General features: G+C 39.6%; 3 protein-coding genes across 15 annotated transcripts; 1 reads left to right on the top strand and 2 right to left on the bottom strand.

The window, feature by feature from the left end:
* Positions 1-8,466: 8,466 nt before the first annotated feature.
* On the bottom strand, positions 8,467-70,555 carry plekha7b (pleckstrin homology domain containing, family A member 7b). 11 transcript variants are annotated; one of them, XM_068568908.1, is made up of 30 exons: positions 70,424-70,555; positions 70,246-70,322; positions 70,067-70,124; positions 42,632-42,715; positions 39,070-39,181; positions 38,290-38,394; positions 37,763-37,835; positions 37,199-37,299; positions 33,045-33,223; positions 31,018-31,446; positions 30,316-30,856; positions 27,894-27,977; positions 27,344-27,478; positions 26,367-26,420; positions 25,152-25,235; positions 23,083-23,154; positions 21,842-21,922; positions 21,583-21,732; positions 20,823-20,924; positions 20,474-20,585; positions 19,992-20,254; positions 18,202-18,393; positions 18,002-18,116; positions 17,787-17,878; positions 16,607-16,822; positions 14,308-14,535; positions 13,145-13,278; positions 12,651-12,799; positions 10,548-10,718; positions 8,467-9,124 (listed from the first exon to the last, which is right to left on the bottom strand). In XM_068568908.1, the coding sequence occupies exons 1-29, from the start codon at positions 70,504-70,506 to the stop codon at positions 10,561-10,563; spliced, it is 4,263 nt and encodes a 1,420-aa protein (XP_068425009.1). In that variant the 5' UTR covers positions 70,507-70,555; the 3' UTR covers positions 8,467-9,124; positions 10,548-10,560. The 11 variants fall into 11 exon arrangements, with proteins under 11 accessions (XP_068425009.1, XP_068425864.1, XP_068427303.1 ...); XM_068569763.1 differs by having other exon boundaries at positions 33,045-33,163; XM_068571202.1 differs by having other exon boundaries at positions 70,246-70,339; positions 70,424-70,480.
* A 4,813-nt stretch (positions 70,556-75,368) lies between these two features.
* Positions 75,369-82,640, top strand: nucb2a (nucleobindin 2a). The gene is made up of 13 exons (XM_068567941.1): positions 75,369-75,489; positions 75,873-76,013; positions 76,884-76,991; positions 77,911-78,043; positions 78,137-78,240; positions 78,854-79,039; positions 79,265-79,355; positions 79,450-79,508; positions 79,581-79,673; positions 79,817-79,906; positions 80,001-80,171; positions 80,427-80,487; positions 80,575-82,640. The coding sequence occupies exons 1-13, from the start codon at positions 75,466-75,468 to the stop codon at positions 80,802-80,804; spliced, it is 1,491 nt and encodes a 496-aa protein (XP_068424042.1). The 5' UTR covers positions 75,369-75,465; the 3' UTR covers positions 80,805-82,640.
* Positions 82,641-83,314: 674 nt separating this feature from the next.
* Positions 83,315-93,722, bottom strand: caprin1a (cell cycle associated protein 1a). Of its 3 annotated transcripts, none has more exons than XM_068604164.1 (17): positions 93,587-93,722; positions 91,731-91,865; positions 90,892-90,954; positions 90,031-90,117; positions 89,384-89,625; positions 89,117-89,199; positions 88,792-88,947; positions 88,645-88,697; positions 87,742-87,825; positions 87,465-87,626; positions 86,791-86,899; positions 86,582-86,643; positions 86,179-86,310; positions 85,251-85,410; positions 84,260-84,448; positions 84,031-84,134; positions 83,315-83,897 (listed from the first exon to the last, which is right to left on the bottom strand). In XM_068604164.1, the coding sequence occupies exons 2-17, from the start codon at positions 91,863-91,865 to the stop codon at positions 83,811-83,813; spliced, it is 1,908 nt and encodes a 635-aa protein (XP_068460265.1). In that variant the 5' UTR covers positions 93,587-93,722; the 3' UTR covers positions 83,315-83,810. The 3 variants fall into 3 exon arrangements, with proteins under 3 accessions (XP_068460265.1, XP_068461122.1, XP_068422739.1); XM_068605021.1 differs by having other exon boundaries at positions 88,645-88,694; XM_068566638.1 differs by lacking the exon at positions 86,179-86,310.
* Positions 93,723-121,216: the final 27,494 nt, after the last annotated feature.

The following is a 121,216-nucleotide window of genomic DNA, read 5'->3' as shown; positions in this document are numbered from 1 at the left end:
GAAACCGACCGCGCACACCGTCGTCAATGAATATAGTACCGCTTTGTGGACAGAAGAGAAACTGCCACCAGCAGAGGAAAGTTACGGGACATGTAAACACAAACACTACAGCACTGTCAAGCCTTTAAATATTGAACAGTTAAGAAAGAGTCGCCTGTTGTGTAGTGAACATGTTATATCGGTGACAGCCGTCCGGCTCGGTTTTAACACTCCGCTTTACAGTGAACAGCCTGCCGCGTCCGCACGCACGGCTTCACGCTGCTGAAATAAACAAAGAGGGGAGAAAGAAAAAGAAAAAACGTGATTTCAAACCTTCGAAGATGCTTTTAGGTCGTCTCAGAGTTGAGTTTTGACGAAGTTCGGGGTTGAATTTAACGCGGTTTCGCCGGTTCTTGGGTGAAGTCGAGCTCCGGCATCGCGCCACTCTCGTCTCGCGTGTCACTCCGCTTGTTTTGGGGAACGCGGCGCATCAAACAATCGCAAGACTGAAAGTTTGTCAGTCATCCACCCCGTTACAAAATGTGCGGACCCGTGTCAGCACAACACTTAAATAACTTTCTAAAAAGAATCTTGTAAAGCGAAACGCCCGCACAACAGTGCAGGACCAGGTCACTGACAGCGCGCTCCACTTTTAGGAATCGGCGATACAAACACAAGGTGAAGATATCAGGACAACATAGAGCATGGAAAAGTAGAGCAAACGTGTTCTTTACCTTGATGACCTGAGCCGAGGAGGAGATGTGTACGCGTCCTTTCCCGTGCGTAAACACCACTAGGCAAGGCAACACTTGTAGAAAATGACCACTGAGCTATGTGTTGAGCGAAAACTTAAGTCTGCTCACTCGGGGCCATGTGAGGGGATCCCGATTACTCTCTGTGAAGTTCAGCTGTCCAAAACTACAAGTACCTTTTGTTGTTTGCCTATCTGTTCTTTATCTCTCTCTCTCTCTCTCTCTCTCTCTCCTCTCTCTCTCTCTCTCTCTCTCTCTCTCTCTCTCTCTCTCTTCCTCCCTCCCTCCCTCCCTCTCTCTCTCTCTCTCTCTCTCTCTCTCTCTCTCTCTCTCTCTCTCTCTCTCTCTCTCTTTCCTCGCTCAGACAAGAGAAGACGATGGGTAGAGCGGCTGTCAATCTTGGCAATCAATGCGCGCAGCCATGTCGCAAGTATTCAAAGCATTTCCCGTCGTGCAACATCAGAAAGTGAGTGGCCACGGCATTGATCTGAGGAAGGCAAAGAGGCAGGACTCCCCCCTCCTCCTCCCAGACAAGAGACGCGCGCGCGAGAGAGAGAGAGAGAGAGAGAGAGAGAGAGAGAGAGAGAGAGAGAGAGAGAGAGAGAGAGAGAGAGAGAAGAGAGAGAGAGAGAGAGAGAGAGAGAGAGAGAGAGAGAGAGAGAGAGAGAGAGAGAGAGAGAGAGAGAGAGAGAGATTTGTGGCAAAATGCAAAGGAAGAAAGGGATGATGGTTGTAACTGCCGTAGTTTAGTCAGTTTAATCGGTTTACTTAAATGAACATTTCTTACAGGTGCAGCGAATGCAAAGTTAAGGATGACTGTTTTCCTTTATAGAGATGCAACATGTTTTCTTTTAGTGGCAGGGTCACACTTTTATTTATTTTGTTGCAGGACAAATAATGCACTGACCTTTCCAACTTCAGTAAAAATGTTTAAAAATGACGGATTATTTAGGGGAAATAGCCCAGCTAATGAGAGCATGTGAGAACCCCTGTGAGAGGAGTTCAGGGGCTTTAAGACGTGCGTGATATAACAACATAAATCAGCACCTAAGATATACATACAACTGTTCTCTTTCATAACTTTTGTATGTCAAAACATTTTGATACACACACTACGCAGTGGTCTCACAGCTTCTAAAATTTGCGAATTCATTTGCTAAGCTTTTCTAGAATTTAATGTTTAATATGATTGAAAGATTATCCAATAAAAAGTGCGTCCAACATATACGTTCCTCTGTTTTAATGCCGCTTATTTATCATAAGTTAAACAAACGATCACATTCAAAAGATTGGTACAAAATCATTCAAAAATACAATCCTCATGAAGGTGGCAATTTTCAGATGCATACAATTAAGATTAATATATTTTAAGAATAAAAATATATTCTTATGTAAAAACCAATATGTAATGTGGTGTAATGATACTAGTGAAATGGTTATTTTCCACATCTGAATTTAACTTTCATATATTGATGCATTTTATTTCTTACTTTTTTTGTATAAAATCCCCAAACGATTTTAACACATTAGATATAACTAAAATCCTAAATGTGTTGCATCAGTACGTTAATGTATACTCAGTTCATGTTATGTTTGACGGATTCAATTAATTTAAATAAATCCTGTTTGATCCGTTTGACATCTAAAATTAGAGCCAAAGTCCAGCGGCTGACCCAGGATCACTCGCCGAAACAGATGCTTTTACAATAAGACACTTATCTGCACTGAATGAGCACGCGTTTGAAATTATCAGCTGAGTTTGGAGGAGGCCCAATAATGTCAAACACACCAAATAAAGTACGATGGACGTTGAGAAATGAGAGAATGGTCAGAATAGAAAGGCATGAGACAGAGACAGCTGACCGAAAAAGTTGTAATCTAGAAATCATGAGCAGCATTTCATGACAAGTAAAGGGGGGGAAAAAGCCCAAAACACATTACAACACTCACTATAACTCCGATATTCAACATGTCGTGCGTGTCATTACAGCAGAATATCAGGGATCACACAATATAAAGAAGAAAGTTACTTACAAAGAGAGGAGACAGCAGGAGGAATTCTGATGTTAACTGCAGAGTCACATAGAGCTACAAGAGGGAGAAGCAGAGAAAGAGAGAGGGAGTGAGTGACAGAGAGAGAGAGAGAGAGAGAGAAAGAGAGAGAGAGAGAGAGAGAGAGAGAGAGAGAGAGAGAGAGAGAGAGAGAGAATTGGCCACACAACTCATCCACTACACCGTATCAGCTCAGACTCCCGTGCGCCTCACTCCCCCCTCCTTTTTTTTTTGTTCAAGGGGAAATAAAACGCACCACATCTCCATCAAGCAGCATCACACAATGTTCAATACGCCTGAATTCATTTCCTTTTAGCTTTAAGTTTTAATGTTTGTCTTTTTTTTTGCAGTGTGTGTGAGTGTGAGAAAGTGTGTTAATTTCCCCGCTGCAATTTTCTTGAGGGGGAAAAAGGAGAAAGAGAGAAAAGAAAAGACAGAAAGACCTTTCCGAAATAAACTTTTTTCCGTCTGCAGGGCTGCGGACACTTAGACACATGTGAAACCATAACACATGTCCCCTATTTGACCAACAAAAGAACTCAAACACAGTGAGGCACCTGAGCATGGGTACATTATGAATGCTCTTGCAACAGTCTAACCTTTCTATGCTTCAGGTCCATGCATGATGATTCATATGTGCTCTGTGTGGAGTGTCCTTAGGTGCGGACTTACCGCGACTGGAAAGCGTGTTTTACGTGGCTCATACGCCACCTTTTGGCCTCTGTGGGAAACGCAGGCAGAATCCTCCCGCCTGCAAACACCAGATGCCTGTATTAGAGACAAAACCAGAGAATTTGGATCACAACGCCCAGCCTATGACACAGGCTCGTTTTAAAGAGTGCATCTTAACAGGGAAATAATATCCTTTCAATACTTGAGCTGTCTACTTAAGGACTGGATTGCTGCTTTAAAAATGATGTTATTTGTGTCCTTAAAAAAATGCAAAAAAGGCATGACTCATTGTATTTGCCTATTGTGGGTTTTTACCACCAGGCTAACGTTGAAACATGATTACTTGTGGGTGCAGCTGCAGGTGCCAGCGGCTGCCAGATAGTTCTCAAAACACAAGTTTAGACAACTATTTCTATAGAGGTGACTGTAAGGGCTTCCTCTTTATAGCTCAGATGTAGAGTGCATGACGCCTGCATGCAGAGCTAAAGACAGTGCAACTTGTTGGGGGGTAAGGCAGACGCATTTGCATACCCTGCGAGTCTTTGATGCATCTTGAAATTCAAGTCTAGCCCATAAATATTTGAAAGGGAGAGTGCATAAAAATCAACATTTTTGTTACATTAAATTAACATGTGTTCTTCTCCTGTTCTGCATGGTTAATTAGAGAACACCATTCAGTCAGTGAGGGAGGATGGAGTGGGAGGAGGGGGTGGGGGACTGCTTTGATTACACTGCAGCCCGAGCAGGTTTCAAAGGTGTGCAGCTGATTCATGCTCAGAAATACAGTGATTTGTATTTGTAATAAGGATTTACAATCACCTACATTATAAAAGAAGAAGATTTTTAGAGTTCTACTTTAAACCTTTGTGCGTGACCTGACACCAATTCAGCTTTTATAAACTAGTAATAGATGTTTTTTTACCCACCAACACACTATGATGCCGTTATAGAGACATTATTTACGTGTCTATTGATGTATTTGGTCAATTCACTTAATTTTGTCATCTAAAATGATTAGAAAATTTGATCAACATAATATAGTTAAAACACTATGAATGCATATGATCTAAATTATTAAAATAATAAGAGTATTAAGCACAATAATTATGGAAAAAATAATAACAGCAGAGGGTGTAATAGAATAGTCAATTAACTGCATATAAACAGATAATATATGTTCAATAAAATTGTTTAATATTGTTCTTATCAAATACTGGTTAATCATGTCTTCGGTAGTTTTAAATCCAATTATGAACAGTTGTAAAGCTGCTGATCATGTGAACATACAATGCACTGTATGTCTTTGAATTGCTATTTATTAGCCTGTAAAATATAACTCAATGATATGAAAGATTGGCATATGTACATTACCCTATAAACATATTTATTATTATTAAACAAGTTTATTATTCATATATTCTTACTCAGCATGTGTGTTGATGTGTTTATTTGTTGTTGACTTACATAAATGTCCAAGTACACACCATTGTTTTTCACTTGTTTTACGTTATCAACATGTTTACAAGCATTTAGTTATTGCCGAACAGCAGCAGACCTCAGCTCAAGAGGCGATGAGGCTTGCGGGGAAAAGAACATTTCTGCAGCTCTGCTCATTAATGACAGCGAGCACAATAAGTGAGTTGCAGACATTTATGTTTCCAACGTGTTGATGGTGAACAGAAATAAAAGCTATCTGTTGATCTTGCTTTGTAAACAGTCACCCGGCGCTTGTTCAATTAAGCATCATACTAAAATTTGGTTTAGGTGCTCTGTAAAAAAGTGTAAATGTGTAACGTACAGCGAGGAGATCCTCAATGACAAGAAATGACACAACAAACTCTTCTGAACACCCTGACCTGCCATCAGTGAGACGGCTCTTGCCAATAGTCACAACCGCTGACACAAACCAACACAACTTAGTCATTATTGAATGCCAAATATATGCAATTAACTCTCACACTATTTGCATACATGCATATCGCCTCTCTCCCAATTGGACTTGCAAAGTGGGACGCTCTGTTCTCATTAGTTGACCCAAATCTCTTACTTGTAACTCTAGATTTCATCAAAGTTTAGTCAGGATCTAATATTTCCTTTCAAGTTAACAGAGAACCACTGATTAATCATGTTGAAATAAGGAGTGCAACATGCCAATTCTAATTATATACTTATCAGGGACACCATCATACAGCCTGTGCCAGCAGTACTACAAATATCAACTATGTAGCACTCATGAATATACACTCCAATCTGATTATGTATGGTACTGGATATGTGCTGTAGTTCTAAATACATTACCTGCTCTGGGTTTTTTAAGGCTCAATCAAGAATGTGGTCAGGTGAAAAGTGCCTCTTCTTGTTCATTTTGGTTCTGCAGCTATGTATTTCATCAAAACGCATCTCAAGGCATGGTCTCATCTGACTGTTATTACTGACACGTCTAACAAATAGAAATAAAAAATAGACTGAAGCATCACCGTGATGGTGCACTGTAGATAGATGCATGCGTCGCCTTTCCGTTTGAGTCGATGAACATAGTACATTTCACTTGGATCAGTGTGTGTGTGTGTCTGTGTGTGCACAAAGCTGCTAGATTAAAGAGGAGGCCCTGGGGCATTTGGTTCATTTACAAAGCAATTGCTTTTATGTACAAAAAGCCCAATTCACTGTAGGTATTGTAAAAGCCTTTCGTTTAAAGGACATGAGATTAATTCATTGTTTAATGTAACACAGCACTTTCTTAAAACACACTTAATCATTTATGTTAAAGGAATTGTGTTCTCTTACTGTTTCATATTTAGCAAGTAAACGTATTATTCAATATTTCATATTTTTACATTTGTTTCATCTCCCAAACCTTTGAAATCAAAGATTACACAAAGTCATTGTTTTAGTTACTGCAAGTGGTTTGGTCAATTTGGTGCAGAGTAACTGAACTGTAATCCAGCCTTCTCTCTATTCTTTTTATATCATGCACGCACGTTCGAAAGAATATTCAGTGATTCCTAACTCTTCAATTATTCAACAAATCACCATTCCATTTCTTACATATTAAAAAATGTACCGTGTGTGGAGTTTGAAAATGATAAAACAGCATAAAATACTATTTTGAAATCAAAGCACCTATTGCATCGGCTTCCTTGGTTTTATATTTGTACAATTGCACTACAATCTGGATCCCCATAGTGTCCAAAGGAGGAGCCGGCTGTGTTCCTACTGTAATCTAATCCTCAGACATTCACGGCAAGTAACAATAATATTTATGTGATGGAAATATGTATCACAGGGAATCGGTGCAGGATTTCTCCTTTCTCTTCCCCTATCAAGGGAAAAGTGTGAATATGTAACACACAGCAGTGTGCAGTGCGGTGAACAATATAGACCTGAGTACAAGGTCAGACTCCTCAGCAGGGTCTCAATAGGCTCTTCCTTTCAACATAGAAAAGGAAACCTGACAAATAAAGTAACAAAAGTCAAAGCTTTGACTGCCACTTAACTTGCGACATTGACATGGCACTGTTACTTTAGTGATGTAAAATGAGACATTTGATTTACTACTGCTTACTTTCTATCTTTTATTCACTTCTACGAAAACTACTTTATACCGACATCCGTCAAGAAACTGAGCAGAATGTGTCTTCGTCTTTCTGCATCTGTGAATCCGGTAAGTATTTAGTTAGAGATTAATGCGTGAGGCCTTGATTGCCTTAAACAGAGCAGGACCCAATTAGCATAATAGGCCCTCTTTCATTCTCTTTGAAGTCCAGAGCATAGAATAACAAATGTATATGAACCACCAGCCAAACGTCAATACATGGAAATGCCACAATTCTCAGTGGAGGGTCTTGGGTGAAATTTTTTGCAGGAGGAGGGAAAAACATCCCATTTTATTGCAAAATAAGCAGAACAGAGGATGTGATGGGTCTCCGAGCCACCAGGGCCAGCAGGCGCTGTGGGGGCCCGATCCTGGAGGAGAGATGGAGGCAGGGAGGATACTGCTGCCGAGGGAGGTGCAGCCTCCTCTCTCAGGTGTTTCAAAACGCACCACGATGCAGACGAGTGAAAGTAATTACTCTCCAATTAAAGATAAAGATGTCACTTGGGAGGCAGCCGCATCACAACGGCTCACCATCAGACAAGCAAAAGAAGGCGTGGGCGCTGTATCCATTTATAGTGTGTGCATCACATCCTATCAGCGTATGTTCCGGAGGGATTCATGATAAATGTAACATGATAAATATTTGTGTTGAATACCGAAAAATTTAATAATAAACGCACCGTCGCACATTCTGCTGAAAAACATTTCCTCTATATTCTTTTCTTTTTGAATCAGAAGGTCAATACATGTATTTCTCAGGAGTTTCTTTTACAATTGCAATGGAGACATAGTTCATGATTTAAAGATATGAATTCTGTACTTCAGAATCCAGAGTTATTAGTATCCACCTTCTTGGTTGAAAATACACCGAATTAAAAATGCCCTTTTGAGATTGAAAAAGCTTTGAACTTAAGAAACATTTCAAGAAGCCTTTTTTTTGTATTGAAGGTTCACCTCCTTTGAGCATGCCATAGTTTGGTTCCCTTTTCAAATAATAGAATGAAGTTTAATAGGTCAAGGCAATCAATGTGGAAGTTCAAAGAGAATCTTGGAGCTATGATGAGTGCACATTTTGTACTTTTCCTTTGTACATGATTAGAATAAAGATGCAGTCGATAAACACATCAGAGAAATAAAAGAAGGAACAAAGGTTATTTTAGGTTAAAAGTTAATCATCTAAGTAAAAAGGGCCTTTCTTGAACAAATTTCTCAAACATGTCAATTACAAAGTAGTGTAAACTGTCATTAACAGAAGGTCATATATTATAGAATTTCATACATCATATCATTGTGTTCTTGGGACTGATATAATATCGTCATTGGACAGATGAGAATTTGCCAGTCATTTAAATAGATAATTAAAAAGATAAATTAAATAATCCATATGCAATGACAAATATATTGTGTTAATATCTTTAATATTCACCTTTTCATATATTTTTTCATATAAATTTCCATTGTGCAACCTTCCCCAGTCACACAGAAAATATGTTAAAGGTTATTTTCATCCTGATGTAAGCAAAAATAAAATTCATTTTGGCAAGCTAAAAGGGGACTGGCAGTGCTACAGGTACATACATATGATATTTCAAGTGGTTCGGTGTAAGAATATTATCTGAGTTTTGACAAAAATACTACCACCATGACACATTTAGTACCTCTTGTTCTCAATATTATGTACCTGACAAAAAACAAAACAAGTTCCCATTTGCAATCACACTGCAAGTAATAGCCATTCAGTGATATCTTGAAAACATGATACAGTGTACAATTCAAAGTGCAATAACATGTCAAAAATATTATTATGAGATTAACATTTGTTAGACGTTTCCATAGATAATTAGCACAGCAGCTCCCCTTGCAAAGTCTTTCATTTTCTAGTTGCTTTCAATAACTGGAAACACTTTAACAAGTCAATGCTGCGTGAGCCTCAGCAAGTATGTTAAATGTTTAGTACAGTTCTTGTACTGCTCTATGGAAAGGCGAAAATGTCCAAAAATCCTTTTCTTGCAGAATGCAATAGTTTGTTATCCTTGTGGAATAGCACCTCAGTGTCCAAAAATTGCTTGAGCTGTGAAGTGATAAAAGAGAAGACAACGTAAGTACAAGAAGGGAAAATATCAGAAAATACACAATAGCAGAATCTATCAAAATGAATCGAGTTGTACTTTTATTTATGTTTTGGAGTCACAAATGCCTCGAAAGATATTGTTGCCGTCCATGAACCACAATGAGTCAAATACGTTTTCCTTGAAATATAGTACAGATGCGAACATTAGAATATCCTACCGACCACAATAAACTGAAGCCACATTACTAAAAGACAGAGTGAAGAACAATCATTTTTAGATATTACCACAAAAAAACTACTCTTTGTCACAAATAGAAGCATTTGTGACAAAGAGTAGTTAACAACAGGTTCTACTTTACATACTAATGCATTCACAGAAAGATCCTCTCTAATAGTCTTTCTCTGTAAATTCTCAACAAGGTTTTACAATAAACCTATGCAAATGTATCTAGTTGGTGAGCAGATATGCAGACACACTACAATTGTTAACAATTGTAACAGTAACTTGATAGTCACCTATTGGTTTTATTAAAATACATCATTCTGATGGACACTAAACTGAGGCAGACACACTTTTATAGAGCAACTACATGTCACAGCCCACCTCTTCACAGCACATGGGATGAAAGAACGAAAGTAAAAAGCTTCAGAAAAATCAAACACAGTACAACAACACACGGTACAGCATGCAGTCACGCAACATCTCAAGGATGAAGCTTCAAGTCATGCCTGGCTGACAACGAGTCATTTCAGGCTTTCACTTTTCTAACATGAACGCTTTTTGATAGTAAAGGGTCAAAGGTCAAATGCAGCTAGATGACATATTTCATCCATATTTTATACTTCAGAAATTACATTTAGCAATCAAGTATTTGTCATGATTGGCTGGTGAATGGAAGTGTTATAATAAGGCAGTAAAATGACACAGCCCCCCTTTCTGCGTGAACAGTAACAACGGTGATATCTGCTGTTTTTTTTCCTGACTTATCGCTGCCAGACTACAGATGGGGAGCTAATTGGTGCTGTGAATGCAGCTGTGCCGACTACTGAACTGTCAAGGAGCTAAATCAAAAGGTGTCTCTTTTGTTAATTATACACAATGCTACAAACAGTCATGTTCCTTTGAGCCCTTTCTTTCCTCAACCATCCATAAATATTTTGGCAGTGGTACAAAAAGAAAAAAAAGAAAAACAATTTACACACAATTATCACAGTAGGATGAGCAGACTGCCTGCAGATGTTTGTTTTGATTATAATGGGGCAGAGGCAGGGCTTTCCTAACCTAGACAAGATGTGTTTCCAACAATCACAACAGAGCGGTGAGCATGCAGTGAGGTGCAAAGCACACAGGAACCCCGTGTTAGAAAGAATTAGTGAGGCCTTAAAAACATTAGCGTCGTATCGCACGCATTTATGGCCTTACTTTATTTCTGGGATTAGACAAACGTGTAGTGAATTCCGTTGCTTAGAGGAGAGGGAGGTGCCAGAGAAACCGGCGAGACAGGAGGAAGAGGAAAAACAGGAGGAAGAGGTGGAGGAAGAGGTGGAAGGGGAGGTGGGGGAGGAGGCGTGGGGATGTCAGCCTGTGGTGGAACTACGGAGCAGAGAACAGAAGGAAACGAGAGAGAGAAAACAACATTGGTTTGTTAGTCAAGTCCCAGGTCTGGGAACGTTTTAAGGCACAATGAAAGCTGGAACTGGTTGAGAACCACACAATGTTGTTTTCTGGAAGGACACACTTTTCTGTCTCCTGCTTACTGATAACACTGAGGGTTTATTAACTCTTTTTTTTTTGCTTGAATAACCGACAGGAATATTCCACATAATAGTTTTTTTTGTTGTGCAATAAATAAATACCTGACAAATCAAGGTAGTCCATTACACTCATGCTTTAAATCCAATATTGCCATGAAGCCGTCCTGCTGAATGATCTGCAGCATTGTCCACCGTGGCACGAGACAACTAGATACATGAAAGGGATCGCTAGCACAGCGCTAACAATGGGCTGGTCGATTCATTGATCAGTCGATAGTCAGAAAATCAATCAGCTATCAACTATTTGGATTGGTTGACCATTTCAGTCAAAGATGAAGTAAAAAGTCCAAACACTTGTGTTAAATGTCTGCGTTCTCTGTCTTATATTCATATCTCTGTAAAAATGCTTTACTCTCTTACTCTGGTATGTAAAAAAACATCCACAAGTGTACATGCAGTATAAACACAACATCTCAGACTTATGGGGATTTCTTTTTTTTTATTATAGATTTTAGGAGTGGGCTGATAAAATAGTTATTGAATCAGTGTGATTTTAGGTTTAGGTTTTTTCTTAAGAATCATAACAGATGATGATTTTAAGGCATTTGAGCAGAAAAACGTCATTCGGTCATTTAATCTGCTTAAAAGACTAAGAAGCAACGAATACTTGAAAAGGCATTCCTACAAGGAGATTTATTTTATAGAAATATTTTCGAGCAACAAATGAGATATTCCTTTCAATATCTCTCTCAATTAATCACAGAAATACCCAAAAATATTGAACAATTTTGAATCTGAAATTTAACAATCAAACACAGCTTTTTAATATTTACCGTGCGTAATTGCGTTGCTGCATATTGCTGCTTTCATGCCAGCATTATTGAAGTCTCTTATGCATAATACTGTCAAAAAAAACAATCTTCTTTTAATTCAGAGATTTGAAAGTGCAGCAGCATACCTTACTTTAACACCAAAGGAAGAGGAAGTCATTGATTCAGTCTCCACTGACAAGATGCCACCAGTTATACTCCCTGACATTTCTCTATGCTGGAAATAATGTTATAATTGTTGACTTTGCCTCACTGTGCATATTAAGCTTCCACACACACTGACAGCTTGAGTGTTACTGTGTGTGACAGATATATCTGTGCATATGTGTATGTGTGTGTGTGTGTGTGTGTGTGCATACGTGTGAGTGAGGCAGACAGACTGACAATCTGCTGCAGCTACAGTGAAAATGAACTTGCCTGTCTGCTGTAGAGTATGAAAGAGATGAAAAGTGAGCGTAGTGTCTTTTATGCAGGTAGAAAGCTATGTTCAAAGCAGCAGCAACGGTATGCAGAGGGAGAGTCGAGTTTGACTGGGTCATTGATCAGCACACAAAATGGCCTCATCAAGCTATTCCTCCCCTGTCTGAAAGATTCTACATGGATTGCAATTAGAGACTAAGAAGGAATAATGTTCAGTTATTAGGAAATGAACAGCCATATTGCTTGACTCTGCACCTTACGCCCTTCTCCTCTCCACTCCATCAATCCAGTAATCTTGAAAGGCTGCTTCCCCCTCTTTATTCCTTCTTCAACCAAAACATGTCAGATTGATGCGGGAAGAAATTTCACTGAAACTGTCAGCGCTGGTGAGCTTATTATTTCTCTAAGTGTTTCTGTGGAATAATGATTTTTACATTCTTTATAAAGCAAAGATGTATAACCTACAATGACCTTCAGGCTCAAATGAACAGATAATCATTTCAAATTGTCAAATGACCAACCTGTGACTAGTTTGCTCTTGAGCGAAGCTTCTGAGGCGAGAGCGTAGGACATGGTGATGATCCTCTCCTGCTCCTGCAGAGCTGAGTCGAGTGCCACAAGCCCAACCTCTGGCTTGTCCACAGTCACTGTGGGTGCTAGGTTCTGCACACTGTCCCGTGCACAAAGACATAAAAGACAACATTGACAAAGCGCAATGCATTGGTAATAATGTGGAAAGAGAGTGACTGCTGTGAGGGTGTTCTTGTGCCACGTGCACAGCTGCTGGGATGTCAAAGAGAAGCCTGAGCTACAGCCCAGCGCCTCTGAAGGTGGTGGGACTTTAGCACCTTGCTTAAGGAAACCTCAGTAGGGTCAATTACTGCCAATAAAGGGCTTGAACTTGAGTATTTTGGTGTAACTGGTTGTTTGGCTCACTCCAAGGCCTTTCTTAAAATCCAGAATCAGCTGTTTGTCAGCAACAATTCAATGCAAAGTCAGTATTTTTTTTATTTACCTGGACTTTGCCAAGATGCTCTTGATGCGCTCCACCTTACGATGACGATCCTCCACCTCCTGCGGACTGAGAGGCTCCTCAGGCTCTGAATCCACATAGCGCTCCGGGATCAATACTTTTGGAGGCTTGGAAAGCTACACAAAACAGACATGCACTGTGTTCCAAATCACATACTTTCTCTTTTTACTTTTAGTACATACTGCAGCTGCCCTCACAAAGTACATAATGTGGCATTCGGCATGCATTCAAATGGGACACACTATTTCATCCTAACATTGCACCTTGACCTTTGACCCTCTTACATACTGCCAGATCCGACAGGATGCGCAAGGATATCTTGGTATTTATGCTTTACTTGACATGCTCTGTTTTAGGGCATAGTAAGTTATTGGAACACAGACATTGTGTGTTAAGGTCTCAGCTGCTTTATCATCATCATCATCATCATCATCCTGATGAAGGATATGCAGATGGATTTAAAAGAGATAACCAACCTTCACTAAGATAACCAAACTACATGGAGTGAAACTGTTGAACTGTGAAGACTATTTCATCCAACAATGAGGAGCAAAGAGTAGCTGCACATGGCAGATGATAGGACCGGGCTGTAAGCTCTTCATTGCAAAAAAGTACTTTATTCAACAGATCATTATTTATAAGTTAGTTTTAATAATGTGAGATGTCTGTCAGTTTTCTTCCAACTCATTTGTCTGCCTCACAGAACAAGCACCAGGTAGTTTGTTTTCACACCATTGAACAAAAGAGGGATGCGGATGATGATGAGGATGATACCACGGTCTTTCCAAGAACACAACAAGCAATCCTTTAATGTCCAATAGAAAATGTTTTTTGAAATGTGTTCACTGCGTGGTCAGCGATAGGCTTTTTACCCATCCACGATATGCCTTGGATATAACCAACAATCATGTTCAGGCTGACACTTGATGTGTATCCTGCAGCACGACATAATAAATTCAATATGTTGACTAAAAAGAGCAATCTTAGTGATTTGGGGTGTGTTACTTGTTTGACCGTGGTTGCACACTCCAGTCCTTTGGTCGTCCTTGGTTGAGCTTTATGTTATTTCTTCTACTGTACATTTTTACACTTATGTTATTGACAATAAACTCCTGTATTTCTCCACGGCTACAAATATAACTTACCTCTTTGTTAAGGTCCAGGTCATAATCTAGGGGTTCCAGGTCGACCTCATGAGCGGGAGATGCCGTGGCGGTGGAGCGCAGAGTCAGCCATTCGTCAGAGCGGGAGCGCGGCCTCTCCTTGTGCTCGGGAGGTGTTTCCTGCCCCTGAACGCTCCTAACGCCCTGCGCCTCCTCCCCTTGAACCGCTCTCTCCAGCAACTGCAGGTCAAACTCCTGCTCTCTTTTCCACTGGACAACGTGCACAGACAAAACATAGACTGTGAAACACATTACAGGTTGCTGTCATAGGCAAATCATCAAGTCCATTTGAAAATGACTTGTTTCATTTGTCTTTACACATAAATTCATCTAACAAGTTCTGTACAACACACTGAGAGAAAGAGAGAAAGAGAGAGAGAGTGTGTGTAAGTGTAAAAAAGAAAAAAAAAGAGGGATCATGCATTGATTTGAGTATGCTTAAGCTCTCAAATCACAACATGCATGTAAAATCTCTACAACAGTGATAAAGAAGATAACACAATGCCATTGACACAAACAGGAAAGATCACTTCACTCATACTGATGACAGTTTCACCAAACATGACCATGTTGCATGTATTCAAAGAAAAAAATATAACAAATAAAAAACATGGCAATATGAGTCCATTAGAAAATAATATTTATTTATTTATTTGCAAACATTCACATTTTAAAAATGAAGCATTCTTATCACTAAGAATTAAATTTACTTTTGTATTAATATCAGATCAAGACTCAAAGATTGAAATCACTTAACCTACATTTGATATGAAATGGATGTCATACACATTAGCATTGCCTAGCTAAAAGGCTTCCTCTCAAATAGAGTGGTTAATGCGACATCAGTGGGCCCGGTCCATAAACACTCAGAACATCATAATCTTCATTTAAGTAAAACAAAAAATGCCATGAATAGATTAAGATGAATTGGCTTAAAAAGGCATTTCTCAGTGAATGTCAATGATTTGTTTAGTAGAAAATAAGTAGGCCCTTTCTTTCTCTTACTCACACAAACACACACACACACACACACACACACACACACACACACACACACACATATAAATGGACTGCTGCGAGATAGAGACAGCAACAGCATTGACGAACAGCAGGCATTGATATCTAAATGAAGAAAGAAAGCAGCGGTTCGAGCTAACCGAATAGCCATAGTCAGAAAGAAAGCAACCATAGTTAAGAAATTGAAAGATCAGTAAGTTGAGGTAAAAACTAAATGGATAAAGCAAAGTTAGGGTCTATGACGAGTAATTATGGAAAAATAGCTATGAATGTAAACAGTTGATGTCATTGAAGGCCCATGTCTGTGGTAATTAGTGCGTTAAGTGTTTGATAGACAAGATATATTATTCATAAAGCTTTTGAGGAATAATACTTTTCCCTATTCATTGTCAAAGTTAATTATTTCCTCTTCATAATGATTACTGGTACACATTTCTTGAGCTACAGTCAATTGTTAAAGGGACAGTTCACCCCAAAAATCCAAAATACATCTTTTCCTCTAACTTGTAGTTAGAGGAAATTTAGAGGACTTGTAGTTAGAGAATGTATCAATATATATTTGTTTGGTATGAGTTGCTTAGTTTTGGAGTTTCATGAAACTTGTGATGTTAGAAAAAATAACAGCAACGTTCCTTTCCAGAAATCAGTAATTACTCAAGATGATCAAAAGCTACACTATTGGATTATCTTTGCACCTGATAGCTCCAAAGTTTGGCAACTCAAATCAAAACGATCTATCTTGATGAATAGCACTACAGGTGAACTGTCCCTCTAAGTGTAAAGCAGAAACTGTTATTCACTAATCCGTATAGACCTTTTTTATAGCAGACATTTTGACATCGAGGACAGTAGGAAAAGCACAGATGTAAATAATGACAATAATAATGTTGGCCACATTCCATTTAGCAGCGTCAGTATCTGGCATGTTGGCTTACTGCTTAACGGTCATGGCTAACTGGGACACCAGAACCAAACAGAGCCAAGGTTGATGTTATTAGTAATTTTGCTTTTCCTACTATTACAAGTCCAAGTATCTGCTGTATAAAAGGTGTCTTAAAGTTGTAGAAACAAGATGCATGAATTGAGCACAGTTAAAGCCACACAGTGAATTGCCATATTTGTATATATACTTTGTAATGTCCGTAAGTAAGAGAAGACAGACTACACTAAGTAAAGGCACTCGTTACTACTGTAGACCGCCACTCTCGGTTTGGTTGTCGTCATGCATGGGAGAGTGACGTGTGATACTGCTCTAGTAACATACTGATCCCAAGTCGGCTGAAAGTGGGCGCGAGGAAGAGGTGCGTGGCGATAAAGAGCCGTGGCGGTCTCCGTGGCTCAGGGTTCGTTTGCGCTGGCGGACGAGGGCCTTCTGGTGCCTCTTCATCCTCTCCAGCTGCTCATCAGCACTCATCTTCCCCCTCTGCTGTTGCACCGGGTCCCCAGAGTACAGACGCTCCAAGGCACTTTTTGGTCTCTCCTGAGAGGAGTGGGAGCAAAGAGAGTTGAAAACATAAGCAAAAGGTGCAGCAGAAGGCAAAAAAGAAAACATAGAAACCTAACATGAAGGTAAAAGCTCATGTTAATAAGGAACAAGAAAGGAACACAATACAAAATTCAGTTTTTAGCACTGAGACAATTCCAAGGTTGTAATGGGAGCATACAGAGAATCTAATACGCAGTTATATTAAAAAAAATTAAAAAGTGTCCAGTCCCACAAGTGTATAATTTTGTTCTACAGGATAGTGCTTGTTTATAGAGAGTTGTACCATTTGATTCTACAATACAGGAACATATGACTATTGAGATTTGAATCTAAAGATCATGTCGTAAAAATGATCACAATACTTTTTGAACAGATTGATTTTTATTTGCTCTTAAATTAAATCATCTGGGGTTTAAAACACATCATTAACTCAAATGATACCATTCAGCAAACAAGCTTATCTCTGTTTGCTACAGTTCATCACTATTTAGAAATAAATGATTACTTTTTATTCAAAACAGAGTTTTCTTTCAAGTCTCCAGCGCAGAAATAAAAACATGATCCCTCACTGATTCCCACCGGTGAACATTTTCAGCTGGGTTTGATGGAGGACTTGGGCAAGCCATAAGTATTCGTGTGAGCTCCAAATATCAAAACATTTAACTCTCAATTAATTCTGCCTGGAATTTCATAGATATCCTCTGTAATTGGAGTTATTACTGCATGTGTGCTGTCTCTCCACTGCTTTGGGTACTCACTTTTGATTCACTCTTTACGAGTTAATCGGGAGATACACATGGACAGAACCTACAAGTTCTGCTTCAGCAACAAGATGTCAACCATGACACCTAATGACTGGCATGAAGACAGAAGCCCACGAAAACGAGCTGGAGCAGATGAACCGATCTCATATTATTCATTCATTATTAAATCAAACAAAGTTTCTTCTGAGCCTCACCTTCATGCCGGCAGCTGAGGCCGCTCTTCGGAGGGTCACATATGAGGAGATGCTCGAGGACTGATTGAGCCGAAGCGAGGAGCCCGCAACTCCTGAGGGGAAAGGGAGCAAACATAAAAAAACACTGTTCTCAACTTGGCAACGATGCCAAAAGCTGGGGGCAATTTAGTACCAAAATAAATATGCTACAGCTAGATCAATGTGTTCTACTGTACCTCGGCTGGGTAATGTCTGGTAACCGTCATGTCCAGACGCTACGGCACTGATGTGGCTAGAGCCATCTCCAGCTCCCATGAGCTCTGGATCACTCAGGAAAGGCCGGAGCTCCAGCTGAGATCCAACGACAAAGATGAGAAACATAAGGAAGTGAAGTGTAGACTTTGAAGCAGCACAAACACACACATAATGTATGTACCTTACTGTCTCCATTAGTGTACTGGCCAATCTCTCTGTCCCTTTTGCGTTCATCTGACTGTCGTTTGAGGCCGCGTACAGAAGTGTGTCTGATGACCGTCGTCTCCCGGGGCAATGGGGGCACTGCAGGGGCATGCTCATCAGGACTGTAGAGCTGAGGTAGAGGAGGTCTGGGAGGCACGTCTTCCACACTCTGCACACAAAACAACTGTGAACTATAGCTGCATACTGAAAATGACACTCAAGCACCTACCTCTCATCACTATGTGACATCATTACTTTCTAAGAGACCAAATAAACAGCAATGATTTTCTGATGCTAGATACACACACATGAATTCTACGTGGATTAAGTCAAAAATGGCAAGACAAGTAATCATAAACTAACAAAACGAGAGCTATATCTCGCTAGTGTTGTAATGTAAATTACTGATAAATTGAGAATATTCTGGGAAAACCTACAAAACATTCACTCATTCACATTTCATCTTCTTTCATGTGAGGATTTCCCATTCTCTCCTCAAATTCAATGTCTTCGTTCGTTTTGAAATGTTGATTGTATAAAACAGGCCATCTAAAAACATTACCCTCATAAATTGTGATTTTTCCATCATTTCTGACATTTTTTAAAGGACTAGCAAGTATGGTGCTCTATTAGACAAAATGGAATATAATATTAATAAATATGTTTTCCTGAGTGTATAATCACCTGTAAATAAGAATTGTTGTGTTTTCATTACATTAGAATGAGATGTTAAATCTTCATACCAATGAGTCCGCTATGTTTCTACAGTAGCCCAGAATGGACAAAATCAGACACTGCCCCTTGAAATCATGAGGCGTTCCCATTTTTTCACTAACCACAATAATTCTCCCTTCAAACTTCACGCAATGAAAATGTTTGCCGCCAAATCATACACACTGACCCTTAAACCCAACAACTAATTCATTGATGAAAAAAAAAATAACAGTCTGATTTAAAATGAAAAATCAATAGTTGCAATTGTTTAACTTGTGCGGAAAGAAGCGTAAATGGAAGACTGACCCAAAAGTGAAAAAGGGAAAGCTTTGTTTGCACCATGCGAAAGTTTTGACCAATCACATTGGTCACACAATTGCCCTTTCGCAAAGCCCCACTCCTCCTCAGCCAGCTCTGACCAGGGTCCGACAGCTCCACGGACTTTTATGTAATGGTTTTAGATTTTCTTTATTTTCTGGACTTTTAGCGAGTCAGTTAAATGTTTTGTAGTGATCATATTTGTTACACAGAGCGGTTGGAGGGAGTTGGAGAACGTTTAATTTCTTTGTAAAAACATGTGGAGCTAACATTAGCAGAATACGTAAGCACATCATTAACTAGCATTAGCATATATATATGCGACGCTAGCTACTGAAGGTATACTGAATGTATAAACATGCTGCTTTAGCAGTGAATTTCCCTGCTATTCAGGGCTTTACAGGAACAATGTTGCTCCTTAAATTAATTGTCTTCTCTCTTGATCACCAGGCGATGTGGTGGTTCACTTTTTAACCGCAATCTATCGGCTTTATTTCAAAAAAATTATAATACTGTGTGACACTAGCAGGTAGCGACGGTGTGGGCTCAATGGTGACTTTGACAGCTTGACGGAGTAGCAGCGGGGGCAGGTTTTAGCAAAGGGTCAATTGGAGATGGAATTCAAAAAGTGTGACAAGTTTAGTCAGCAGTCAAACTGCATAATACAAAGACTAAATGCAGCTTTGTTTTTTCATACGAGTTGAGTAAGAACCAGCTGTTGCAGGGGTCACTCACCCATTTAAGCCCACTGGTAATTGTTGCATCCACCCAGTGATGTAAGGGCTGCTGGCTGGGGCTGGAGGAAAGGGTCGGGGTGTGGCTACTGGGGCTGAGGTGGGGGCTGTGCTGCTGCTGCTGCTGCTGCTGCTGCTGCTGCTGCTGCTGCTGCTGTTGCTGCTGCTGCTGTTGCTGCTGGGACAATCTCATCTCCATAGCAGACGGGCTCCCAGACACAGAAGGCACTGATGACGCCGACACTGAAGGCACAAATTTCCTCTCTAGGGAATTCAATGAATATGAACATGTAACATGAATACACACACGCTGTAAAGACAGTGCTTTCTTTTCCCATGGGAAATGTTCAAGGCATTAGTATTGAGTATATGATTAAGAGCTTTAATGGTGAGATACAGTAGCATGGCCACGTGGCTTGCACTGCATTGCACAAACAGCAAATATCTTTTGCTTTGTACACATGAAAGCTCCAGGTGTCTCACCTGGGTTGGTAACAGAGGAGATAGTGACTTTGTAGTTGGCTTTACTGCTGCTGAGGCCTGCAATAACATCCTCAATCCTCCACAGCTCTTTTCTGATCTGGACTTTATCTTGCTGCTCAGAAGAGGAACACATAAACACAGTTTCTTTAACAAACTGTAAAATAACGTGTATACCCAGGCAATGTATGACTGATGAGAAGTCATCTAATTCGCCAAAATACAGTTTTTTATCTGAAGCTGATCCTCTGAAGAAATATCAACCACACAGAATGATTTTCTTTGTCTGTGCAGATGAAATCAGTAGTCAGTTACTCATTCCCACACACACAGAGATCACTGAGCCACAGACCTGAGAGAGATCGCTGCGGTTCATCTGTCCCTGCAGGGCCGATTTCAGCCAGTCCACATCTCTCTCCAGTCGGCTGTACTCATTCCACGCGTTCTCCATCTCCTGCAAAAGAAAAACAGAACACACTCCATGTTTGAATGAGAACCAAAACAGATTTTAGATACTGCACTCAATGGTTTTAGGTTCCAACCCGTCTCCAGACCTTCATAGTGAAACTTTACAAATGCATATGGCAAAGAGCTTGTGTCTTGAGTCATTTTATTTTAATTTTAATCATAATATCTTAATTGAATCTTTTTTTTTTAACACAAAACATTTGAACACAACCAATGTGGTCAGAAATGTCTTTGACCCGGATAAAAAAATAGTCTTGTTAACTCTTGTAATGTCTTGCAGTTTATTCGTAAATGTTCTTTTTAAATGTATCTTTTTGTTTTTTTAACACTGAATATTTTGAATATCACTGAACATTTTGACAAAAGCATTTTTTAGTGCAACAGACTGACGTACGCATGAGTTTCTTTGAACCTCAGGTTTGTCCCCTAGCACTCATTTTGATAATCACAGTCAACCTGAAACATTGTGCCAGTTGCAAGTGTTAGCATGTACTTGCATGTAGCACTGGACCCAGTCTGAGTGGTTTGATTCAGAGTATCTCACATCCCAAACCTAAATTAAAACTGTATATCTCAACAAAGAAGTCAAAGTAGCTGCATATTCCAATACAAGCACAATAATGTGAGAGTAGCTTGTCTCTTACTGTGGAGACTTGAGATATCTCTGCCCTGATGTGCACCACATCCTCTTGTAGTAATCTCTGCTGGTAGGCAATCTTCTCAGCATGGGCCGGCTGATCTCTGTACTGCTCCATCTGCTGGTGGGAAACATCCAGCACCGACTCCAACTTGTCCTAGATAAGGGAATGAGAGACGCTGTCACAACACACACAAACGCATATTGAAATACTGCACAAACTAAAGAAAAAAAGCCAACTATATGTTATGCATCAAGACAAAAACCTTGTCCTCCTTCAAAGAGCGTATCCCTTCCTCCAGCTCCTGTAGAATCTTGTCTTGTTCACACAGTCGACTTAATTTCACCTATTTACAAAATAAGAATGCAGGAAAAGAAAGGATAAAATCACATTCAGCTCTCATTCGTATGAGTCTCTGTTTCCCTCCAATAGCACCACATATAGATATAATGGGACATCAAAAGAGGAGAGAGATAAACCAGTGACTGGGCTGATGAGATACAGCATCTGTTTACAACTGAGGGCGGCAGCTCCATTCTAGTCGTGTTCCACTATATTCTAACAACGCAGACAGATAAGACGAATTGATCGTCTGGTGCTGTCTTCGCCGTCTGTAAATATGTCAATAAGGCTCATCTATGTGAAAGGCCCAGAGGAATTCCTCTCATCAGTGCAGTGAGAAATATCAAAAGGCTCCATACTGTCTAGTTTGGGGGTGAGATCTGGTAATACCCATTATGAGTAATCATAATCAAAAATCCATATTTCAAATTCACTTTTGGAGAAAACCGTGTTTATTGAGAGTGACAGATTTGTTTTCCCAGAAATGGGTTATGTGTTTATGAAAACAACATAAGACTGCCTAGTTCACAGTCTTTCTCACACAGTGATTTTTTTTCTCAGATCTATTTATCATTCTGTTCAATTAATAATTAAGCTGTTTTTATTTTTGCTGCCGTATATTGTTGTTTTTAATTGCATGAAATATTCATTGTTCAGACAATTTACTGGCAATTTCTTATAAATTGTTAAAGTGGAACAATGCTAATGATGAAAAGCCAGGACATCCATCTTATTTACCTCCATTCAGCAGAAAACAAAGAATGAGAAAAGCAGGGTCAGGCAAATCAAACTGAAAAATTTAACAGCTCAACATCTAAAACTCCCATTACATGTATTTTTCCCTTTAAATTGCGAGGAGGAAAATAAAAGCTGTGGTCGATACTCTCAGGCCCGCACTGTGCAGTGTGGATGGGTGTCCCCACAGTGTTGCAATGTACATACGTTCCCTTCCCTCCGCAGCATCTGTTTACCACAACTTAGGAACACACACACACACACAAACCACACTAACACACACAGTAAAGTCAGACTAAAGTCAGCTGCTTCTCTGTAGTGGATTGTAAGAAGTCAGAAAAGGAGATCTTAAAGAAAAGGAAGAGACGGATAAAAAGATTGCTTATCAGACGGTTTCTTTAAACCCTGAAAAAATAATGATTCACTTACATCAGCATCACTTTCTGCTATTTTCACAGGCCTTGATGGTCTGTCTGTTTTTAAACTCTCACGTCCAGTAACCTGAAATTCCACATAGCCACAAATACAATAAAAGGTTTAACATCAGTTATCAAATAGCATCTTTTGAACATCTTTACTTCAATACTTCCAGTGAACAGATAACAACAGCTGTGTGGATTTTCAACATAGAGTGAGGCTGCTATAATAGTCACGCCGGATGGTTTTAAAGTGGATACAACGATGAAAAATACATTTAAAACAAAAAAAGAAAAAAGCATAAGCTGGTATAAGAAAACGTAGCGCAGCAGTGCAAAAACATTTATGCAGAGAAAGTTTCTGCATCTTTGTGTTTGGAGAAACTCTAAAAATCCCAATGCTGCTCTTTTTTGTTGAGTGTAAACAGGTCTTTTATGTATGGTCATTTTTTGATTCAGAAAACATTTTGGAAACAAAAAATAAGAGTCAAAGTGGCCCCTAGTTTCATGACGGTGTGGTAAGTACATGCTCGTAAAGGAGCAGTGACCGTGTGGTACAGCTGCCTATAAGAGACTGAAATGGTGTGAATAATAAAAAACTATAAGCTGCATGTGCGTTCCTGCACCAGCCATGGCATTATGCATATCATGGACCTCATCACAGTTTAACATAACTTTGTATAAAATCTTCAAGAGAATCCCCATCATCTTAACAAGAGTCTACACCATGCTAGTAGCTCTGTAAAGGCTGTGCTTACGCATAGTGGTGCTTTAAATGAAATGCTAAGGTCATCATGCTAACATGCTTACAATGACAACAACATGCTGATGTTTTGGTGAATTGGTATTATGACTACTTTGTTCACACTCTTAGTTTGGCTGGTATTAAACCTGCCAGGTATTAGTCAAAAAGTTGACCTGATGACAGCGCTTGATGTAGAGTCACCAAAGTGATACTATATTATTTTTACTGCGGGTGGCATGAATGTATGCACCAATTTCAATGGGAATCGACCCTGTACTTAGTGATTTCAGTCTGGGCCACGGTGGTTTGCAGTAATTTTGAAATACTTTCACCTCAAAATTCTCATTTTATGTAATGTATAATATCACTATTATAAAATAATCATTCAGGAACACTTTCTGGAAACAGTCCTATTGTCTAAGTGACTTTATGATATTCCTTATTTGCCATCAGTTGAATAATATAAGGCCTGTCAGTCTGGGAGTCCTATAAAGAGATTCTTCAGATAACGGGGCAGAGATTTGTCTGCCAGTTATCTGTCACACTGAGTAATGCACAAAGCCAAAATGTGTGGGTGGAATATTTCTAACACACCCACACCAGGATCACCACACCCAGCACAGCGGTATGGCCCAGTGCGCATGAGAGACTCAGTTTAAGGGGCATTTCACCTATTTTACATGTCAGAGAAGTCACATGGAGTACTGCATTGCCTGTGAGAACAGTTTTACAATGTTAAAATTATTTCTTTGGTTTTTGAGACAGCTGAAAAAAAGTGATGACCAGGATATTTTAGCTTGGGCTTGGAGACTGCAATTTTTCCAAAGAAGACCTGCGGGACATTCTCATTCCCATACATTGAGTTCAAATTTTGACCACTTTTCTGTAATCCGTCTTTTGCAAGTTTACCAAGTTGTGTGTTAATACAATACTACATTTATGTAATATTTCAACTCCGAGGTGAACAAACACACCAATTCACGTTATCGTCTGATTGTAGCAGTTACCACGATGAAACTAGAGGCCCTAAAATATAAGTAGTCCAATTGCCAGAGTATTTCTTACAGAGCACCATTGGGTCATTTGTATACTCAAACAAGCAAAACAATAGCCAACTGAAGATGTCAAACAGACATCTCATACATTTACAAATGCTTCAATACATGCAAGAAAGCCATTTGAGAAAACATTTTCCTTTACATCAAATCTCAAAGCAGTGTTGGAGTATCACACATGATTGGATAGGTATCCATGCTCATAATCCTGCATAACGTCAAGGGATGCATCACATTCCTTCTGAAAAGCAGTGTTTCACTTTGTATGCACACCGTCCTTACATTCCAACAGTACCCAAAACTCTGAGGAGTGGAGTGTTCAAACACATTGCGTACTGATACGATCATCGGGTCAATACTTTGGATCTGTTTTGAAACAGGAAATGGAGAGGAGTCACAGGACGTACTGTACATCATTAGATGAGCTCCATCCTTCCAAAACACAACCCAGATTAATCATTAATGCATTGTGGTGTTGAAACATACAAATAAATAGGATCAAAGCTTTGCACAGGTGTAAATGGAGTGTCTGCCAATAGCTAGCTAATGAGAGAAAGAGATTGCTTGGACACAACAGTAGTAGGCCTTTGCAATTAGACAATTTGTAACTCTGACACAGGAATTGGATTTCACGTGACTCAAACAGTTTAGACATTCAGCCATGTGCTTCAAAACTTAAATTCCCATTGTGATAAGCTTAACATCAACATGTTTTAGAATGAGATAACTACGTCACAAATGCTGTATCTGAAAGAATTATATATCACTCAATAGAAAACATTGCGAAAAACTGAACTTCAGAATTAATTAAAGTTACTACAAGGAACTTAATTTTGTGTTACTTTTGGCGGTCCCTGAAGACGAAAGTGTTTGTGTTTCCGAGCACCCTTTAAAAACTCTCATTTTACTGCAGCCCTCCCGTGCCTCTCTTCCCTCCACAGACCCAGTGATACGGCCTGGGCCATGAGCAGTGGGGTGTCAGTGTTTACTCGCAGCGGGTACTGGCAAGCAGCGAGGCACAGACCTGCTCCTGGCCAGAGGAGCAGACGCTGCTGCCGGGCGCAGAGCTTTCTTCCTCCTGCCGGAGCTTTCGATTGCAACCCGCCCACCACAGACAGATCCAAATCTAGCTTTGCTTTGGATCTTACGCAGGTCATGAAGAAGCAAATGCATTAAATTGTTTCATAACCAGTTCAATGTTCCTCACAGTAACTTTAAGTAAGAAGCCAAACATTGGACTATTTGTTGGATCCACCCAATTATTGAAAACATATATTTGTATCCTCAAGTGGATAGTGTACATCATAAGAAGACAATGAAAGTACATGTTAATGTCATAATAAGGAGAGAGTAGAAAGCTCAGCTTAGAACAGAGGAAAGACAGAAAAAAGGGGAAACAGGGAGGCAGATGTTGGAGGCAGCAGCAGGAGAACAAGATTGCAGTCCAAAGAAGGGAGATGAAAAGGATAAAGTGGCATTTACTTTGTTGGGGCCCACCTTCAGATCTAGATACTCCAGGTCCTTCTTCAGTTGTATGTAAGTATCATCAGCCTTTAAATGAGCAGTGGAGAGATAAATCATTTGAAATGAAACTACAAAGGAGAATTGGTGACCAGATGATTCCTAAGGCCTTCATTTGCTGTTCAGGCCTGACTAAACATACATTTACTGTTTAAATTAGAGTGTCTTTTTCTATATCTGTATTTCTATGTATAGATAGTAAAGTCAAAGTGTAATTAAGTAATGGTGTAATTTTTGGACTGGTTAAACGCCTCATGCTTGACCTCATACACAACTGAGCAACACAGGTCTTGAGCATGACATGTGGTAAAACTGTGTGATTCCATTTCTTCATACACATGGAGGACGGTTAGAGAATGGATGGATTTTAGAAACTGGGTGGAGTTGTCATTACTGAGCGCCAGTGCAGCTTTACTGTGATCTGCTAGTCTCACAGCAATGCACTGCATGTCAACAGGCTCATAAGGGAGACTGGGGCCTAATGGCTGCTTCAGAATGAGAACACTAAGAGCAAAAGATTTATCAGAGCACAGAAATGTAGATAAAAAGTGTGTGGCTGCCCAAACTTATACATCATACAATGGAAAGTATAAAATGCATGCACAGTTGACAAGTAACATGCTTCAAATATGGCATATTTATTTTTATAAATAGTACAACACAAGCCTCTGAAAGCTTTTTTCAAGATTCAAGCAAGGTGGATGAGTGACAATAACTTTAAAGACACTAATGGAGAGCTAAGAGGGCACCTGGACAATCTGAGGGGCAACACAGCCCATGCCAAAGTGGTAGAATGAACAAGACAACCAAGCAACACCAACAGATTGTCTTATGAATGACATGAAGGTGATGTTTGGGATTGGCTGGGATGGGGGGGGGGGGGGGGACTCAATGCACTGACAGGGGTTGCAGAGTGCTGTAGAGGATGTAAGGGAAGTACAATGGCCCCTGACCTGCATGCTGTGGCCTAGTAGGCCGTTGTGCTGGTGGTGCTGCAGGTGAGCGAACGCATCGCTGGGGCTATGCACACCAGCCATCTTAGCCTGGTGCCTTCGAAGCTGAATGAGGAGCAGAGTCAGCTCCTCTGGCTGTAGCCAAGCCCGGGTTTAGGGGCCGGAGGCCAGCGAAAGCACAGAGGGGAGGGGAGAAAATACTTGAGAACCATCTGGGCAGTACAGTGGCTGAGCTGCAAGTAGCTGAGACTGGGAGGATGATTTATTGTGCTATTACAGATTGTTTGAAGATAATAGTTATCGGAACACTAGAACAAATAGTGTGGCAAAACATTTAAAGCAGCTTTATAGAGGTTCACAAAGTCAGTCAGCTCCAGAGTCTCTTGATACTGTCCCCGAGATGAAATTACTAATCAAAATTTAGAGTGACTTATTCCTGATTATACCTAGATTGGCTGTCCGAGAGTAATGGCCTGGAAGACTATGTTAATACATAAAGACAGATATCTTTAATAATTAACCCACACAAGTAATTATAAGAGGATAATACCGTTTTGCCATGTAAGCTGGGTGCACTGACAGTGTGTGTGATGTAGCCCATGGCTGGCATGGACGTTCTCTCTATTTGGGAAGCCTGCGGACAAACAAAATAAAACTTGTTATTACAGATCTTATAGAGTCAAATCAAACAGAATGTCTAATTCATTAAGTGATCTTCAGTATGTGAGTGTTGAAAGTGAAAGATAAATCACTTGATCACACTGAATCAAAGTTACACCATTGCCTCCAAGTCTGCAAACAAATTTGACTACACAGCAGATTTATTTTTTCATCTATACTTTTATCCCTTTCATCACCCTTACTCTTATTCCAAACAAGGTGTGCCTTGAGTTTTAGACGCTACAGGGCTTAGGAAATTTGACGTTTTTGCTTAACACACAGAATTAGTGAAAACCAGGCCCACCACAGAACCTCAAAAGGACACAAACAACAAGAGATTTAATTAACTACACATAAATTATACTAAACCTGCTTTCTTAAAATAACATTTGTTTGCTACCAGCAAGAGAAGCACTGTAAGCCGTTCCCTTTGAGATTCCCATGCCACAATTTTTTTGCTGTATAATAGGTTTTTTATTTAAATGTGAGATCAGAAGAAAGAGACCGCTGCTGATGTTTGAAATACAGTAGAGATGTTTATAGGGTGCTGAGGAGCCCTGGGCAAATTGGATTAGCTACTAATAAAACATACTTCTTAATGATATTCCACAGAGGTATACAGATCGCTATTACTTAAGCGCAATCCAGCCAGAGAGCAGATCAGCCTCAAAAAAGCTGGATGCACCAAAACTAAGTTCATTACAGACTAAATTTTTTGTTTCCATAAACATTGCTGCTTTGGATCGTGTGGCTCTCTTAGTTAAAAATGTATCTTTCTTGGAAGATTTTTCCATAATTGTGCGTCACTTTGTATCATGGTTATAATTAGTGTCTTTACTCTCATGTGAATGATGGAGGACACAGAGCATCTATGACACTTTGTTTACTTGTGGAAGGAATGGGTTCGTTTTGAGGCCTGTGTGTGTCGGCAAATGTGGTGATGGTTTGGCGGGAGATGTTTTCACATGTGGAGTCTGAGCGCCGCGAAGGTTTTGGGGAACGATGGAGTGGCGAGCTTTTACTCACACTCGCCCACACCACCTGTGGAGTAGGCCTGGGTGTGGACTGTGTGAATCTGCAAATGATTCACATGAGCATCAAAGTGTGTGCGCTGAGAAGTCGGAGCCTTCTCAAGCTCCTCGTGCTAATCTTCCCATGGTGCCCTTGTGAGCTCACATCCCTCAAGTCAATCGATACCTCACATCCACTTTTCAAACCTACCGTGAGAAGGAGACCTTTGTCATTTGGCCCACTACATGTGAATAATCAAATTCTACTTCAGTCCCATGCCAATGACAGAGTACTGCCATTAACTGTGTGCCATTATTAGTGTTAAAGCACCAACAACATCAAGGGTGGAACTTATATCTTTTTTCCAAACCTATTTACCCTACTAGATACACCCTGGACTGCAATATTCAGTTCATAAAGATATTTAAATAAAGAAAAGCTACAAATCCTCACTTGGGAGAAGCTTGAACCAGGGAACGACTGATGTTTTTGCTTGGAAACTGATATTTAATTGATTGACAAAAGGGTTGCTGTTTAATTCTCAATTGATTGACTAATTGATTAACCAACAAATCATGTCTGCCCAGGGGGGACCATGACAGGCCATTGATATCCAAAGCCTTCAGACTTTCAGGGTAAATCTTGTCCACCTACACCGACTTGGCCAATGTCCAGTATTTGTGTTTAAATAAAAACTTGAGTGCATTTTGGATCTGGAAAGAGGCAGATGTTACTGAGCAGCCAGGACATGGTTATGTGTTTGCACTGATGGAAGGAATTAACTTCACTAAGTTTGTTCATCATAATGGATGATGATACTGATAAAAAACAATACATACAACCATCATTACCCTCTGACTTTCTCTTAAAAACAGTAATCAGTAAACCAATATTAGTATGCTTCAGTTCTGAGAGTAATACCGACTTATAATTGCTTGACATGGATGACGTAGAAGAGCTGTATGTTTTCTAACCTGTAGTAGATAAAATATAAAACACCACGGCGTTAATCCAACATTAATCATGAATAGTATTTTATGAATGCCACATTTCTTTCTGTATTCAAGACATTATGCTTCACAGTAGTTGAGCACTTTAAATCAAAGTATTAAGAACTACATGGAATTCTCTCTATCTTAGAGTTTGATTTGGAGGGAAAGTAAATGTTATTTTATATCCTATATAATAATTAAAAAAAAGTAAAGTGAAGTAAATTGTAGATTTCCAAGAGGCAAATAAGAAGTTTACCTAGAGCACAACAAATGCCAGAAATGCCTCTCCTCTCTAACTAGGTGTCCTACCTGAGAAAGATGTGCACAAATATGGCCGGGAGAGCTGGATCTTGTGCTGTCCCCAGGTGCCACTTCATCCAGGGGCCTGACCGTGCGTCTGTCTGAAGGAGTGTGTGGCCGGCGAGGGGACAAGGGTTTGAAGGAGGAGGGGACTGACGGTGGGACTTCACATGGGGACGGAGGGACAGAGAGGGATCGTGGCATCTCTACAGTAACTCTAAAAGATGAGGAGTCTGTGAAGTTGGGACCGGTGTAGATAGGAGCGGTGGGGCTGCCATGACGGAACTGCTGCCGCTGCTGCCACTCATACAGCTGCCATACCATTCCCTCCTTGGTGGCCATGCGCTCATCGGTGGACATGCGGAAGTGGCTGAGCCGGTCATGGGCATACTTGTAGTCACTAGGCAATTTGCATGTTACTGGGGGAGATGCGCTGCCAGACGGGGGACGGGGAGACTTTGGCAATGACTGATAGGTGGCATCCGCCGTGCTGGCCTTGGGCTTTAACGGAGGAGTCCGCCGAGGGAGGTTGTACTCAGCAGAGGAAGCACTGACGGAGAAAGCACATATATGTCTTTTATTTTCATATAAACAAAGTCATATTACCTGTCCACAATGAGAATTCCAGCAATTTAAAGATATTCCTAACATTGGCCACTAGAGGGAGCCATTTACTCTATTTTCATGCTGCTGTGAAAGATTCAAACTGACCTTTTTGGTGGGTCCCCTTTTTGAACTTTGACCCACTGCTTCACCTGTGCCAGCGTATTCTTCCTCTGCACATGTTTCTTAGTGTCTACGTGTGAAACAAAGCCTCTCTGATAGACGAGATTTCCATTCTGTTCTGGCGGCAGAGCCACTTGGATCACAGTTGGCGGTCCGTTCTTGAGGGTGGCATCTTCAGCAAACTCTGGAGAGAGTCTCTCTCCTCGTTCCTCTGCTATGGACTGGCTGGGTTTCACTTGGATCTCTAATCCATACCTCACCTCGTCTCTATGAGCCAGTTGGATACTCCTATCCGCAGGTTCCTCTATGTCTGTGCTGCGACGACCTTCTGATTGAGATGTGTTCTGGTTGATGTGGTCATGGTTGGTCTGCGGGACAGCCTGCTGCACAGCCTTCTTTGGATTCTCCACCTCTCTAAAACAGTGACATGATGATGATGAACAGTTAGTGTTGTTAGTTCTGCCTGTAAGCAAGTGAGACAAATTGCTTTTTACAGCCCATTTTGAATTACAAAGAGTTTGCGGTGGGGTATTAAAGTACTTCATCTTTCAACTACTACACACGCCCACTTTCCTTCAGCTAACCTTCATCTAATTCCTCTTCTTCACATGCTAGTAAGATAAAGTGCAGCACTATTCTTGAAACAAGAGATTTAAATGATGATAAATGCTTAAGCAGTGAATAAAAAGCACAATAGACACTCAAGTTAACCATAAGTGACTCTAAAGGTCATTTTAAAATCCATTCGCAGAAACACTTGAATACATGGTCAAATTAATTGTAGCATTAGAGACCATAAGGAGTTATTCAATACATTTTCATCTGTACTTTTTCAATAGAGAGGAATAAAAAGCAAGTAGAGAACTCTCTGGAAAATACAGGCGGAGTGAATCCCCAGGGCATTTTGTCTTCATGAAGTAGCTTGTGTAGTGTGTCAAGGACTTGCCATTAATTTGGTTTCTCATTTAAATGAATAAATCACTTCAAAACCTAATTTTCAAACAGGTATTGATCATTTTACAAACTGCTTACACTTAAGGGTGGACAAGTTTAGTAGAAATTATTCCAAAGCGATCAAATATGAATCGCAGTAAAAGGTGTATTCAAGTAGATTGAGGTATATGTTCTCATTGTAGATGCAGTGAATTGATCACGTCATATAGAAAAAGAATATTGTTATTAATACTTCACCAATGCTAATCATTTCATATAATTAATGTGTCATTCTAAGGTAACACACTAAGACCGTTATGTAGCGTTGTTGACCACTTAAAAAAACAAAAACTTGTGAGTAATAACTTACATTGGGCTGTAGATGGTGCTACTGCACAGACCATTCAAAGCGTGCAGTGCGTACAGCTCATCCAAGACGTCTAAATGCAGATTGTAATACATGTACTGGACATTCAGCGGTTAGAGTACCTGTCTGTATTGGCAGACTATTTCTGCTGCTGAAATTGAATATTTTTGACAATGAAGAAACGCACACAAATCTGGTTTCTAGATTTTGATTACTACTGTAAATAAGCAGGAAATGGGCTGCAATAAGCCTCGTTTATACCAGACCCACCCAGATGCAGTTTGCGCACACACCACACACACACACACACACACACACACACACACACACATACACACACACACACACACACACAGACAAAAACTGCAGACATCTTAGTGCCCCAGAGTAGACGGAAGGGGCTGGACCTGATGTGGAAGACAGCTCATGCGGTTGAGCAAAAGGAGCAAATTCGAGCTAGAACACAGATATTAAGACAGTAGACAATGTAGTGAATACATAAAAACCTCAACACATAATGTTCCAGCAAAACATATTCCTGTTTGGTTAAATAATGTGACAGCCAGATTTCCTTCACGATATCACTCAAGACATACCGAGTTCACAGACACTGCTGTACTTTAACCCCGTGGGGTGTGAGGGAGGGTTGTTGATACTAGTAGAAGCCCGGCCAATGCGGATAATGATTCCGACTCTGTAGAGCGAGACCAACCTCTTTATGGTGTGACTCTGCTGCATCAGCGCAGCCTGGTTCATGGCCCGGATCCAGCCATTCATGTCCTCCTGTGTGTCCGCACTGAAGAAATATGTCCGCATCCCGCAGTGTTCTGCCTGTGAGCCAATCACAGAGTTCTTATTGTAAATGTAGGAGCGCATTCCTGTATGGCTCGCCTATGAAAGACAGAGAGAGAAAGTGGATATGAGAACTTATTGTCGAAGTTGTGAATAGGGTGCCAGTGAGGCTGATGAGTGAAAAACATTGCTTTCTTGATCTATGAGACTGGCAGCTGTCATCTCAGTGAAGACAAAGTTAACTGCAACATTTTACTGAAAAGAGGGAGGGATTGAAGTGCTGCAGCAAAAACAGCATGAAAAACAGCAGAAATCCAGTTCATTTTTGAACTGTATTAAAAAAGAGCTTCAGCAACACTCTCTTGAGTACGCAGAAATTAGACAGCAACTGCAGCAAACAACTGTGCAGCAGCAACGGAAAGGCAAATGTGATCATCTATCATCTCTTTAGTCAAGACGCACAGTAACACACATCATAAACATCAACTTACCCTTTTGATATTTCTATCTGGTGGTGTAAATCTGAAAGATTTGGTGCCATCAAGCTATCAGGAGGACAAACTGCACCAAACCCAATTCCTTTATACCACCGCAAAGGATCATTCAGCACCGTGTCATAGCTATTCAGTACTGGTCTCCTATTGTTTAATACCTATATGCAAATGTTCTCTTACTTCACAAATCATACAGATTCTCATTTTTATAAATAAGTTGATCTACTCAATATATAATAAAGACTGCAAATGAGTAGTTAGTATGGTTTTTGTGGAAAATGCTAGTTGTTTCTCATTAATTGTAAGATAAATATGTAATATGTAACATAACATATGAATAGTTGACAACAATAGCACAAAAGCATCTGCAACACAAGGCTGAGCTGCATTATATACACCGTGGAAAGACTGTGCCCTTCAGTGAGTTAAATACCTTACCATGCTCAATAAACTAGCGGCTAAATCTGCAAGAATACATTCACAGTAACAAAAAAAGGTCCTAGTAATTATAAAGATACAATTCGGATTCATCAGATGTGCAAGCACAAATGGAGGTCTGTCCTTTTATTAGTCTGTTAATAAAAGGCTCACAGCACATCCCAAATGGTATCACAACTGCTTACAGTTTTAAACTTCCAAGTGAACAAACTGTATTCAGCCATTTGGCTCTTTTGGTTCTTCAGAGTCAAAACAAAACAAAAACCTCATCCCCTGATTCATCAATTCTGAAGACTGTAAAGTGAATGCATCATTCTTTAAAAAAAATCATTAACCTCTAGGCACAATGTGATAAGCCAAACACTGCAAAAACCAACAAGGGACCTGCTTCAAAACAGGTGTAGAAGAACAAGTTAATAGTTTACATTGTATCAATGTACAATTGTATATGTGTATAATATATATATATATATATATATATATATATATATATATATATATATATATATATATATATATATATATATATTTGCTGATGGCAACAAACATCCAAAGAAATACAATGAGATCAGAGGAGTGTGGGGAAAGTGGTGACAGACTGTCATCCCACCACTCCAATGGCGATGAGGATGTGTGTGATAAATGATGTGCAGCTTGACAAGACAAATACCAGAGTCACTGAGAGTATACGGTAGAGACATGAGATTGATCAAATGAGTAATCGTGGCAATGTTAGCACCTTGTTCTCAACATTGACCACATTTAGGGGCTGACTTATACTAATCATGAAATGACTGACACCACCATTATAGGTGATCATCATTGTCGAAGAATTAGAGGTCTATAACAAGAGTTATGAGTCCTGAGGTGATTGTGCAATTGTCCATTTCATTTGAAACCCAATTTTCTGCAGTACAAAAATACAAATTTAAAATAAACAGAAATTCAGTTTTCCTGTTTCATTTCCCAAAATATTCACAGCAAAAGTAATATGGCACCCCTATGTGCTTTGGCATTGTCCATAGATGACTGTCGTTATGTCTGTGTACATGAAGAGATTTTGCAGCTGCTGGCATGATATGAAACAAAATGAACTGAGGATGGCGGTCCACTGATGTGGCTAAAATGAAATCAAATACCTATTCATGCAAGACAGGAAGCCGGTGTGATTGAGGACGACCGCCCGCAGAGAACAGTACTCACTCCACCCGCGCACACACACCGGGTCACAATGGGAGGCCATTGACCAACAGGGAATGAGAAAAACACAGTGAGGTGATCAAAAATAAGAGAACAACAGAATCAATAAGAAAGAGCAGAAATGTCTCTGGCTGTGGTCATACGGCAGTCATCACAGAAGCAAGAATGAGTAACAGGTTTTTGTCCCCAGTGCTTCAGAGAAGACAAAGAACAGCCCCAGTAAAACTACTACAGAGGAGTACTGCACTGATTTATACAGCTTTCTTATATCTTATATTCAACTGCTAGTCAAATTAATTTCAGAATAAATTGTGTCACCATCTCTCATTATTTCAGGTCAGCGGAGACTGTAGTCTGTCAGTTGCTTCAACAGTCTGAAACGTCCCGTTGTTGAACACCACCGGACATCTACTGAGGCACTGTCCTGCTTACTTAGCAGTAACGGAACATTTCTCGAGCCCCTCAGATACAAGTAATGAAATTGCCTGCTCTTTAATGCATGATGGCTCAGAGAGAGCTGGGGGGAATAAAGATCTCTTAAATACAGGGTGGTACAGCAGAGCCAAGGCTCATTTCATCTCACCTTCCATCTACTCCCCAGCAAGCGGTGGGAAGAGACGATGAATAGGCTGAATGCATAATTAATAGTTCCAGCAGCACAATTATCATACAAATTCCATTGTATGTAATGTGATATTTAAAACACAGGAGACGCGTATCACACATGCACACACGTTTATACTCACACAGATATGCACTCAGACACACACGCACACACAATCCAAGAACAAAAGCTAAAGTACAAAGCAGCAAAAAGGATTGTAACAAAATGCCCCGCAGCTGCAGTGGTGCATCAAACATTCAGGCAGTATTGTTCTAGTAGTGTTCTTGGAGGAGCTGGATAATGTTTATACTCGTTGTGTAACAAAAATACATAAATTCCTTTGCTGTCCTCCGGCAGAATTCACAGACAGAAAAGAGAAAAGACTTTGCCGCATGCAGGGAAAATTTTTTGTTGAACATATTAAAATAAATATGACACAATTACCAAATGCGGGCTGCCTATATTGCGTTCAGGATAACAAAAGGAGCCATTCAGATTTTAGTGAGAGAACTAAGCTCTTGCACTGTGCAAAGCATATTGAATATTGCACTGCTGCAGCCTCTCCAGCACACCACAGGGCTACCACTGGAAAATGTACTCTTTCCTGTCTCTTTCCACGTTTATAAAATCTGAATCAACAGAATAGAAAAAGTGCTTTCCTGTGGCCATCCATTGTAACACCCATCATTGTTTTTTGTGTTAAAAAAAAGATCAGAGACCAGAGGGTTAGAAGCTTCATCAGACTCCAAACACCCGCACTTTCATGTTTTCATAGATATCAAAAGCTGAGATGCATTCTCAATCTTTCTCAAAATCCACAAAGAATTCTTAAAAACTTGAAGTTTTCCGAGAAGTAATGCAAAACAATGCCTGCTTTGGTAATGTTAACAAAACCATACTTTTTGTGCCCTTATTTACTTTGCAAAACGTATTTTCTTACTGTGATACAAGCAGCCGTGAATGTTTGCATAAATAAAATGATCTATAAATAGAAAGGTTATAGTTTCAATATCTAAATAAATATCTGATGAAACAATGACTAAACAAAACTATGACCTGACTTCAACTTTCGTTGCTTGACCCATTGAGGTCGGTACTCAAGTATTAAAGTTCAATACCTAGACCTAACAGTAAATCATAAACTGTCTCAAACAAAACGGAGATAGCAACCCATCCTTCCTGTGTGACAGAGACCACAGTCTGTGAGGATTGCTCCCAAATAGTGATGTAGCAATGACTGCTTTGAGAAAAACTGCAAGTAGTAAACAGGTTTTGCTGGCTACACATAGACATAATAACTTCTGTCATAAATTGGATTCATTGCCACTTCACTGTTACCTTGAAAGCGTATTTTCGGTTTATGTGGTCGTCGGGCTCGACTGGTGCAATGACATAACTGGGCAGTGGGATGCTCCCGAGCACTGTTTCCTCTCTGCTGTCTGTGAAGCAAGAACACAACACACAGAATATTAAAATGCTCTAATCTCCAATTTTGCCAATACTGTGTACCATGTTTACAAGTGACTGCAGATTTACGAACAGCAGGAAAATTAGCACGGCATAATTCATAGGTGACTCTTGTCAGGTCGAGGCCATGTGGCTGCATGTGGCACAAGGTGGCATGTGGCTTATCTATTATTCAGTATGATTAATTGAGCAGAGGAGGTAGATGCTCTAGCAACACAAGCACAGATTACATCCCATGATAAAACACCCAAGTTAATAAGGAAGGCAAAATGGGAGGAAGCAAGAGCCAGGTAGAGGAAGAGAGTGCAAGATATGTCATCATCTAATGAGAGACTGTCATTAACCAAGACATTCATCTTCCCTTAGATGACAGTGTATGCCCATTTGGATTTTTGTCTGTGAAACCGTGCCCAAGTACACTTTTTACGGACTCACCTTTGTAGTAAAACAAGCAGTAGTCTGACAAAACAAACCACTTCCTTTTCCACAGTCGCATTCCGGAGCTGTCCTGGAGGTGAAGGGTGAAACATAACACAGAGTATTTAGAAATCCTCCTTGCAAGAACACTTTCTAATTCACTTATTAATTCAAATGTGTAGTTTGGGGATACAGTGCATGTTAAAAGCAAGTGAGAAAGCTCTATGCATACCATTTGAACAATAATTTCACTTGCAGCATAAGGCACAGCGCCGCAGCCTCTACATTTACAGCACTGTAGGTCTCTCCCGCTGGGAATGGTCGGGAGCTATTGTGATTTATCACCTTTCGAGATTATGTGCTCTCATGTAACACTCAAATCCAGATTCAAAGTTTTTTTTAAGGGTAGGCTGGGCATTAATTCAGTACATGTTACAAATCAAAGAACATCAGATTTCCCACCTAAGCTCTTCACCATGTGCTCCTATACGTGGCAGATGGGGCATTTCGTCCAGTAGCACAATAGCAAAGGAACTCCAGCTCACCTGTTTATAGAGCCAGCCTCTCACCACCACTGGGATGTTGAGGTTCCTTTTAATAGCATGATCCCTCTTGCCAAAACTGTGCACTTTCCCGGTACCTCTGCAGCCCTGCGAAAAGCAAAGAAAGACCGAAAGACTTTCTAATGTGTTGCTGAAGAACTTGAAGCTATAGCTGTACTGTCAATACTCTGGTGGTTCTCAAACCGGGGGACGGGATCCTCACGCAGCAATATTCTTTACGTTATTGGTTAATCTACTGGTCCTTTTCTCAATCAGTCAACAAAATGTCAGAAATTAGCTCAGAGAACACAAGGTTGCAGCTTCAATATTGCAGGTTTTGTCTGATGTTAACAATTAAACAATCATTAGAATTGTTGCTCATATATATCTGTGATTTGAATACGTCCTGTGCTTCAGTGGCGTGTCCCATGTTCAGTGACACAAATTTAGCAGCAAAGATTCCCGTCTATTGCAAGTCTAGTCTATTGCAAAGATGTATATTGTGCACCACACCCCTTTCCAGTCCCAGAGGATGTGTATTTGAGTTTTTTCCGGTTTAAAAAAATGACTAAATGATTACCAGTTTATCAACATACGCATTGACGGTCATCAAGAGAGCTCCAAAACAAATTTGCATCCACAAAAAAAGATGTTGAGTCAGTTACGAAAATATAAAGAATTGTTTCATTATATTTTAGTTAGATTGTTTTGGGATTTATAAAGTTGACTTACACAAGTAAAACATACTCAAAATGGGCTCTCACTGAAAACACTCCAACTCACCTTTGTCCCTGAGTTGACATCCACTGCAGCTGAGGTCACAGCCGGAGAGGACTCTGTGACCATGCTCGGGGATCTCTGATTGGCTGCTGACTTGGACATACGGGCTTCTATCCTGCAGTTGAAAAGCCAGCGTAGAAGAAGATAAGTAATACTGGCGGGATGGTGAGCATTGGATGGTGATATTCCTTCTTAATTGCACTGACAAACTACAGACGCGCAGGGAGGCAAAGCGCAGTTTTGTGCTGAGCTTTCACATATAACGGATATGACTATTTCCTGACACCGCCATGCAGCCTGTTACAGCCAATGGCTCTGCTGCGGATGTAGTAACACTCCAGTGGCACTTAGTCTGACACTCATCATACACACACACCCAGATTACAAGACAAAACTAAATTGAGCCTTGTGTTAAAACACACACACACACACACACACACACACACATATAGTATTGTTTGACAGCTTCTAAGGAATCCACAAGCCACCTCACATTTCTTCATGATGTCGTCATATTACTGTGGACCCAAAAATATCAACGTAGAAGAAATACAGCGCAGCCCATTCAGATTTAGTAACAAATGTGTTGAATATTTTTTTTATTGCAGACCACAAATATTTAAACATGGTCTCACAGACCTGGAAAAACAAATATAATTTCTTAAGAAGATATACTATAAGGAAACTTCTGCAAAAATTTCAAAACTGAGTAGCAGAGAGTATAATTGACAGAAAACTGTCCAGTACTTGGCTGAGCCTCTTCCTGACTGCCGCAGTGAACTTACAAACAAGAGGAAACAAAGTTTGACATGTCTCTGCATTTTACTGCAAAGAGGTTAAAATTTGTTCTCATCCTGTTGTTTTTTCCTGCTTTGTGTCGCTGCCCTACACTGAAGCAAAAAAAAAGAAGATAGTCGTGTGTGTTGGCGACTAAAGAAGCAAAGAAAAAAAGAAAAGGAGGAAGAACAAGTGGGAAAAGAAAGAGACCACAGTGGAACAAAACTTACAGTATCTGCACTCAAAGCCTGGACTGCAGCCAGCATTTTTACAGCAGGTTTCTGTTGTATCAAGGGGACGCTGCTGTTTTATGTGAAGCTTTCATATTGTTTACCGCCACTGCCATTGAAACAGTTCCCCGGGAGATTTGTCGTGGCATGTGGTGGTGAGGAGCAATATTTCACATCACGTAGTGTCGAGGAGGAAAAGACACTAAACTCCATCCCTGATTCTCGTCCTACTTTATGATGGAATTTTTTTTGGGATCCTTTAAGGCAGTGGGTGCACATGTGGAGAGTTGACGAATTGATCATAGTGGGATAATCTGTGACAAAGTCAAAGCCTCCCGGCCGGCTGGCTGCTCTGTCCTCGGTCCGACACGCTGAGGTTCTCCTCACTTGAAATGCAGTCAATGATTCATGGAAGAAACCAACTTCCTTTTCAGATATCCTTACGTAGAAGGAAGCCCGTAACATCACCATGACGGGGAACAGAAGCAACACTTTGCTGCCACAGTGAGTTCATGCCTGTGTCGCACACATTCAATACAAAGACAGCCCCCCAGCTTTCACACTCTCAACCAAACTCTACAACAGCATTATGAAAAGAACGACGCAAGGGAGAGGCAGAAAAATACTGCAATACAGTAAGTAGACTGTGGTTTAGAAGCAAAAGTATCACACTGCAGTTAGCAACCTGTGTGCACTGCAGCACAGAGTGGTTCGGAGTCGAGTCAAACATAGCTGATAAAATTCACACTTTGTATAACTTACAATGTTACTGAATTGACTTGCATCTGTACTAAACATGCCCTTTTCACTTCTCTCCTGTTTCAGATAGCTTCACATTGTCTTAGATAAAGACTGAGCTAAAACTAGAACAATCCCCCAGCATAATTCTATTATTTAAAGCTGCTTGAAGATTTATGGTACGCACCTCGTGAAATACTGTGGTGAACAGTATGTAGCCTGTGTTTAAAGCTGCTGTTCAACAGAATACTTCAAATGTTCACATGTACTAATGTGGCATCATTCCAAAAGTGTTATTCTGTGTAATCTGTTTCATTTTTTACAGAAAGTAACAGAGATTTTACACTGCTTAAAAAAGATAAGATGTTCCATAAAAACTATTTTGAATTTCTAGGGTGTGTTTGATGTGGACTAGAATAGCAGGAAAAAGTTAGGGTGGATATATAATCTCAACTGTTCTCTTACAGTAGTTTCCAACACAGGCAATTATTGTGGTTTCAAATTCATACGGACATTACGTATACTGTACTTATACATAGTGATTGTTTCTTTAACTATACAAAACATATACAGAATATGATTATGCTGACTGTATGCAAAGACTGGTTTCTTATCCTGTCCTGCCTGTTTCTCTGCCATGCTTTAGTGATAAGTGAATATAACTGAAGCTATTCTTACCTTAACTTGAGGAGATAGTTAGCATTTCTAAGAAAAATGTTTGTACCATCTCTTTTAAAACTATGCTGAGTAAAGCAACTGTAACTTTAAAGGCCCTTGATGGAATACAAATCCATGACTCAACAGTACTAAACCGGGGATAATGGAGAGTTTTCGGAAATTAATGACAATCAGTTGTGCATCTTTTAATTTGTGGGAACGTGAAGGTCACATGCTTGTCCCTAAAGCTGCTTCTGCCGAAAGTGGAATCTGCATGATGCATGATCATCTAACACCAGCCAGCTTAAATACGATCAGACACCTGCTGGCTTATATTTCGGTCTCGGCTAAAGTTCAACCACACAGATGCATACAATGACATAAAACAACAACAATAAATCCACCTACTATACAATGCAATGTTGCAATACAATTTAGAAATATAAACTTAAAAAACTTGTTGGTATTTAATATATAATCTCTATGTCAACAAAGTATCATTCTTTAAAAGAAAACCTACTAAATCGTGGGAGTATTCTGTCAATGCCAGAATCAAAGTTAAAACCACAGTGAGATTTCTATTATCATGACCTTGGCTACACTGAGGAAAATGCCCCAAATAGGCCAGAAAAGAAAACGACGATGATGAGATTAATGAATCCAGATGTGATATTGACCTGGTCAAAAGCATATGTCAGTGTCAGCCACCATTATCATAAGTGTAAAGGCAACTATTTGAAGAATAACATTTGAGAGTCTCTGGGCTCGAAAGCCACTGCTTAGTGAGAGCAGTCAGTTATGAATGACATGATGGGAATGAATACATTAAATGTGATGAATATTGATATAAAAAAGGAAAAAAAATGTGATGAACATGAATAAAATGCCCATCTTTTAGTGTTCTGACTTTGACCACATCTTAATTATCTGATGAACACTTAGCTAAAACAGTTTTTAATTTAGACAATAGACCACATCCCCCTCACATGCCCCCCCCCCCCCCCACACACACACACACACACTCGTGATATGCCTCATCAGAGAGGGTGACAGGCGGTTATTTCACAGTCTATTTCTGGACTCCTATGACCTTGAGCTAACCTATCTGTACATTTAAGCATGCAGTACATGCATCATTACCAGGAGGAAAAAAATAGACTCACCTGTCTTGTAGAGTATATTCTGTGTTTTCAGGGGATATCTGACCAGTTACAGGGTGTCGAAATGATGAAGCCCTTAGGTTGTGGCTGCAGGACAGAGAGAGATTGAAAATAGGGAGGATGGAGCGAAAACAACACCAAGGGAAGAAAAAATTAAATAAAATTAGCATCAAGTCAGTATTGTCAGTACAATACACGCCTGTCTGATCACGTCCTGTCTTTCTATAGTTCTATTTGGCAGCTGGTTGAGGTTAGAACAAAATCCCTGAAAAAGGTAGCTGGTTTACTACTTATTCTTTAAAGGCCTCTGCATTCTGTAAATGGTGAGAGAGACGAAATGGAACCAAACACAATGAATGATTGAAGCTTAACCTGACATGATGAACAGATAAGATAAGTATGTCAGTGATTAAAATCTCTTTCTTCATTAAGCTTCAGAAACATCATCCAGACACAGTCTGAGAAACAAGTAGATTATTTTGACTATGCATCAATATATCAGACAGCACGTGTAAATACGAGATATTTTAAGACTTAGTTTCATTTTGTTGCAAAACTGTAAATTAAATTGTCCAAATCTTGTCCTTATCTAGTCACAAATAAATATTTGATGGATAACAATAAACACAAAGACATCACATTTCAATCCCCTCAACACCAACACCACTGACCACTTGTCGGTTTCTTATTCTAGTCTGTGACAGTAACATTGGTCTAGTTAAAGCAATGAATGGCCCCATCCAACTGAAATCAATAACACATGGCGAGCTGGCTACGGGAGAGTGCTGAGCCCTACACCATAACATAAAATATAAACATACATTCATGCAGGAACAGCTCTCAATTGCACACACACACACACACACACACACACACACACACACACACACACACACACACACACACACACACACACACACACAGGCTTGTTCCTGGTAACAACTCATAATTTGTTGAGCTGCACTGGGCACACACTGTCGAGCACTGCACCAGCATCCCCTGTTAATTAAGAATCTGCATTCTTTAAGGCTTTTGTTTCAGCCGCATTACTTCTGAACTATTTGTCACAGAATTCGCAGCATCCCCAGTTGGTGTTCAAACACTGCAGCACAGTGGGTCTGTTTGTTTGCAGAAAACCAGCTTTCATCAACGCTTGTGACAATGTTGTCCCAAAGGAGAATATGAACTCCTGCTGCAGAGGAGTTGTACCACTCTGCCTCCTGGATTAAGTACTGGGCATCAGATTGGTTGTAGTTGCGTGAATCTAAAGGCACAAACATGATTCTGTGTAGTGGCTCGACATACATCATTATCCAAGGTAAACCACATCACCTTGCAGCCATCTCTGCTTCTTTCTGAAAGAGGATTCAGAGCCAAACAACTCAGCTCATCTTTCAGTTTCTTTTCTTTGTACAAAGATTCAGAGCACTGAATCATTCACATTCACAGCAATTATAGTCAATAACTTGTGTTTCTTGAGTCGAAAACATCTTAAGAATATGGCAGAAGCAAAGACAGAGTAATACCAAGCTATGACTTACATCTCAACCTCTAATGCTGGCATGCATGTGTTAATGCATACATGAATCTAATGAAACCAATGTTCAAGCAGTAGATAACAAGTAGTTATCCAAGTTATTTATCTTAAAAATTCTAACTTTTTTACTCACACCACACAAAAGGCTACCTAGCCGTTTATTACAAATTTGTTATCCTTCTCCTATAATTAATTGTGTTATGTGAGAGGCATTTAAGGTGCATGGCTCTCCAGGATTATTTAGCTGCTTTATTTTTGTATTCTTTTTACATTTTATGTTGTATTCACAGCCCTGTAGCAGCATTATTCGGGCTGTGTATTGACAAGAATATGGCAATATGATACTCATTGGGAACATACACTGACAATGTATTAATAAATCCTGTACTTCTCCTGAGAAAAGTTCTATGTTCTGTCCATAAACAGCAGAACTTTACATCCCTGGCATGCTACAGGGCCCCAAAACACTAATCATGAGGTCAAGTAGAGTTTCTACTTCCATCAAGCCAGATAAAGACGAGAAAGAATGACTGGTATCTCTACTTGCAAAGAGGCTCTAGAGGGCTTTTCCTCAATGTAGCAGTGTCTATGTGCAGTAGTAGTGTTACCACAAAGTAAACAAGACTCAGTTCAACTCAAGCTGACAAAAGAGGTGGAATTAAAGGGAAAACATACCATACCATACATGAATTAAAAATAAGCGTTTTGTTACCAACCTGTACCCTTACAGACCAGCAGGGGATTAGGGATTTGCTATAAACTCAGTTGAGTTTGACACTTAACTCAGAATAGTGATAAACCCAAGATTTGATTTGAGTGCTTAAAACAAGAAATGTGAAAAAATAGTAGCATTGCAGCACAAATCATAAAATCTCTCAGATGGACTATTTTCCTCTAAATAATCCGTAATTTTTTAAAGATTTTCACTGAAGTTGGAAAGGTCAGTGCATTATTTGTCCTGCAACGAAATAAATAAAAAGTGTGACCCTGCCAAAAAAAGAAAACATGTTGCATCTCTATAAAGGAAAACAGTCATCCTTAACTTTGCATTCGCTGCACCTGTAAGAAATGTTCATTTAAGTAAGCCGATTAAACTGACTAAACTACGGGCAGTTACAACCATCATCCCTTTCATTTTCCCACAAATCTCTCTCTTTTTTTCTTTCTTTCTCTCTCTCTCTCTCTCTCTCTCTCTCTCTCTCTCTCTCTCTCTCTCTCTCTCTCTCTCTCTCTCTCTCTATCTCTCTCTCTCTCTCACTGCAACAATGAGAGAGTGAGAGTCCATGCCTCAACCATGGCATGCCAGACTGTTTTTTTTTTTCAACAAAACAAGAGGCTCATAGTAATCTGTCTAATGCAGGGGCTGAGTCTTGGCAGCATGGGGCACCAGGGGCAAAACTCTATGGTTTGAACACCTCTCTCTCTCTCTCTGTCTCTTTCTCTCTCTCTCTCTCTCTCTCTCTCTCTCTCTCTCTCTCTCTCTCTCTCTCTCTCTCTCGCTCTCACTCTTCCTTAAACCGGGAGAAACACACTCAGGCTCCGAACTGCACCACAACACACATCAAAGAGAGGATCACCTGTATCTATATTTACACCCCTTTACAAAGAAAGAAAAGTCCCAGCTGTGAAAAAGAAAACTCCCCAACGTGTACCCACAGTTTTCTACTTACTATGCTCTGCTGTATCATGCACACGGTGGAGACAGTCTTGCCTGCTGTGGGAGTGAATCAGCGTGAATCAGCTGCTCGACTCGCTGTGGTGCTGCAGGGCTTGGAAATCCTTTCAGCATCATCAGACCAGGATGAAGATGCAGAGCGAGTTCTCTCGTCGCTGCTGGCATCCACAAAGAGCAGAATAAAGTGGAGCCAGCAGGATGAGAGCAGGAGGGGGAGCTCTTTATCTCTGCTTTCTCCTGCTCAAACGTGCTGCCTGAGTGTCCCCCCGCGCTTGCTGGGTGGATGGTAGTGCTCTAACTCCCTCCCATCAGGGGGATACCTCTCTTGCTTATCAGATCTTCCTGACTTCCACTATTTATACGTTCCTTTCTCCTCCTGTCCATCCCTCTTTCAGATAATTAAATTAGCTAAACATAATCTCTTTTCAAGGAAACATAAAGTTATGTAGCTGCTGTTGAAGAGGACATACTGTATCTCAGTCAGTAATGTAAAACACTCAGTTCAAGCTGGGACTCGGTACTACTGTTAAACTTCCTTCACTAATGACGCTTTTTCCCCCTATTAGAATTATATCCTACCTACTTAGACAGTCCAAGTCATCCTTTACACTCTACAATACTATAGAGCTGCAACTAATGATTATTTTAATAATCGATTAATCAGTTGATTATTTTTTCAATTTTTCTCAAAAAGCATTAATTTGCAACTTGCAAATTCACAGCGCAAACAATCTTAACAATAAAGAATTTATAAAAAATAAAGAACTACAAATCAGAAAAATTAACAGGAACGTCAGAACTTGTTCGCTACACTCACAAACACATGCATACAGATGCTCATACACACACACACAGACACACATTAACAAACGCATACACACACACCGGACTTTATCTAAACAAAAGTTATTAATTAGATATTGAAGCCTAAATCCCAGCAACACTTCCTGTGCATGTCATGAAGCCGCATCATACCGGACTTGTAGGACGCAGTTTGGCGTTCTGCACCTCAGAGGAGATATTTACAAATTGTTTTATTTTAAAACAAAGAAACATAGCTTCAATAAAACATTATCTAACCGAACAGCGCAGCTCAAACACATGAATGAATGACTAGCTAGCGAGGTACTGACAATGGTTAGCCTAGCTGCTAAGTTATTGTAGCAAACAACGTGACCACGTAGTAACATACGAGAGGATACAACCAGAAGCTCCTGGACCGTCTGTCTGCTGCGCTCTGCGCTTAACTCAACTTTTATACTCAAACATCTCCGTGACTTATTGAGTGGTGTAAAAGTCGCGCGACACAACGAATCACTAATGAAATTCGTTGCCAACTTTTTTAATAATGGATTTTTATTGATTTTATCGATTTGTTGTTGCAGCCCGACAATACTAATTAGTTGAGTATTTAATAATATATGCAACTTATAAAATAGAAAGGCCCCTTCAAGGGCACCTCAAGGTGGTTTGAATCTACTTTTGAAGCGCTGGTTTAACAGTGACATTGACCTCTGACCTATGCTTAGAGGGAATTTAAACTAATCTTAAGGAATGCTGGCCAGAGGAGCTAGTATAAACATACTGCAGGCCTGTAGTAAATACTGAATCTGACAGACAACCAAGAATTGGGAGCTTCAACAGCAGCAGTTTGCTGTTTCATTCCTTTACCACAAATATTCAATTAATAAGCAGATTCAATGTCATCTTTCGAACTACATTCACACAATATGATGGACTGAAAATTTAACAAGTTCCAGTCCACAGGCAGCACCGAAACAGGCTCTAATAGCAAGCGATTATTTTCAGCGCTGTGAACGAGGGCCGAGCCTCTTGTGTCCCTCCAGGTACCCTTTGTAATAAGCATCACCGCATCAGTGTAGTGTCTGAACACTCAAGATGTGGAGCAACATCAGATTCATAATCAACTCACAGTAGCATAAAAAAGTAAGAAAAAAGTAACACATTAGTCAGTTAATTAGTGTAATAACAAATATAGTTAAAGACTTTTTTTGTAAATATGTTTGAGAATACATTTTAACTAAATGTAATATTAATAAAAAACATTTAATATGTTTGATATCTTATGTACAACTTTCCATTAACATGACATCAAAACAACTCTTTCATTCTGTACAACTGTATTTAAGAGGTGAAATAAATATAGAATAGCTGCCTCCATTTGGCATTACATTGCAGCTATATAAGTACACTAAAACATAAATAAATGTGCAATTCTTCTAATGACCAGAGAACATATGGAAATCAATTATCTTAGTTGGCTGCTTAATTTCCAGACCAATTCAATTAGCTGTAATGGATTTATCATCAACATGAGCAAGCTGTTAATGCTCAGAAGACATGCTTAATCCAAAGAATAAGACGAAAGCAAATGAAAGAAGGACTGCAACACGTGAGAGGTTAAATAAGGTGCCATGAACCAATACCGAACTCTGTAATGACAGTCACTTCGGTGTGTACGACACCCCACCCATGTGTGACAGGACATTAAATCGTGGGGGATTGAGAGAGATATCATGGACCTACAGTAACACCCTGCAGCATCCCAGCCCTGGCAGGCAGAATTAATTAAGCCTTAATAACAGGGGTTTGCGCTCAGTATCCAGACTCAGGGAGCCATTAAGGAGATAAGCATTCTGCAGCAGGGTTTGCACATGTTTGCTGACCTTTATCAGTTTCAGAGCACTGCAGCAGCCTCGCTCAGCTGACATTTGAGGAGAAATTATATTGGCAGTCTCTCCAAAAATTATTAGGAGACTCCACTGTCAATTAGTATGATACTGCAGGAAACCAACCAAACACATTTCACAATGAGTCTTTTCCCTGTCATTGCTCTTATTGACTACTATCATCGTCATCATCATCATCATCGTCATCATCATCATCACTGTTTACAGTACGCTGTTCACTGATAGTACGACTCAGCGCTTACAGCTGGAGAACAGATATCCCTCTTTACTCATGCGTACGGGAGTCTCAAGAATAGCATCAATAAAACAGGGAAACCTGGGTAGAAGCTCTGCTTTTATGGAGTCTGCCATCCAGCAAACCACTCAAGCGGCACTGGGCAAACAGCGGCAAAGGCAGGCCCGATGGAGAGCAGAGGTAGGGGGTAGGGACTTGCCAGAGTCTGAACCCCTGTCAGACAGAGGGTTTGGCAAAAATTGAAAGAGCTGTCACTTCATTAACAGTCAACACGCACACAGTTCACAATGGTCCTTTAGGCCATGCCGTTCCAAAACATAAGCAAGGCAACCGCTAATTCGATTGCAGTGAGTGCAAGAAAAGCCTGTTGGACCAATCATACAGAATTAGGAAGAAACACAACTCTCTCAAAATTCACAGAAACTAAAACCAGTGCTCTGAGTGAGAATGTTCTTAAATTATAAATTGGTACATTCACTGATATTTCATGATGTAAACAGTTCATATCGTAATCAACCAATACAACTTTAATAATCACGTCACGGTCACACTCCTGTGTACTGAAAATATAAGTAAGTAAGATTTCTTCTGGACAAGTTTTCATTAGAATGGTGATTCCCTGGTATCATTTTATGCCTGCTCAGTTGGAAACAACCAAAATAAATGTTGGAAGTTTAACTCCTGTGTACAACCAAAGACCCCAAAACCCTTTTACATAGAAATGTTTGTTCTTGATTGCACTGTTCAAATTAATCCAGTAACAGCCTGCAGGAGAGAAGATGCCCTTTGCCAGGGATGGATCCCAACAGGACTTTTAGTGCCTAAGCACTTCCCTTCTCCATTGGCACACATTTGGCTGACTAATGAATATTTATAAAGAGTGATTTGAAGTAATTCATCAAAGAAATTGTGTTTTTAAAGCCTCCAACCATGACAGTAAAATTACTTTCAAAAGCACTTATCTTAGGGATCAATAACTACAGGGATACACTGCGACACAGAAAAAAGTTAGGAAGTTTTCTGGTGCAAGCATTACTCTGGAGTATAAATCGATGAAAAGGATCCTGCAGCTTGAGGTCAATATTTAATACCACAGCTTTATCTTGCACTATACTCACTGAATAATGATGACCCAGGGCAACCAGGAGTCATTGTTATTTCATCTTTCCATTTTCGTTAACAAGGATTGTTATAATCTGTAGAGTGTGAATGTCTGAGTGTGCGCTATGGGAATACGAAGAGGGAAAAATATACAAGATAGATTTGATACTGTTCCACACACTTATTTAAAATTAGAATAAAGTCATCCTAAAAATAGCCTCACAATTTAGGCATTAATAAAGTTTTGTAAAAAACCACCCGTATGCAGCAGCTTTGCTGTGGGCTTAAACAAAGTCAATTGTTCCTGACAAAATGAGATAAGAGAGTAAAAGGACAAATCTAAAAAAGTTCTCAGTCTGGGACAATGAGCAGCGCTGCATCTAGAATCAATCTAATAAAGTGTTACACGTAAATATCTTGACTTGTGTAATTCTAAACATCTGAGCAGCTTTGGTCTGAAAGTTCTGACATATCACCTAACTCGGCAAATCTCTTCCGGGACACCGAAAAGCTACGGGAGAGAAGATTTTGCAAAGCATATTATCTCTTAGCAAGACAAAAACACACAATCAGCAAAAGCATCACATACCTGACAGTGCAAAATAAATGAAAGAGAGTCTGCAAAGCACATCAGGGAATGATATTAATCTCATCTGTAGCCCTTACTTGCACAATCTATGTTAACACTGGAGGTCATCGATTGATAATAATTGTTCTATAATAAACAAACCATCTTGAAATGTCTAATTAGTGAGACTAGGTGAGAAGCTGACATCATGGCATTAATGAAACTATTCAAATATGTCGCTCGCTAACTCTGAAACAAATGAAATTAGAACAGTCAATGACTTTTTCTTTTTCTTTTCTCGAGCCACAGTCTTTCCCCCACTGTGATCAGTACATCAATAGCGGCTCAAAGGCACTTTGCTTCAATTCACTGACAGACAAACATGCATTCAGACACGCCTCCTACACACTGAGTCAAGCTTTATCATTAAAGGTCTGAGCCAATCTCAGTTGACATGACAACATGAACCACTTGCCATGGGACATCACAGGTTAATGAGAAGTAACATGGTGCAGTTGACCTCCCGTCTCCAGGGGCTCCTTGGGTGCTATGAAAGAGATGCACGTAACCGAGTGACACTGAGGAATTATTTGACTATGCAAGATCAAGTATAGGGAGGTCATCAATGTACACGGCCGCAAAGTGAAAACAACGCATCAGCACTCAGCAGGACAACACCAACAGCTGCCTGTCTCGTTATTCCCCACGCTGCAGTACTGCTTTACACTTTGAGGCAGCAGTTTTTTTTTGTTGATCTGAAATCCTTTTCTTCTTCTTCTTTATCAGTTATAATAACAATGTAGCCCAAAAATCAAACATTTTTGTTCTATAGAAATAAAACAAAACTGGAAACACACACAAAAAAAGGTTTGAATGATGTATTAAGCAGAAACTTAAATGTCTTACGTTGCAAGATTTCTCGTGTTTGTCTGTCTGATGCCACATGTCATGTTACACTGCAGGCAGTTGACCATTGACTACCCAAAATCCCACCTGAAACATGCATCATTCATCAGTTTAAAAGTGAATTTACTGTGGTAGCACTTTTCCAACAAATATGCCTGGCTGAACGAAGCATATTTTTGCTTTGTCATTACACCAACTCACTCTCAGAAGCAGTGATATCTAACAGCCCCCACTTACCTAAAATATGAGACTGTGAATTGGATTTGACAGCAAGGACCATGCTATGGTAGACAGGCATTGATAGAGAGAAAAAAACAAGATAAGTAGCACACACTTCTGAGAAATGTATGAAAATAAATATGATGTTAATCTGCAACTGTTACTAAGTGATTAGCACTAGTAAAACCTCTTAAAAAAAGAGTCCCAAATTGATGAATTCTGCTAGTGCCCTTGTTGTCATTTGACCAATGCCTTTGCTGGCCATTCCTATAAACAGTTATTGGTGTTGTTAATTTTATAGATAATCCGGATGTGTAGTGTGTTAAATATTTCAAATAAATGTAATGCAGATCAATGTGAGCACTGTTTAACAGAGGGCTATAAGCCGTCTCTATCTGAACTTTTCAGCCGACGAGCATCGTAAGGCAAGCTGTTCTGTAGCTATATGATATGCAAGCTAGTCGACCAAGCAGACAATCCAGGGAGAGCAGATTGAGGTCTGGGTACAAGAAAATGATTCCAGTTCAGGTGAAGAGAGTCAGTGATAGAGGAGGTCTCGACAAACACAACCGAGCAAATAGAAATACACAACGAGGGAACCTAGCTGGAATAAAACATGAAACACAACTGCCAGACAGCACAGAAGGCTGGATGATCAGCAATGTTTCCTAATTAGAATGAATGTGATCAATCACATGTAATTATGTTCCGTCTCATGCTTGCCTTTCCCACGCTGACACAGCTCTTCTCTTACTGACATGATGGAATGACGTGCAGGCAGCCAGGAAGACATCCTATCTCATTCCACTGCATCTGCATTGTGGAAGATTACCAAAATGTAATTGTGATGTGTGATATGATCATCCATTCAGATGCTGCACAGGACAGTCTTCATTTGCCAGTCTAATGAGGTCTAGACTGTTATAGACATTGGGATCACATATCACAATGTCAAGTAGCATCTAATGTGGAAAATTATATTGGATTTGTTGCTTTTCCATCCTTAGACTGCACACGTTTGCCTGTAGCTAAAGGGATGGAAAATCTGCTTGGGTGTTGCATACAGTATCCCAGCAGCTCAATACAAAGTCGACTTATACTACAAAGCTAATCACTTCGCTGTGCAATGTCGGAGAGAAGGGGATGTGAAGTGCAGGGGAACGTTCAACTTTTATTAGCATTCCCAAGAAAAAGATTTAAGTCGTAATTCATTCGAATTTGACCATCTCAACCTTGAATCCCTTCAGGGAGCTCCACCTATGTGTGGGAGGCTTAACTAGCGAAACGATCAGCGAACCGTCAGCAGAATGAAAGTGAAGACTACTCGGGAGCTTGACATTCATTCAACAAAGAAAGAATTAGACAAGACAGCGATATTTTGGGTCCTCTCTCCTGTCACTTAAACTCATTGTCCTTGTCCAGAAGTTGGTTAATTTATGAACCAAAACAAAGCAATGAAAAGATCAGAGATATTACATACTCCCGTATTTTTATTTAATTCCAACACCGCACACACTGCAGCACTCAAGAGCAGCAACGCACTGCAGCGCATCAGGTCTGCTAACTGCCAAACGAAAGATCAAGCATTCACTGGCAGATTGTATGGTGGTCTGATGCTTGCCATCACATGACATACAAAAGTACATTTTTTACTTTAATTAATTAAGACAAAAAATCACATAATAATATTTAAAATTCGGACGGCACTTTTAGATGAAATGTTCTCATCAATACAGTGGTGAAGTACAGCGATCCTCGCCATTCTTCATCCCCTAGATGTCTCCATATCTACTCATTGCCAATCATTTGACGGCCACGTGCCATCTTACAGTGGCAGAAGATTATATAACATTCACATATATACACGTGCACGCACACATGCACATTTATAGAGCAGATCTTCCTGATCATCCTCTCCGATTAAATATGTTTCTCTACTATTTCTCTGATGAGTGCCAGAGCAAAATCAGATGAGGAAAGGAGACAGGGCAGGAGCAAGGTGAGGAATCTAGGAGACAGGCTGTTTATCATACTTCATTGCAACTGCAGTCATCATTTATTATTCGTACAAAGAATGCCGTTCACAGCATCCTCACTGTGATAAAAACGACTCTGCATGGAGATGCTGAATCACTGCACAGCTTCTTTGTTATCTTCCTACAAGGTGCATGTGTACATCAATGTAAAGTGCCTACTCATGCTGCTGTTGAGAGCTTTAAGATTATTTATGATGAACCCGCTTGTCCTGAATTCTGCAGCACAGACGTCAGTCGGAGATGACAACTTTCTCTGTAGACTAACACAAGTAATCACTGTCATTATTATTCAAATGTAGAAAAGCGAAGTATGTCGAGTTGCAAAAAAAAAAAGGTGAAGAAACTTACAGTTAGCATTTCATTCAAATAAAAGGCAATAATCCTTGTAATCATTAGTACAAAGACCTTTTGCAAAAGAGCAGACCAAGATTTGGGTCCCTCGCTCCATTTAAGACCTAAGTCTTGAGCAACAGAACAACTGCATCTATAACGAGCCACGTGCACCTTTGAAATGCAGTTCTATAATCTCAAGTGTATCAAAACTAAGATGGCCTACCTGCAGGTTCTCAAAGCAAGCCTTATGCAGCAGCAGTCATCATTTGCAAGACTCAGTCCAAGCATTTCTTTTTCTCTTCAGGCTCTTAAGAGCGGTCAGTTCCCGGAGGTTTTACAGTACCAAATGAATGAATGATCCGCAACATGACATGACAACATTCAGCCAAAGTTAGGCAATCTGTCATACTACATACACATTCCCCTGGGCACACACACACACACACACACACACACACACACACACAAACAGAAACACACACAGCCAGACAGACACAAATTGCATATGTTCACGGTCAGATTATCTGTTTGATCTCTAAACCCTATAATCCTGCAACATCAAAAATAAATCAAACATCACAAAAAAAGGAAATTATAACAGAAAAGCAAATCAAAAATAGGCAAAGAGGTAAATTATCTGATGAGTGCCAGCCCACAGCAGCTTATTCTGTTGTTCTACGTGGTTCAATATTTGCAATATTTGCACATCAATCACATGCTCTAGGGAAAATACTTCTTCAAGAGTGTAATAAGCTTAATAAAGTCAAGCACAACTGTTCTCATCCATATATTATTTAAATACAATGTCATGTTAATATTGTAGAACAGATTAAGATAATAATAATAAATATGAGATGTGCAATGCAAAGCCTGAATCTATGTGAAGATACAGAGCCTTCATGCTATCACCAATTTCACCATATGCTCTTAATAATGTAGAGAAACAAAACAGGACAAACATAGTTGAATTATATTGTGTCCTAAAGGATTACATTATCTGAACCAGGGTAATCCCTGTTTTTTGTAATACTATTTCATGAAAGCCATGTCACTTGCCAGTGCTTTTGTCCAAAAGCAAAGGAGCAGATAAACAGCCACTGGATCCTCTAACAATCGGATTCAGCTAACCCTCATGCTGTGAAACATGGCTAAATCCCTTACACGATCCTGTCAGAGGTATTATTGTGTCATCCAAACTCTAAATACCCGCCTCTTACCCCAAAGCTTTGTCCGCCACACACACACGTGAAAAAACAAAGACTTGTTTAACATTCGAGAGCTTTATTCAGCCAGATGACGGTGGAGGAATCTATCAAATGATCAAACAGCTGTAACATTGCTCACTAAAGCATAATAGGAGACAAACCTAGACAGATATAATCAGATCCTTCAATAAATTGCCTTACTCTTGGGGATTTGGTACAGTGGTAAATCATTAAGTCATCACAATTAAGAACAAATACAGAAGGTACTGTTTGGGAGAAATGTGATTAGTCCTATTAAGATTTTTGCTGCAGAGAATCTTAGCCCTGAGGGTGTCCAAGCTTGTAAAGCGCAGCACACTTTACTGCAGCAGACCTGTCTTTACAGCAGTGTTCTTTCAGTATGTACATTATATCTATATCATGTTACCAGTGGAGAAGAACAAAGACATGTCTGACTTCTCATCAAGATTGGCAAATAACTTCTCCACTCAAAATCCCTTTTTGCAGGATGTGCTGACTGAGTCAGCTCTTTTGTGTGTGTGTGTGTGTGTGTGTGTGTGTGTGTGTGTGTGTGTTTGTTATCCTCTGCTGTGAACTGGTTGTGTCCGGACTCGCTGCAGGCTTGAAGGGACTTCGCTCTCGCGGTTCTCATTACAGAATTTGAGCAGACACACACCGCAGAGCAACAGCAGCTCCTGAGCACACTTCCACTGGGGAGTTACACTCCAGTGACACAAAGGGAGGGCTAACTCAGCTACTCCCCAACTGCAATGCTTAGTGGCAATGATCAGCATGCGGGCAATGAACACAAAAGCCCCTGTTTCTCCAAAAAACACACAACATCTACTAGAATGCAAACTGTTAATTTTTTTTCGGGTGTCATCATCTTGTCATATTATGCGTAACTTTAACAGTATCTTCCCATCTGTTCTGCATACACATGCTATACACAAAGCTATCAAAGCTCTGAAGGATTATCTCACAATGTGTTCCCTCTAAATTGTCTATTCATTCTCTGTTATTCCCCTAATCAGAGCACTATTAACGTAGTACACAGTGTTACAAAAAATATAAAAAATGATTTAATGATATGGCATTGTCCCACTCCCCTTTGTCCCTCTTGATTACTTAAGCATGGAGGCTATCACAATATCATTTTATTAAAAATATTAAACGGATGGATTAAATTAATTAGGTGAGGTCTCAATTGGCTGGCAGAGGGTAACTGAATTTAGAAGCTATTTTTAGAGATATGTGCCCTGAGAGTGTGTAGAGAGCTTGTAGAGACTTAGGAGGCTTATTATAAGTCAGGCATTAGTGGAGGAACGTAGGCCACATCTGGTGCACAGTTCAAAAGCTAAGAATGGCCAGCAGGAGCAAGATTTTACCACAACAGTCTCTTTCCCGGAATTTCTATCCCACTCACGAAGGCTCATCTAAATCACATTCTGGAAAACTTGAATTGTCTCGGTCTTAATGCACAGGGAATATACTCCCTTTTCAAATTCCTCAACTTTCTGTTAGGTATCATCATTATGTCTATTCTAGAAATGTGCAGAATGTGTGTAATTTAGGAGAGGTTCCCTCCATTCCCTCATACTGCCTCTCCTCTATTCTTAGATATTCTGTCCCCTGCAGCAATTTTAGGTGTGTCGTTGGTCAGCCTGAAGTGGTCCAGCTATTCAAAGCCGCACTTAACAAAATTATGACCTCTATATCAGCTAAGCATACAAATGAAGCACTGTGTCTTTTGGCCACATTTCACCCTGTACCCAAGGGATGATAAGAGAAGGATGGGATGGGTGTGACTGGGCTGTACTCTGCATTACTGGAACTAACTGAGTGAACAAAACAAAAGTCAGATGTTATCCAGCGCCCTGAGGAGAACCAGACCAAGTCAAAGATGAACATTACTGCATTAGTTGAAAACAAACCACCACTCAAGACTGGACAAACCGAAAAGAGGCTCATTGATGTTAGTTTGAAATGAGCAAGGTTATAAATGTACAAATCCTGCAATGAAATTCAAATTGATTCAACGCTGACCCAAATTCTCAATTTATATTATTATTTGTACATGCTGTAGGTGAAATGTTGTGGTCTGGTGTTTACAGCCCACAGGCTCTGAAGCTGAGAGCACAGCAGGGGGTCTGACCGATGAGGGCGCACATGCAGGAATGATAAATAGGCTAAGTAACCTTATCGCTGCAGCTGACATTGAGACAGAACGATAATAAGCTTGATCTTGTGCATGGATCTATGGTATTGTCACCATTTCAGCCCAAATATACAGAATAAAACCAAAGAACATGTGTAGGTTTCCCTTTCATATGCCTGGATATCTGACCAAAGTTGTAACGGTATATAGATTTAGAACTGTGAATGTCCAGCAGATCATTTATAGCTGCATACATGGTCAGTTCACTTTGTGGCTGAAAGGTGAAACACTTTGACGAGAGAGTTCACGTGCTGTTTCTTAAATCAACGATGTAAACAACATACAAGTTCAGTAAAAGAAGTATGAGCCACCAGAGCAAGGGACATACAATATGCAGCAGATGTGACATTGTATGTGTAGGTCTGTAGTTATACAATATATGGGCTGTGCCCTCAGAGGATTGAGAAGCAAACCCATGTAAACAAGTACATTCCTTTGAGAAGTGTATCTTTGGCTGACTTAGAGGTGGGGATGACTGCATCAAACCTCCACCACAGTCTAACCTACAGAAACATCCCACATCATCCATGTATATAGAAGAGCATCATAATCAGCCTGAGAGATCACGGTTCTGCTGACATCAACACGGCGGTTAGTGACCTGTGATCATGAGGCACTGCAGAGAGCACTGCTCTCTCTCTCTTTCTCCCTCTCTGTCTCCTCATTCATGGAGAGACTGCACCATTAGTACATATTGATAAGTGCACTCTCCAAAGGCAATCCAAAAGGCAAAACAGCCGGCTGCCTTTTCAAAATCGAACAATAGACAGACACCATTCAGCATGCATGGGAATTTTCCCGCCTGAAAATATACTTCCAACAAACGCTTAACGGCATGCAATCCCAAGCACTTTATCTCCTGCAGCTGCTGGAAAGCCTCAGCAGACACACCTCCTGAGTTGCTACGTAGCGATAAAATCCCACATATGTGTTGGGAGATGGGCTGGGATACACACCTGTGAGTCGCACGATACACTGGCTGCCTCTTGTAATAGACTTGTAAGGTTGCCTGTCCTGGTTGGCCCAACATGTTAGCTGCAAGTCTGTGATTTGCTGTGCTCCGCTCTGCTCCTCTCAGTGGTGCCTGTGTGTGTGTGTGTGTGTGTGTGTGTGTGTGTATGTGTGTGTGTGTGTGTGTGTGTGTGTGTATCCTCCTCTCAGCTGGTAGTGCTGCTGTTGCTGACGTCTTCTGCTGTGCACCGTGGCGTCGATTCATTCAAAAGATCCTCTTTCCCGCTTCTCCTGTGTTAGGCTGCTGAAGCTAAAAATACATGTAATCACTGAGCTGTGTCCCTGTCTCCGAGAGCATTAGGCTTGTGATGGGTATTATTAAAACCAGCCAACCTCACCAATACATGTAAGAGGCCCTAGAGCACAAAGTAAAACCACAGGTACAAAGCATTAGCCATAACCCATATAATCACATTCTCCTCGCTCACTCTCCCTCCCTGTAGTGGTGCACTTTCTCTCCTCACCTCTCCTCTGCTCTCTTCTAATATATGCGTTCCTCAGTGGAGCACTGCCGTCAGAGCATGTGCCTGAGCCGGACACCCTCTCTGCTCCATTCACTATGTAGTCGGGCAGGAAATACAAAGCATGCACAGGGAGCGAGAAGAATGGAACGAGGAGGAAAAAAAGGACCAATTGCAGTAGTCGAGTGAGGAAAAAAAGAGAACAAGATGAAGAAGTGATTGAGTGAAAGTGAGAGACAGTGTGTTGCAACTTTCACGTTACGTTTCGATAATTGCTTAAAGTATAATATACTACGTTCTGATCTGTGCAGCACGTGTGAACAAAATGTTATTTTGGTACATATTTGTACCAACGGGAAATTAAGGATGTTATGCCCATGTTTTATGAGTGTCATTATAGAATATTAATAGTGTCTAACACCAACAACTTCTCAACTAATTGTACTATGCAGGATGACTAATGTCTTGATTGGAAAAAAATGTGACAACAGCCAGATCAGATAAAGAAGGCAGAGTGTGAGTATATATAATTCACGGCATGAGAAATTGAAGGAAAGACTTGGCTATGACCTAACAGCTAAAGAGACTAGGAAGGACTCAGGAAGGCATCTCACAGATTAAACTGACTTGCATACCTCCACACACTAACATGTAGGTAATGCATCCAGCTGCTTTTGCCCTTCTCCCCTGAGTTTCACCCTCTGTTGCTCTTTCTCATCCATCTATACTGTGTGTCACATCTCGTTAGCATAGATAGTAAAGACCACTTCAACGCTGTGGAGATGATAAAAGCGCACTAGATCTCTGGGTCCAACCACTACCTGTGGTCATTTCTACATTAGCTCTATTTTACAGTAGTCCTTTTCACTGCATTGAACTAACTGCAACTTGCTTGTCATTTAAATGTAAAACAGCTATACAATGGAAAACAATGGATCTAAAGTGTCTGTAAATTACAAAGATGCAAATAGTTACACATTCTTTAATGAAATAAGGGTTTAAAAAACAACTTATTACATGAAAAGGTCTAAAGGGGAATATTTTTGAAATACTAAAAGAATGATCTCAGCATGATTACGACATAAATAATAACCAACACCCACCCTCAGCCTGTGGTGGAAAGTAACAAAGTACAGAAGTACTGTTGATAATTACAATTCTGGGTTACTGCCACTTTACTTGAGGATTTAAATTATTTCATACTTCTACAAATTTCAGTGGGAATGTTTAACTTTTTTACTTCACATCACATTTGTTAGACAGATATTCTGTAGTATAGTTACCTTGCAGATTTAGGTTGAACATACAAAATGTGATCAGTTTATGAAGTATGATGCATTATTATGGATTACACTACCCATACAGTGCAATAGTAATGCAGTAATAATCCAATTACATGTATAAAATAAAATAACAAGGAGAAGGAGGAGGTCACAATGAATACTTGAATTATTGATAGTTTTAATTATTTGGAATGCAGGTCTTTGACTTCACTGCAGTAAAATATATTTATACTCCATCATTGGCCACAACCAATGGCGTACCCCTCAATAAACATATGACCACAACTGAAATGAACAGATATTCCGATTACAAAGTGATTGAAATACATATAAATACACAATAGACAAATCCCCCTTGTCTTGCGTTATAGCATACTCTCAGTATGAGTTTGATAGGTGAAGAGTCCATTCAATCTCACATGTCTCTACATTGCTACTCACCAGTTCGTGATCATATGTGGAGAGCAGTAAGTCCCATTCAAAACTGACCCTGAAGACGACCAATAGCGAGTGTGCCTTTCTGTTCTCTGAACGTATGCTAACTGAGACTGTATTAACTGTGTGCACAGAGCCAGGTGTGTGTGCTGGAACAGGCACAAAGAGTGGTGTCAGATAGGAGGATAACTGCTGTTTCAGCCCTCTCTCTCTACCCTGGATCACTCAGTTACACTGCCAGCACTTACAGTACAGAGCTTTACTTAGCCTGTCCAGGGAAGAATACAATGATAACACTCCATTGTTTAACCCCCCGGAAGAGGTAAACGAATAGGTAGAGGAAGAAGAAGAGGAAGAGGAATGTGTTGTCCGGTCAATGTAAAGAGCTGACCTTGGTCTCTGACTGCAACCAGAGCCTTCAGTCTCACCCCAAGTCCTCTTTATCAGATCACATCCCCATCGGTCAGGAAGAGAGGATGGAGGGCAGACTATAGCTGAGTGGCTGCTGCAGCCACGGTTCAATAATCCACAGACAGACATATAGATAAGAGCAGAGGGCCAGCCAAGGGTGGTTTAAGGTAATGCGTAGGATGGACAGCTAAGTCAGCATTTATACCTCACTATCACCTGCTTCCAATGTTTCTTGGCTGTTGTATGACAAAACAACGCTATTATAATAACTCTAGCTTGTTGTGTTAGCAAATCAAAAAGCAATCAATCCCAAACCTATTTGTATACCACATCATAATTCATCACATGACCAATCAAGAGTTAAACTCAGTTATGAATTTAAACTTAAATACATATCATTTATTTTGCACAAGAAGTTGACACAAGCTTTCACAATAAGAAAGGCATGTATTAATAGTTGATGAAATACAACTGAAACAAATGTAAAACTCCATCAAAACTGTCAAACAGACAAAGACTCAATAGCAATATCTAGTGGCTCCCTACAGAACATCACTTTAAATATGCACACGCTCCACCAGGTCTCCCTGACAGATAAGCACATGCATCATCCCTGAGTCAAACCGTACTTACAGTGATTTTAAAACTTCTGAATAAGAAAAATCAATCCGTTCTGTCTTTGCTGCAAATCCAAGCCTCATCTCACTCAACAGACAAACATTGGATGGTTGGAGGGCAAGACAAATCACAGTTACCTTAAATCTTCAAATCACAAAGACAATTCAGAATACTAAAACAGAGAATCAATCAGATGATGAATGAGGAATTAGCTTTGCATCTCTGCACCAAAGCAAATTACATTGGACTGCTTTGAGAGTCTCACACAGCTGTGTAATCAATTTGTTCAATAAATGCTGCAGTGAGTGAAATTGCCCGAACAACCAGATCTGTTCTCTGTAACATTCGCCAGACAGGCCTCTTCATTTATCTTTGTCACACTCAATAATCATGTGATAGGAACAGCAATATTTAATCAAGTAATCCCAAATGAGAAACGTTTTTCAGAGCACATTCACTCAATCTACTGCTGAACATAAGCCTATTAAAGTGTTTATTAAGTGGTTATTCAGACTTAAGATAATATATCTGCAGAAATATTGTATAGAGTGAAACAATACAAAGCACCCTCATGCTCCTATGATCCGATGATCAGTAAATACATGTCAGACCAGATCTGAACCGAGGTGCTTCAAGGTGAAAAATAGTTGTGAGTACAAAAGAGAACTTGCAAACTGCCTAAAAAATAATTCACTTCCAATCAAGACATGGTACCATTTCCTCATCAAACAAGACCGTAGGGCAGAAGATTCAGTAAGGTTCAAGGTCAATTTGTATTTAACAAGTCTTATTGTTCTCCAACTTCCTATGATAACCTGAGTTCCTGCAACAATCTGGTGTCTTGGGTGCATGTAAACACTGTTAAAATGCAGTAGTCGCCAATATTCCATTCTCCAAACCAATTGTCCTATTGGAGCTGGAGCCCTGGACAGGTCGCTAGTTTATCGCAGTGCACATATAGAGACAGACAACCATTCACTCTCCCATTCACACCTCCAATTAACCTGAGCTGCATGTCTTTGAACCCGGAGGGAACCCGCGCTGCCTCAGGGAGAATGTGTAAACTCCACACAGAAGGACCGCCTGGGATCGTGGATGGAAGCAGGGCCCCTGTTGCTGTGAGATGATCACTTTGTGCAGCCAATATTCCAATTTGCCAAAAGCAGCTTAAGCTAAAGACCATCTTCACATCATCCACTCGGACCTCACTTATCTTAGAAATCAGACTTCATTATATTTGTCGAGTTTCATGACTGTATCTTGCACAGCTGTGATGCCGTCACAGTGACAAAATCTTTCCACAGACGGAAAGAAATAAACACCTGGCTCAAAAGCGTTCCTGTGGTCGTTCCTTCTGCAGCAGGTGTTTCTCTCGAGGACCAGGTTTTGCCATAATGACACACACACACACACACACACACACACACACACACACACACACACACACACACGTATCTCTCTATTCGTAGCCTTCATCAAACCCTGAGGGAAATACTCTTCTCTTTAGCGGCTCAGTTTCCCACTATATAACTAGTCACTAACTTTGTCTTACTGCTTTTAGAGCTGAGAAGATTGCAGAGTTAATATATTATCCTGTGTTGGTTTGTTACAAGTGACACCTTTCTCACACAAATCTTTGATCCATTGAAAATATTTTAAAAAAAACATTTATAATTTATGTTATACTATGAATAAATAATTCAGATAAAATAGGTGACATGGTTTTGTCTATGTGTAGCATGTATGTGATGATTTAAGCAAATTATCTGAAGCAGTGTGATTGTCGAACTAAGTGAAACACTTTGCATGCAGTATCTTAACTTTGGATACGAATAGATACGTTGACTGAATCTTAGCTCTTTTTATCTAAATGCAAATGCCCTATGCTTGCTGAAAAACAAAGGCATTACACTATTGTTTATGATTTTCTACTGCTGATATGAGCTTTCTTTCATTTAAAGTATATCTTTTATTGTTCATCATGGTTACATCAAAGAATCCCTTTGACAAAAAAGATTAAATCAGTAATTCCTGAAACGTTTTCTGGTCTGAGATATGCTCTCGAGAAAGGCTTTCTCTTTTTACACAACATCCATCTTGCACCTTTGTGGCTGCTCACTAATCACTTCTCTTCACACACGTGGTGAGATGGGAGCAGTGTGGGACCTGCTTCTCTCTGCAGTGGCTCAAGTCGCACTCAGGCTCTGACAGAATGCGGCAGAAAGATCTGTCATCTGAATTCAATCAGAGGGAGGCTACACAAACTCCTTCTTTACTCCAGACGGGCAGCTGCATTTACTCAGGTGCAGAGGTTCCTTCTTTAACAATATTAAAAGAGCGACACGAAAAAAGAGCAACATGTTTTGTTTTTCTATATCAATTAGATTTATGTTGCATTCCATTTCCATTTCCTCCTGCTGTACATCATCACAGCATGTTACAATTAGATTGTAGTCTTATTATGTATGAAAACATTTATTTTACACAAAGCAAAAGACAAAAGTTAACTGTTAACAGTAAACCAGCATTACCTTATCACAATCTCCCTCTCCTCCTCCAAACTGGAGGGCTCCAGCTCAGAAACCACCTCTTTTTCCTGATCAGCCAAGTCAGTCCCCTGGCCAAAGGGCAGGCAACTGCAGCAGCAGGTCCCCATCCCGGCTCGGGCATCTCCCCTGCCCTGTTTCTGCTCTGACTCCTGCTCCAGCTCCGACTGGTCAACCAGCTCAAGCTGCTCGGACGGTAAATGACTCATTCTAGAAAACGTATCATCCCACAGAGAACACCTCAGGCCCGCAGCTCTTAATGTATTCATTCTTGTATTCATTCATTGCAGGTTTGTGAGTTAAATATTGCAAGTCAAACAAGGCCTGATGGAAAGCATTCTTTGTATGCGGCAGCACAAACGGCCACTGTACCAGACTCTCAATCTAATCTTTGTTTTCATTGTCTTTATTCAGTCCACTGCCTTAATCTCCAACTCTATTTGTATTCCCCGACAGATCTATACAGTATGTATTGTTTAACGGTCACATGTCTCGTAATAAGTCACCAAATGGCAGGACTTTGACAACACAGCTCTATTTATCGAACGGCGTCCTCACTGCTCAGGTCGTCTCACAAGCACGGAGTAAAGATAGATGCACAAACATAATAGCTGGATACGATTTAAACATTATACCAGGATCTACTGATAATAACTAATGGTCAACATAAATCACCATATAAGTGTGAGAGAACTCGCTACCTCACCAACATCCCATTTGCAATTCCTTGGCATTGAATGCACATTTTTTGCGGCGTTGGCATGTGCGCTGTTGTCATTTTAACAGGATAAATTGTTTATGCTTTAATGCAAGGATGTGTTAAATTAAAATGAGGCAGCATGCCCTAAGAAGCTGATATTTGGTTCAAAAACTAGAACGTTGATGCTGCAATAAGAACGAGCAAGGGCCATACAATGTATGCTTTGAATAATTTGATCATTTTCTAATTGTATCAGCAAGTACAATTAAATGCATGATGATGATTGTTCATTCACTGAATAATGCAGAAGAGAATAAAGCCTTTGACTACATTCTCCAACCAGCAGTCACTTAAAAACATAAAGGGAGGAAGTCGAACTTGACAAAGCATTTCCTGCAACATGGTGGGATTGGAGTGCTTTTCAGTCCCCTGTCATAGAAGTGATGTTTTAAAAAAAATATTTTTCAAAGATATGGCTAATATAATCCATCAGGATTGTGCCTGTCAGGAATGACACCAACATTTTAGAGCATCTATTTTCAGCTGAAGGTCACTGTCTCAATAAACAGCTCGAGGAAGGGAAGATAAAGGGAGAGACTGAACTGAGCTAACACACAGGATTCTGCAGAAGTGATGTGTATCTGAGACAGTGTTAGTCTATAATGTATCCGTATAATGCTGATGAAATAATGTATGATATATATAAAACTATATACATCTTACACAACAAATATGTACAAATAAATGAGCATGATTTCTGAGACGTAGTTTAGTGGGCTGAAGAACATACATTGTGGAAGTAAATAAAGTAAATACACAAAAGATACAACCATAATGCAGCTTGGTTGTTAATTTGAATGTTAACATGCATGTGCTGATCCCGTGCTTATCGAGCATCTCTCCTGTAAACAGAAACCTGTCAGTCGAAAAAAGCTCTTTGAAGACTACAAAGAGGCATCATGCAGATTTTATAGCCAAAAAGCAGATTCAGTAAAACCAAGATTTTCCCAAAAAGAAAAATACACAGCTGTAGCTCGTTTGATGACTCTGTGTCAACATGTTTCCTTGCTGAGCAACCCTGGAAACATTGCATGAACTACACTAAAAGAGTCTGAAGACACGGCATCAGGTTCCAACAGTAGTCTGTTGATCGCGATACTCAGCTGGCTTTAGACTTGGAGTTGCAGGGCAAAGACAACACTGTCTTCAAGGAGGGCACCGCATAAGCAAGTTTGAGGGCAGACCTACACACCTGCACCAACTAAATATATTACCTATTGGTATTTTCAGCTCCCTCAATAAGCCCCCTCAAGCTCAATCCGAATGATATTCTGTGATGTCAAAGTCCTTTACATGCATGGTTCTTTGAGCAAACATAAGGTTACTTCTAAATCTAGTTGGTCTCACCTACAACAACCAATGGAAGTCTGGCTAATGCTTGTGATAAAAGATGATGTTTGAGGATTGTCCATTTCTAAAAAAAAGAGTGAGCTTCTGCTAGTTCTTTGCCTTTCTGGAAAAAACAAAACGGGACTGTCTTCCTGCCTGAGCCCAAAGGAGGACCAGTCGAGAAAACACTTTAAAGTTCATATCCTAAATCCACTGTGATGCAGCTGACCCAGAATGGCTCTGCACAAAGAAACACATTAGAAGTTTTACCACACTTTTAAACTGTCAAAGATGTGACAGTTATAGAAAGAGACACAGTGTTCCTAAATAGCTCAGGTTAAATACATTTTTAGTAGTCCATGAATATTGGAATGCATTTATTTTTCTTGACAGAACAACAATGAAATTACCCTAGAATTACACAGAGATATCGTCCATGTTAAAATAATCTACAATCTGCAAGGGCAAAGATCATTTGAAGGACCTCAGGTGCAATTTTTCCCTCTATATTTTTTGGAAATGATGTTTTGAACTCAGCAATGAGGTACTGATTTGCTGTATTCGCGGAAACAGAAAGCCTCATTAGACAGTCTAAAGATAAGGGCGTGTAGGGATACTAAATTTGTTTTTTATCCCCTATTAAAATGCCCTGCTTCAAAACTCCCAAACCATCCCATGGTTAATTAACTCATACTGTCCTGAAATAGTCAGCGAGTTAAAAAATGCAAGCACAACATAAAAACATAACAAGCAGCAGGAGAACGGGAAGATAAACAGCATGAAATATTAATGGAGTTATCACACCTGATGAGTAAGTGAAGCTGAAACAGAAGCCTTTTTTGGTGAGGGTTTTACATCACACACTTCTTCCTGGACTTCCCTCCCACATTATCATAGGCTTCCTCAACAATGTGAACTGTGTCCTCAACAGGACACCATTGTACCTCAGTGGGGTCATTTTTCCCTCAGAGAGCTACAGAATTGCACATTTCCAATCCCCAGTGAGTGCCAGCGATGTGGTGGAGTGTAAATCTAACTGAACTTTCCCAAGTTTCAACCATATAAGAGACACATTAGTTGTACTGTACATAATTATTATACACTAAGCATCTCATCGTCGCGTGAAATTTCTTCTTCTTTCGCTGTCAAATTCCTAACTTAAATTAATTCCGTCACATATGTACCTCAACGCACAGACCTGATTCATCTGTGCCCTATCATGACAGAGAACAGGTTGATTTCGGAAGACGATTTCCAAATTGGGTCACTTCCTTGGAGATTTGCCAGAAGTATGACAGTCAGAAACGCTCTACTTCAATCTGTTTCAGATGGTGACAGACCTTGTCCTTTAGTTTTGAGAATCTTCTGCTCCAAACTCTAAATGTACTGATTTGTTATTGTTGGTGTATTAAAGGTAATGTAAACTACGTAGTTGACCCTATATTGTATCTTAAACCATTCTCAGTTTGAGTTGAGACTCTTACACTTTGGCAATAACAACAAACATAACATCAGCAACTATTCATCAGAGAGTTCAGGTCTGCAGGTTGGCCTACAGCAAGGTGTAAATAAATGTGAGTTTTGCCCCAGCGGCCGCGTCTGAACAATCCCTCCTTTGTACTCCATCTTAGCTAAAGTCCACCTTCAACAGACTACTAAAATACGGATTGTTGTCACAGCAGCAACATGTGGACTTCCTGCTTGAGTTTGTTGCCATTTGCCTCAGCGAGAGAAGAGAACTGGGATGGAGAGCACTGGTTTAGATTTAAGAGCCTGCCTGTCAAGAGAGTTTCTTATGAAGACAAGAAAATGATACGAGTCAGAGATTAACTTTCATCAGACATAAAAAACCATGAATGCCCCCTGAAGCAGAAAAACAAACTCACTGCAACTAAATGCTAATGGAGGATGTCCCTGTAGTATTAAAACACTTGTGATAATTTTAATGGTCTAAAATGAGGCCATAGTCCAAGTTGTCGAATCTCTTTTCATTTCTTTTTATGTGATGTCAGGAATAATCCCAATGAGCCAGAGCCATCTTCACTGCCTTCAGTGGTTCAGGTGGTTAACATCAATAACCAAAACATATTTTGCACCAAAGCTGTTTACATATTCCTAGAGAGAAGGTTTTTAAACCCAAACCAACTAGTGTTTTTAAGAACAAAGTAGTAACAAATGAAATAGCTCTGTGTATCCACTCTTATATCATAGCTAGCTGAGTGCTGCTCGATTAGCCAGGTTAAAGCAAGATTAACATAAGCGACACTTCCTGTAATCACATGCAGAAACCTGGAATCATCCAGGTCCGCAATAAATAAATAAAAAAACACCAGAGATGAACGTCTTCACAATGACAAAATGGCAGTACTCCATCAACAGAAAATAATAATGCTATCATATATCACACAACTTAACTGTTGCATTGTTCTCACTTCTTACAGAGGAAAAATGAGTGATGGAGAGAAACATACAAACCACTTATTCTACACATAATAGCCTATAAGTGTCAGCAACAACAAATGTGTTAGTTGAAACAGTTTTATGTCTTTGGATGCCAGAATGTCTTTCAAGGCGTCTATTGAATGCACTGGCATCCATTTGTTTGGCTCAACTATTATAGTATCTCTTTAATTACACTGTTTTATACTCATTCTTGCCAAAATGTCAAAAAGTAGTCGTAATGTTAAGTCGGTGTTGCAAACTGGTATCTGCCAATCAACCTGAGAAAGACTGCAGCTATCTGGACATAAAACATTCCCAAACAGCTCTTCTGTCTGGAACAAATGGAGAAAACTAAAAGAGTCACGACAGGACGGCGGCTGGTAGAACTACAAAACCCTAAAGCTGCGATGGGAGGAGTTATTGCAATTCACAATGATACAGCTCTGAAGGAGAATTTGTCTCCACTTTGTTTTACAGTGGGCTTTCTGTCTGTGTTTGTTAGCCTGACTTATCTGATTGCTTTCAGCATGATGTTGCTGGTTGTACTTGTGTCCTCTGTTTCTCTCACAGTACAGACCAGAATCCTTACAAATATTTCCAACGTAAAACAGTGCAGATGGAAATGCAAATGTGATGTATTCGTATTCCTCAAGTTTAACATAACAGATGTGCCGGTTGTGATAGTGATGGCGTGGGTGCCTTTTGCTGATTTTCAAGCTTGAATCCTGCAATTTCAATTTGTGAAGGACATGGGAAGAAATCTGACACACAAAAAACAACTTCACGCTGCGGTGTGTGACTTTGTAAATCCTGTCCTCTCTGCTTCAATAACGCAATCATGCCATACATCTCTGTCACCACATAGTCACACCCCTCTCCTGCAATCCTTTAAGTCTCTCTAGCACCCACACGTGCACACACACGCACGCACGCGCGCGCGCACACACACACACACACACACACATGCTGATGCTGTGCACCTATTTAATGGAGAGAGTAGAGGTCCTGCATGGAGGATGTGAGGAGAATTTTAATAACCCTCTTCCTGTCCAGGCACTGCCACTTCCCATTAACAATGCAGGCGGAGATAATTGCTCCCATCTCTCCGATGGGACCCCCGTGTGTTAATCCATATCCTGATGTGTTTCTGTGTCACTTGTTATGCAGCCTGCAAGCTGCACACATGTGGGTTTTTTTTTTCAGATCAAATAGTGTGTTAACAGCACAGCCGTTTAGGATAAACTCTATCATGTTACCAAACGTGTCCGAGCTGCACGGTGACAGGGAGGAAACGAATGGAATAAAGAGGCATTTCACACACGCAGCTCGTTGAAAAGGGAACTACCAGCTCATGGGATCAAATGTTGCAGCGAAACAATGCTCTCACGAGCCACTCACTTGATGAAGTAGCTGGCTCCTTCGTCTGTGAAGCCCTCTTCCCATCCTCTTGGCAAATCTGTAACGCGAACAAAAAGCACACTGAACGACCCGCCACAAGCAGAAAACACATTGCAGCAAGAAGAAGAAGAAGAAAAAGTGTCCTTGGTGTCCCACAAATCGGATAGTTTGTCGCGTACCTGACCGTATCATGTGCCCCGAGTTAACAGGTTCGCCCGTGCGTGGATGTAGCCAAGTAGTGCTATGAGTTTTATCACTGCAAGAAGGAGACACCTGTTACTGAGCGATAATAAAACAACTAAACAGCTTAGTAATGCTTAGTAAAGTACTACGCGGTAAATAGTTGACTCCGCTCACTTAATAAAGAAAACCCGGCCGTCTCTGCAAACTCCATACGACCAGTGGTCAGGTAGGGTGTCCCGTCCGAGAGGTGCCGCCATGATCTCTATTCTCCGGCTCGGCTCGTCCCCCCCTCTCCCTCTCTCTCCGCAGACTTTCACAGGGAGCCAAGATAAAAAAAAAACCACCGCTAGGGCTGCTTTTTTTTTTTTTTTTTTAAAGGGGACGAATAACAAACTCGTTAACAGACCACCTCCACGTTTGGGATTTTCTTCCGTTTTAGAAAAAAAAAAAAACGTAATTTGAGTTGAAGAAGTGTTTACCTGTTCCCACAGCAGAATGGAGACGTTAGATAGTTGAAGTAAAGCTCTACAAGGAGAAGGGAAGCCCACTGCGGAGAAAAAGCAGGGTGTAGCCCTCCTGGGTGTAGCAGAAGTGCACCGTGTTAAAGTTGGAACTTATGACTGGGACATAGGCCTGCCTTGGCCAAGTCCTCTACCAGAAGGTCTACACGAATACCTCAAAATAAATGTTTATCCGCATTGTTCTCATCTATACTGTTCAGTTACACACTGTTGTTTAGAGATAGAAAATAAACCAAGGAACCCTGCATCCTGATAGAAATGGTTTATCGGAGGCTTATTAAGAGGCCATTGGCAGCCATATCTGAGGCTACAGAAATGAAAAGTAGGTTATAGATGATTGATTTGTTCAGATTTAATCAAAGTTGGATCAAAACAGACAGTGGCTACCTGTAGACACTTCAACACACACACACACACACACACATATAAAAATGGTATATAACGTCGTAGAGTATATGATTCTGCACAGAACATCAATGCTAAAGTGATCAATATAGATATAGATATATATAGAGATTTATATATCTATACATATATATGTATATATATATATATATATATACATATATATATATATATATGTATATATATATATATATATATATATATATATATATATATATATATATATATATATATATATATATGTATATATATTCATATATTTGTGTGTGCGTGTGTTTCTTTGTTTGTGTACACAGACATGTACATGACTGAATGAGTGTATGTCCTCGGATGGAAGCTTTAGATCAAGTTTGTAAGCTTCACATCACCTTCATTGCAGTCACGCTTTGAGGACAGAGAGCCTTCCTGACCAGGACACATTACAATAATGCTAACGCTGCATCAAATAGAAGTGCCCAAATTACCAATGCCGCCCATATGTTTCATTTGGGCTGTGTGAGGGCAGACAATGGTCAAAGTCACAGTAGTGTTGGCACAGGAGTTATTATATAAGAGACAAGCAGTAAGGTGTCACTTTATCATGCTCTCTTATGTAACTGCATTATCATTATTTTTGATGTAACATCACATGCTTAAACTGGGGGAAAGAAAAACGTATCCCAATACACTTATAATAAATAAATAAAATCATAGGAAGATATGAAGAAATATACTCCCCGTATGTTTCCTGCGAGTGTAGATGACAGTAATCTTCATGTGCCCTTTGTGAACAGAAATAATACGGTATGGCGAGCAGAGAGCATCTGTCAACATTATAAATATTTGATCTGTGATTCCCTTTTGGGGATGCTTTGTTGAAACATTCTCCAGTGGTTTAAGGCACTGTTCTTCAAAGACAGCAAGAGATAAAACGTTTCCTCTATAAAAAAAAAAATATTGCAGCTGCTGTGAATAAACCAATTCATTGTAAACTGTCTTCCAGTTGAGAGAAAAGTCAAAGAACAAAATTTGTCCGGCTATAATAATTTAACCTTACAAATGGTGCGTTTGTAGGATACATAATAAGAAATACATTGTTTTTGTATTAAGTAAATTAGATCTACGGTATGTGGCGATTTGGAGAAACATAATAAATGCACATGCTTACGTACATTTGAGCCTTAAGTCAGCACTGAATGGCTTGATCATATGAATCATATATTTTTACAATCACTAGATCGAATCCCAGTTGAAAACCTAAAGGATAGCAGTTTCCATCCTCATTATTATCACCCATGGAGCAGTTAATCAAAAAACACCTGTGATGTATTTTGTTATAGTTTTTTTGTCCTTTAATTTGTGCTATGTTCTGGTCTCACTGTGTTTTACCTTCAAGGGAAAAATCTAAAGGTGGTAATCGAAAATATATTGTAGATGAGAGCATGTACCACCCAATTAGAACAGAAAATATCATTCATTTTTGGGAATTAGTGTTCTGAATTGTAAGGTCAAGCTGTGAGATATCTGCAACAAGCATATAAGGTCTGCATTCATCAATAATCAATGCTGTTCTGATGTAACGTTTTGTGTATTCTTCTGCCAGTCTGCAAAATGAAACACATAAGTCGCTGGATCATCATCCATACTGCAGTGTAATCATCCACTATTCCCACTCAATTGCTGGTATTTGACCTTGCTATGATTTATCATCATCCCCACTACACACGCACATGCACGCGCACACACATATACATACTAATTCATACACAAATGCACACATAATTGATGCGCAGTCCAGTGCAGCGCTGCAGCACGGTCTCTACTGCTGCTGCTGATTCCTGCTTCTCGGCTCAATGCAGCAAGGTGACTCAATGTTATTGTCTTCTCCTCAGAGAGCCTCCTCCCGCTGAATCACAGCTTACTAACGGTGCTGAGCAGAAAATGTAATAAAGATTCTCTAGTTCTTTCCTGACTTTCAGCTCTTCAGCTCAAATCAGTTTGTTTCCTAATCTATATGTCAAGATGCCCACATAGGAAATCAATAACATCTTTTGACAAATGCATTTTTTCAAATTATCCCTTAATCTCAGCAGGACATACATGAGTGTGTACAGGTGACTCAAAGTGCCTGAATTTTTCATTTATATATTTAGACAGTAGTGTGCGCTTCATTATGCGGCACATTTAATCATTGTATTTGTGGATTAAACAGAAGTGCTGATCTTCCTCATCTGCTCTTGCATTGTTTTTACTTAATATGTTAGTTATAAACCCATGGCAATGATTAATTACCTTACAGCTTATTATTATTATAACTATTACACTGAAATATACAGGGCAGGCATGTTATATTTACTCATAAGTCAAGCAATTCAGATACAAATTAAATTCATTGTCCGCAAGACTCGTAATTTGTTTTATGGGGGATTAGTTCTGGCAGATACAGTTCCAGCACAGAGAACCTGGGCAGCAAATGTACGCCTTCTAATTCAAGCTGGGCTCAAAAGCCGTTGAAAGAAGAGGGTAAAGGTAATATGGAATCTAATTAGAACACAGTTTAAATATTTGTTGTATCTGTTATTTTTACTGTTTATAATACAACTCAAACAGAACAACTACTGCTGCTGCAAAGATACCAAAGACCACAGCTTCTAGCTCATTTGTATCATGTATTTCTTATTGATTGTAGCTCCCAGCATATTTGGCCAGTTAAACTATCATGGACTTCCAATTCTCCATGTCTATGGACATACTGGATTCATGTAACTAAGTCAATGCATAACAGTAGCGCCCTCTGTTGGCGAGACAGGGGTTATATACAGGGATTATATATGTGTGTATAATATGGTATATAACGTCATAGAGTATATGGTTCTGCACAGAACATCAATGCTAAAGTGATCAAATCAATGCCTTTATAAATGCTAAACGACTGCACTGCTATAGCGCTTTTATTATCCAAGCGCTTTACAATTTAGCCGATTTACACAGTGATGGCAGCAAGCCATGCTGTCTGACCGCAGGAGCAATTTGGCCAACGATACCTCGACATGTGGACAGGAGGAGCTGAGGATGAGCCAGCTCAGTGAAATGTAGACAGTCCTCCCACCCTCCTAACACACACTTCCATTTTAATTGATTATTTACAATGTGTGTATACCTTTACAAGAAGTAAACAACTTCTTGGCTCGTCTGTTGTGTCAAAATGTTAATTGCAGTGAAGATTATTCACTTAACTTCATTCAAACTAGGCGGAACCAAATTAAAACTTAGCAATCACAACTTGGCTAATCATCCCACTGCGCCAACAACCAGAAACTCAGGTTTGGTATTTTACCGAATACCATTTGAAAAAATGCTGTTTCTAATGTTTTACCCTGTTTTATCCAAATCCCCCAAAATCTAAATGTGATATATTCCCTTCTGCAGCAGCAATCTCAAGCGGCCTTTTTAGGCTGCAACAGCTGAATATCCGAGTCAGCCAAAACACAGTATAATGTACGCTGTAAAAATCCTCGTCCATACAATATTAATATTTTACATTAATGCATGAAATATGATTATATGCTTATTAATATAGTGCCTAGTTATTAATTAAACAACATTAACTCAATCCAATTAGCTCCACCTTTACTTTTAATACTTCATGAAGCATTTTCTGTTTCTTGCTTTTACTTCAGTAACTTTTTAAAAGTAAGGCATATACTTAGATTATAATAGAGTATTTATACACTGTAGTATTATTACTTCCACTTCAGTAAATTATTTGAACAGCCTTTTCCACCACTTGTGCAGTACAATAATTGAGGAGGTGTTGTATGCCCCACCTACTTTAGTCAGTTTAACAGCAATTATATTTTTCATGAATGAAATAATACACAAGACAGATGTAGCTATAATGCTACGTATTAGTCTGTACTCTACTCAGGATATAAAATGGTAAATAAATCGCAAGTTATCAGAAAATTGTCATTAAAAAAATTCTTCCCTAAAAACAAGAGCCACTATGTATCATATCACCCAACATCACTGGCTTTATCGTTCTTGAGTCATGTGACTTCAATCTCTCACACTGCCGTGTGGATCCGAACCCCCTAAGTATCCGCCCACTTGCTCCCTCGTCATACAGCAACGCTCGCCACGTACGATTCACTGCAACCGAACTTGCTAGTTTGTTTGACGGAGAGCTGAACTGACCACTGCGGTTGACGCTCCCACGCAAACAACCTGACGTGCTGCCTAGCGAGCGAGGTAGCTGCCGACAGACAGAGCTCCCAGCTGAGAGGAAGCAACGAGAGGAAATCAGAGCAGATGAGGTCCACGATTCATAAAACAGTGAGTATACGGGTGACGCATATATAAGAGCTATTTAAGGAAGCTCTTAACATTACGTATAGCAACACGAACCGACTAAAAACATACTCGGGTAGCTAAGGTGCTTGAGTCTCATTAATGTTAGCCATATATGTCAGTGGCAGCGCTCCAGCTAACACCAACTGCTTCCTGTGGAGGTTAGTAGCGACCCGGTAATTTGCAACTTAAGCAGGCTGCACCAGCTTTTTCATGAGGGTAAATGAGAAAGCTGGCTACACAGCGGCCCGTGTATATCCAGGGAGACGTTGACTGTTCATGTCACATACAGTATCGTATATAGTAATAATAGTGTCATATGCAAACAGCTGATCCACTTCTCACCTTAATTGTTTTCTCATTTACAGATGTGTTGGAGCCGGGCCCGTCACACCGGTTGGCTTCTGCTGCTGGTCCAGCTGCTTTGCTCAGAGGCAGTGCCCATCAGTATGGATAAGACAAAAGTCCAGGAGCCAGAGAAAAAAACAGAAGAGCCACCAGCTAGTGTGGTGAGAAGACATGCATGCATTAAGCATCATAATTCCTGCTTGTAATACAACCCTAGTTGGTAGTCCGTCAATGCAATTGTACACATTTAGCAATGAAAACTTTGTTTAAATTAATTACAAATCTACAAATATTGAGATTTATTTTTTGCTTCAAATTGTCATGAAGATTCATAAATGCATTCAGAATGTGTGCAGGCTTTGGTAACTTGGAGTAGCCTGGATCTAGTTTCATATAAAAATAATTACAGCATCAATTGGCAGCTGGGATTTGCTATGCCGTTAGGTCGTTGTTATCAACTGCTTCATGGACAATAAACAAGAGAGAGCGTGATAACAGCATCCAGACTAATTTAAATGAGATATGGCCTTATGGCTCATTGTGCTGCAATTACATTACCTCAATCAGGCACTCTACTCAAAACTCATGATTGCACAAATCCAGTCCATCAGTAACATGGAGCTCCAGATGTTGTAGCTTTGTGCTTGCACAGACTGCAGTCTCCAATTTCTGCCTCAGGAAAAAGTGTCCATGTTAAATATTGACATACTGACTTAACAGAGTTTAAACAAATACCATGTAGATTCTGTCTTCAGGTGGGAATGCATACAAATGCATATTTATTCATGAGATAAATAAATAAGTGGTCTTTAAACACAAAATAGCTGCAGCATATGATAATTTGTTGAAGGTAGTAATACAGTTTATGGACAAGTTGTTTTCTCTCTATCAAATATCTAGACCGAGGTCAGCAGACGCATATCCTTTGTGCATCAGATCTCTCAAATAAGTGACGATTATTGTCGGATTACTTGGTGTGTCATCTGTGATATGTTACATTTAAGTGTAATTTGATTTGTTCAATTTTATAGGATACAGGACTCCACTACGACCGCTACCTCAGGGAAGTCATCGATTTTCTAGAGAAAGATCAGCATTTCAGAGAAAAGCTCCACAATACAGACATGGAAGACATCAAGGTATCCTACTTTTCTCTTGTTTCTCTCTTTCCACCAACCCTCTGTGAACTACAAGTCAATCACTACTCAATTCAAAATTGTGGGCTTTTAATTGTCCAGAAATGAAGAGAGGGCAAGCTCAAATCGCGGCACCGGCACCACATAGAGGCATGTCCGGTTCCCACCTCAGATGCCACTAATTACGTAGTGGCACTTCCGGTTCCCACCTCAGATGCCGGGGCACTACGAGCAGTTGCCACCAATTCTACGAGATGCCGGGGCATTTGTCACTAGTTTTGAAGTCGTGGCACCGGCACCTCGTAGAATGCTGGTGTCAGACCCGTTTTCAGTGAGTCATGGGTTTTTGCATGGGCAAAAATGACCCTATGCTTTTATCTTGAAGGGAATTTTTAATGCAGCAGAGTGCCATACTCACAGTCCTCAAAACTGCTTTTACAACACTCTTTATTTGCGTGAGTTTACACGCCAGACTATTTGTGATAGTTTGCTACTGTAAGCTATTGTATTGTGTATGTGGGTGCCGCTCTAGGAAACGGTGTTCGAGTGTAAGTTTCTGGGGCTTTTATTCTGAATGAGGAAAACGGAAAGAGAGGTGCGGAGAAATGTTTCGAGTGAAAAGAGAAAGACGTAAATAAAGTAGTTGACGGCTTGGCTGGACTAACGAAGCATCGGGTTGTTATTTTATTATTATTACACAGTATAGGCGCTGTCTCCTCCGCAATCGCCACCTTAACGTGGTACGTGGTGCCGTGCCACGATTTCAGCTTGCTCCTACTGGAGTGATGTCTACCGATTGTGATGTCTACCGATAGTTTTTTCAGTTCTTTTTGAGGAATTGTGGTCCACTGCGCCTATCATTTTAAATTGAGAAAATCATATTAATAAAATGTTTGAACAAATTCATTCCTGTATAATGCAGCAAGGTAAGCTGGCCAAAGAGCTGGACTTTGTCAGCCACCATGTCAGAACCAAACTGGATGAGTTGAAGAGGCAGGAGGTCAGCCGACTCCGAACTCTGATTAAGGCCAAGCAAGACCTTGAAGGAGGGAATGGTATGTTGCGCAACAAAATTTCTATTTCGTTTTAATTTCTATTTAAAGTAAAATGTATGTTTTGATTAATGTCATTGATTACTCCCTTGACAGATATGGCAGTTGACCACCAGGTTTTGCTGAAACAGTTTGAGTACTTGAACCACATGAACCCACATACATTTGAAGTGGATGACCTGGATCGGCTCATTAAATCGGTAAATGTTATTAATTCATCCCACCACATTTTTAATTGAAGACATGTTCACATTTTCCCTTATTTTAACTGCCATTGACATTTTTAAGGGAAGTAATATCCTGATGGAAAGTACATACTTTACAGAAATGTTGTAGTAGAGTTCTGCAGGAGAGAAGTTAAAACAAGACCGCACACAAGCACTTTATTTATAAGCCACTAATAATGGCAAAAGAATGACCATTTATTAAGGGGATTGTAGACAGCTTAACATTTTGAACATCCAGGAAAGAAAGGTGGGCAGTTGGAGGTGTAGAGAACAGCTGTGTCATTATGGGAAGCTGCTCTGAAACTGCTTTTTATCATTACTACAATTTAGTTTTTACTTTTGAATTCTTGATGGTTGGTTTTCACACCTCATCGAATCAACAGACACTAATAGAGTCTGCGAGCGGTAAAAGCATTCAGAAGTCTTAGTAAACAGTACTGTCACATACAGTTTAATACATGAGATGTTCAGTTTCCAGATGGGCTAACAATGTAGAAAAATATGAAGACTTTGCACTATATTGACTGAATGATTTGAATCAAGGCAGATTTTTTCCAACCGTTGTAATTCTCCCCCACGCATTAAGGCTACTAAAGACCTGGAAAACTATGACAAAGAGAGACACGAGGACTTCAAGAAGTATGAAATGACAAAAGAGCATGACAGAAAGGAACATCTGAAAACACTGGACGAGGATGAAAGAAAAAAAGAGGAGGAGCACTTTGAGGAGATGAAGAAGAAACATGCTGACCACCCGAAAGTCAACCACCCAGTAAGTCTGATTCAGATCACACAGACACGATGTGTTTTGTTTCATCCAATGAAGAGTAACTTTGTCCTATTTCGTAATGCAGTTTTAAGTCCATGTACAGTTCTGCAAACTGTACATGGTAGTTTTTATGTCCAGCCTTGATGCGTGAGCCATCAACCAGGATGTTGAAATGTGTTGTTATTCATACAGTTGTATTTAAAATGCAATTTTGCCTCCATGTTGCAGGGAAGCCAGAATCAACTGAAGGAGGTGTGGGAGGAAGCGGATGGCTTGGACCCTGAAGATTTTGACCCCAAAACCTTTTTCAACCTTCATGGTAAGACCTTAACTGGACAGGAAGGATGATCTCCAGAGTGAAATAATCTTTACTGTATTATATGGTATTTGTTCTTTCTTTCTTAATAATAAAGATGCCAATGGAGATGGCTTTTTTGATGAACAGGAACTGGAGGCACTGTTCACCAAAGAGGTAAAGCCATGACATCAGGAAATTTGAAATGTTTCAGTGAATGGTCTTTGTACTGACAGTCTGTGATTTTAGCTTGAAAAAATCTATGACCCCACCAATGAAGAGGATGATATGGTGGAGATGGAGGAAGAGAGGCTACGTATGAGAGAGCATGTTATGAATGAGGTAAAGCAAGTTGCAAACTAAAATAAATGAAACGTTTTTTTTGTATTTGTCTTTAAATGGAGCCTCTTATCCGTTATATATTGCATAACTCTGTCAATAAATAGCATGTGTGATTTATTTCTTTGCTGCTGTCTTCCTCATAGGTGGATTCTAACAAAGACAGGCTTGTCTCTTTAGATGAGTTTTTGGTTGCTACAAAGAAAAAAGAATTCTTGGAACCAGACAGCTGGGAGGTGACACACAATCAATTCATCATATCAACAGTAATGTAATCTTAAAACCATTTTGTAGGACTTTAATACATTGTCTTCACTCTGTGCTCCTCAGACTCTTGAGCAGAACCAGGCTTACACAGACGAGGAGATGAGAGAATTCGAGGAGCATCTTGAGCAGCAGGAACAGGACCTCAACCAAAAAGCTGTTGACCTCCAGAAACAGAGAGAAGAGCTGGAGAGACAGCAGGAGCAGCTTAATGCACAAAAAGTAGAGCTGCAACAGGTAAGGAGTGGCACGTTCATTTGAAATATGTGTGTGTGTGTGTGTGTGTGTGTGTGTGTGTGTATATATATATATATATATATATATATATATATATATATATATATATATATATATATATATATATATATATATTTTTCTTTTTTTTTTTTCTTAAAACAATAAGAAGACATACAATTTGTAAAAATACAACTTTAAATTCCTCTGATTGTCACTCACCAGATATAAGATAACCTTGTATGAACCTTGTTACAGGCAGTTGAGCATATGGAAAAGCTGAAAACACAGAATGTAGAACTCCCTCCAGAGGTTCATGGTGAGTTTTGATCATGCATTTAGTTTTTTGGACTGTTTAATTTTGCTGGTTGACCTCTGAAACCTTACAACTGTTTCTTTGTTACAGTTGAAGGAAATGGTATCCCAGAGATGCACGCGTTTGACAACCAGTTGCATCCTGAACAAGTGGCCCAACAGCAGGGGCACGAACCTGCACCCCAAGTTCAACACTATACACCTCAGGAACACCATGAACCACAACATCAAGACCTGGCCCAGCAAGGTCTCCCCCAGACACACCAGGATCTTCCACCAGGCCACCACGAAACTGCACAAGTCCAGCATAACCTGCCATAACTATGACGTCAGAACTTGAACCTCCACAACCAGACTTTTGCAGCACCTCGGCTTCAGCGTGCAGAGGGGCAGTTCCTCCTGAGTAATAGGCCTCGTAAACCAGCATGACTTAGGGGTTTGGAGTGCATTTGAGACGAATAAGAGTAATCCCTGCTGAATGATACCAGTGTTTGATAATAACTGTAATCCTTTGGATTACATAACACAATTACAATAGTAAATTGACCAACCGAGGGTGTACATCTTAAAATGTGCAGTTACATTTTCAAGAAGTGTTTGATTACATGAGAAATTATCAAGAATGTTTGGTAATACAATTATACAAAAATCGAATTTTGGTGAGCTTTCTTTACTTCCTGTTCAAAGTACAGAAACTTAACAATTCTCACAATGCTACTGGCTCTACAAGTCATATGTACAGTGCAGCTGTTGAAGGGGTGTAAGGTGTAAAAGGTCATTTAAATTTGACATACTGACTATTGACTATCAAGAAACCCCCAAACATGTTTAAAAAAGAGATCAGTTTACATGTGTGATTTATGGTGAAATGTGTTTTGCTGGGCTGTATCTGAAATTTGAGAAAATTAGACATTTTAAAGATTTTCTATTATAGCATTTAAAAGCCTAAAAGAGTCATTTATGGCCTTTTTAACCAGTATGCAGCATCTTCATGTCTTAACCAGAACCATTTAATTCAAGACCTTATGTTTATGTAAACAGGTTGAGATAGTGGAAATAAAATACATTTCTACAAAGAGCGGACAGGTCATTTGCTCTCATCAGCTCTTTGTAGAAATGTATTTTATTTCCACTATCTCAACCTGCCACAGTCACAAAATAGTCCGATCTTTCAATCAGGAACACCCTCAAGATGCCAGACCGCTCCGCGTTCTCACATTGTCAGGACTTACCAACCCTTTTGCTACTCCCGTCACATTGATCATGTTTGCTTTCATAACCTGTTAACTGTTTACGACCTTAAAACATCTCGTCATATGTGCAGTACGATTTTTTTTTTATTTTCTCACTGGTAGAAATTGCGTCCTCTACCTAAGAATACATCTGGTACAGGTCTCCAGAAACTGGCCATTTTTGGGCTACACTGCAGCTGCTCTCCACCGACTTTGATGTCAAAATAAATAAAGGTGCTCAGTTATTTAAATAAAGATAAGTGTGGAACATCTCTGCATTCAATAAATGTTTCCCCTACTTCATTACAGCCCAAACTCCTGCAGATGCTTACACTCAAGTTTTAGCTTTTAGGTTACTTCCAGTATGTTGGACCTCTGAAATAATTTTCTTTGCTACGCTTCATAGCATGATTGGCATATCAAATCTGGTTTATTGTTTGTACACAAAATGTGTTTTATTCCTTTGTCTTTCATCTCTTTTGAAACAAGTGCTGGATTTGGTTAACTAAGTTAGTTTTAAGATTTGATCAGTAAAAAGGTCGGTGCTCTGACTGGGTGAGAGCACAGTCTGATATTACCAATGTCTTTTTATTGTCCGATTATTATATAGTCTGTTAAAGTCAAAAAGTAATATGAATACCTAAAGAATTTACATTCAGTTCACATCCTTGTATTTGGCACCAAATACATGCATTACATGGTCCTTATTTAAAAAACACAGGATGGCATATTTTCCTTACAAATTATTAGTTTGGTATAATTGCTGTGCTGTCCAAGTGGCTTTTTCACGCAATGTTGTGGTGTCTTCTAGCTGGCAGACCGGACATGGCAATTAGGTGTTTACCTATTGGCCACTTTTTACTAAAGAGGGCTTCATTTGCATCCGTTGAGATAATAGGTCTGCCATATTGTGAATGAACTTTTTACAAAATTCAGATATGGAATGCAATTTAAATGTTTTGCAGTGTAATTTGTTTTCTGTGATCCAAGTGTTCCTTAGAGACTACTGCATCATAAAATACAGATTTTTCTCTGATTGCTGCTGGATAAAATGGTCATTTTGGTACTGTACACCACGTCAGTTCAAGATAAAACACGTATTACCTGTTTGTGTACCATATTTTATCACTTAAATGGCCCATCACTGTCTTAGAGAACAATGTTCAGCAACTGTTAACTATATAGATAATCCATACTCCATACAATGCATTAAAAACAAAGCAATGGCACCTTATTTGAAGTATAAATACTATTGTATAATCAACTATGTCCAGGCCTGATTTGCCTGTATACGTGTAGTACGAGCCACAACCTTCAGTGAACAAGACTTCAATTTCCACTGGGATTGACTTGCTTTTCTACAAACAAGAATGCATGCCATCGAAGTGATTTAACAGATGCTCTACGTCTACTTTATGACTTCAATTTCCTGATCCAACTGACAGAAGACAAACTGCTGGTACTCCCATACGTCATAATGGCAGAAGACCCGTCGCACCAAACACATCGATCTGACTTGTAAACACATACAGAATTAAAATAGCTGAATTTAAAACCTCAAATGCAAACAAAGCAGCAAAGTAGTATCAATAATCAGTATGTAATAGAACACAACTTTATTGAAACAGTCTCAACCAATAATATCAGCGTACAAAGAGGTGACGGGTGAAAAAAAAAGAAAGTAACACAAATGCCTTTATGAAAATTATAAGATCAAGAGGAAAGTGTCTGACAGCACAGGGCAGAAGGAAATCAGTCTCATGGAATCAGATCGACAGTGGCAGGGTATTTTTTGCATTTATTTTGTACAAAAAATAAATTAATGAAATCTTTCAAGTTTACAGGAATATCTATGTTGTTTTATATCACACAGACTTGCTGATAATCCTACATGTGGAGAAGTTCAGCATTTTGTGTTTAGAACATTAAGAGGATCTAGACAGGCTGACTGATAAGTAGGCCAAGAATTAAAAAAAAAAAAAAAAAGATTTTACCAATGAGAAACAAAACATTGTTATAAAAGTGAGCTGGGGCGAACACATTCAAAAATCCTGAATGTTAAACGTGGCGCAACTTGACGGTCCCTCGGGATCCTTTAGGATCTCATTGCTTGAGCATTTCCTCTTGACAAACTTCGAGGTCCTTGGGCCGGTCCCCGCTTGTAGTTTTGCTGAAATCCCTCCTAGAAGAAACAGGGAAAATAACAGTCAATCTTACAAAAAAAAATCCTTAAAAAATTAACCAAACAACAGATATTATTATATATTACTTTTGACACAAAATGCATTTAAGTAAATAATGAAGAGACCCCTTACCCGTTGGTAGGTGTTATTGGAATAGTCCCGAGACGTGTTAAATTGGGTTTGACCATAACCACTGGGAGCATTTGAGAAAGGAGGGCGATAGCCTTCATATCCACCTGACGACAAAATACATTAGAATTAACACAGATTTATGTAATTTTAACATGCATTGTGTCATTAGAGTGAATCATGAGGCCACACGAACACTATATCTCTGTAAAACATAGTTTGATGCTTGTACCTCGGAATCCATTGGAGGAGCCCCGATATCCGTTAATCATGCCCCGGCCGTTCCTGGGTCCACCTCTGGGCACAGCCCTGCTGTTGTAAAAAGACTGTCCTGACTGTCCAAACCCTGCGCCTGGAGAGGACTCTTCGTGGCCTCCTGCTGAGGGCAGGACATGGTCTTGGGGCTGGAACCCACCAACAACTGGACGGAAGCAAATGAAACCAGAGATTTCATAAGTCGATCATGGTGTTAGAGTGAAAATTATTGGAAGCCTGGTGTAGCCTCTGGAAGAATTCAGTTCGACAACTTCTCTTTTTTGTAATTTATTTCCTCGATCGCAAGTAAAGTTGCAGTTGCAGTTGCAAAGGCAGGGAGTCGTCCAGTCAACGCAGCTTGACCGTCTAAGACAACACCCCGAACAGCCGGACGTTCGGCTCTTTAATACATGGTTTTCCGTCATCAACATATCATAAGAAAAGTAACATTTAATTGGCTCTAACCCGTCAAGAGGAAGAGAATTCTGTGTTCTCATCTCTTCTCACAGAAAGGGACGTGCAACGTCCAGTCTGCTTCTCTAGTGTCAACATACTGATAAACAGGTGTGTGTGTGTGTTGAGTGTGTGTGTGTCATGCAGTTTAAAATAACTTTTTGCAAGCTGATAGAGCTGCAGCTTTTTGCCTCATGCCGAGGCTTGCTGATCAACACTTATTTAAACTTCACTATTGTCAGAGGGATATCTTGTCCTGCAGCACAGAGACCCCCTGCAATCCTGACCTATTTAATGTATTTATCTACCAAAATAATATATTGTTTGTACAAAACTAAATATATATTTTTAAAGGTTTTGGGGGCTCTATACAAAAACATTTGTGTAATTTTTTCCTTTCTCCTTATACTGTCGGGTGAACGTAAAAGTGATGCCAAAACAATGTTAAAAGTTTTTACAGTGCACATTAACGGCTTGCTCTTAAGATATACAACCAGCCAAAACTATACCCTCACCTGACTGTAATGTCTCCTGTGTGATGTCAGGCTGGTCTGCAGTACTCTCCGACTGGCTGCTAAAGCCCTGTCCGTAGCCACCAGGGAACTGGCTTGCCTGCTTCAGAGGATCTGCCTGCCCATCAGTGGCTGGAGGTACAGGTGCATTCAGATTAAATACCTGGAAAAGAAAACAAATGTTTTTTGTGTCCCATTTATTCTGATAGAATAACTGAGAAGCAGGTGTAATGTAAGTTTGGTAGGTCAGTGGTTCTCAAACCTTTTTGTCACACCCCACTTTGGAGGAAGAAACATGTTCATGCCCCACCACAAAAAAAATGATATGTGATGTGTGAGCCATCATGTTGTATCAGTATTCGTGGCGGCAATGAGCTGCTCTAGAAATCTTTTTAATACGGGGGGGTTGTAGATTTAATAAAGCCGCTGTCATTCATGTTCAATATTGAGCTTGATCTGTATTCTGTTTCGAGAGAAGCAACAGCAGAAAAGCTGACTTCACGGAGATCTCACAGAGGTAGTCTTTTGGCAAAAGGCCAAGAATCAGCGAGTCGCACATGCGCAAGCGTAACCTGATAACGGCATAACGATGTTTTATGCCCGTGTACTTTGTACTATGTAAAATCCTGTAGCTTACGGGGAGAGCGATCGTCCTGAAACCACAAGGTAGCCGGTTCAATCCCTGTGGTTTACATGTCTAAGTGTCCTTGAGCAAGACACTGACCCTCCAGTACGTCACAGCAGCACACTGCTCCTTAATTACAAAGAACGCTGCTACTAATAAGCCATTGTCAAATATTTGATTGACTTTGCTTATCCTTAGCTTTTACAAACAAATCCAAAACCTGACACTTTCCTACATAATTTAGTAAATAAGTCAAAACATGGTCACTGTTGTATGAATTACTAAGACTCCAGATAAAAAGCGTACCGCTTGCACTGACTGGAATGGTGCGGCGTTGACATTGATGCCTCCAGTATGGGTGGATTTGGAGACAGGTGGGAAAGCAGAGGACAGGGAACATGGGGTGGGAGACTGGTCAGACGAGAGAGACATTGAGACCTGGGGGCGGGATGAGGGAATTCAGAAGAAAAAAAGGATTGAGGAGGGGTAAGTGGGAAAGACGGGCTCTCCGATTTATCACCTAAAATCTCCTTTCTATATTGTTATCAGATAAAAAATATTTCAATGTATCCCTGTCATACACAGTAAGTAAATCACGACACGTCAGAGAGCATCGCATTTGATCCCCGTCGCAGCACAAGAAATAGCCTGTACTATCTTTCAAGCAAAATAAAGCAACTGTTTCTTGTTGTGTGTCCACTCTACTTACTTGTGAAGATTCCTGTGGTCCAGACACTGCACTTGTTTGAGGAAGTCTGGACTCCGATTGGTCTGTTTGGGAAATTTTTTTAAATAAAATAATGTTGCCAACTAGAGTTTAACGCTTTTAGGATAATATATACACATCACTAAACAGTGACAATACCTTAAACAATAGAATATATTGCTCAGAGTTATGGTAAATTAACCGGCACTCACTTGAAGGGCAGCCCATCTGCTGCAGGTCAAGAGTTTGCGCAGGCTTCATTGGCTGGGCGGACACAATGGCTGGATCCAGAGCCTGGCCGTCAAAATCCAACATGGAGTCCTAGAAAAAACAAAGGAGAGTAAATACATTGCTGGGTCATGGATCAGAAGTAGGAGCAGTGCAGTCTTCTGTGAACTTGGACACTACCGTTTCACTCAAAGAGCTGAGTTTAATCTCCTATGTCAGCAAGCATTTGCCACATGCAAGGCTTGGAGCGACTGAGAAAATAAAGCTGGTTGTATCAGTATCATCTTTTAAATATTTTCCTGCAATATACTTTCAATTTAATGGAATTTGTTCTACCGTAATACATTTTTAACATGGTCCCATTTCATGTTCGTTACCTTTTTTTTTCTTCTATTTCCTTTTTTTATTGTTGACGGTTTTTCAGTTTGTGGTGTGATATTTTAATTTGGTTTCTGAACAGGGCCCTATAAAACAAAGTGTCTTACAATATGACTTTCTATAACTGACTGCTTGACAGGGACCTCTATGCGAAAGGAGAAAAATTTAAATGCATGAATCAATTAGATATCTCAATGTATGATTAACACATTAAGTGTCCATCTCTGAGCAGTGATGACATGTATCTGGATACAACAGCATATGCAGGACCTTTTTTTACCTGCATGAAGTTGTAAGTCCCTTGCATTTGGGCCATGAGGTCATGCACAACTTGCTTCCTGACCACTGGGTCCGCGGCAGGTGGGGGACTGCCGTAGTTCACAGTAACGGCTGGCTCTGTAGCCAGCTGGGCAAGGGGCTGGTGCTGGAGGGAATTCACCATCTATTCAACATAGACACGTGACAGGCACAATAAAGTACACACAAAAACAAGGTGTTGACAAGGTGTTGATATGCATACTGGAATAAATTACTTGGATGTAGTAGTGTAGTATTACCTGAGCCTCCACTGCCCACTCCTCCACTTGGTCTTTGTCTGTACTACTGTACATGGTTTCCGGAATGAACTGTCTGTTTACAAACTAGAACACAAGAAAAGGAAAATAAGCAAGACAATGTAATACAATAATAAAAAAAAATCAAGACTGTCCTCAAACAATGCAAGTATAATTCCACAAATCCTGACCAAAAAAAATAAATATGTTTTTTTAACTTTATCGACAAAATGCAGATCCTGGTGTGCAAATTAACAGGCGCGTTAGAAAGAGCTGGCGAACACAACAGGGGGAGGAGTCAAAAAACTGTGGTCAAATCGGACAATATTGGGCTGTCCTTAAAGTATAGACAGGAAGTCACAGAAAAAATGACTTCCTGTAAGTGTGTGTATCTACTATTAGTTTTGATATGTGCTGTATAAATACAATGTTGTATTATCAACCACACAAGATACGTTTTTAGATTAAACATGAGACCAATAGTCAACAATCTAGCGTTAAGTATTACAACTACACATACGGTACCATTTTTTTTTCTTCAAATAAGTGGTGTTTTCTGTCAGATCTAAGAGCCAATCAGCTTTCTGATGTGGCGACAGCCAGGCATTTCCCATCATGCACTGGGCCACACAGTCAGTGGAGAGTTACTGCAGCCGCATCACTCTTATTAGATTAATGTTGACCACGTGTGCATGACGTCAGAGCAAGTCGGCTACAAATCCAACCAGCATCCCCCGCACACGGTAATCGATTATGCACAGAACTGGCCTCTCTCCCTCTCTCCCTCTCCCTCTCTCAAATACTAATAATCACCTCTAGAATTCTTAGTTGACAAAGACCAAAACAACTGTCAACTGCAAATTGGGATTAGTGGAATTATCCAAACAATACTCAACGAAATCTCACCTCTGTGGTTTCCACTTGAATTGGCTCTGTGTATTTTTCTATAGCCGTTCCTTCTAGACAGAAAAAGCAAAAAGGTAAAGAATTTTTTCTGAAAATCTGTGAAAGAATATGTAACACACGCGTATCTGCTAAAGTGCTGTTAGTTACCAGCTTCTGATGGCTGCTTCCCAGAAACAGACTCAACCACCACAGTCTGCTCGCCTTGTTCCTCTTCCTCCACGCACGTCCCATTCTGATGAGTTTGGACTCGGTCGAAGTAACCACTCAGCAGCACTTTTTCTAGAGTGTCCTTCAGTGACTTGTCTGGAGCAAGGACAGTGTGACAAGTTAAAAACAGAAAAAAAACATGGCATAACACTGTACATATGCATGAATTACCCAATTCATTTTCGGACCGTTTTTAGATTCAAAATGCAGGGAATAAAACTGCTAGACGGGTCGAGAATCACAAGAAAGATCAATGAATACTTACAAGTGGTCCCTGCCACGGCCTTGTCTCGGCCCTCAACTAGTTCCAACAAGTGGACCGAAGCCTCTTCATATTGGCCAGTCAACCTGCAAGTTACACAAAAGAGTAAATATACAATTTGGTAGTATGCCATTAGACCTCTGTTTCAACAGTCTTACACGCTGAGCAGGTAAACAAAAGCAGCTATTCACACATTATAGACAACATATTTAACCACTGTAACCACTGTACATAGTTTATGCACATTTAAATATTAGCAGCACCTCATACCTGACGTCGTAGTTCCTATCAGGTCCCACTAGTTTGTACAACTCATCAAGGGATGTGAGGTCAGTGTCAGTGAGCAAAGGGGAACCAGTGGCGTCAGGTCGTTTAAGGTCCTGCCTGACATTCTCATCTCCCAACTGGTCCAGTAAAAACTGAAGCTCCAAAACTGTCTTCAGCCGCTGTTGATCCATCTCCTCTCGCTGCAGCTGCTCCCGTCTAGCAGTCTTCTTTACTGCCTTTTGAATCTTCAGATAGTCAGACAAAAAACATTTAATAACCTTGTTACGTTTCACCCTGTACATGTACAGGGTCCAACAAGTATTGCTGATCAATTCACATCAATGTCCTGTTCACTCAATGACCTCTAATATTTAAAGCTCTACTGAGGCAGTCTGTATTCGGGGAATACTTGCCATCTAGGGTTGTTATAATATGCTGCCACAGGTCTTATCCCTGAAGTACAGTATCAGTTACTATAGGGCATTGTAGCCCTAATATTTTAAAGCAAGATCTTAATATAGAGGGACTACGGGGTTCCCTGTTTTATAAGCAGTAGATGTTACTCCAGAGGAATATCGCATTGGGAAAAAAAAAACTTTGCAATAATAGCAGCAGCATGTTATGAGAACAATCTTGACTTAGGACTTTACCTCTTGACCCAATGCCAGGAAGTTTTTCTGCAGTTCTCGTGCAAAGTCAAGGTTGTAGGTGATCTCTTGGTACTTCGTCAAGGCATCCTTCAGGTACATCATAAAACAAAATTTAAAATTTGGGAATCAAGTAAAAAAAAATAAAAAAATCTCAAATGGAATGGGATACATTTACCAAGACAGACTCGCAGAGCAAAATATGGCAATAAAGTAATGTAGCTTACAAAGGTTATACACATCATAACACAGAGGCTCCATCATTCTGAACCAAGACGGCAAACTTTGTATCACTCCCATCTTGTCGGCAGTAGAGCATGAAAAGCTTCACTTTTTCTGTGCTTACCTTTCACAATAAAAACCATAGACATATACACTGCATCACAGCTTACGAAAGCACAGCTAAATTCACTCAAGAGTATTTTGTACGAGGAATCTCAACAAAATAGCTTACAGTACTGCCAGCATCTATCTCTGCAAGGATCTAATCTGTTCAAAGCAGCAGTGCTACATGTAAAGTTGAACAGATCAGAGCTGATTTTAATTAAGAGTTTCTGGTAGCATATTAAAATGTATAAACACACTAAGGTCAATAATTCACTGTTTCATGGCATATTGTCATTTTTTTCTTCCACTTTGTATTGACGTAAAATATGTTCCGTTTTTTTATCAATGCAAAAAAAATAATTAAAAAGGTCCATGTTATGTCATCTATTATTAAACTACTATTCTTTATATTTTTAGTTTTTTTTTAGTATTAGTATTTAGATACTTAAAATATGAATCGTATCAAAGTCATAAATCTGTTATTGGGACAACACTAAAATACAAAGTTATACACAAACTGCCATTGTCGTATCTTACCAGCTGATCTTGATTCAGTTGTTCTCCATTAATCTTCCTTGTCTGACAGTCATCGAGTTTGGACTGTAAGAATATTGAGAAACACAAAATGTTGAAGAGACCTATGAAAATATATATTTATTTAAAAATCACATCCTTGCATAACAGAAATTTATCAAAGGGATCGATTGTATATCAATTAGTCATCTTGAATAAAACTTGTTTTTTCTTGCATGCCACTTGTCTCACAAGTTAATGCATGAAATGTCATTAGAGGAAGTTTTTTAAATCGTAAAATAGTAAAAAAAAAAATAAAAAAAATAGTAAAAACACATAGCTTTCCACAAGGTAATTGACAAAAGGTGATTTTGAGGGCCAATCATTCATTTTATTAGCATTGTGGTTACTTCTATAGGGGAAGGTGGATGCCGTCAGAATAGATCAGAAGTGTGACCATAAATAAGTCATTTATGTCATATCCTATATACCAGTAGCAGGCCGTCAGGGCCTGCTAAGCCTTCTTTGCTGGCCTAAACAATATCACAAAGTTTACATTTTGTATTATTACTTTTATTTGTTTTAATAATTCAAAGTTATAGCTATGTTATAATACAAATGTTTATATTATATAATATCTTTTGCCCCTGTTAGCTTATTGTCTCATTGCACAACTCACAGCTCTCAGGATCTACCATTAGCTGTTAAAAAGCAAGCGTAGCTACAAAATCCACATTCCGCCACTGCTGTATACTTAAACTCATATTCATCATCTACATTACTAAACGGAAATATCACAGTGCTTTGAATTATACAAGAGAAAATGTGACAAAACATTTTAATTTCACAAGAACAAGTAATACCTTTTTCTTTTCCATATTGCGAACCTTCTTATCAATCATAGCAAGAACCTGCTTCATAGCCTCTGAATTATTTCCATTTCCCAGGTCTGGAATGGCAGACTGGACAGCATTGTTGCCAATCATCATTGAAGGCATCTGCATTGAGAACATGTATTTTACACATTAAAAGATTTAACATGTTCAGTCCTAAGCATAAACAGAAAATAAATTAAGTTAGAAGTCCTTCTCTAGTAATAAAAAAAAAAAATGTATGCGTCATGAACTGCTCCATTTTAAATTACCAATGACAGGGTAGATTAATAAGAGTTATGCCACATTATGTGTGGACAACAGATATTTTTTTAGAAAGAAAAAAAATCATTGTTGTCCAGAATTAATCCTGCAATTATTTAAGGTGCTAAAGCAGGGGGATAACATTTAGATATGCATACTTATACAGATGTCAACTTCAATTTATGAGCTCTTTGTTATGCAATTACAAGGTTTACACACATCACACACATTTTTATTGGAGCTAACTGTGTGTCTATCTGGGGAGAAGCTCAAGATAGTTAGGCTAATAACGCCTTCTTTACTAGAGAAACAACTTTAAGTTTGTCTCGGGTCAAACAAAGGACACTGAAGTCAAACGCAACCTCAGGACACTAAAGCCAAACTCAAACACAGGACACTAGAGCCAGACTCAAACACAGGACACTAGAGCCAGACTCACACACAGGACACTAGAGCCAGACCCACACACAGGACACTAGAGCCAGACCCACACACAGGACACTAGAGCCAGACTCACACACAGGACACTAGAGCCAGACCCACACACAGGACACTAGAGCCAGACCCACACACAGGACACTAGAGCCAGACCCACACACAGGACACTAGAGCCAGACCCACACACAGGACACTAGAGCCAGACCCACACACAGGACACTAGAGCCAGACCCACACACAGGACACTAGAGCCAGACCCACACACAGGACACTAGAGCCAGACCCACACACAGGACACTAGAGCCAGACCCACACACAGGACACTAGAGCCAGACTCACACACAGGACACTAGAGCCAGACTCACACACAGGACACTAGAGCCAGACTCACACACAGGACACTAGAGCCAGACCCACACACAGGACACTAGAGCCAGACTCAAACACAATATACTGGGCCAGAGGACTTGATACAGACGGAATCGAGCAGAACAACCCTTCTTTGATTTGGGGAAAAAGTAGATAATAAAAACGATGATGACGTAATATGTTTATCTCGAAGTAGCTACTTGGCTACTTGGGGTTGACCAATTGTAAAGCCACTGGAATAAATTATAAAATGTGACACGAGGAAGTTAGCTCAAGTTAAAATGTCGGCCTTCTATACGAAGTAAAAACCGTTGTCTATCTTGAAGAAAGAAGAACGGACGTAACTAACGCCAAGTCACGCAGTGGCAGTACATGTTGGACGTCCTCCTTGGCCTGGTTAGCAAGCTCGCCTTTCTCTGGCGCAACATTATCGATAGCTCGTGTGGCATAAAATACATGTGAGAAGCAAACACTTGTCATAATCTCCCTGTCCCCATTGTTAGCTGAAATGCTATCAGCGGGCCGCTCGCTAATGCCCCAAGGTAACCAGATGTCAGTTCAAACTAAATCAATTAAAAAACTGCTACTCTGTGTTCATAGGAACGATATGTCGTCGAAATAATGTGAATAACTGCGAAGAAGAAAGACCATCTTGCGGCGCTGTGACAACCCGCTCTGTGCAGGCGTCTCGACTAAACATGACAAAAGACCATTTATTTGACAAATACCGTTACAGGTTAAAACGCAATGTGTCGGTGAAGCCATGAATCTCATACCTTTATACTCTTTGTCTTCAAAGAGATTTCCGCTGTCGGATTTAACGTTAGCTGGATAAGGGCAGTCTTTAACTTCCAGTGGTATTTTTCTGGAAGGATGCTCAGGCTCACTGACTAACTGCTGCTGAGCTAATGGCAAGCTAACGGTAGCACCTGCAAGGACCCCTCTGCTAACCAACAGATTGCCTGACTGTAAATATATGTATTTAAATTAGATATTGGAGTCATCATTCTTCTGTTGTGTGTCCTCCTGTGTTAGAAACGATTTCAACCTTTTAATGTCAGAGCACGTTCATCACATATGGTTTTGGGGATATTACTGGCGCCATGCAAAAAGGTTTTAGATCTAAACTCAGCTGCTGCTGTTGTTATAAAGAGTGTACACTTGAGTTGAAAAGAGAGAAAGTTCTCCAGCCCATGACACTACGGTCAACTCAGCAGACACTCCGATCTCCGTAGTCAAATCAGCAGACACTGAAATTGCAATGCACCTGAGTCCGGACCCACATCGCATTCACGTTAAACGCATTCAAACGACCCAGATCGGGAGCGAGCGAGGTGTTTTACAAAGTTAGCAGAAATATACGCGTAACAAAACATCCGGTTTTCAAAATAAGATGTTTTTGTTGATAAACAGCATCCGTTTTTCAAAATAAGATGTAGAGAAATCGTATACTAGCGTATTTGAAATGCAGACGTTCAAACAATTTTACTGTACCAAGTAAGAGTTTATAAAAAAAAATACAAAATCCTACTTTTGTCTGTTCAAAAATCTTATATTTGATTATCTGATGTCCTGTAAATAAACCTTTCCCAAGAGTTTCAGGAAATGACTCATGCAGATGTGTCTCTGACTTCCACTACACTGGCAATCAATCCATTTTATTTTGCTTCAACTTAAAACAATCAACAGCCTGCACTGGCCTACTGGCGGTGCATTATGGGACTTGCAGTCTAATCTTTCTCGTTTTTTCTCTCTCTTTTTTCCTTTTGACGGTCACCTAATTTGAACTCAACAGCCAGACATGAGTCTAAAAGAGGATGACTGATCATCAAATCATGTTTTTCTTTTTTTTACTTATTCAAAATTAAAAGGCTTCATGGTTGTTGTTTTTTTTTTTACCAAACAATCCTTGACATTTAAATCAACATAATAAAATAAATACTACATAATCAAAATCTGATCTGATTTAATTGATTATAATTCAGGATAGGAATATGTAAGCATTTTTTGCTTCTATAACTTTTCAGTCTTTTTTGGGAATTATAATGATTGCCTGAATAAAACGCACAAACTGTAGTAATTTAATTAATGTAATTGAAATCAATTTGATTTATTTCAGTATCTATTGGTGAATATTAAATAATTGATCATTAAGCGCATGTGGGCATGTATGTGTGTGTGCACAGAGAATTCTCTAAGAGAAACACTTCCGTATTTTTATTTATTTATCAGAAAAGTTTACAATTCACACATTGAAGGTGGGATACAGTGAAAACTGAAATGCAGAAAAATTGTGTAGGTTTCACGTTTACCTCAGAGTTTGCTCACTCAAATACATTCAAAACATTCAAATAAAATTACAAGTGATCAAGAAACCTTTGATTTCAGGAAGTGACACATTGTTATTGTCAGAGTTCAGTTGAGTTGTTCGATATGCTATGTGTTCTGGACAGTGTTGTTGGCCTCAGTGAGCTGGGGAAAGTCCTTCCGCAGGTCTGCAAGCTGCTCTTCCTGTAAGCACATAAGGTCAGGAAGGACTTTATATACCAACTTACTAATACATGTGTAAATAGCTGACACAAACCAGTCAGAAAAGGCAGCTGTAGAAATTAATTCATCACATTTTGAACTATACTGATTGGACTTACAGGAGATACTGTGTGGGTATGGAATGTTTAACCAGCAAAAATAATTTGCGATTTTCTAAATGCTGTCATTTGATGTAAGGCATGTAAATAATTAATATCAGAATCAGTTTTATTCGCAATGTGTCACACACACGGCATTTGACTCGTTGCTCTTACATACAATATACAATAAACTATAAAAATATAATAAGACATTAGAGACAACAGAGACAAAAAAGTGCAAAGTAGTGCAGATGGAGGAGTGTGATTAATTCATCAGAGTGACGGCCAGTCTCTTTATTCGTTCATTGCTTCAAGAGGGATGGCAAGACTCGGATGAGTATGAAAGCGAGGGTGCCAGTTACCAGAACCCTGCATGCTCCACACAGAGGTTGTGGTCAGCTAAAACATACTTTGAAGAGGCAGACAAGTTCTGAAACTTTGCCGACAGCTGACAATGAGCAAAAGATGGAGACCAACCAACTACTGATCGCATCACCAAATACTGTGAGTACAGAGAGGAACTTGGAGCCTAGTTCAGCTATTTTGGCTCCTGAGCTCAACAACCGTGTGCTCATGCCACAAGTATAAGGACTGCTTGAAATACCACACATTTAAAATAATAAATCTTGGCATGCATGTAGGCACTGAGAAAGTGTGACTTTGTGCTGTCAATTAGAAGGAATGCAGTATCCCCGCTCTTGTTTCACAATGGTAGTATCAAACCTGCACCTGCACCAGTTCCATGGTCAAAGTCAGCCACATCAGGGAGTCAAGTGAGATGAAGCCAGTCACCAGAACTCAGAAAAAGTAACATACTTTAACATATCAAATGCAGGACTTTTTCTTGAAACAGAGTTTTTTTGTTTGGTTACTTTTTTTGTGAAGGATCTTAATACTTCCTCCACCACAAGTTCATAACATGAAAAGGTGAGTCATTGAATGTGACTGGTTGACCAGTTTCTCCCAAAAAATCTAAAACCTCTACTCTACTTTTACCAATCTCCAATTGGTACAGTAAAATTGTTTGATTGCCAGCGTAGTGGAAGTCAGAGACGTCCTGAACACATCTGCATCAGTCATTTCCTGGAACTCTTGGGAAAGGTTTATTTACAGGACCTCAAATAATCAGATATACGATTTTATGACGAGTTAATTTTTTTCATAAACTCTTACTTGCTACAATAACATTGTTTACATGTATGCATTTTACTTTGGTAATATCTGAAAGTCAGATGTTTTACTTAATCTAAACATAATTATTTTTTTTCTCTACATCTTATTTTGAAAAATGGATGTTGTTTATCAACGAAGAACATCTTATTTTGAAAATCGGATGTTGTCTTACGTGTATCTTTTCGCTAACTTTGTAAAAAAAAAAAAAAACTCGCTCGCTCCCAATCTGGGTCGTTTGAATGCGTTTACCGTGAGTGCTAGTATACGGGTGCATTGACATTTTCAGTGTCTGCTGATTTGACTTCAGAGATCCGAGTGTCTGCTGAGTTGACCGCAGTGTCATGACCTCACCTGGAGCAGAACCTTGACCACAATTGTGTAAAGTAAAAACTAAGAATGAGATAAATTATTAAAGGTGTTGCAGGACATGGATGGAACTGAAAACAAAATCCCGTCTAGTAATAGCGAAGCATGAACAGGAGATGGCGCGGGTGTACTATATCCTGGAAGGGTATAAAAATGCTAAAAATAAAAATGCTAAAAAATAAAAAAAATTTAAAAAAAAAACGAAATTGAAAGTTATATTGGTTTCTTTCTCTTATCTTTTCTGTTGTTTTCAGTGGGTACAGTACAAGGAATCAGCACTCACGTGGTCATATGCATATGTATTAACTCCTGAAAATAAAGAACTCCAAGTGAAATATAGACGTGAAATGGCAAGACCAGGGCAGGAGTTTCATCTGATGTTTATACCAGATTTATTGTAGGGTGTAGGACCAGGGTGTACACATACATACTATGAAGCCAAAACACAATCCTGTACTCCTCTGTATGAGTGCTGATTCAATATTCTTAATTTAAAATCACAGTCAGTGTGTAATGAGTCAAATCAAACCTTGTACAACTACTGGAAAAACAACAACATTGTATTTACTCTATAAACATTTTTTTTTAGCAGACATTGATTTGACATAGCCTATTCCAATTGCATCTCCATAATGGCGGTATAATAAAGCATTCAGAAGCATATTTGATTTTTTTGGTGTGGATCAAATGGTAAAAAAAAAACACACAAAAAAAAACAGCATAGAGCATCAGTATTATCAAGCCTTCAGTGTTTCAGAGATTTTCAATTAATATGACACTCAATTTACACACCTCCATTATGATCCCTGTCTGGCTATCTCTCTGATGAAGGGTATGTTTATAACAAGTGAGGCGGGGTGTATGAATATCTATAGCTCTTCTCTCTGATGTGGGCAGCAGAGTAATGGCCGTACATCCTTCAGTGCTCCTCTCCTGCAACACATCTGACTGGATTGAATATGTGCAGAGGATTTATTGGCTGAAAAACCACAAGAGCCCCACAAACACTTCTCCCCGGACCACTTGTAGTGCAACACAAGCACAAGAATTCATCTGCAACCCCTTTGGATTGTCCTTCTCTATTTTCACCCATTTCCAACTATCTTTATATGTTTATTTCCATGGCCCTTTCTCACAAGCTTATTTATATTAACCATGCCATTATACAAACATGCTTTATTTTATAAGTCACCAGAAACAGGTACAATTGGGATCGTGGGTGTTTCCAGACTTTTTGGGGAGATTGAGAAGCTTTTTCCACTCATAGTCTCTTTAGTTAGTTGGGCAACATTGATAATTCATGGGCCACATGAAAGAAAGATTACAAGCATCTCCACTTAAGTACCAGCATCATCATTATTACAGACAGAGAACTTTATTCTCCATCTTGCAACTTGGGATTCATGCGATTGTGGTTTGATTTTGGATTGGAGTTCAAGGGTGGATTTGTTTACAATGCAGTTCTTTGGGACAAACTATGATGATTAGCAGCACCAGTCCAGCACATTTAAAACCATTTTTTCTCTCAGTGCATTACATTCACCAGACCATAACAGTGATGCCTTTGGTGATGTGGGTGTTTTCAAAGCTGCTTAATGACTTATAATGTCTTGTGCCACAGGGTTTCTGTGATAATGCTATGTATTTATGATCACTTTTTTTTTTTTTTTTACGGTAAGGGCATTATGCTTTGTAAGACTGGGGAACCCGTGTTTTGTTTGTTTTGTGAGTAGATTTAAAAAGTTGTAACTCAAAAAGTGTCAGCAGCTGCAGAGGGGCAGGGAGATCCTGCTGGTAATCACCACAAACATACATCAAGGTGCACTTCCATCCATGTAGTGGGCCTGATTCTGGATGGCTCCTCCGTTTTTTAGACGTACTCTTTGTCATTTTTCTATTTATAATATAATAATTATTTTCAATTTTGAGGGAATCTCATGTTGAACCTTTTGACACATAACATAATCATATAAGAAGGAAGAAATGTATATATTATAGATGCATAACAAACATTGCATATAATACATTATATTTTTGCACTGTATAGTTGGGACCTAATTTTAGTTACACTTTTATTTAAATTTTAAAGTTTGTATACAACAAAACACAAAAGAAAGAGGTTTCTCTTGCAAGTTGCACGTGGTTCTAGTTTGAACTTGTTTGCATGGTTTACTTTTCTTTCATGACAATTTCCTGATTTGCATCAGAAAGCCACACAGACGTCAGAAAATTAAATTAATTAATGTCATTGTGTTTTGATATATGTGACAACTCGTTAAATAGTGATGTATCGAGCTTTAAAGCAGAACATCTCCCTTCCTTATAAAATATTTCAAGAACAGTTCGTCTAAAATCATTAAATTAAATTTAACTAAAAACTTAAGTCTTGTATGATATATTAGAACCAATCTTACCAACCATATATTTTGCCAAAGATGTGTTACTTTTGCCAAATTCTGATTAAAATGAAATTAATCGTGGATATTTGAGTTTAAGAAAAAACACGAGGTATCAATAGAAATGACTGAAGGAATTATATTTACAGATATTATAGCAAGTAGGACAAATGTAAGTCAAGTCTTAATGATACCATAAAGCCACATATGTACACATTTTAGGATGCATGCAATATTTCAACCACAAGCAGCACGCTTCGTGAGAGAAATAGATTTCAACAGATTTCTGATGCAAATCAGTCTTCGTCAAGTGCCATTAACTGTATTTACATCTTGAAAATGATTTTCATATGTGGTAAAAAGGAGGGTGTGCACAACAATTACACACTGAGTTGTTATTCTTTCTTTGTTTTTTACTGTTCTTCTGTTCTGCTTTTTTTTTGGCATAAAATCTCAAATAAAAGATACATTCAAAAGACGCCAGAGGCCTTAAAAGCATGCTTTATAAGTTGTGAATAAAGTCACAATCTAATCTTGCTTTCCCATATTGAATCATCCTGTATGCACAGAAAGAAGTTCAGGCATATTTGTTTTTTATTGTTGTTCAGCTAAGGAATGACCTTAATAAGAAAGTGGAGGAAAGGTAAACTCTGGCCTTTGACTTCCTGTTCTGCATTGCGTGACTCGTGTTGGCTCCAAACCTTGGTACTGGGTCAGCACTAACCTGGCCTGCTCTGTAACAGAAAGCCAACACACAAACTGATGGTATCTGACAGCCTGAAACCGGAGCAGATCTGGCACTCCTGTCCTGCACAGCCCGGCCCAGAGGGCATCATGGGAACTCTTGGAAAACTGGCTATAGGGATGAAACGCCACCAGAGGTTCATATACTTTCAACCACCTGTGAGACTAGATATTAAATAACATCTGTCAGCCATGGATATGGTTAAGGCAACTCTCTGGTTCCAGCTATATCATTAATATTTCAGAACGTTTCACCATTATATCAATTAATGAGGGAGAGATACATTATGGTTTTGAATGGAATAGTGGTAAAAAAAATAAAATTTTGCAGGCCACACTTACAGTGTTGTTGACAATATTTACGAGGAATATTCAAGAGCAACCTTGTCAATGTTTATAGAATATGAGGGAATATCAATAAATAATACACATGCACAATCGGAACAATAATGTGGTAAATTAATGTATTAGTGTAACTTATAGCAGATCAGATTAAAGATGTAAATTACTATAATATACATGAATAGTAAAAATGACACACACAATTCATATACTCAAAGTCAAAATAGACAGATGTTCAATTTCAGTAGATCCACACGAGAAAAGATGAGTTGAGCTGAAATACGTGGCTGTGCATGGCTTCGAAACTTCTTGTGTTTTTTGTTAAAACGCAATCCTTTCTGCTGTACAGTGGAGAGAATGTGTCATGTTTACTCTGAGTTTAGATTCAAATCAATTTGGATGAAAATCTAAACCTAAACTCGGTGCCAAATAAACGCCACCGTCGGTCTGTGCATTTTAAAGTTACGGAAGACTCTTGGACTTCCACTGTTACCTCGGTGAAATCTACCCCCACTGAAAAAAATAAACAAAAGCGATGGAAAGATAATAATACAGCCTGTCAAACTGGAAACATACTTGGATATAGTCTGACTGTAAAGATGTTATCTACCACCAACTGTGTGAATGGACACAAACATGTCTGATCTCCTCAAATTATTTGCTCAAATCAAAGAGTTTGCATTGCTATAGTAGAAAGTCAGTCGATCAGGTCTCCATTTATCACTTTCTGAAAAAGAAGCATATTTATAAGGTCAGTAAAAGTGAATTGAAACAGCTTAAATCTATGTGTATAAATAACAGACCAGGTAGACCTGTACAGAGAAACCCACACGACTGGCCTGGAAACACAGTGCCTAAATGAGAAATGTAATACACATTTATCATATGCCAAGTATGAGCTTCAACAAACAAGCGTGGACCTGGACAATGACAACTGCATGACTGTTTTCAAAGGGTGTGCACAGAGCTCTCACGTACGCATGATTGTTTCCTAGAAGCATTCATGCCACATCAGGACACACAGGCGGTTGACGTCTGGTTTACATCCTCAAAAAAAGTCTGTGTCGTGACTCTCATGTATCCCAGAATTCCCTGAGCTTCTGGTTAGACGTTTGCACAGAAAGAGAGAGTATCTGGATCCTGTCAGCGTTTCACTAAAGACCTCAATTATACAGACTGGCTTAATTAGATCAGCTTTGATTGCTATTTCAAATGACGGTTTAACATGAAGCTGTGTGTTCGTCATTCCCACCCATCTCTCGCTGTCGTGGTGCAACTGGAGTGCTGTGTGCAATTCTGTCCAGCTACAAGTCGGTCATGTCTGGAGCTGGTGTGTGAGTGAGTGAGTGAGTGAGTGAGTGAGTGAGTGAGTGAGTGAGTGAGTGAGTGATTGAGTGAGTGGGCGTTGTACCGGTGATGAAGGGCCGACGTGGCAGGTGCTCTGCGGATGATCTGGGGTCAGACTCTGGATTGAACCTGAAGAGCTTTTAAGGAAAGACAGGCTTTTTACATTATGCACCAGGCATCTGTCACAGTATGTGGATTTATACAGAGGAACCGGCACCTTTATACTCCACCACACACATACACAGGCACGCGATGAACACATTTAGGGTGAGTACCAGAAGCACCAAGAGTACACCACAGGACCGAGTTTAGTCGTCCAGAGCCCCACAACAGGTCTCTGTTTGTGTCACATGTCTGTGTGAACAGGCGGTCATGTGTTTTTGCCATGTGGGTAGAACAGCATACATACTATATTCTGTGTTTACATGTGTGTCTTCACTGTCTTATGTGTCTTGGTAAAATTGTGTGTTAAGAAAAAAAAGCACAGATTATTCAGTGATCTCATGGAAACATTTCAAACCACACAACCCCCACTATTTAATCACTGAACTTAATTTGATTGTGTTTAGAGCGTGGCTTTGAGTCAACTTTAATGTGCAAATATATTGTGCGATGTGATGCAACAGATGTATTTTTGGTACTGAATGGTAGTTAATGCCGCTGATACAGTTTGTATTTGAAACAACTGTCTCCCTCAAATATTTTGGATCTCTTTTTGAAGAAATATAGGATCGTTAATTCACGTGTATAAAACAAAAATGGGCAAAGCAAAATCTGTTGAAATTGTTTCTGTAGGAAAAATATAATACCACATATTTTTCTTTTTGTGAGGTAGATCAATTAAATACACATTTTTAAGTTTAAAAATAGTGTGCGGGTGGTAGCTAAGGAAGAGATTGTGAAGGCAGAGGCAGAAAAAAGAGAGCGAGACAGAAAAAGGGAGACAGCGTGACTGACATCTGAGGCCGCAGCAGTTCATTACGTAGTTAAAGCTGCAGATCAAGTGGTATTGGTGGTGGTGTGACTATGCATTCATTGTGAAGCAGCCTTACATCAGGTAAAAAAAAAGGCTATAGAAAATTGAGCTTGGCTACCTTCCCATTGTCAACTATTAAATTGGGTTGGTTTATTAAATCGAAGACAAAAAAACAGGCAGAACTTACAAAGAGTAACCCCATCCCCAAACACTAACTCTGACGCACATACTCCCGCAGTTACTGTATGAACCTCCACGTGCGAATAGTGACTGTGTCAATTCTGGATTGAGTTGAAATGGAAATAAAAATTGGCTTCTGAAAACTAAAGCAAGCAGACTTTCCAAACTTGTTTTCATTAAGCTAATGACTAAAACTCTTCTGGCTTTGTGAGTGAAAATAATGTAACTTTATTTTATGCAGGCACCTGTCCCATGATACTGGGATGTTGAAAGCTGTGGCATCCTGGCTTGCTAAATGTGTTGGCTGTGTCACTAACAAGACTAATCAGCAAATCAGAAATCAGTGAGTGCAGCAGTAGCCTCCATATGTGCAAACAGTGTGTATCCATTTGGCTTGTCTTGCTTTGACTCATGTCAAGCTGTGGCTAATCCCTCCTGTTGCTCTGTGTCTGCATGAGGAAGAGGAGGCCATGCTCAGGCTGAGGCCTTTGATGTCCCATGCCCGTGTCCTCAAAATCACTGCTGCTTTCTTATTCAGTAATACAGTACTTGCTTGATTTTAGTCTCCTTCTCTAAAATTGAACGATGACTCTCTTACTTTCTCTCTACTTGTTTGATTCAAAACATTCCATTCCCATTTCATTATCCAAATCGCTTATCCTATTTTAGGGTCGCAGGGTCGCTGGAGCCGATCCCTGCTGACATTAAGTGAACGCATTAAGTGAACCCTGGACAGGTCTCCATTTTATCACAGGGCACAAATAGACAGAGAACCATTCATGCTCACATTCACACCTACAGGCAATTTAGAGTGCAATTAACCTGAGCTGTATGTCTTTCAACTGTGGGAGGAAGCGAGAGAACCCGGAGGGAACGCACGCTGACACGGGAAGAACGTGCAAACTCCTCCCAGAAGGACCGTTTGGAATTGAGGATCAAATCCGAGCCCGTCTTGCCGTGAGGTGACAGCGCTAGCCACAACACCACCGTGCAGCCCAAGACTCAAAATATAACTATTTTCTTTGCAAAACCTTCATAATGCCCATCTATTAAAAAACATGATTTGGGGTCAGAGGGTACACATTTGGATTCTTCGGGATTGGAGCATAGATGTGGTTATTATTTTACACACAGAGCATGCAGACTCTCCTGTCAGTGAAATAAGGCCAGGCCATGCAGATTGCCAGCAGGGCTTGTTTCCCCCTGTCAGTAAAGAGAAGAGACCATGAACAGCCTAAATACAGCACTTCCTCCTCCTCATGGTTTTCATTCCCAGTAACATTCTCCTACTCTCCGCATCTCCTCCCAGATCTTACACAGACAAAAAACACACAGATAAATACTCTCAATTAGGCAGGACAATGTGTCCACTTATGGACAACCTGCTTAAATTGACAAGAAAGACAGATCAATCCCATGTTGCCAGGGCTAAACAAGCAAGAGTCAATTTTACAAATGTAATGTTAGTTTGTGCAAAAAGAGAAAGAAATCTCGAAATTACACTTGACAGATTTTTGCTACAGTGTACTTCAGGACAAAAGCATGTAAAGTAATTACAGTGACCTTACATGTGCAATCAAGAGTTCAGTGTCCTCAAGCAGTTCTCCTCTCTTTGTTCCACAGGACCATCTTATGTGCTTGTGTTTGCTGCTTGTTTGACTAAACAAACAAAGACAAGCAGAGCTGGAACAGTGATTAGAGGAATCAACAAATCCTGGACAGGACATGAGCGCATGGGCCTCGAGGCCGGATCAGGTTCTTTGGAAAGGGTGAGTCAATGAGGTTAAAGGACGAAGAGTGAATGTGAGGAGGGGTGAGGGGACCAGAGGTGTGAACTCTGAGCCGACAGAGAGGCCTCTCTCAATTTACTTTATCATATCCGTCATGGGAACATCACTTCTATTTTCTTTTCATTACAGGACCAATCTCTTCACAATCCTTACAAACAACAGTGAAATAACATCTTTTTTGCTCCGTGTGGCCTTGTTGGAAGGTGGAGTGATGTAGTATGGAGACCTGCACTGCCCAGCAAAGGTGGAAAGAATCTTTTCACTCATTGTTAAAAACAAGCTCTTTTTACTTTTGTCTGCAGCTTTTTATAGGTGCACTAGTCACAAGCACACACATGATGCTGGAAATAAACAAATACAATACAAAAAACAATGAGTCAGAATTGTCATTATAAGATAAATGCAATGACTGTGATATCCAATCAAAAATAAACAGGCCGCAATAATGATATTATAATATATATGGGTGGTTATTGCTTGCAGACGTCAGTTAAACGATAGATATGATGTTGCAACAGAAAGCTAAAATAGACATATGTTTTTGCCGCACAGCTTTAAAACCTCCGAAGAACAAAATGAGACAGACATTTTTGCCAAGTTTGAAAACATGAGCAGATGTTTCCCTGTCTTAGTTTATTTGGCCAGACAGGTGAGTGATGCATAATGCCATGGCTTGGCACGCCCGTGCATGGCTCGGCTCTGTCTCTGCCTAATTGTCCTTCCCACACATAGCCTGGTTCAGATCAGATCTGACACAGTATGCGCAGCAGACACACAGAATAGCTCTCTGTTTATGTGCAAAACACTTTAGGGTCTGTTTAGAGTCTCCCTGAGGACTTATTTAAGATGTGTTTAACTGTACAGATGGCCCTGGCTTTGAGACGGGGTGGGGTGGCTACTAGCATATCAAAAGAAGATAAAGATGGTGATGGCATGATATCGGTTACAAGGCAAACGGCGAAACTGGAGGAGTCTGTAAAGATGTCAAGGTAACATCAATTGGCAAATGTGATGACAGGCTTTAATACTGTATCTAAATTACTAAAGAACAAAATACGTTGTCAAATTAATTTTGTCGTTCCAAATCCTCTGCAAATCTATGCAAAGATGAAGATCCACTGAAGTGTGTTGCATCCTTAGTAAAATGAGTTTAGTAAAGAAGACAGCCAGTCAAATCTGAAAATATACACATATCCGCATGATCAAAAGCAAGTTTTGCCCCAAGGAGTAGAAAGACAATAAACCACCGCAGTGTAGAAGGGAAGAAGAACGATGGTTAAGTTTGGTTTGTTGAAATGTGTGTGTCACATCTCTGCTGGGAGTCCTTGAGAGTTTCCTGCTCCAATATCATGTGTGAAAAAGAAGACCACGAGTCGCTCATTTTGGAAATCACGTTAACACCAGAGTGGAAATGGAAAATGTCTGTTTTGAAAAATAAATCCAGGACTTCGCTTGAAATGTTTTCAACATTATGTTGGCCTTTTTTGTCTGGACTGTGGTGCTATCCAGCTATTCAGAATGTTTTTTTTTTAAATAGCCAGACACTCTGTATACCCCTTTTTTTGTCCAAGCTTAGCATTTAATGTAACTGCAATCAACCACAACAAGATTTTTGAGGCCCAGCGTTCATCCCTCAGAAATCCCACCAAACGTGAGTAGTATTGGAATTCCGGAGCACCACGCCAACCGTGAAGCCTCCCTGCCTCTCAAAGCACTGCACGGAGGGGCAATTTTCCTCAGGCAGAACTTCCCAAAGCTGCCTCACCTGGAACCAATCTGTAACACAATCGAAGGGTCCTGACTTGAAAGCCCATTCCTTCCCTTTGATAGTCTCCTCTTGGTAGCCTGCACGGCGCTGGAAACAGGCCTTCTGTAATCTGCAGATACAAAAGAGCCAGGGATTGAGATGAGTATCCACCCATCAAAGTGCATTATGCAAATAATCGAGAAACAAAGCTCAGATACTCTCTGTTTTTTCTGTCCTTTTTTCTAAAATGAGGGGGAAATTGGCCTCGCAATTGGAAATGTTAAGTGTTGTTGTCATCTGTTCTTTTCTTCTGGATTGTGAGACACAGTACGGACATACATTTGTGCTTCTCTTGACTAACGTTTTAGCAACAGGTGTGCGCTTCTAAGAAAAGCAATTCAACTTTAATAGCTGTCCATTTTGGGCTCCTGGGAAATTCTGTCTTGAGTCAACATGCCAAACCTTATTTGCTCTCTTCACTTTCTCCCTTAAGCAAAGATGTATCACATGTCCTTCCTCGCTGATGTAGTTTGTGGCTGTATTGTCATGTAGTGTCCTGAAGTTGTGCAAACCCTTTTTAAGACTAGTATACACAACAATGAGAAAACACTAAATGTGCTGAACTGAAATACATCAGTCTATAGTTTTTTTCATCTATAGACTAATACATTTTTTACAATATCCAGGGTAAGACGGACCAGAATCCATTTATTTGTCAGAGGTCCAAAAAAGAAAAAAGGTTATTTCTGTGCACAATCCTTTGAATAGTTTTATTTAATTGTTCATACATGTGATTTCAATTGCGGTGATTAACTGCAATTGAATCAGCAGCAGAGGAGCCCAGTGAACGGATGCAAAGCATGAAATGAAAAGGACATTTGTTCAGCGAGGGCTCCTTCTACATGGTCACCGTCCCTGACTTTGATAGTCGGTATGTCACGAGCTGATGTCGACACTCGGCCAACAGTCTGCTCTTTGCTGCTCTGCAGGCTGAAGTCCAACCAAACACGCTCCTTTCGTTCTACACAATCAACTTATCCTGTACAGCTTTAATCATTTTTATTCTCACATGCAAATCTTTTTTTTCATCCAGTACATCTGTCATTTTGTTTCATATCTGAGATCTTAGGCTTGCTAAATATGTTGGTTGAACTTTAACTTAGGATGACCAATCAATGGTGTCATGTTTCTGTTTGTAAAATTGATTGATACATTTTAATGTAATGGAGAAAACTTTGTAAAATTAAAAAAAAAGTGGAATAACAAATTACATTTCTAATTTAGCTAGATTCAATCCAATATACATTCTTCATACAAGACATTTTGCAGTCATTTAAACTTTATAGAGAAAAGCCGGAGATGTGTCAAATCTTTAGACTTTTTTATTGGGAGGAAAGTGAGCAATCTACTGTGCCATTTATACGGTAGTGGCACGAGGCCCTGAAATGGCCAACAAATACCCTTGAAAAATACCTTAATTTGTAACAGTATGTTAACAGTGTATGTTTCAAGATAACCACAAACTATTTGGGTAGAAATCTGACAGTAGATCACAACCAAGCTCATCTAGTGAAAACCATTCTTCGTTGTCTTCCGTGAACTCTCTGAATAGTCCTGCACATGTAGATTTTACACAAAATATAGATATTTACAATTTTTTTAAACTTTTTTTCTGATGAACTTTTTACATTTGATACTTCTAGACATTCTTCTTCATGTCATTGTTGAAAAAGCACAACCCCATTTTTATGTTAGTAATCCCTAACAGTGATAACATGTTACCCATTTAAACATTATAAAGTTACTTCATGTGTGTCATACAGTCCAGGTTTATGTGAAAGTATTGCATTTTTGTAGTTATGACTTTACTCAACATAAAGAGAAGAATACATGTCTGTTGTTAGTGATATATTTAGGAATTAATAATTCCTAAATATATCACTATCAACAGACATTTGCACATTCTGTGGGTTACAACTATTAATAAACTTTGCTTCATGATAAAACTCATTAGTGCTGTGTATGTTTTTATTTCCCAGCAGGCACTTCAGACTCATTTATCTTTTCCTTCCCTTGCCCTCTCACACTATTCACTTCTCTGGTTTTCATTTTCCTACTCGCCTCCTTATTTTCTGTATTTATGAATTCATGCCTGGATGTATTGGGTGTTCCTCATGAATGTGTGTGTTTTTTTTTGGAAATCAACAATTAAACAATACATACAAACGTACTGTAACAGTTGAAAGGTCTCAGGTGGCAGGGAGACTGATTTAATCACCTGGTTGAAAAAGTAGTACAGTGGATCTCAGTGTTTATGTGAACAGACAACCAGAGTGATCCAAGGTTCTGCTCTCTACTTGTAAGATCAGACTCCTTCATGTTTGACTTGCACGACCCCAGAATCAGTAAGCAACACATGCAGCTTTAATTGGAATCACTTGGTCACCCTGCAGCAGGATGAACAGGGTTTTGTTGCCACCATGGCAGCTCCTACAACCTACACATCTCCAAGAGGTTGGCTGGACTCACAAACCATACGAATGGCTTACGGAAATCATAGCATGCACTGCTACTAGACCTTCTACTGCTCTTAATAAGAGCATTACAAATGCAGACTTGAACAATTGACAGTATTAAAGTTGATGCTGTTAAATTACTGATGCTGAAAATTATAGTATTTTCATAATTTTTTTACAGTGTTATTTAAAGTCTATTTATGATTTTTTTTAATAACAAAAGGAAAAAACAATCAAGGAAATAGCATGACTTATATGGTTGTGGATTAATCACTCACAAGTTTTCTGTGTTCAGACACACACTGCAGTTAAATTAAGTTGTTAATTAGAATTCCAAATAAGCAACGTTTGTCAATAAACTATAGGCAAAGCAAGTTTATTTGTATACCACATTTCAACAACAAGGCGATTCAAAGTGCTTCACAGAAAACCATTAAAATAAAAAATGCAGATTTAAAACAGTAAAGAAAACATTAAAACAATCAAGAAAAAATAAAAATAAAATGAATAAAAGTTGCAGTGCAGTTTAAGAAGTATGATGCAGTAGTGAGATGCAGAGTCAAACAAAAGAGCCTTCCATCTGGATTAAAAGGAGCTGAGGGTCTCAGCTTTCAGGGGTCGCTTAAAAACTTTCACGTTTCCCTACTGAACTGATGCATAGTCACAGAAGCAGCACATGCAACTTCATTCTCAAACACAATCAAAGTAGTTTTTTGATTCAAAAGTTTTTGAATGGAGTATATAATTAAAACCTAATGAAAATATTCAGCAAAGCTTTCATACAAAGTGGTAGGTCTGTGTGATTAATAAAGTAGTTTTGAATGAAATGGATGTATAATACCATCTAATGCAATAAATATCCTGTTCAACTTGTGTTGGAACTGCAGAGCATGTACACCATCACATGTTCAAATCCATTTTATCAAGATGCTGCAGAAGACAATATACTATTTCCGACAACTGCAAATAGCGATACAGCGCAGAGGAAAGGACAGACCAATAAAGATGTACAGGATGTGATGTATCGATCAAATATCTTGGGGGTTTTTCAGCCCGAAGCTCCTCCACATCTTTCTTACAGGAACAAATGAACTGGAGGAAATGCCTCAGGACAGACTTATGAACACAGAAATAGTAACCATTCATTCTTGTGTGACTCCTTAAATTTCCTTAAGTGAATAAATAACTGAATAAAGGGGCATCTACATCAGCGCCAATATCCTCTCAAATTAAATAAAGAACATGACTCTGATTAAGATCCTGTTTAAAAGGACCTTTTTTTCCCTCACAGATTCCAGGACATTCCATGATATTAGACTAGTGAGTGAGCTCTCTGTTTTCTCTTGCTGCTGACCTTCACTAAAAGGGTCACTCGGGTTTCAGTGCTGGTCATCAATGCTGTATAGCTGCTCGATGTCTTGGGAGTGCAGCACTGAATTATCACCCATCCTCGTCACAGGATGCTTGCTACTGCTGGTGTAGACGAGCAGATGCACTCAGCTGACTTCCAGACTGATCTTGAAACCTTGATTGAAATGTGATATTTACCCTCTTTCTAAGTAGTGTAATGTAATGTTAAATTATGACGTATTTATTTATTTTCTCTGGTCGTTCTCGTCTCTCGTGTTCACTTGTTCCTTCTTTTGCGAGTGTGTGTGCGCATCTGTTTCGGTCCCCCATTACCCTCGCTCCTATCTATCTTGTTTTATTTCTAAACACTAAGCACTAAGAAAGTTTGTATTATTGTTACTAATTGGGCCAACATGTTTCCTACCCCCTAAGGATCACTCTGTGTAGGGCTTTTACATCTTTCTTGAGTTGGCTATCAGCCGACACAAACGTAGGACACATACATTTAAAGCATTTAGTGCTGCAGTTCAGCGCCTCTCATCAAATGATTGCTCTCTCTTTAACATGATAAAAGGTAAAGATAAAACATACAGCTATATGAGCACTTATTTTTACTTCTATAACGAACTATATTGAGGGAAAAGTCTCAATCCTTTACCGTCATAGACTGTATCTACATTTGGTTTATGTTCTTCCACGGTTACGACTAATCGATCCTCATGATGCTCTAAACATGATTCGTGATTGTGAAAAAATGGTGTTCAAGTGCAGCCTATCAACATTAAGACATTGCAGTTGTACCCATGATTCAACAGAATAAATGAAATTTCCATTCAAGTACATGCAGGCAGCTTTGAGTCATAGTCATGGTTATCACTTGGTACTATGAGTGAACGGTCTCATGAAGGAACAACACCAAATGTGTTCTGTGAATGACATTTCAAGAAATAGAGTATAACTGAGGTGTCACATGAGGTTTTCAGAGATCATTCGTGCAGCCATGTAGATATTATTCCGCCCTTGGGATGCTTCATGACTGCTTTTGCAGTTGACTGGCATCAAACACTCTTTAAGTTCATGCCATGTAAATTAATCAATCTCAATGCAATGCTTCTGTGAGTTTGAATGTTAAAATGCAAAGCGATATATATGTATACATTGTCATGTCAGTATATGCGTTTGTTAATGATGACACGACCAACTTAACAATAGTGAAAGGAACAGAGAACAATGATCATAAAAGAGCACAAGTGTATGAGCATTACTTGGATTTTATTCAAATAAAACCATTCCACATCCAACCCAAAAACTATAATAATAATAGAAATTGGTGTATATTTTATACTATCACCCTCCACTTCACCTTAAGCATTCACCTAGGCAGGGGACTTTTTCTTAATGAGCTGGCTCCTCAAACCTTTATGAACTGCTCTAAGTTATTTCTGGACATCTGTTCACATGTTCAGCGGCAGCCATGCCATTTGACCTCTTCACTGAGCATCCCACATGCTGCCATGGCCCTCTTCACTGGAGTCTCGGTGATGTCCGGCGGCCCGAGTTCGTAGGTCACAGCGATGACAGCAAGCACCTTGCTGCGAGACTCCTCTCTGCCCACCAAAATAAACACAGGAGGTTTCTGCTCCAGCCCTCCCACAACACCCCTTGTCCAGCGCTGAGTCTCAGAGATAAAACGCAACGGGTGCACCAGATCTCACCTTCTCTAATCAAAATATGGTCAGGGTCAAAGGTCAAGCTGTGCGATCACCGCCAACTTTTAACCTAGCAACAATGTTCCACATAATGCAGCTTTACTCTGATGGAGGGAGAGTTTTGGCTGTTTTCCTTTGCTGGACTCCTGTTTGAGGAGCTTTTCCTCACCATCTGCCTTCCTCTTTTCTCTGCTCTCACATGAACAACCAGGGAAAGACCAAAATATGCACACCAATGCAAGTGAAGTACAACCGTCAAACACGAGACGTCATATGCCCCTGTTGACATTTTTCCCAACAAAATGTAATTTCACAATTCTATTCATCAGACAACCATCTATGAAAGAAAGCTGGAAACATAGTAATGCCAAGTGTGAATTCAATAAATAGCCTTTTCCAACTAACATTAAGGGAACATGAATGGCCCATGGAGTAAAACAACTTGGGCTGCTATCACTTAATAGTGAGTGCTGTTGTGTCCTTTTATTTGTGCCTAATTTTCATTACAAGTTTTTCCAATAGGAGTCCACTCTCCTTAGATGTTGCTACTGCACATGGGGAGTCTCAAAAAGGTAAAGTAGATAAGCATTTATCTGTGTAGCTCTTTGTATCTTCAAGATTGTATTTTATTTTCTAAAAACGGTTGGAAATTGATTTAAAGCCTAACAGTCAGAAGGATATTTCCTTCAAAATGTATATGCTAATGAATATCAATTAGGTTAGGTAGTTAAAAAGAACTTGTGAAACAAAACCATATACATTTGATGTTTTTGCAACTTTAAAAATAAGATTGAATGGTGAGTAACTGAAATTTTGGAAACAAGATTGAGGTTTGTATGAGGCAGGAGATCTTCACTTATGGACCTTAGATTGAAAAGACTTGCCTCGTCTGATTAAACATGTCTGTCCATCCAATCAGCTAAGACTTGACACATACATTGCTAGAGACTGTGTGGGAGCTTTTGAGAACTTCATATTTATTCAGAGTGAGTTGAGAAGGGACCCTACTAACTGTTAAACCTCTCAACGGCATGTAGGGTACAGCTCTATCTTTATCAATCTTTATGTTCACAGTTTTGCCCAAATAAGTCTTACATTCAAGTTTTACTATAGTGATGCAATTATATGTCATAGTGGGTAAATTATGGAGGACTGAAGGAAGTGCAGTGTCGAGTGTGAAGTTGTTTCTATGAGCGGATCTCAAGAAAGCTGCAAGCAGCGACACCAGAGGCCAAGCAGTCAGCCCGTTCTGAACAGGCACCGTACAAAGACTGAGTTTGAGTTCTTTGTAAACTTTTCAGTATTCTTGTCTGTGTAAAAAGGCTGAAAAGACTGTTTTATATGTATATGAAAAGAATGAAAAAGAAACAACAAAGTGCATAATGAAAGGAGAGCCAATGGAACCAAAGAAAGCTGACAGCATCAACCAACACTTCAGCATCTGGGCATTTACAAAGACAGTGCGGTAGGGAGAGAGAAAACAAATTGCTGGACATTTGGATAATTTATTCAGAATACAGTGTCCTCTAGATTGCAGCCTGCAACCTATTTGCACAGCATTATCTCTCAGAAGTGGTTAGAGTTGGGTGAGGTGCCAGTGCAGCGTTTCTGAAGTATCGTTATACTGGTACACATTAGTATCACATGTGTCTACTGCTTGTTTTTACTTACCGAACAGTGGAACTTGAAAATGTAAACCACCTCAGTTGTATGGGTAGCACGTTGACATTTTTGACAATGGAAAGTATCAAGTGCATCTTCTCAATTCATGTGTCCTGTAAACAATGAAAAGAATAACCCCCAGAAAAAAAGATGGGTATCAAAAAGCCTACAAATTTCTTCCTGTCACTGTTTTAATGAATGAAAGTGATGGAAAAATGATTGATTTTTGTTTACAGCAACACACAGCACATGAATTGTCCCGGCCTTGAAAGCACACAAACAGTAGCACATTTTAAAACACTACCATCACTTGCTGTCATCTGCGCAATCAACCCGTCTAAGAGCCATTATTTTCCAAGGAGACCTTCGGACATATTTGTGGCCGCGGTTTCCAGAGATCGTAAAGCCAAGTAAAGACCTCCTAAAAAGCATTTTGCCAAGTAGTTTCTCTTGGGAAGTCAATTATAGGTACGGGCACACACGAGAAGGGAGAACTTACTAAACATTAGCCATTTTAATGCCAGTGGGTTATCACTAAACAGGCAAGAATTTGATTAATGGAAACAGCTTTTTCTGCCTCAGTCTTGGTAACCATTTATGAGAGACAGCAAACACAAACAGATTTGTTGATATCTTTACTGGGACGGTAGCTCCTCCTGACCTGTGTGTAGGTAAGATACTGAACCCCCCAAAAACACATGTTGCTTTAGAGTCTCTGCTGAATGTAACGTATTTCACTTGAAAACAGAAATAATTCGCTGCAAAAGCTGCCTTTCACATCAACATGCATGCACTCTGACATTTTACTTTCAGATGTTAAACCTGAACCGTTAGCAGCTCGTAAGCAGCTAAACGCTTCTCAGCAGGCGTTCGTGTTTTTCACACCCTCTGAGCTTAAATGCTTTAGATAATTAAGGTTCGACCAAACACAAATGAACATAGCAACAGTACAGGCTGGTAGAGTGTGAGCAAACCAATCAGGCTAGTGACAAACACTATGGTGGGAACACCCTGACTCTGAAATGAAACTCTGATCAGTATTAATACACACACACACACACACACACACACACACACACACACACACACACACACACACACACACACACGTGTTTCTGTGCCGCATAGGTGTGCTTTGAATTTGATAAAGCAGGATAATTCTCTCAACTGATAATATCAGTAGAGGTATCCTCTAGATCAACACCAGATTCTGGAGGTGGACACATATGGGAAACATTTTTCCAGATCCTAATAAACTTTCATCTGTGGATTTTGTGTATAGACGGTGTGGATGGGCTGGGCACCATCTCCATGCCTCCTGCAAGTTCTGCACAGCCCGAAGGTCAAGATGTTTTAAAGGAGACAGATGGAAAATAATAGCCCTGAACTCAATCCTCATTGTACTACACATACATGTAAATGCTTAGACATACAATCAAGACAATAGGCTATGTGCTTTGCACACAAACACACACGACAGAGGAAAGAGACTGCTTAAAAAGTTTTAAAATTAAAAAAAAAAATTACTTTAATGAAGAAACACAACATTGACTTCATCTTTTTTTTTAATCACGTCATGTACATTTATTGAACCATGAAATCACATTTGAGAATCTAATTCTGTGCTTGTATACCAGGAACACAGAGGTTCACTGAGAGTTTACCTGCTCCGTCTTTGAACCTGCCACACATGAGGTGCCAGATGTTTAAAGCTCCTTCCCAGGAAGTCAAGCAGATGTTTCACTGGCACTGTGTGACGTGAAGGTCCAGACTGACTGACTGAACACCAAGATTACACACCAAACCAAACTCAAAGTGAGACCAAAGAGAGCAAGAACAGATGATTTTTCTATCTTTAACTCCTTGGGCCTTTCTTATTAAATTCAAGATAAGTGCAACCACTGGGTCCTTTTGCTTTCCCCTCATTCTTCATTTAATTTGATCAGAAAATCTGCTGACGCAGTTTGGTCCCCGACTCATGTGAAACCAATTTCTGCAGCACATGAAGGTCTGCTGCAGCTCTTCAAACGGGCAGTGTCATCTCATTCATGCTCAGAAGACACACAGTCAGATTGGCCAGTGAGTCTGCAGGTGTGTCGTTACAGGTACAAGGAACTCTGCAGATTGTGACGAGCACATGAACAAAACAGTCAAACAGTCATAGCCACAGAAAAACAAAACATTGACAAAACAACATTCATTTCTCCCTACAACAGATTACCATCTGCATGTTTAACTTCAGTGAGATTTCAGGTTCATTTTCATTGGTGTAAATGGATTACCATGGATTATCAGACAGATTTTCTCATTACTGATGAAAAGAGAAACTACACAAAGAAGGTGACTGAAACTCACATTTGTTTAGCGACAGTTTTATTGTTTAATTTAACCAGTTTATAGTGTTATATAGCAATTTGAATTTGGCTACACTAAATCAGTGTCTTTTGCAAATACCCAAAATAGAAATACATTTTACAATCAAAGCCTCTAAAAAAATAAAAGAATCAAAGACACTAAATGTAATGTTCAAGGTCCCTTCTTTCACATTGATTTAGGATTTCAATGATATATCATGAATCAGAAAGTCATATCTGTGTTACACGGTGAGGATCAGACAGCTTGTACTGTGATCTATTGTTCTCTGTTGTAGAGCTCAGAGAGCAATAACAGCATTCATACATCTGTATAGCATTTTGTTCTACTCATTCATCAATACACTGTATGTGTTATCACTCTCTTTTGTGTCAAAATCTACAGCCAGCATTCCTACAGAAGCCCATTTCTGGATGATGTAATATCACTAAGCAAATATGAGTGTCACAATTAGCCATGCAGGGAAACAGGGTACGGACCTAAAAGCAAACAGATGAAGAAGCAGCAGGATGAATTTAGTGAGTCATTCACAAAACCTTAGAGTGTTAAAAAGTCCAAAAGGCAGCAGGCCAAACAGACATGTGGCAAGTACCTGCATAGCAGCAGATGTTCTGACGCAGAAATGAGGTAAGTGAACTGGTTTATATAACCAGGGTGTGGCTGATGAGTGAATGAGATGAAGGTGAGGAGCTGGGTAGGGAAGGCCAGTCAGAGCTGATGAGGGAAACGGCAACAGGTGTGCAGGTGGGCGGGACTTCAGGAGAGCAGGACTGAGGGCACCTGGTGGATGGTGAAAGGATGGCAGGTCCAGGGAGTGACAGGAGGCTTCAAGGCCTGAGGATAGTGAGCAGGAGCAGGCAAAACAACACAGAAAAACTATAGTCATGACAATGAGCTAACCAGCTCATGACTATCACATCAATGTATATGCATGTGCTTATTCAACTTTCCTGCAAGTAAAGTAAGTAACTTGGTTGTTATGTGTCATATAACGTATAAATGTAAACATAATATGTGTTAGCTTTATTAAAACACATTGTATAATTAAGATGATATACATTATAACAGGCTGTATGGGAGCTAAACATAGGTTCAGTTTCAGGAACTTAGTAAATTATAATAAATCCATTTTTATTGTAAAACATTATAATTGCTTCAACGTAAAAATTTGGATCTGCTGCTGCCTCAACAGACCCTTTTTACAGGCAACATTTTGAAACGGCAGGGCAAACACAAGTGCAATTGTTGGAATTAATTATGCCATTCAATGTAGTGTGTCACAGCCATTCCAGTAAGTCAGCATGAACAATACCAGGGCCCCGAATCACCGAAATGGAACATGGCCATAGTTAATAGTATTAATCACACCTGTTTTACACTGGTGATATGCCAAGATGGCTGCTGTGAATAGGGCCTATACAATGAGTTAACTAAATAAAACGTGAATAACTTGAATGGTTGAAAGTTGGCATACTTCAATAAACCCTGTCACACATTTACATTACAGTGCTCTCACTCATGTGCCTTCCAAATGTATTGTTGCAGATTTTAGGAATCCGTTCTTCAGTTGCTGCACATGCTCCACAGCTGTGGTTGTTTTTATTGAAGCTACTTTTGTACCAGAAATCCCAGGCTCTTTTATTTATTTATTGTTTTTTATGGTGGGGACTCGTCTTCATCATAGCCAGCATTGTTTTTATTATTATCAGAGGAAACAACCACTTAACTTAACATGTATTATACAGCAAAAGTACATTATGATTTCCATAAACAACAAAAGAAAAGGGCCACAGACTTTGTTTAAATGAGCACTCAGCTGTAAATTCATTCAACTCATCATACAAAATCAAAGGACTTTAAAGGATGTTTAAATTTGCTCTGAAAAGCATGATAAATTGACTTGAATTTATATTAAGTTAAGAATAAAAAAGATTCAAAAAGAGACCCAACAGAAAATAAAAACACATCTTCTATTGCCATCTTTACTAATGTTGAACTGAATAAATAAATAAATAATGAATATACATTGTGAACATTTATTTCTGTTCAAATTTACCACAGGAAGTCGAGGCATCTCATACAAGTCTATGTCCAGTTTATGTGTCATTAAATCTGAGATTCAGAGGACTTCACTCATAATCCCCAAATCAGTGCCACTGGCTCAACTGACTCCTTCAGGACTTTGGGCTTGAATACAGCCATCTCTACTTTTGACTAAGATAATATGGACTACATGGGATATGATACAAACAATGACAATGAGGTATCAGTATATTCAATAATATTAACTGAAAAAAAGAAGCGCAAATCTAATTCTTAGTGTCATTACTGATTCACTGCAACAAAAATAAGTGCAATAAAATAAAAGCATATATCTGCATCACCGCCATGATGAAGATATATAAACTGGGTGGAGTCAAGTAGTCATCAAAGCATCCAACTAGTGTAGGGCTGTTGTTCCACATTGTAATGGGATATGACAGGAGGGTAATCTTTAATTCAGTCAGATACACTGCAGATATCTGCTTGAAGATGAAACACTTGAGCAGAGCTTAGCTCGTTCTTTACACTATAAAAGGCAGAGAATGTGGTCAGACACTTTCCTAAGGGCAGGGCCGCCTCTCATTCAACCAGCAGGTAGTGGCTCAAAACATCCATCCATGCTGATTTGCCCGGTGCCACTGACAAGTTGTACCAGTCATGCTTTTTTTTTCTCAAAAGTCTGGTGCCACATGTGATGTGTTCGAAATGTCCCAGGCTGTGCTGTTTTGGTTTCAGAAATGCTCCGTAAATCTCTGCTGTTTACGCACATGAACGTTGAGTAAATCTTGATTTTCATATACCGAGATGTAAAAAAAAAAAACTGTCTCTGCGGGGATGGAATGTCTCTTTTATGTGAAATTAAATAAGATCAGCTTGTGGGCCTCTCTCCTTCCTGTTCCGCTTTCCGTTTTATGTTCATTTCCATTCCCAAACAAAGCCGTCTCTCCACGGTGTATTAATGCCCATCAAAGGCCTCAATCAAGTTGCTTTGCCACAGGCTAAAGCCAAACTGGAGAGACTAAAGTTTAATGTTGTCAGTTGCAGCAAGGATGTGGGCTCATATCTCTTCCGCGTCCTTGTGTTTTCTTTTAACCCCCACGTTCGCAAATATCTCGCAAGTCCGATTAATGGAGCAAGGCATCTGAAAACAGCACACACTGAATGGCCATTTCAGGGTCAATAACCGTGACAACAGTCTTCCTCGTCCCCATGAACAATGGCTGTATGTATTTCACTGAGAGGGGAACATTTTGAAAATAAAACTTAATTACACAGGGCTTCCTAAACATTTAGTCATGGCTGAAAGTCAATAGACTCTTAGTTTAGAAGTATCCGGCAATGAGAAATATTTAAGAAGAATCTCTCAACTGTCTGCTAACATTTTCAGTCAAAAGAACTTTATTCTTCCCCTATACATATTAACTCTATTTAGTTTGTGCTCTAAGTAATACATTAAAGGTGAATGTAATTAATTTAAATTTTGGGATTTTACAGCAATATATTCCTATCATATTTTCTCATGCTTTTCGTCACTGACCTGTAAAACTTGAAACTAAAGAAGTTGTTCTCAGTTTGTCTTTCTGCTGCCAGTTGTCTCTCAACAGGAGAATAAATACAATCAAATCAAAATTGTATTTGACTTTTGATCACTAAAACCTGTAATATTAAATATCTAACTTTTGTCATTGATGTTAACTTCTTCCTACAGCATTTTGGCAAAGTATTTTACCATATGAAAGACAGAAACAACTTGTGTTTCTGGAAGTAAAATGTGTGCGTGCGTGTGTTATTGTCCCCTATTCACTGCAGACGTACCTACTGTTAAGGGGAAGCTTTCACTCTCTATGCCAGAAAAGAGGAGAATCATTTTTCTATAGTGATCAACACCGCCCCTCACACTCTCAATCTCACCATCTCGGGCTGTTGAGTCTGTGTGTTGTTCTTATAATAAAGCAATTGCACTTAGTACAACTTGGGACACTTCCCCCTGTGAAATAAAAGGAGAACAGATCTTCCTTGTGGCCAAAGCATGAAGCTCACTCTAAACATGCCAACAGAAATAAAACACACTATATATTCCATCTTTATGCAGCGGTCGCAGACAGCGAGAGATAAAAACGGATGAGAGAAGATTCAGGCACATTTCAAAGTAACGATGCAACATTACTTTTGAAACGGTGCATTGAGACTATGACCTCATCAGCTCATGGTGGTAAACTAAAAGTCTGTGCTGAACGTGAAGCACATCAGAAGAATGCTGCAAACATGAAGCACTATTGATACACATTGTAGAGATCTCAAGAGTACTCATTTCACTGTAAACATTATTCCCAATCATTACCTAACTTCAGCTTGCTGCTAAGAATAGTACAGACAGAAGTATTCTGTTTCAGTAGGTTGAAAATTCAGCTAAGTAATCATTATGTCTGGTTCACTGCCATGCATGCCGCTGACATACAGAGAGAAAGAGTTCGAAGTAATGTGATATTTGTTTGACTGTATTAGATGAAACATAAAGTGTTGTAAAGCCATACCTTTCCCCCTTGAGACAGGCTGTTTGCAGCCGAGTGTGAGCCAGATACTACAAATATGAAGACTTTTCAGCCTGGCGGACTTCATCGGAAATCCAATCATTTGATGGAGCAGCTTTCTTTCTTAATTCCCCTCACACGAGCACTTAGTGTGCATGTGTCCACCATGTGTGCATGGTGAATATGTTTGTGTCTTTAAGTGTGTAGAGTCTCTAGCTGCAGACAATAACTGACGAGAAGATAAAGGAAAGAAGAAGGTCACACCTGCACAGCTGCATCAGAAGATGAACCAAGCTGAGGGATGCTCATACCTAATATTGTCCACCCATCTTATGTATTTTAAAATTAAGGTAAACATTTTTGTGTTCCTGAAAAAGCATGTAAAGTTACTTTCAGTTACATGTATACACATATTTTCTTTGCTCTTAATGCAGAATGCAAAAGATAAATGTATTTTTTAGTAAAAGACTTTTTTCTTTTAAACATTTAATGAAGTGTGTTGTACAGTAGCAACCTGTTATTAATTGGGTA

This window comes from Clinocottus analis, unplaced genomic scaffold, assembly GCF_023055335.1.
Source record: "Clinocottus analis isolate CAN_PGR_092001 unplaced genomic scaffold, fCliAna1.0.p SCAF_1, whole genome shotgun sequence".
NCBI lineage: Eukaryota > Metazoa > Chordata > Actinopteri > Perciformes > Cottidae > Clinocottus > Clinocottus analis.
The sequence above is the reverse complement of the archived record's forward strand: the minus strand, read 5'-3'. Positions and strand labels throughout refer to the sequence as shown.

Excerpts from the sequence above, each read along its gene's own strand:
- nucb2a (XM_068567941.1), top strand. The coding sequence starts at position 75,466 with ATGAGGTCCACGATTCATAAAACA. Across the intron at positions 78,044-78,136 it reads AGACCTTGAAGGAGGGAATG|ATATGGCAGTTGACCACCAG; the intron begins GTATGTTGCGCA and ends CTCCCTTGACAG. Across the intron at positions 79,356-79,449 it reads AACCTTTTTCAACCTTCATG|ATGCCAATGGAGATGGCTTT; the intron begins GTAAGACCTTAA and ends TTAATAATAAAG.
- plekha7b (XM_068568908.1), bottom strand. The coding sequence starts at position 70,506 with ATGGCGGCACCTCTCGGACGGGACACCCTACCTGACCACTGGTCGTAT. Across the intron at positions 27,978-30,315 it reads TTTGTGCACATCTTTCTCAG|GCTTCCCAAATAGAGAGAAC; the intron begins GTAGGACACCTA and ends GTTTGTCCGCAG. Across the intron at positions 25,236-26,366 it reads TGGAGTATCTAGATCTGAAG|ATCCAAAGTATTGACCCGAT; the intron begins GTGGGCCCCAAC and ends GTTTCAAAACAG.
- caprin1a (XM_068604164.1), bottom strand. The coding sequence starts at position 91,865 with ATGCCTTCAATGATGATTGGCAACAATGCTGTCCAGTCTGCCATTCCA. Across the intron at positions 89,200-89,383 it reads GATAGGAACTACGACGTCAG|GTTGACTGGCCAATATGAAG; the intron begins GTATGAGGTGCT and ends TGTAACTTGCAG. Across the intron at positions 85,411-86,178 it reads CATTCCAGTCAGTGCAAGCG|GTATTTAATCTGAATGCACC; the intron begins GTACGCTTTTTA and ends TTTCTTTTCCAG.